The sequence below is a fragment of the Oryza glaberrima genome, chromosome 1 (genome assembly GCF_000147395.1).
Source record: "Oryza glaberrima chromosome 1, OglaRS2, whole genome shotgun sequence".
NCBI lineage: Eukaryota > Viridiplantae > Streptophyta > Magnoliopsida > Poales > Poaceae > Oryza > Oryza glaberrima.
In genome coordinates this window covers 3,942,007-4,077,138 of record NC_068326.1, presented here as the reverse complement: position 1 = coordinate 4,077,138, position 135,132 = coordinate 3,942,007, and the positions used below count along the sequence as shown (strand labels likewise).

Genomic DNA, 135,132 nt, shown 5'->3' with positions numbered 1-135,132 from the left:
TCCCGCAGCAAGTCGGCGAAGTTAGGGTTCTCCCAGTAGTTGCACTTGTAACGCTTCACCATCTCCAGGGAGTCGTCCCACTCCGCCGACCACCCCTCCGGGATCTCGGACACCGCCCTCTTCTGCCCCGGCCTCGCGAACACGGCGGCGGCGGCCCTCTCGTCGACGCCCATGGCGCGCTCGGCTTCCCTCAGCCGCCGTAGCCCGTCCCGCAATTCCGGAGGATCCAGCGACATCGGGCGCCGCCGATCCCAGTAGTACTCCTCCATCTCGGCCGCCACGTCCGGCTGCGGCTGCGGCTGCGGCGGCGGCGACTCGGTCTTCGTCTGTGTCGTTGCTGAGACGACTGATTTGGCTTGGCCGACTCCTGAAAGAACAGCAGCGTCCTCCATGTATGTGATACCGTGTGTACGGTGCTCGATAGATCGATCACGTCGTCGGCCGCGCGCGCTCGTATATTGGATCGATGTGGCGATAGCCTGGCTTGGATTAGTGGCGTCCTCCGGCCGGCCGCTGTCTCGTTATATGCACCGGGAGATGTCCGACTCGTCGTACAACCGACGTACTGGCCGGGACAAAATGTCCGAGTCGAACTTGAGCACATAGCTTGCAGCCCTGCTCGGTTCCGGCCTAGCCCATGGTCTCAGCCTCTCAGCCTTTCTGTTCGGCCCATGAAATTGCAGGCTGCCCATGTTGAAAAACTTAAGATAAGTGCACTGTGATACCCTCAAATACAGATCCACTCTAATTCGTATCCCAACCGTAATACAATATATGATATCTTTACCCTCTAACTATTAAAACTGGTATAATTTAACTCCCTTAAGCCTTGTTCAATTAATCCCCATGAGGAAGGGATTGGAGGGGATTTATTCCATACCTATTGTGGTGTGGAATTATTCACTCTTAATCCCCTCCAAACCGAACCATGCCTTAGCAGTTTCAATGGTGGTTTCCACTGGCGTGGCACGTTGACTTAGTCCACTTGTACTAATATGGTACTCTAGTCACAAATTTGAAGTGCACCCACATGTAAGAGAATAGGGGGAAAAAAATTAAAAACTATGGGCTCACTTGTCCTCCTAACTTCGCACCAACCAAATCCCCTCCTCCCTCCCTCCTCTACAAAGCTAGAACCATTGGCTGTGAATGCGGATGACGGAGACAGTTCCATTCCGCATGGCGATGGCCTGAGGTGGAGCGGCAACGGCGCACCCTTGAGCGGTGCAGCAGTGGGGTGACCTTAAGGTGGAGGGGCATCTGGGTGACCTCGACGCGTTGTGACCTTGAGGCAAAGCGACGGCGGCACAGGCTCGTTCCGACATTCGAGCTCCCCTCCTCGGAACATAGTGGCCGAGGTGTGCACGCATTAGGGATCAATCTATTGGAATTGCTTTTTTTTTCGTCGACGGATTTTTGGGGAGAAAACATAGAATTTTGAATCGTTGGTTTTGTTCTAAGATTCGTGTAGGAGGAGGTGGAAAAAAATAGCAACACATCATGGGCAACCTAGGCTTCACGCGCACACACCTCCCTAAATGGCTAATAAACGATTGCTCGCGTCCCTCCTGCTCCGGTGTCTACCCCCACAATCCCCTTTATGTCACCATCCTCCTTCTCGGGTGGTCATGGCACCCCACGCTGCAGCAAAGTGAGATTTGTAGAGGAAGAAGGAGGTAGCCACTTACATGTGGGCCCCACTTTTTTAAAAATAAATATTTTGCTCACTAGGATACCACATCAGCGAAACCATCCCTCTATATTATCATGGGACTTGACTTAAACGGTCTTGTCAAAATGAGAGGTGAAGATTTCTAGTATTACGGTTTAGGGGTATCTATTAAACTCAACGTAAAGAGGAGGAACAACAGGTGAACTTATTCCAAGCCTTGTTGGATCAATGCAGAGCAAGCCCAGACCACAAAAAAAGGATTTATTCGAAGTCTTCTAGTACTAAGATATTTTATAAAAAGACACGAATATTAGGGAAGTGCCTAATATCAAATAATTAGAAGGGGTGATGCTTTGAACGCAAGTCCGCCCACCACCTTGTGGAGCTAGCTGGAAGACCCCTGAGCGTTTCTCCCTAAGATATTTTATTGTAATTATAATTTCGTAATATTTTTTTGAATTGTTATTTAAGAAAAACAATTGTAGGCGGTCGTATTATTGCAGCCGCCTACAAAAAATAAGAGCAATTTTACTGTACAATATATTGATGGTATATACTGACAGTATAAATGATCCAACGGTGTAGATTGATTACCTACCCACTTAATTAGATTTGTAGTATAATTCCAACAAGGGTATGTTGGTCTTTTTGTTTTATTTCGTGGTGGCAATTTCGTAAATTCCAGCATACAAGCCAGCTCCGATTCCCCATTCCCATCCTCCCGTTCACACCAGGCGGCGGAGTTGTGCCAGCAGCCACACAGCCGACGCTCGCCGTGCCAGCCACCACAAACACATTGCAACACTAACGCTCAAAATCGATTAAGCATGGTGATTTAGTTCTCTGTGAGTCCCATAATATAAGTGATTTTAATATTTTTCTTGCACTGTTTGACCACTCATCTTATTCAAAAAAATTTATATAAATATAAAAAAGAAAAGTTGTGCTTAAAATACTTTGGATAATAAAATAAGTAAAAAAATAAATAATAATTCTAAATTTTTTTAATAAGACGAATGATCAAACAATACCAACAAAATATCAAAATCTCTTATATTAGGGGACAGATGGAGTACTAATCAATTCTAGGGAACAATTAACTTTTTGCAGTGCCACAGAACCCTAGCTCTACTGGTGACGCTCCCTGTACCATTGCCATCTTAAGGTCAGATTCTACAGATTAAAATTGCAGAGAATATTTGCAAGAACATAACACGAGAACATAAGAGTACATATGTTAATGCATGCATTTTCGTGTGCACAGATCGCATGAGACGGTGGTGGGAGGCGGCGATTGGCCGCTTGAAATGGAAGCAGGCGCCGGTGAATCCAGTCGCCGAAGAAGACTAATCGCACCGCCTGGCTCGTCTGTCCCTCACCTGAATCATGCACGGCGACGCCAAAAGATAGAGATTGAACCTAAGAATAGATTATTAAAATATCATTTACAATTTTTTTTAGCAAATTTCTATTGTATTCCTGTAAATACTGGCAGTATATACTGTCAATACATTGTACCGTAAAAGTCAAGCGGTGAGCTTAATCTCGTTATCTACAGAAATCAATAGATTTTCGCATGCATACAGTAAAAAAAGAGCTCGATAGTGATTTTCTCTGATCTTTGGTCCGTAGCGGCTAGCCCAGCACCTGAAAAACTAATTTTGACCGTGTGCAATATCCTGCAGTTTCGTAAACATTGCAACTATACGGCTCTAATTAAACTTGGATTTACCGGAACAAGCATATATAAGTAGTTTATTCTAATAATTACTTATCCTTAACCCATCGATTAGTTGCTTTGCTTGGTCGCCTGCGGCTGCGCGCGCAGCCTGCCTGACCTCCCGTCGCTGCCTTCGTCCGGCGAGGTCCCTTCGGTAGCTCTCGCTGCAGCTGCTGGAGCAGACGGCGATCAAGTAGCCGGTGTCCGGGTCGCCGCACTGCTTGCAGCTGCCCGGTCTCCTCGTCATCACCGGGAGAAGCAGCTCGTCGCCGTCGTCCTCCACCGGGTCGTCCAGGATCTGTTCCACGTAGGGGAACCACCACTCGGACCCCGTGCAGCGCACGCAGTGGCGCCCGCCGCGCCGCTCGACGCGGAGGACGGCGTCGGGCAAGCTCGGGTCGTGGTGGTGGCGGTGGTGGTCCGGGCACGCGGCGGCGGCGAAGGCGGTTCTGCACAGGAGGCAGAAGGCGTCCCAGGGGAGGCGCGTGGCGTAGTCCTGCGCGGCGAGGACGTCCTCGACGAAGTCCGGGTGAACCCGGCAGCCGTCCGGGCCGTGCGTGGCGTAGACGGGGCGGCCGGCGGCGTCGGCGGCGACGGGGAAGACCATGTGGATGGTGGGCTCGTGGTGGAACCAGCAGCAGTGGGTGCAGAAGGCGTGGAAGCAGCTGGCGCAGAAGCACTCCCGCTGGCACGTCCCCGAGAAGTCCTCCACCCACAGCGCCTGCTTCCCGAGCACCAACCATTGCTCGATCTCCTCCGGCACCGCCGTCGACGACGACGACGACGACGACGGCATCGGAATTTAATTTAGAGAGTTCGCACGCACGATCAGCTAGCGCGCGGATAGTATCACATAAATGTCGATGGACTGTTATGCTGAGTACGTGCCTCCCCCGTCTTGTGTATATAGAGAGAGAGATGGCCACATCGACCCAACATGCATGTACAAAGAATCGAGTTCGGTTTGGGACCCGAACCCCTGCATGGCCGAGACGAAAAACGTCACTAGCTAGTATCCAAGTATAGGCTGAGAGTCTTCTGCCTGAGACCATGGGCTAGGCCGGAACCAAGCAGGGCTGCAAGCTATGTGGTCGAGTTCGAGTCGGACATTTTGTCCCGCCCAGTACGTCGGTTGTACGACGAGTCGGACATCTCCCGGTGCATATAACGAGACAGCGGCCGGCCAGAGGACGCCACTAATCCAAGCCAGGCTATCACCACATCGATCCAATATATACGAGCGCGCGCGGCCGACGACGTGATCGATCGATCAAACCGTGTAACCACCGGCATACGTGCATGCATGTACAACGAATCGAGTTCGGTTTGGGACCCGAACCTGCACGGCCGAGTCGGAAAACGTCACTAGCAGTATACAAAATAGGATTGGGAGTTCAATAGTCGAGACCGGAGGAATATTACGAGTTACTCCCTCCGTTTCTAAATATTTGACGCCGTTGACTTTTTTAAACATGTTTTACCATTCGTCTTATTAAAAAATTAAGTAATTATTAATTCTTTTCATATCATTTAATTCATTGTTAAATATACTTTCATGTATACATATAGTTTTACATATTTCATAATTTTTTTACTAAGATAAACGGTCAAGCGTATGCTAAAAAGTTAATGGTGTCAAACATTTAGAAATGGATTGAGTATTAATTAGATGCAATACAAGGAAAAAAATTCTCATGCATAAGCATGCAAGTATGTATCGGGGCATCCCTCCTTAAATTTTGACACCTATAGCTGCACGAAACTTGGAGCAACTATACCTTCTAAACATCCCCCGTGTTTCCACATAAACTTGATTGGTCGGTCAAGCAACCGCTACTCATACGCGCTCGAGACGGGCTCACAAGCAGCTAGGGTACGCGCGCGGCAAGCTGGCCGGCCGCCGGGTAACATGCACGCAGTGGTCGTGCCCCACACGGGCGTGCATGCAGCGCCGCAGGGAGAGGTGGAGGCTTTGCTCGCGCGATCGGTCGGACTGGGACGATCGATGGAGTATTAAGCAAACAACCGGCACGGACGGACGTGAGCGACAAGTGGTTGGCTGGAGCTGGAAGTCTGGAACCAGTTACATATTCGAACGTCATGCATGCGTCTTATTTGAAACCCTGGGTTTTCGTGTCAGTTTATCCATCTGTCTTATTTAAAAAAAATATGAAAAAAATTAAAAAGATGAGTCACGCATAAAGTATTAATCATGTTTTATCATCTAACAACAATGAAAATACTAATTATAAAAAAAATTTCATATAAGACAGACAGTCAAACGTTGGACACGGAAATCCAGGGTTTGTTTCTTTTTGGGATGGAGTGAGTAGTCTTTAAAAGAGGGCCATTATTTCTTATTATTACTCTATCTAACAACAAGGTGTCGTCTTTTGCATGAACCGATAAGGAGAACGAAAGCTTTAATTTGAAATGCTGGGCCGGCTCCTGTCATTCTGTCAATGCCAAAGCGGATGGCAATTCAAACTGGCCACTAATTTTCTGGTCGGTTTGCTTAATTTTAATTTCAAACTGAACGCTTGAATACTCAACTCTATATATATGCTGATTTGCTGAATTTTCTGCTCGGTTTCAGTACGATCGCAATCGATTCTTCCATCATTATAGATACTCATGTCACGTGGACATCACGTTAGCCAAAACAGCTCATAAGAAAATTCGTTTGCATCGATTTTAGAAGTTGCGGGACGACACCTGATTTCGCGGTTGAGGGATGTGGCACAAACTCAATTTGTATAGTTAAGGGACATCAAATAGACTTTGCTATTGAGCGGATTGAGTACAGTGAGATCGAGAGCACCAGAAGCGAAGCAGCACGTATCACTCAATGATGGGCCTTGACCGAAAACGACGCTGTCAGACTGCGACTGGGCCTACAGTTTCCTTTCAGCACGCGCGCAGATCCCACCCCCCTGGTCCCCTTGCCTCCCTCGGCCCATCCCGCCGCGCACGCGAGACGTGTCGTCCCAATCCGCCACGTCCTCGCCCAAAGCTCCACGACAGCAGCCAGCAGCAGGTGAAGCAGCTTGGCAATTTGGCAGTGGTCGTGGGCTCGTGGCTGGAAAGTGGAGGAAACCAACCTGCAAAACCCAAGGCGGCGTGCGTCCGTCGGTGGAAGCCGCGGACGAATCGCCACGCCCACCGTTCGGATTGGCCCCGTCGCACTCACACAACTTGTGTGCAGCCCTGACACACAACCGCATCAGATGAGAGCTCCCCCGGAAAAAGCAAAGCCAAAAAAACCCCCGAGATTTTACAGCCATACCCCGCACACCACGCCACGCAGATCTTTTCTCCTCTTCCTCCTCCTCCCTTGACTTTCCCCCACGGCGAGGCGAGGGCGCGAGGCAGCGATCACCGCGTCCAAGCCGGCGATGGAGGGCGCGGAGGCGGAGGAGCGGAGGCTGGCGGCGTCGCTGACGGCGCGGTACTCGGACTGGGTGGTGGAGGCGCTGGACGAGCTCCCGGGGAGCTTCATCCTCACCGACCCGGCCATGCCGGGCCACCCCATCGTCTACGCCTCCAGGGGGCTCGCCTCGCTCACGGGGTACCCGCCGCGGGAGGTGCTCGGCCGCAACGCGAGGCTCTTCCAGGGCGCCGACACCGACCGCGCCGCGGTGGCCGGGGTGCGGGAGGCCGTGCGCGGGCAGCGGCCGCACCAGGTCTCCATCCTCAACTACCGCCGCGACGGGGAAGCCCACTGGGTGCTGCTCCACCTCGCGCCCGTCTTCCACGCCTCCGACGGCCGGGTGCTCCACTTCCTCGCCGTGCAGGTGCCCATCGCGCCGCCCGCGTCCCGGCGCCGCACGCCGCCGTGCCGGGCCGCCCGCCGGCCCGTGGTGTTCGCGGCGTGCCGCGAGGAGGCCAGGGTGGAGGAGGAATGCCCCTGCGCGAGCCACGCGGGGGAGGTGTTCGTGGATGTGGATAAGAGAGGTCAGTGCGTGCTACTGGCCGTGCCAAATTTACCAATTACGGAGTGATTAATTTTGTTAAGACCAACCGTTCTCCAATTGAGCAGTAAATTTTTCGACCATTAGTAATGACCATTAATTGCAAAGTGAGCTGCATTAATTTCACCATTGTAATCTCCTGCAATTTATGTCTATGAAATGAGCGTTGCAAACTTGATATAGCAATATGGCATTATCTTGCATTTGGATTCCTTTTATGGGTGATTAAGGTTGCACTGATCTGATCTTACTATTATCTGTTGATTGACAAATAAGTAGATGATAGTTTAAGATTGCTCAGTAGTGTGGTAAACTTTGGTTCTGGGTTTAGTAATCATGATTACACTGGCCCTGCCTTTTGCAAGATTGGGCACTTAAACAAGTATGCTGCATTTCTTATTTTATTTTTTATAGCATATTCACTATGTTAAATACTGTTCATCAGAAACTGAATTGATTCTGAACTAATCAGATTGTCATAATTCCCCCCATACAGGCTTAGGTAGTGAAACGAGGAACCCTTAATTAGTCTGCATTTGCCATTCTTACTGCAAGCAAGATTATGAAAACTAGAATTGTTTTATACTTGACCTGGCAATGTCGCATTTATTTTTTTTTTTCTACTGCACGTTAAACATTCAATACAATAAGCAGGAGTTGTGAATATATTGTTGCTAGCTTGCTGTTGCAGGGCAGGATGCTGAGGAACCGCGGGTAGCTAGCGAACATGAGAAAGAAAAAGCACTGAGTACAGCTAACAGCATCTTCTCTGCGTTGAACCGCTACAGCAAACTCACTGGTCTAGTGGTCTGCGGGAAGAGATGTGATTCTGTTGGCATCCCAGCACTCAGTTCTTCATTAAATCTTTCTCTCGGTAGAATCAAACAAAGCTTTGTATTGTGAGTTATTTGCATAATCTGTTTGTATTGTTGTTGTTTTGACGTATATCTCGTGTTCAAAATAAATATATGCATTTCATTCCCTCTTTATTAATTGAGAGCAGTTTTATTTTGAAATGATTCACAGGACTGACCCCCATTTGCCTGACATGCCGATCATCTATGCTAGTGATGCTTTTCTATCACTAACAGGTACTTGAATTTTGTTTTCTAGTATATAATATGCATTATACAGATATTTGTGATGTAATACATTTCAGTGCCATGTTCTATGACTAATACTAGTACTGTACTCCCTTCTGTTATTGTGAACTGTGATGCCCTTGGCTCAGTGAGTCTGTGAAACTGATTATGATATATTTATATTTTTGTTTTTGCTACTACAAACTCAAATTCTTCCCATGTATGTTGGGATGTTTGATCTTACAAGACAAAAAAAATTTAGTTCCTATGTACCAGACTTAATCATGGCGTACCCTTGAGTTGAGACGGGCATGAGTGAATTAGTGATGTTATGCATTGGTTAGGAAATCATTGAATCCTGGTATGCTCTTCAGTTAAGAGGGGCATGATTGCTAATATGCGGATATGCCACCACACCTCTCTCTCTCTCTCTGAATCTTCATCTTGAAAATATTATTTGTATTTCGATTGCATCTCCTTTTTTATGCTAATATCATTTACATTCAAGGCTTCTGTTCTGAAAATTTTTATCATCCAGGTTACTCAAGAGAAGAAATCTTGGGCTGTAACTGCAGATTCTTGAATGGTCCTGGCACTAGTGTGGAGGTTTTAGAACAGGTGCGCACCAGGATTATATAGCTTGTCAGACTGCATGTACTTTATGAAATATTCTCAATTTCTTTACATTCCTTATTGATTTGGGTGTGTAGATAAATCAACATATTTGTTCTGAGCAAGCTTGCACGGTTCATCTACTAAACTACAGGTTCGCATCTACACAAAATAGTGTATAGCAATTTGCAGGTACAATTTATGCCTTGAACATAACAGAACATTGTGTTATTGATACTTTCTAACAGGAAAGGTGGAAGCTCGTTCCGTGATCTTCTACATATATCTCCTATACGAAATGCATCGGGCAAGGTTCGTTTTCAAGTCTCTCTGGTCTTTCCTTAAAGGCACTGGGCTTCTGATGCATCTTGTTTTCATTTAGTAATGATGAACTAGATATCTGCAACATAACTATGTTTGTAGTAAGCCTGTGCTATGCTATTCTGGTTCTTTTGAACTTCGAAGTTGAATGGATTCAAAACCATTCTCGTGATACAGTTAAGTTAGCATGTGCATCTTTCTTACATCTTGCCTGTGCAGGTAGCATTTCACGTGTGGGTTCACCTTGATGAGGGTGCAAAGTATGATTTTAATGGGCTGACTCCCGAGGTATGGCAGCTTGGTGCTGTTGGTGCGGTGAGAGTGGCAGTCAGAAGCTTGTCTGCGTCAGGAAGCCTGTTGAGACCGTCCCAATAGCATTATCTAGTTTCTTGCCATTTTATGACTTGTCGACTTGCCAATGTACATTGAGTTGCCTGTTGTCTGTAAAGTAATTGCTTGGTGGAAAATTTTCAGCTCATTTGTTCGCGTAAAAAGGCGAGGTGGGTATTACATGATGGTTGTGATTTTTGTAAATACGCAAAACGAAGGGAATAGGGGAAATGGTTCGTTTCCATATGAAGAGAAGTGGTTCTTATGACAGAACTCTTACATAGCAACAGACCTTTTTAACCATGTAGCATTGACCTTACAGGATTTGTTGTCTTGAACTGGTGGTTGTCATGTAGTTTTTGATGTGAAAGGGTGGTGAGAATTCTGTTTTTCTTTGAAATTACTCCGTACACCCTAGGGGCGTGGGTGGTCACCCTGAAGACGACGTTGTGTGAGGTAAAACAAACTGTTTGTTAGTACGATCTCGAATCAGTAATTTTGGAGTACTCGAGTTCAGGCCAAAGATCGAACAAGGCCAAAGTTCAATATAATAAAGTGGTCCTTTTGTATTATTTAATCCAAGTTCTACTCCTTAGGCTGTGTTTAGATCCAAAGTTTGGATCCAAACTTCAGTTCTTTTCCATCACATCAACCTGTTATACATACACAACTTTTCAGTCACATTATCTTTAATTTCAATCAAAATCTAAACTTTGCGCTGAATTAAACATAGCCTTGGCCACAATGTGCTGCATCATGAATGTACTGGAGTACTCTACTTGACAAATTGGACTATGAATTCGAAAGAAAACCTGAATATGAAATCTGGAGGCGGTTTGACAGCGATGGATATGGATATTTAGCTTTAGCCAATAGACGGTCTGGTGGGAGTGGATAGGCGAAGACCTTAGTACAGAACCATACCAGCCGGCCTACTTCTATTTTGGACGATATCTTCTTATCTAAATTTGATGACAGGTCAGGCGAACGGTGGCGTCAAGAATGTCTTGTCAAGACGGACACACGACGCGGCGGTATGCCCCACAAACCAACCGATCGAGCTAGCGTCGAATCGATCTGGCAGCTCATACTGCCGATTGCTACTCTCACTTGTTGTTTGTTGTGCTCTAGCTTCAACTACGTTCCCACCTAACGTTAGTATCCTGATGTGAGCGTTCTGCGTGCACTGCACGGACAGGGAGATGATCTTGTCGATTGTTACCGACAGTGCACGGGGCAAGAGATCATACGGCCACAGGTGTTAATCAGGGTTCAGCTATGCGTCGTTTGTTAATCAGACTCGCTCAAATCCTAATGTCTTTCTTTCTTGTGATACATCTGTAAGCGATATGTCTGGCTATACATTTTGTCTTCGGTCTTTCACAATTTCAGATGCTTCACACGCTGCTAACCGTGGGTGTATGGTTTTAACCCCGAAATCTCATATTTAATTTCCAACGCGCTCATATTTTTTTAAAAAAATATTTGGAGGAACATCCCTCTCCAAATATCTTTTTGCTTTGAATGAACGTGCTGCTAAGATGCCGCAGTTCTTGGAAGGAAACGATAAATTCATCCCTCTTTTCTTCTCGTGTTCTTTTCCCTTTTCAGATCAATCAACATATCGATTGCGCCGTTGGGAGAGCAGAGAACAGATATGACGGATGAGCAAAAGCTGCCGAGGCGAGCGAACCTCCCCTCAACTCACGTTCACGTCGTTGTCGCGCCACCCCTGACGCCGAGGGAGGTAACAGTCGCGCCGTTGTCCTGCGTCCCCGCCAGCTGCTGCGGCTGCGCCCAGCGTGATCGATCGATTGATCGACTGCCGGGTAGGTCATGGCAGCAGACGGCGACGTGCGCGTACGCTCACCCACGTACCACGCGCGCGGCGCGCCGCCCGCCGCCAGGTCGGTCGATTGATCGATCTAGTTCAGGGTGGTAGGGTGGATCTACGCTTGAAGGGCCGGTATCAGGCGACACCAACAACTTTCAAGCAAACCTATAAAAAAATTGTTTATTTATATGGTATAACACTATAATCTAAGCATAATTAGTATGCTATGATACCGATATACACGTTATGACACTAATGAATTTATTTTCTGATCCTCCACCGGGTTGGTTGACACGTCGTTCCGGTGGGCGGGCGGCTCGTACGTCGGCGCCTGTGCGCGCATGCGCGCGTGCGGTGCGGTGGCCGGGGACGTACAGGACGGGGGATGGATGCAGAATGCGATGGGCATCGAGTTTGGCGCGCGGGCTCGGTTCTAGCGGCGTCTGCATATGCATTTTGGCAGTTTGGCACGGCTCGACTGTGTCGTGTGGCTGGGTGTTGGTTGCGGCAGGCAGTGTGGTGGCCACTGGGCACTGGCCGGATCAGGATTTGATATTGGATTGGTCTGATTGGAGACACCTGGCCACCTGGGCGGCTCCAGTTTGTGTTTTTTCTATTTTTCTTACTGGTTACCAGGGGAAGATGATGGGGAAGTAAGTCAATATCAAAATATTCCCTTTGTTTTGTTGGAACTAGTATGTACTACCTCCATCCAAGAACCATCCTAGAAAGACATTTGTTTTGCGTTGTTTATGTTCAACATTTGACTATCTGTCTTACTTAAAAGAAATTGTTATGATTAGTATTTTTATTTATTACTAGATGATAAAATATGAATAATGCTTTATGTGAGACTATCTTTTTTTTTATTATTTTTTCATATATTTTTTTAAATAAGACGTACAGTTAAACGTTGGACACAGAAAATCATAACTGCACTTAAAATGAGACGGAGGTAGTATCCATGTTGCGTGCCAAGAGATCCATGCTTGATTCCCCGTACACATTCGATCGAATTCGAGTAGGTTCAGTACTTTCTATGTTGATATTGTCTACTACTACCTCCGTTTTCTTAATAGATAACGTCATTGATTTTTGTGACACATTTGATCATACGTCTTGTTAAAAAAAATACATAATTATAATTTATTTTGTTGTGGGTTGTTTTATCACTCAAAATACTTTAAGCATGATTTATACCTTACACATTTATATAAAACTTTTGAATAGGGCGAATGGTCAAACATGTGTTTAAAAGTTAATGGTTTCATCTATTATACAGAGCGAGCATATATTTACGGTACGTAGTTGGACTTAAGGGAGGAGCTCCTGTATAAACTGGAAATATCTTTCTATTAAATGAATTAAACCCATTCACATTACGTTGGAAGACCCTACTGATCTCTCGAGGACATACTTGAGAATATACTTCCGTTTGTTCAAACACTATTCAAATGATAATAAAATGATCTAAAAATTAGATAATTTTTATACTACATACATATATACCACTTCATAAAATCACACTAACTCCAAATCCAACTAACACATCAAGAGATATATTATTAAAAAAACAAATAAACTTGACACGAACTCCTTTTTTTCAATATGTAGATTAAATTTGAGCTTGACTTTCTAGCGAAAGTAATGATACATACCACTCTACTCTACAACGTTGATACTAATTCTATATATCAGTCGTCTAGTTACTAATTAATGTTCTTGCACGAGTCGTGAACCGGGTGTAATTTTGCTCATTAGTCATTACGATGCATGGTTTGTGTATGAAACATGCTTAATTGCAAATATTTTCTTCATTTTTATTTTGAGTTCCGGCCAATGTTTGTATATGTACTAGCGTGCATTATGAATCATTGACGTGCTTATTACCTTCGTTGCAGGTTGTAAGATGTTTTGATTTTAGTCAAAATTAAACTGCTTTAAGTTTGAGCAAGTTTATAGAAAAAAGTAGTAACATTTTCAACCCAAGACAAATTTATTATGAAAATATATTCAATTATTGATTTGATGAAACTAATTTAGTATTATAAATATTACTATATTTATCTATAAATTTAGTTAAACTTAAAACAGTTTAATTTTGATAAAAGTCAAAACAGAGGGAGTACTTGGTAAGAGTTATCGATCGTTCAATACACTCGCTGGATCATCCGGAATCCGCCAGCAGCAAAGAGATCGGTGCCTAACGATGTATAGTACTGTAGACCGATGTGTACTTAAAAATTAGTCCATCATTCTCAAGCAAACAAAATGCACGTTTTCTTGATGGAAGACGGCTTACAAGTGCACGCATGTAAAGGTGGCTACGGCACTGGCTTCTCCAACATTTAATATATGACTAGTTGGCCAAGAGCACAGGTCGAAAACATTGTATCTGAACTTGATCCCAGTTTTTGGATGACGATCGATGGCGAAATGCATATTATTATTATCTCATTCCTGTCATTGGTACGTACGTACTTAACCGGCCGGGAAGTGGAAAAAGAGGAGAGTTTCTTTTGCGTCCTCCTTATGATGATCCACTAGGCTAGCTAATTAATAAATTTAACGGTAATATACAATCTACCCAATCAATTGAGCACATGCATGCCAAAAAATTTTAAGCTCAACTCAAAATTGGCTGATATAATAATATACGATCAAAAGATAACGTATAAATATTAGAGGAGTCTGGTTCTCAGTAAAAAAAATATCAACGAATTTCAGTCACTTTTGAATGGCTCAGATCATTCGCCGATTCTTACAAACACAGTAACTTTATCCTTCCCCTCGTCCTCCCGCCAATGCATACAAGGCAAGTCGTTTATCTACATTAAAATAACAGAATTGCTAAACTTCTGTCGACAGAAAATACTTCTTAAATCTTGTAAATTTTGGATCACTGGATGTGCTTCACGATTCGTGCTCTTCTTCTCTAACTCCGGCGACCACATCTTCTTCTCTGGTGCCGGTGAACCCAAACTCCGACAGAGGGCCGATGAATTAGGGTCCCAGGGTGGGGTGGGGTTGGGAGGGGGGAGGGGAATGGGAAGAGGAGGGAGTTCGCCGGCTTTAGAGGGATGGCCGTTGTCGACGTTTGATGTCTCGACTACACTACGGTATTTGGACAGTATGGGGATCGTCGGTGCTAGGATATACGCGAGGCTGAGGTAAAAGAGATGGAGACGAGGATTTTTATACAGGTTCGGACCCCTGAATTGTCAAGTAATAACCCTACATCCTGTTGGCCGGAGCCGGAGTTGCTTTTATTCACCATAATAACACCAGTACAATATGTGGGTAGCCTATCGAACTGTTGTCGACATGGCGGTCTGAAGATCTGACTCGTAGTCGACAACAGGGTAGCCTTGCTCCTCGAATCCGTGTCCGGCGAGATCAGAGATAGCGCTTTCGTATCTCCTGACAATATCCGGAGACACCGTAGGGGAATAGCCATCCTATCCCTAAAGTCGATATCCGGCGGCGTGCGTATGTAGGCTTGTATGTTGTCCCGTAGATTGTGGTGGTTGTTGATCCTCTCATGGTGGGTGTGTGTGTTGTTCGTCTCGTGCCCCCTCTCCTCCTACGGGGCTTTGTATTTATACTCATAGGTGTCCCCTTGTACAAGTAGAACTAGGGAAACCAATATGGATACAATCCGAGTAGTCCTTGTCGTTTCCATGTAGAACTCTAGTTGTCTTTCCTTATCCGGAACTCCCTCGAGGTCAGTTTCCGTATAAGATATGGTATGTGGTGGATCCTGCCGAGATTTAGTCAACTACTAGTAGGTATGTGGTATCCATAACCCTGACAACCGTGGGAGGCAGCAGCTCGGCGGCGGGCGGCGAATCGGGCGGGCGGTGAGGCGGCAGTGGCGCCGCCGAAGCTGCAGGATCGGGAGCGGGCGACAGGGGCAAAGCGGAAAGAGTGGTAGGAGGAGGCGGCCGGTGGTGGTGCTCACCGCCGGCGACGGGGAAGACGACGACACGGGACAGCTCGCCGCCGCTGGCTTGAGGCAAAGGAGAGGAGAGGGATAGGAAGGGGGCCGCCCGGGGGAGGCTCGCCGGTGCCGTTGACACCTTTCGGCTAGCCAACGGTGGCAGCAGCGGTGGTGGCGGCAGCAGCACAGGAGGCGCACGATATCAAGGGAGGAGGAGCGCTCGATCGATTTTTGTGGCGGCAGGGAGGAGGGGAAGGATAAGTGGTTTGGGTTTTGTGCGGTTTGCACGAATCTCAAATCAATCCAATGATAAAAAAAATTACAAGATATTAGGAGGGATTTTCTGTTAAACGAGGAGTACACAATCCCTTAAAATAATTTCAATGATTTTCAGTCACTTCTGAATGGTTTAGATCATTCGAAGACTCATATAAACACAATAACTTTATTTTTCTTTACTCTTTTTCCCGCCAACGCATACGAGGCAAGTTCTCGCCTACATACACCAGTGCACCGTCTACCGGTGAGTTTCACCATCCTCCTTCTCTCTCCAAATCTAGCGCTAGGTTTAAGTTAATTGAAATTTCTAGAATTTCAGTCGCCTGACACACTAAGTATGGTTCACCTATATTACACTGAGTATGCTTCATGATTAGATATGTAAGTGGGTAGTTTCGCTATCTACGTAAAAACCCGTTTGCTAATATTAATTTTCTGGTCGTTCGTACGTGCTTCGCGAGTTCGCGTCCCCGTCAAACTTGGCCTACCCCACGCAAAGTAAAATCGAGAAGAAACCAGTGCGTGGCAACGATCGAGCGAGCGATCAGCATGCGCGCGCGGCGCGTGCGCTCGATCGCTCGCGTCGTAGGCCGGCCGGTAAATTTCTCGCACCCGTAGTCGCGGCCGAATTGCCCGCCCGGCCGCCGCTGCAGTGCCCCGCCTGATACGTACTTAGATTGGACGCGCGCGCCCCTTTTTACAGGTGTCGCTTGCATTTGGGCCAGGTGCATCGTACGCACGCACGTTACGTTAGTGCTATCCGTCGACACGACCGCTTGGACTCCCACGTTAACTTGGACTACCGTATATATATATATACACCTCTTCCGATGATCCGTTCCTATAAGGATCTGTTTGGACTTTGGAAAGTATTAGATTTTGAAAAGCGAATGGTGTGAATCCAGCTGATAAGAATCGGAATAATTAAGTTACCAATTTCTTGCTTCTACTTTATTTTCTGAATTATGCAGATATAGCTGGTTATAATATGGACAAAATGCTGAATTGTTTGGCAGAAATTTTAATTCTGAGAGAAAATTGAGCTGTCCGAAACCTCCCAAACAAACTCTGAGATTGTTTAGCAAAAATTAAGATTGAGGTAAAAGATTCTCCCTTGGTCACCTCCTTAATTAAATTTTAAATTGCTCGATTGGATTAGCTTGAAAATGTTTGGATTTAATTTCCGTGTGTAATAGTGAATACTACGGGAATCTTTATATTATGCATAAATGCTTATATTTAAGAACGGAGAAAATACTGAGGGATCGATCATCCAATCAATCAAGTCATGGTCATCATAATGCAATGTCTCAACATTGACCACAATTTCAGTATATATACTTCTCTCTTGGTTAAAATTACTTATCGTTCTGAACAAACCTATTGTCAAACCTGAAAAAACTTTAACTATAAAATATAAAATAGTTATATTAGAAATATAATGACCATATGTATAGATTGGTCCTAAAAGCTACTTCAACAAAATCATATAGTTATTGATATTTCTATTATACTATAATGAAAAACAGTTATCAAAGTTGCTTTTTAAGATTATGTCATTAATTGTTCGAAGCGATAATTATTATCAAACCGGTGGGGAGCAGTAGATTGTTAATTCATCCCTGACCAGGGGCTAAGTTTGTGCGGTCATAAATGCCAAAAGTGCAGGGGTTAGCTAGCAGGGGTGTCACTGTCACGGTAAGAAGTAATCACAATCGACATGTGACACAATTAATCCATCTATCTGAGAACCTTCTGATCATCAGGATCGTTCGTGTGAACCATCCACATAGCCAGCTAGTTTGGACCAATCGATTCGGCAGTATAAATTGCAGTGCTTGACACGAGAAATTCTGTCAAACACTCAATCAGCAGCAGCAGCAGCAGCAGCTAGCTTAGCTAACGCACAGTGACGCGAGCATGGCGGCTTCGCTGGGACTCTGCCACGAGACGTCGTACGCCTACTCGTACCCGGCGTCGAACACCTCCTCCTCCTTGTGCTTCCCTCCTCTCATGGCGGACCACATCGTCGACGGCGGCGGCGGCGGCGGCTGTTCCTTTGGTGAATTCCTGGAGCTCGGCCATTCCGTGTACTCGCTGCCGCTTCCGCCGCCGCCGTCGCAGCCGGTGGTGGTCGCCGGCGGGAACAATGATCAGTATGGCGTGTCGTCGTCGGCGGCGGCGGCGGCGACGACGAGCAGGATCGGGTTCAGGACGAGGTCGGAGGTGGAGGTGCTGGACGACGGGTTCAAGTGGCGAAAGTACGGGAAGAAGGCGGTGAAGAGCAGCCCGAACCCGCGGAACTACTACCGGTGCTCGGCGGCGGGGTGCGGCGTCAAGAAGCGGGTGGAGCGCGACGGCGACGACCCGCGCTACGTCGTCACCACCTACGACGGCGTCCACAACCACGCGACCCCCGGCTGCGTCGGCGGCGGCGGCCACCTCCCGTACCCTACTTCCGCTGCGCCGGCGTGGAGCGTTCCGGCGGCGGCGGCCTCGCCGCCTCCCGCGCACGCGCAGGCGTGGGGGGCGCCGCTGCACGCCGCCGCGGCGGCGCACTCGTCGGAATCGTCGTTCTGAACGCTGAATTTACTTCTGTTTTTGTTTTTCTTGGTTGCTTGTTAGTTGTACCGCCGTTCGTGATCGATCGATCGGTTCTTGTATGCACTTGACTTACTACTTAAAAAAAAAAGAGTTAAATCTTAACTATAAATCTAGACAATCATATGTTTAGAACTTCAGATTCGTCGTTAGAATTAATTTTTTTCTAAACGGAGGAGTACGCCGTATTGTTTTAGCTATAAAATCGTGATGATTTGTGCATAATTCCAATAGCCTCTTCCATCTCCACTAATTAATTAGCTTTATCGTATATTCTAATGTAAAATCAAGCTACTTAAGATATAAAAATTTACATTAAAAATTTTGGTATTACCTCTTGATATCACTGAAGTAAAGTAAAATTTTTCGCATTGAATTTTGGTGGACAAACGCTCATGCTATTCTCAAGTTGCAGAGAACTTTTTTTTTGACACAGTAAACCTCTGCTTTCATTAACCAGTATCTCCAGGCAAATCGCCGGAGACCAAAGGAGATACAAACGTCGGGGCTTGGCTCCAGAAACACTTGGAGCTAGTGGCCACGATACCCACACCAAAAGAGGCCAAACAATCAGCCACTTTGTTACAAGATCTAGGGAAAACTGAAATAGAAAAGACATCAAAGTTTGATCTTAAGAAAGCCCTTAATTTTCTGAAAATGACACCATCAGGGCGACGGTTCAGATCTTGGGAAATAAGTGCTTTGCCCAGCATCTGTGCATCCGTTTTAACCTCAATTTTTGTCATCCCCTGTTGAGACACTTTTTCTAGACTTTTCATCATTGCTAACGCCTCCACATGCAGGGCGTTGCCCATCCACGATAAGCTTCCAGCACCTCCCTCAAGGAAAGAACCCTTTGAATCCCTTGCCACAAAACCCCAGCCTCCAGTGCCAGTCTCAGCGAAGAAGGAAGCATCGATATTAATTTTATAAACATCTTCCCACGGCGGCTTCTATTTTTCCATCACTTTTCTTACATTTTATTCCCCATTCTTCCTTATCTTCTCTTACAAGTTGCAGATAACTGGTTGTATATCTGCAGAGTTAATCAGATGTGCCATTCCTCATAAGGGCCCAAGAACAGGGTAAGCCGGTAAGGCCTTGCTTGGATGAGGCTCATTGCAGGCCCATCTTTGTGTGTGGGACCCAACATTGAGGCCCATAAAAGGAGGCCCATCTAAACTTGCAAATCGTTCAGTCCAATGCAAGAGCACTTCGACTAGCTCAGTTTTTTTTCTCTCTTTTTGAATAATGGACCTTTTTAAGTCCAGTATCATCCGTGAAATATGGATGATTTTACCATCTTTAAGAATATAATGGAATTTGGTATCTCGAAATACTTTCTCTCAATAACCGTAAAATTTCTCATGAAATATTATTTCAAATTAAGAGGGTGTCGGACAGTCGGAAAGAATAAATCTATTTCAAGGATTAGAGTGAGATTTTACCAAACTAACAATGTTTTCAGTGTGTTCCATCTGGTCTTAGTATTCCCAATTCGTATAATCACTATCTTCTTTTTGTCCAAGTAATATACATATACTGCACCATGTTTTTTTCCTTTCTAAAATCCAAGTATTTATCTACCTACTTTTCTATTTTATACTTTCGCTGGTAATTCAAAAAGGGTAAAAAAGTATAAACGTTATAGCATATATATATATATAAGAAATTTATTTGTATCTTGTGATCACTGCAGTTGCAGAAATTAAAGATCGGCTTTGTGAAAGCAAGATTTCTGAAAATACCAAACTACTCCCTCTGTTTTTTAATAGATGACGCTGTTGACTTTTTCTCACGTGTTTTGACCATTCGTCTTATTCAAAAAATTTACGTAATTATAATTTATTTTTTATGGGTTATTTTATCACTCATAGTTTTTTAAGTGTGATTTATATCTTATACATTTGCATAAAATTTTTGAATAAGACGAATGGTCAAACATATGAGAAAAAGTCAACTGCGTCATCTATTAAAAAATAGAGGTAGTATATATTCTCGCAGCCTAGAATGATCATTATTTGAGGACATCATTTAATCAGATACTCACATATAACTTCATTAGGTCCAATATTAACAAGAGCACATGCACATCAACTTAAAATAAACCGCTAAATAATGTTTGTCGTGTGATTATACTTTAGTAATCTTCGGTTATATCACCAAGGAGACATATGTACTCAAAATCATCACGGAGATCACGAAGTGAGCATAATTCAATTGGTTTGGTTTCTTGTGGTGGAACCAACCTATCCGGATTCGAATTCTAGATTTAATACGGGTACATTTATAGCTATTTATTATTTAAGTAGAAAATCAACACGGGCCTAGTCCAGTTAAGCCTTCTGGGACCGTATTGGTTTGAAACGGACCTAGCTGTTTATTCTTTCAGTGGAAAACCAACACGGGTCAAGTCCAGTCCAGCCTTCTAGGACCGTATTGGTTTGAAATGGACCTAGCATGTTCATGGCACCTCTGGTTTAGATTTTGTTAGACTTCACGAAAACCTTTGAATATTGGTGAAGGAGAGGTGAAGAGAGAGGGGAGGGTGAAGAAAGAACATGGAACTGACGGGCAGGTTCTGTGTTTAGCGGCCTCATCATTTCGCTTATGCTTATGCTTATCAGGCAAAATTTGAATTTTCAACTTTAAATTTGGAGTTGATTTTGATGTCTTTTCATCGAAGTTTATTTTCGAGCGTTTGCTTTTAGATCGCTAAGAACACGTATATAAAAGTTTTACGTACAAATTATTGTTCTTTTGTAAATATGCCGTTTCGCTTATTCCTCCAATAAGCGAACCGATGAGGCCGTAGATTTGGTATTTTGGTTCATGTAAAATTAAAGTAAAAAAAATTCCAAACATGTTTGATGCGTACAAAATGACATGATTTTCTTAATACAACAAATTTACAATGGCATGGGCCAAATTTATCTAAGCCACTGTTGTTGCTGAAGGCAAACTAAATTTAGGTTTGGGGTTCTCCAATAGATTTCCCATCGTTAGTGGTGTTCCAAATTTTAATATTTAGATGTTGCCTATATTAACTACATTATTAGTTGAAATCAGAATATTATATATACTATGATATATATATAGGATACCGGTAATTGTTTTTTAAAGGTTCATCACTGCCCATCTCTGGTGAGCCTCTCTCCACCTTAATTAATGAACTTGAGCACACCAAACTCTAGTTTCCTTTATAACTAGCTATGTATTGCAAGAAAAAAAATATTTTATTTAGTTGATTTTTATCCAAGTGTGTTTAATCTTATTCTTAGTTCTCGATCATTTAGTCGGTGACTACAAAAGTCTAAAATAGTTGGTATATTGATTTACTCGATCGATTGGATTGACCACTTCAATAACAATCATTCCTATCGTGCTTAATTAAGCACCTATTCATAAATAATATTTAGATTGTATCTACCTTATTTTTGCAGTGTTTTCTTGTCTACATTAGAGATTATCAAACCACACGTTATGTTTGATATGACATTGCATCATAGACTTATTGCTGGTAGCTGTTTTGTCAACATTGCATTCGATCAAATCAAGAGTTTACGCTCCTAACCAAAATCAGGCCACTAGAGATCGTCAGTGGTTATCACCAAAATACACTATCAATTAATCTCTCATATATATGGGGAGAATTTTAACTTTGGTCAAGTTATTTTCATGGATTTTTGTTTCCTTCTTGCTTTCCTGCGCAGCATATACTCCCTCCATATTTTAATGTATGACGTCGTTGACTTTTTGACAAACGTTTGACCTTTCGTCTTATTTAAAAAAATTATGTAAGTATAATTTATTTTATGGTGACTTGATTTATCATCAAATGTTCTTTAAGCATGACATAAGTATTTTTATATTTGCATAAAAATTTTAAATAAGACGAATGGTCAAACGTTGGTTAAAAAATCAATGGCGTCATACGTTAAAATACGGAGGGAGTATATATTATCACTCCATGATCAGTACTGTTTGTACAAAAATTATGCTTACCTGACACTATCACGCATGCATGTCTAGCTCCTTGAAGCCTGGAAATCAAAAGCCTCATTTTGAATTAATTTGTTTCCCCCCACATAGTGCATATACAATTGAGTGATCTCACGCTTGTGCATGCTTATATATACTGTACTCTATGTACATCAATTTGCCAATTAGGAGACTAATACGTACGTATAGCAGAACAAATCAAGCAATTATTACCATCTAATTGATTATCTAAACAAAATTTAGATCAATTTTATGAACTTGCTTCACTTGTTCGGCGCCGCCGCGCCGCCGCCGCGCCCCATGTAGGACGTGATCGCCGCCGCCAAAACCGACTGGAAGCTCGGGTCCGACGTGATCGCCTTCGCGATCGTGTCCGTCACGGCCGCCGGCGCGACGCCGCCGCCGCCGATGGCTCTCTGCAGGTACGGCGACGTCGTCTGGCCGCCGAACAGCTGCTCCGGCGCCGGCCTCGCCGCCGCCGCCGCCATGCCCATCATGCCGAAATGATGGCCGAACGGCGACGGCGCGACGCCCTTGGCGTAGTATGGCTGCGCCGCCGCCGCGCCGCCGTACGCCAGGTACCCGCTGCTCCACGCCGCCGGCAGCGCCCTGCTGGACTCGTACGCCGCGGCGGCGGCGGCGTAGGGCGACGCCGACGACGGGTGCAGGAGCGAGTGCGGCGCGGTGAGGTCGAGCGTGACGGTGGGGCAGGACGTGGCGGTGGAGATGGTGGTCGGGCCGAGCAGCCCGACGCCGCCGCCGCCGCCGACGGCCGAGGCGAACGGCAGGTGGTGGTGAACGCCGCCGCCGCTGTGCATCGTGGAGGTGGTCGAGCCAGACGTCAGCATCGCCGCCGCAGCCGACGTTGTGGACGCCATCGCCGCCGCCGCCGGCGGCAGCGGGTGGCTGTGCGTGCCCTCGTACGTCGTGATCAGGATCGACATGTCGTCCGCGCATCTCTGCACCTGATCCATCGATTAACACAAAACCAACACAAATTTAAATTTTCGCTTCAATTTAAGTACGCATCATTCGAATCATATACGTATTTGTAAACGTAAATACGTATTTATACGCGTATATACGTACCTGCTTGCGTACAGGGCAGTTGGGTGCAACGGTGCAACGGTAATAGGCGCGCGGGCAAGGGTTCCCCTTTGAGATTTTCTGCCCGTATTTCCGCCACTGACACCCATCGTTCATCTAATCATAATTAACAACGTGATTAGCACGGGTAAATTACGTAATTATTATGGTTTAGAGATTGGGATTAAGAAGAGTAATCGTTCTTCTGTAATTAATTAGTACCGTGGGGGTGTCGCACTTGACTCTGACGGAAACCCTAGCCTTCTTGGCCTGCTGCTGCTGCAGCACCTCGTCGTCGGCGCCATCGCCGCCGCCGCTCGAGCTCCTGGACGCTTTGTTCGGCTGGGTAGGCTCGCCGGCGCCGGCGCCGGCGGCGTCCCCGCTGCTGTCGGAGCTGAGGTTCAGCACGGGCATCGGCGGCAACGCGCGGCGGCTCGCCTGCTTGTCGTCGTCGTCGTCGGAGGCAACGCCGCCGCGAGCGCAGCTCAGCCCGAGGGACAGCCGCCCGTCGTCGCCGCCGTCGCCGGACGACGGCGTCCTCTCGTGGCCCTTCCGGCGCGCCGCGGCGGCGTTGGGCCTCGTGCAGAGGCTCAGGGAGACGAGGTCGTCGGGCTCGTGGTCGTCGTCGTCTCCGGCGATCTCCGCCGCCGTTTGCTCCTTGACCTTGACGACGTCGAGGAAGTGCGTGTGCAGCGACTTGTAGTCGCTGACGATGCGTGTGAGCATCGTCTTGAGCCGCTCGTTCTCCTCCCTCACCTCGCCCATCTCCGCCTTCGCTGCCTCCATCTTCTCCTCCTGTCACAATAATTACCACATAATTAATCACCAATTTCTGAATTATCAGAACAAATTACGATCGATTGATCGATCGATGGATGGATACCTTCTTGATGATGGTTGAATCTCTCTGCGTCGATGGTGCAAAACTCTCAAAGACTATTGGAGGCGCGCCTCCAATCTGCACCCAAATACAATTAATCGAATTCAGTTTGATCTTGTTCAAGAACTCTGCAATTAGCATCATCACGTCTCAAAAAAAAGATCGTAATTAAATCCAATTTATGTTATCATACCGCGGCGACGTCGACTTTCTTCTCGTCCCTCACCGGCGGGCTCTCGACGACGACGTCCATTGCGGCGTTCGATCGATCGTCGTTACCGATCTCGAAATATTAAACCAGGCTTAGCTTAATCACGTAGGCTCTGAACAAGAAGGGTATCAAGCAAAGCGATGGCTGAACAAAGTTAATTGTCCTTGCAATGGTAGCTTGCCCTCCTTATAAAGAAGGAAGCTAAGGGGCTAAGGCTAGGTGGTCGTCGTCGGGGCCTGCAGTTTCTGACTGAAAACGGATTAAAATATTAGCTTTCCCCACCAAATCCCGGTTAAATCCCAGTGATTAAGTGGGTAATTAACCTTGAGCGAGAGAGAGCTCGAGGACCCAAAAAAATGTCAACTCGAGCATGGGCAAATCAAATGAGAACCAATTAGCTGGACGGACGCGTCGACCTCGATTCAGATATAATATACTCCCTTCGTACTCCCTACGTTTTTAAATATTTAACGCAGTTAACTTTTTTAATTATGTTTGACCGTTTATCTTACTTAAAAAAAATAAGTAATTATTATTCTTTCCTATTATTTAATTCATTGTTAAATATAGTTATATGTATACATATAGTTTTACATATTTCACAAAAGTTTTTAATAAGATAAATAGTCAAACATGTGTTAAGAAGTCAACGGTATCAAGTATTTAAAAATGGAGAGAGTATTCTTCATTATCCTCTTCGCCGTCGCCGTCGTCGTAGCCGTTCTACATTGATAAATTGCGGCTGCAGCCGCGTTCTCTGTCCGGTTTGGTCCACGCGTATGTGCAAACTGGACTGAATAATCTCTCATCTCATCTCCGGCGACTTGGCCGGCGGTGGCCACCGCAAACAGAGACAACGATTGATCTTAGCTTGATCGATCGGAATTAAGGTCGTTAATCGATCGATGTGGCCGGAGGATTTGACTCCGATCTCGATGTGACCTAGCAAAATATACTCTATCTTGAATATTTCTTTCACAAACGCGCAAAAAAAATTATACGCCAATATATTAAAAGAAAGAAAAATTTTATTTATACAACACAAACAAACGGCTAGAAGAATCTATTAACTTATTAAAGGAATAAAAAAAGAAGCCTCCATGTTCGCTCTCACGACCTAGAAAATCTCATATTAATCGGAGAAAAAGGAAAACAGAGTCCATATAGAAATACAATTAGAAATGGTTGAAATTCGGAATTAATAAAATAAGGAATATTAGAAGAGGAGAATAGAGTCCATATAGAAATACAATTAAGAAATAATAGAAATTCAGGATTAAAAACCAGGAATATTAGAAGTAGAGCATAGAGTCCATATAAAAATATAATTAAAAAATAATAGAAATTCAGAATTAAAAATAAGGAATATTAGAATTAGAGCATAGAGTCCATATAAGAAATTAAAACTAACTAAAATTCGAAATAAACATAATAAAATTAAAAGTAGAGTTTAGAGTTCATGTAAAAATACTATTTACAAATAACTAAAATTCAAAATTTTAAAAAAAGGGGAAGAAGAGTCTAAAGTCAATATAGGAATACAATTTATAAGTAACTGAATTCGAAATTAAAAATTAAAGAATATTGAAAGATGTGTTTAGAGTCCACATAGAGATACAATTGGAAATAATAAAAATTCAAAATTAAAAATAAATAATATTAGTAGAAGAGCCTAGAGTCTATATAGAAATACAATTTACAGATAACGAAAATTCGGAATTTTTAAAAAGAAATATTGAAAGACGAGTCTAGAGTCCATATAGGAATATAATTTACAAATAACTAAAATTTGATATTAAAAATAATTAATAACTAACACATATATAAAATACAATATGAATATTACACATTAGTAGTTTTGTAAAGTTAGTACAAAATTTAAAATTATGTTATCATTTTAATATATTTGAATAATACGTTGAGAAAACATATATGCTATTATATGAGAGAATATAATTATGCTAGCCGTACAATCTGCGTGGGCCATTATACTAGTTTTATTTATACAACACAAATGGCTACAAGGCCCTTGTCCGGGGGCGGGGAAGAAAAAACCGGGAAAAGAAAAGAAAATGAAAGGATCTTGTTTACTTCTCGCAGTCGTGATTAATTAGCGTTCAGGCCGTCAGGCGTACGCATGCAGCGAGCTAAATCGTTGGTTTTTTAAAAAAATTATTTACGCCGTCTTCTTGTTGACTTTTGTACTGGAGGTTGGAGGTTCGTACGTGTGTAAGCAAAGTTTTGGATCTAAACTTCAATAGTTTTCCATCACATTAACATATCATACACACAATTTTTCAGTCACGTCATCTCTAATTTTAACCAAAATCTAAACTTTGGATCCAACTAAACACAGCCTAACTGAGAATTGTTCAGAAATATGTACATGCGTTTCAAAAAAAAGAAAGAAAGAAAGAAAAGAGAGAGAGAGAGAGAGATGTGCATGCATGGTGATCTTCCGATCTCTGAATTCTGAAGCACATTGGTTTAATTACATCTGTGTTCTGAGAATGAATTTATTTTTCTGGGCATTTTGCAAGAGAATTTAATTAACCTGTCAGGAGCTACGGTTCGATTGGTCGTGAAAAGTAGCGGCTTGGAAATGCACCGTACCATTAATTCTTCATATGCATTTACCTGTTTCATCCTTGGCTGAAATAACGGCATCCAGTGTATTTGTTTCAGTTTTTTCTCCCATCCTTATTAAAGGCCGGAGTATCTTATCATTTACTACTAATTAAGAGGTATCGCAAGTTGAATTGATTAAAAATAAAAGTGTACGATCGATAATGACATGTGTCAAGACTATCTTTAAAAGAGAGGGGTATATACCTCGTATTCGGGTTAAGATATACAATATGGTTAGTACCTCTATCAAAAGAAATATTTACTTTTGCTTTTTTTTTTTGAACGTGTAAAAGAATTGCACGTCAGTATGTTGGAAGAAAGCAAAGTTTTGATTACACAACGAAACGGTCATAAGGCTACTGCTAGGGGATAGGAAAAAAAGAAAAAAAAACGGAATAAAGGAAGGAAAAACCTCCTTAAACAAAAACAACTCCTACTGCGAGAGAGGGTGTAGGTGGAGCCCGACTAAACTTCCAACAAATCCACAAAAGAAACAACACTAGCTTCCACGGTTGGCCTTCCAGACGGATGGAGTCCCGCACCATCAAAATCGAAGAGAGTGAGTAGTCGAAAACCCTGGAGTTCCGCTCCTTCCACATCTACTAGGAAACCAAGAGGAACAGAGAATCGAAACGGTCATGAAGATGCTCTGGCATGTGTGCTCTAGTAGACGATCTTCTCGTCTTGGATCAAAACCTTAGGAGAAATTAATCCAAGCGAGTAGAAAATTGAAATTCTTAACAAATCTTCATTGAATTTGAACTCCCTCTTATCGCGGTTGCAGTGGTCTTAGAGTCCATCCTCCGGAAAGACCCGCCTGTGGTCTTTTGCAGGTGTTGCGGCTTTTGGGAGTCTAATGGGCCCAACTGCCACCCTCCCCATCTTTATAGGAGCAGTTTTTTCTTTTCAGTTGTAGCTTTCCCTAGCTGTCTTGTTTATTTTTCTTTTGTGTCCTTCAATGGTCGTCTGGCCGGTTGCGTCGTGTAGCTAAAACTCTAGTTTTTTCTAATATATTGACGTACAATTTTTTTGCGCGTTCATGGAAATTCATTGAATTTGAAGCGGTTTGAATGGAATTCAACCAACTCTGAACACAAATGGATGCCGAATTTTCGACCAGCAAAATCTCAGGAGGATCTGAGATAGCGAGATCTCGCCGAGAAACGAATCCATATATACTGGCCGTGATAGGGCCGGAGGTGTTGAAAATTCTGAAATTCCATCGAAAAATTTCAAACCCCTAACCCGCACCGGCCGGTATCCATCAGTTCGTACTTCTACCAATTTTCCTCAAACGCGTCTGAACTTGAACAGTACATGGTACTGTTTGAACAGTATCATCAATCATGTGCTTAAATTAGAGAGAGCTGGAAGACCAAATAATTTTAATTATCTTTTTTTCCTAAATAAAAAATCATGCATGCATGTGATGTGAGTGACAATGTCCAAGTCGATGGATCCGACCGTGCACCGGCTTCCGGTGAGATCGATCGAGTGCGACACTTCCAAGCTGCCATCCAATCAGCTTTAAGTATCGCCTAATTAAGCTTGAATTATTTAGTGATAGTAATATTAATAATATTATTAGCTTGAATTCATGATTCGGTTTCGGTTGGCCTACTTGCTGAAGATTCCAGCCAGGCCCCGTTGAAACTGTTCCTGCACTGCACATCGCATTGACACAAAGGACAGATCTGATCCCTTTTTAATCAGCATCATGGAAAGTGTGACCTCACACTGGCCTTTGCTGATTCGTATAGCTTTGTAATCGAGCACGATAATTAATTAGCAGAGAAAGATATCCGATTTGCTTGTGTTCCCATGAGTTCCTACAGGGTTACACCCCACCCGGCACCGGTGTAGGGCCCACTGGTGCGCGGGTAAAGTAAGGATTCACATTCTCGATGTTTGACATCATCTTATAATAAGTGGATGTGTACCAGTTCGTATATAAACTACTTTTGTTGAAAGATAAACATTGCCGTAAATTCAATTATTATTTTATTATTGATCTGGTTGAAGACTCGAAGTTTTCCGATTAATCTCAATTTTAAGGGGGGGGGGGGGGGGGGGGGAATCGAAATCCTTAAATTGTGTAAGTGTATCCATTTTTCAGCGTAGTTTAGAGACTTTTCATCGATTTGGCGAACGGAGGAAGAATCCACCACAGGGATAGGTGGGTACGGCGTGTAAGGGTACAAATTTAAACAAGTTGGAGTTTGAAAATGGCTGGAGTAGAGGAAAACGGTGGCGAATAAGATAAGCACATGGCGGTTGGGTTCGATGGACTTAGTTCAAGTAAACTGCGTGATTAGTCAACGGATGCATCAAGGAGGCGTCTTTCCTACCTAATTCCTAAATATTTGTTAATTGTTTTCCAAATGGATACAGCTAAGAAACAAAGAAAATAAAATAAAATTCAGACAGAGAAGAGAAGACCTTCTTTGTATGATGCATCATGTGAGGCCAAGCTTTTCAACGATTTGGTCAAGACTTTGGACCTAAAGTGGGATCACACTAATAATATTTCCATCACATTTTTCTTAAGGAAAGACCTGTCACTCCTTGGGCCCAAGGAAATTAAGAGAAAAAGAAATATATTTTGTTTTTTGTTCTCTTTAGGTATTTGATGCTTGGAAGGCATTGCTACACCATCTTGGAGAGATTTTCAAAAATAAATCGTTTAATTTCCATGACGTCGCTATTGAAAATTCTGAGTCGCGTTATCGATAGTTCTTGCGAGTTACTCCAGAAGTCAGATGCTGATGGTAGTTTTTTTTTTCATGGATTACTGAGTCCTGAAATGAAAAAATTGCAAAGTCAGAAGGAGGATCATCTTGGGTCATCTTGCACATGGACCAGATCAAGAACTTAGCCAATGGGAACAGTTTCTGATGTAATTTAGCCACAAAGGAATATTGTATTTGGAACTTCTTGCAGTTTGAGCATCAAAATACTCGAGGTCAACAATTTGTCAGAAACCCATGGAAATGTCAGTTCATGGATCTGCCACGCCAAGACTTAAACTAGAAATGGATTATTGATGGATAAATACAGTAAAGTACTCAACTGACACAGCTCATACACACCCTAGTTAATTTTCACAGAAGACCTCCTTTTTCAGATTTACAGGTTCTGTAATTTTCACAGAAGACTTTGCAGTTAACTGACCAATATCATCAAGACTTGTACGGCAATTCTTGGAACACATGAAAAAAGAGGAAACTTTCAAAGGAAAACACTAGTGGGAAAAGTGCATGGGCATTTTAGTAGTTAGTACGTGAACTGCTAGTTAATATTTCACTTTCTGCATGGAAACTTGACACAGGTTTGGCCTTTTCTTGGTGACTGCTAAAAGAGATGACCATGAATGCTAATGTTTGTCAATGTGTAATCTTCACAGCCATGTGTTTTTGGAATATCATACAGCTACCAAGTCATAGTATTATTGAATTTTGTGTTTGGTTGTCGGTATAAATCAAACAGTAGTTCACCTCAATTTGCCCACCGATAAAAAATAACTTCAAATGATGCATCAGTATAATACTCGAGTAATAAACTAATAATGCATCAGATATGTAAATTCAAGTGTCAAACTCAAAATCTGAACACAATTGTGCATCAAGGTGTTGAGCCAGCAGCCCTCATGCTCCTAAAACTGAACCTTGTTTAACACGCAAGATTTCTGGATTGTAATGACAACGCATGATGATGATCTCAGTTTTGGAAAACAGCAAGGACCACATAGTCAAGTTTGGATCACTTTGTTTAATTAGTTAAACCTAACGAGACAAAAAACATCACAAATTCATTTCTTGACTGGATGGATGACTTTGGATGAACAAATAAAACTGTGGATCCATGCATCACAGAAAATCAAGCTAGATTACCTGCTAATGCTAAGCTAAATTGGATTGCAATGGTGCGTCGTGGCTTATATCATTCAATGGGATGGCAGTAATTAACTGAGTTGTTGCCAAATTAGTTAGGAGATGATGGTGATAGTGGCTTACTTACTATTCATTATACAACAACTGTTCATGAATGCAGACAATTGTTTGACCTAGTTGTTGATCTATCAAAATGAAGTAGGGCTAAACAAAGGGATAGTAGATGATGACTCTCACTGTTCTTCATTGAAAGGGTTCAGACATAAGGCAGACAAAGCAGTTGATTCTTAACGGCTCAAGATGCAGATGAAGTGTTAACTTCGATTGGATCCTAGAAAATACTAACTCCTATTGACTTCTGGATCATATATGAATTTCCCTGAGGAATATCTTGGAAGAGTATAATTAGTATTTCTTATGAAAATAACATGTAGTAGTATATGTTAATACGTTAGGTGAAATTAATGACAGGTCAGCACAGCACATGTAAAACCTCAAGCTAGGTCAGAATTCTGACTTGTGAATTACTGATCAGAGCTTCAATGCTCCAAATTCTATCCAAGTTGCAGATTCATCCAAGCATAACAGTTCTCTAAGATAGAATAGATTAGCTCTGCTGTGGCATTGACCTCATTCCAATATTTTTCTCTTGATGCCATGATGGATCAGTTGTTAATTCACTAGTTTATATGCTCCTGTAATCATCATTAGCGATAACAGCGGGTATGAGCTAAGAGATTAGGCTCTGAATCAGTCAGTTTCCAGGAAGTATCACAAACTGATCAACCTATCTCTGCACAGCACACAGACACAGGGTCCACAGAGATGACGCAAGCTGTAGTCTTTGTTCTGACTGACTTAACAATGACTTCTTAAAAGGGCTTATTTGGAAGGGACCTATAAAAATTGAGCCTTTCTTTCCATTTCCAAAAAATAAAAACATAGTTCAGAACTTTCAGATACTAAATCACTTCCATTAACTGGTGAGACAGCAATAATAATTGCTTTGAAACTGTTATTTTGATGAAATTACAACAGCAATAAGTAGCATTTTAAATGAAAAAGAAGAACGATAAAAAAAAGTTTTGGCTTTCAAATTAGAAGTCAAGATTAATACGAAAACCCCCAAAATACAGATCATAACCCGTGCATCAGATGGCATATTATCAAGTCTACTTGGACAGCATGGGAAAATGACAGCTTGTCTGCATATGAGATGTTACTGTTTGAGCAAACTCTGAATACAAAGTAAACGCATGACTTTCTCAATCCAATCAGCTTCAAGCTTACATATGTGCACCAAGACTATTGGCGCAATCATCCACTGCTTAGTTAGCAATTTGTCATTAAGTAAATTCAGAAGAAATAAGGTTACTGATTCAAATGTCAACTGCTTACAGCATTTGCAAGAAAAACCAAAAGATGATTTGGTCACACCTGCGTTTCACCCTGGATTTGTATTCTGTAGTGTGTGAACACTTGCATCGGCAACTTGGGCTATGACATCAAACATCAGTTAAGTACAAAAGTTAACAGGACTTCTCTTATCCCTAATGACTGTTTATGTTTGACATTGTAACTGAATAGAATAAAGAGGAAACTGTCATGAGTCCAGGTCGTATTCATACCGAAGCATCTTTTAAACTTGGCATGTTTTCATGGAAAAAAGAACAGACGAATCAATCCAAAATGAGTACTATTTCTGATGAATTTGGATAAAAGCAACCAGCTCATGTTTCATAGGCCAGGATTTTGTATGTACTGTAGCATGCGAAGACCAGCCCATTCTCTGAAGATTCTAGGCCCATGTTTCATAGGCCAGGATTTTGTGCAGATTTTATGTCCACTGTATTAAAATCTCAACAGCTGATGCTAACAAGAATGTAAATTAAGTTCAACCCTGACCATGTAGCCGTCAACCATGGACTGAAATAACTGAGGCCGTCAAAATTTTGCAAGTTGTGACAGGTGTGTGATGATAAACATTCATTACATTAATTAATGAGTAGTAACTTCTAATCCATCTACCAAGAGAGTGATAACTGATAAGAAAGGAACTGATTCACATATGATGCATTGCATTCTTGGTGGATAGGGCTGGTATGAATTGCACCATATCTTGATCTGCAATTTGCATGATGCATAAGTGTACACCAATTTGCAGATTAGGACTGGTGCTTATGCTGTGAGAAGAGCTTACAGTGGCAATACAATTATGGGGTGGGCAATTATCACCAAAAGCAGAGAAAGAAACAGCAGCAGCACTGTACATGCTACTGAAAGTCTGCACATGTTCAGTGCCTGTGATAGCTGCTTCAGTAGTTCTGACACTTCTCTGAGTCATGCAAGAGAAATCCACTGTATGTTTAGTTTTAAATGGTGAATACAACAGTATGTTGCATGAGCATACTATGTAGTAGCTGAGAAGAGAAGTTTGAAAGCACAATAATTCAATGAAAGATTTCTCTTTTTTTTCTATGGCTACAGAAAATGAGAGTGCATTTACAAACTGGAAAAGGATATAGTCAGGAAAAGGAAAAGATTTCTGATTTTTTTAGCAAGTCCAAACATTACTTGGGAACATGATGAATCAGGCAATCCAATGCTACACTGCTAACTGGTACAGACTAGAGACACAAGAAAACACAGAAATGAACAAGAAAAAAAAATACAGCAAAGGCCTACACAACCTCAATTACCGAGCATGTTTTTATTACTAAGCAATTTAGGTCCTCCAGTTTAAGTGATGATGAACAGTGGTCTAGTTATGACCAAAGGAGGACCTATTTTCTCCAGCGATGTATTTACACCAAATGAAAGTTACATCATGCGCTGCAAGAAACCAAGGAATCCTCGTAAGTTCAATTGTCCACAATTCTTGGACCCATATAAGTTGACCCGACAAGATGAAAATTGTCTGGTGGTTCACACTCCTCCAGCCATGCGTATCCATCGTCTCCAGGAAGGGGCTTTGAATCTCCTGTTAAAAATGCAATTTTTATAAGGTTAATCACCAATATTTACCTTCCTGTCAAGATGCATAAAATGTATCATACAGAGAACAGGACAGAGGAGATGAATTTATAACAAGTGTGAGATAGGAGTAAATATATAACAGCTAACTAATTCAGAGTACAGATAATGCGGAATATTCCTGCCATATAACTATTACCATTTCAGTAAATAGAACACAACAAGCTTGAATCCATTCGAATCCAGAGTACAGATAATGCAGAAAATTCCCGCCATAGAGTTATAGCCATTTCAGTACAAAGGACTATTAGGATTATTTATTAATCTATAGGCTGTTTATCTCCTAGACCTTTACTCTCCTAGACCTTTGGTCTTATGTAACTCACTAGTATTGATTGTATCTCAGCACTAGCATTCATTGTAATTCAGCTATATATATGAGAGATCAGCTCCCCACATTGGTGAGGCATCTATTCTACTTTCTCTACAAGGACAATACAAACTTGAATGGTTTGGAAAATAACAAAGATTGAACACTAGCTAATTCAGAGTACAGATAATGTATGAGACTCCTATCATATGATTTCAAAGGATGGATAATTGGATATGCACGAATCTATGGGTGAGCAGTTTCTATGCAAGTCAAACAGATGAAACTTATCCTGTGCATGAGGGCACCAAGTGCCTGAGTGAATGCAATATCAAGAAAAGGCAGAACTACTAGTACATCAATAACTGAACCTACTGCATAACTATCTTAGATCAACGAGGAGAAAATTCTTTCTACTTAATTCAAGCAAACACATCCTCGTATCCGACAAGAATAGATTTGTGAAATAGCAATTATATATAAATGTAAAACCTAAAAGATACAATGTGGACCCTATATACAAGCAGATATAACTCGGTTAGCAAATAGTACCAGCAGAAGGTGCAGAGGAAGAGACGTTGTAGTGCTGGCAGTGCCTCCCACTGCCATCGTCATATGGTGGGCCAAGGACATCAAGAACAGCACAAGCAGTATGTGCGGTGAAGCAGTGCAGGTTGCCACCATCTTCCGGATATAGTACCGATGTTGCACAAGGTGCATTCAAGGTGCCATCAACCTTCACCTTTGCTAAGCGGGCTCCTTGCAACTGAGCATCTATACTCAAAACAAAAAGGAAAAGAGAAACCCCTTGGTAAAAATTATGTAAGGAAGTTTATATTTGCCAGGAAAATGAACAAAGCATACCAGTTGAATCTTGTGAGGCATCAGCCCAATCATAGGACTTGACACGCAGCTCACCAAAAAGAAGCTTACTGAACACAGTCATGTTGGGGTGATTATGGAGAGGAATGACACCCCTTGGAGGCAAACAAAAGATGCCGATCTGTAGGAACAAGTATAGACTTATGTACCTTAGCACACAAAAACGACAAATTTTCTAGTTGGTAATAATCAAGAACAATTTTAGTTGCTATTGCGAATAAACATACCGAGAAAGCCTCACACTCATAAAGGTGTAAGTAAGTGATTTTAGGAATGCCATTGGAATTAACACGCCGGAAATATGACATGTTTCGAGTTAGGCTGACATCTGCCGCTGAAATGCTATCTGCACGGTACAAATGAAGGGACAAACATCATTAGAATAGAAATATGAATGCTGTAGTAAGTACAATCCATAGACATTTGCAATCTCTCTAGGATATGAATACCCATTGGACAGAGTGCACCTGTAATATACGAAGGTCTAACACATGCAGCAAGCTTGGCCAACAAGATAAGCACACGATCCTACAATATTTCAGATTTTCAATCGAGAGACTTATCATGATGACTACTACAGAATATAGATAGTGCTAAATACCAACATCGAAGAAAAGAGATGATATCAATCTTAATTAGAGCTTCGTTAGTTGGGTAGAAACAACAATTGCCATATATAAGCAAAACATGCTGGACTCAGCATTATACACTAAATTATCATATAGCAGGACTTGAAGGGAAGGAACACATAAGGATAAGGTCTTATGCAAAAACACATGATTGCTGTATGTTTGATTGGTACATCTAAAGTTTCAGAGCAGAGTGTAGCATTTACCCCAGCTTGGTAGTTCAAAGGACCATGTAGTTCAAAGGACCATCAGATCAAAAGGTAAGTACTGAGTCAATATTGAAATGCGATCCCAATATCCCATCTCCATGAATTTTCAGGGTCAATCTCATTATCAACAGCTATTTCCATGAGCTTGAAGTTGGACACAAATGTCAGGCAAGTAGGCAACTATAACCCATAAATCAAGAATTTTGCACATATACTACAATCTCCAGGGTCCAGGGTGATCACCGTCGAAGCACGTTACGTTAAAAGTAATCCATATGCATGCATGTAGGTGGTACAGGCTCACAGTGGAGTTGGCACTTGGCACAACAATCAATCAGGGTACGTCCGACACAAGGAAAGAAAGAAATACTATCTTAGGGACAAAACATGGTACGACAACAGATTCCACCATTAACCTTCCTCAAGAAGAGTTCAGCAGACCTGATCAAGTTGACCTAAACTAACTATTTATGGCAACTGGTGGCTTTTGGAACGAATTGGATTAAAAAAAAGAACCCTAACACCGGTCCAAAATGAGCATAATCTTGGCCGTACCCCCTGCACCCCCACCCTACTCCACAAAACCAGCAACCACGTCATATATATACCATGGGCAGTACATGGTTTTGCTTATCTTTTGCTCCATTGTTTATCTTTCACCAGGAACAGCCAGCACAAGTCAGGACCTATGCATTTTTCTGACAATCTAGCATCACTACTTGCAAGAAAAAACATGCTGCAGATGATATTTGTATCACAGATTCACAGGCACACAGCATGGTATACATTATTTAAAAAAAATTAACAACATGGTAATAACATCAAAAACCATTTTTTCCAACAGCTTATCAGTTTGTTATTCCATCCTCTAACTTATGATTTGATTACAAAAACCATCTTTTAGGGGGAAAAGAAGAAATAAATTAACTTACGCAAGAAAACCATTGTTAATTTGAGTGTATCAAATGCACCTAAAGCAATTGTACGTACTAGTCAGACTCTTATTTGGTAGACACCAACTAAAGAAAATCTTGCCGTTTTTTCTACGAGGAACTCACCAACATCGAACACTTGTGTCCACCAAACTGAAAATCTTGATGGGACCTAAAACTAAGAAGGGATGAACTGCGCCACCTAAATCTAATGCAATTATCACAAGATCGAAACACGAATGCCACCACCCCAAGTACCCAACCAATGATTTCGATTCTCTACCAAGCGTCCGCCGTGGAGAAGACAGGCAGGAATAGCATCGAACACAAGGCAGGCGCGCACATGCTGCTTCGCTCTACACCGAACATCGATTCTTTCGAGACCCCCCATCGGGTGCAAGAGACTTAACGGGGGGAGGGATTACGGATTACCAAGAACGGACTTGATCCTCTCGACCCCGGCGGGCGAGGGCACCGCGCCGTCGGAGGCACCGAAGACCTCGCGGCACGCCTCGAAGAGCCCCTGCACCGCGGGCGGCGGGGCTGGCTGCGCCGCCGCCCCCGCCGACGGCATCGCCGGCCTCCGCTGCTGACGCCGCCGCCGCTGCCGCCGCGCGCCGGCGGGGTCCCTCGCCCCCGACCCAAGCTCCGGGAGGCCCCCGGCCTCCACCCGCATCAACGGCGGGGGAATGCGGCGGCTTGGAAGGCGAGCTGGGGATCGGAGAATGGCCGCGCCCCGAGCTTCCCGTCTTCCTCTTCTTCTTCTTCGTTCTTGGGTTCTTCCTCGTCGGAATAATGAGGAGGATGCGGGTGATTTTTTATACTCGAGATGGCTTGTATTTTATTGGCACGAGGCTTGGAACTGAGGTGGTGTTTTTTTTTTCTTTTTAACAAAAACGTTTCTCAAACTATTCAATTCAAGAATTCGTTTGTAATTTGAGATCGCCATCATCTCAATACTACCCCCATTTAGTACCCCCATTGTTCTGTATTACACGACATTTTAAGTTTGATTAAGATTATATAAAATACACCCTTCCTTTTAAAATATACTAAAACATACTCCTTTCAGTCAAAAAAAAAAATGTGAGTACGAGGTTGGTGTTTTACTAAGAGAGTAACTGTTTGTGTTATTTTTAAAATCCTTCACCCTAAAAATCTCTAATTTTATTGGACACATACACTATATTTATTAGGATAATCTAAATAATAATTGTTTTTTAGTCTTTAGCTCAAAAATGATTGTCTTTGCTTTGAAATAGAGGGATTATATAACAACATCTATAATATGCGTGCTCGGGTCCTATTGTTGTAGTTCTGCAGCTACAACACTGCCAACAGCTATAGCACTGAAACAAGCGTACCAAAGCTCTAGTTACTGTTGATACAGCTATAGCCATAGCAAAACTGTACAAACAAGGTTAATATCAAATTAGTTACATTATTAAACTTATCACTAAATATATTTTTGTGGGTATTTTATAGTGTATTTGTTTTTTATTAGGAAGATTGATATTTTTTTTCTATAACATGAGTAAATTTGAAAATGTTTGACTCAAGAAAAACATATATAAAACGACTTTTGATATGGAAGTACCCGATGGAGTATTGGCTGTATTGCTCATCGATATCTCAAACTATTATTAAAGGTAAGGTTTATTAGTCTAACTCTCCGCCTAAATAATAATTATGTATGTATTGCAAATTTTACGTGTTTTGACCTCGATGTGACACCTCATATGTATCCCTGCTAAATTCTAATTATCCTTTAGGCGTATTTATTAAAGTTGCTCCCTATAAGCACCTTTGAAGTAATACAAATTCAGATGGATGTCTCCATTTCGTCCCCAATATCACTTAAAAACATAAATATTAAGGAATGATCTAATATCAAAGAAATAGAAGGGGTGATACTTTGAACCCAAAACGGCTAACCCACCACCTGTGGAGCTAGCCGGAAGACCCTTCGCGTTTTTTCGTCCCCATTATCACTTAAAAAAACATGTTCATGATTTTCCATGTACATGTTGAACATTGTTTGGACATTTAAAATCACCACAATATTTTGGATAATCTAAGTAATTCAGTATGTTCCTACTAAATCCATGTAAGCATACATAGTGATGACGATACACGCTGGTATAATCTATAATATATGTCGCTTTTTCTCTGCTTTTTTATATGTGAGAAAATGGCATTCCATCATATCGAAATTAGCAGCAGAAAAAAGTGAGCCTTCCAACAAAAAGTTTGCTTTAGCCGTCCACATTTTGTTATTGTTGTTTACCAGTCTGCACACAAGCCAGGAGAAGCTGGTGCTTTTGAAAAAGGAAAAAAAATCTCTATGTTTATACTTATACTAATACTACTAGTTAGCTTAAGTGCAAGTCAGATTAAAAGACCAAAAACCAGGGACCATCACATCAGCATTCCTGTGGGCTGAAGCAAACAGCCTATGAAGCTTTTTGCAGGAGGAACCCTCCTGCCCTTTCTACTCTTTGGTTCCATGCCTAATTTGTCATTTGCAATGTGCAACTATGCAAGAACCAGTCTGAATGTTTGCTGCAAACAGACAGATGATGTACACCATAGGTCTACCACCTGTTGTTTTGTTTCTGCAGAGATTCCTTCTGGTTCTGAATAGGGCCATCCTGTTCATCTGATGATGATCCGAGGGATGGTGATATTTGAAGAATTTTGTGTACATCTACTCTCACATTTGAATCGTTTATATATTTGTACACGCCTAAGGTATGTATGCCACTACTTGTCAAGCTTTTTCCGCTGAAGTGTGACATGCATGTCACAATTTTTCGTAAAGGAATCATGCGCCAGACAAACCGTAGAAATGAATTGTGCCCATGACAGATAGAGAATTAAGGTAGAATTATATGGCATGTCAAAGGTATTGACAACAAACCAAGACACTTATCTAAGTTCTTTTTTTACAAAACAAGGTTGATTATATTAAAGTATTACAACCTCATTGTTGCACAAAAAAAAAAAAAGAAGACATGACCTATCAACAAAGAACAAAGATACCTCATATATTGAAAAACCGCAAGAGATACAAGCATACAAATGCATCCACGATGCTGACAAACTTCACCACACACAAAGGTATTTGAACAGGTATCAACCATAATCTTCGCTCCTTTTCACAAATCTTATAAGCTGGCATCACCAAATAAATTAGTGACACCCACCCTAAGCTAGCGTTGCTGATAGGATCATCGGCAACCCGACAAACAAAAACACTTATCTAAGTTGATCAATCCTAAGTTGTCAAACAACAGAACCACAAGCCAGACATCCTTAACTACAACTCACAACATTTCGAATCTGTGGGCACCTTGGCTGTTAACATATCGAAGCAGATCAAATAGGAGTTGAAAGCATAAATAAAGGGGACCCATATGTACCATTATCTCCCTCCAGCCTCCAGGATTGCGAAGTCCAAAGCACTGACACAGCACACAGCGGTATGATGGGTTAACACCTGCGGCGCCCACGGTAATGCGACGCCCAGTCTTCCTCCCCTTGTGCACACCAACGTCTTACACAATGTGTTTTTCCTGTCCTGCGTGATGCCAGCATGAGCGGCTCCACTTGGCAAAAGATGCTACTATTTGATACAGAGCTTGCTCGAAAATATCTTCCAGATGGGATGCTACCTCTTTTTCTTCTCTGCAAATCATAGCCTCTGTTAGCCAAACTGGAGAGAGCTTGTTGGATGGCACATCACAGTATCAATGGCCATCATGCCATGGGACGCTTTGGCCAAAAATAGCGTGACTTTGTCCCAGTTGTAGTGATCAACCAAATATTTGTCTAACAAACCGTGCCACAGGCAAACTTAGTCCACGAGCCAAGCATGATCATGGTCTTCTTCGTCGCTGTCGTCCTCGTCGTCGCTGTCATCCTCGTCCTCGTCCTCATCGTCGCTGTATTCTTGGGGCCCCCAGAACCTGGAAACCTCTTTGCTGTTGCCAGGTAAAGATACAGGGACAGATGACATGAGAAAGTCTCGGTAGTGAACCATGTCGACTTCGGCGGAGCTCCCCGCCATGGCGATCCTACACCCGTCCACAGCCATGGCTGATAGTGTGCTTCTGTCTGCCGATTTAGCAGGCTCACCGCAGCTCAGTGTGTTCGCAAAGTGGCCCGTCTGTGTTTCCCAGACATGGACCTGACCATCTGATGGTGCTCCAGTTATCACCTTGTATGGATCCAAGTGAAGAAATGTCACGGGTTCGTCTGATTCTGATTGCAATTCTGCCACTATATTTGGGAGTTCTTGAGACTTGCGTATGTCCCACAGAAGAGCCCTGTTCGATACATAAAAAAAAAGATGATATATCAGTAGCTAGAAGCATAAGAAGAACCACTGATTGATGAACAAATATTCTGGGCCTACTTGTTTTTTATGCCGGTACAGATTAACCATTCCGAAGGCAGCATTTCACAAGATAGTATTCTATGGTCACGAAGCGCAAGAACAGAAGCCTTCTTCATTGTCCTCAAATCAATTGTCGTCACTTCAGACCCAGCAGCAATGTAACAAAGGGATTCATGGCACTTCACTGCAATTGGTGCACTGTTTGTGCTTAGGTGAGTACTCCCAACACACGATGATGAACCAGAGGAAGGTGGTGCCATTGTGTCCCAAAGTTTAACCTGTGACACAAAACACCAAAATACATTCATTTTTTTACTTGGATGCAATGAAGGAAAATAGGAAATTGTGTAGTACCAGTTGTGCTTAATGGGCCAAGAATGGGAGCAAATGGAAAAGAAAAGGCCAAGATAAAAATCAAACATTACCAACCATAAGGCCCCCATGTCCCCCCCCCCCCCCCCTATGATTGACATATAACAGCACTAACTAGAGACTGTAGTGTCTATGGCTGAACAGGAGTGATGGTCATTACAAATTTAGGTGTAGCATACAATTCTCTAAGTATTCAGACAAATAAAGAAAAATGTTTCTAAACATTCCACATACCTTTGAATCTTTGGAGCAGCTGACCAGCAGGGAGGGTTTGTGCCTGACATGCAAGGAAGAAATATTAGGTTTAAACGAGGGATTGTGCTGCTGCATTGTAACCTAGGATACCTTATCATGGCTTGAATAATTTGTTTCATTAGGTTCATGAGGAAAATATGCAAAAAGTAACTGCCATGAGAATCACTTCATAAGAGATTTATTGCTAATTTCCACATCAACTAGTAGAAATTCCAAAATTTACGAATTGTTCTATAGAAGAAAATGGGGCTCTAGAAAGGTTTTCATTTATAAAGGTTTTCTGGCACCAAAGCATAGAGGTTCAAGGCAACAACATTGAAAAGCCACAATGAGTTTAAAAGGATGCTCTTGTAATTTGTAAAAGGGGAAAATGGTTAATGAATGGCAGTGAGTTTTGTTTAGATGGTTTGACACTATGTACCTGGCAACAGATAGAAGTGACAGTGCTTTTTCATGGCCATGAAATGTTGATATTAGAGGGTGATTTTTGCCTCTTGTACTCATAGACCAGAGGCGAACAGTGCAGTCTTCCCCTCCACTTGCAAGTAGTTTAAATTCACCATCACCAAGCAATTTGTCAGACAGAGCAGTCACGGGCCCTGAATGGCCCCTAAAACACCGTGAGTGGCCCTAAATCACAACATTAGAAAACCATCCATAAGTTTTTGCATCCAATAAAGATTAGGACAAAAAACACATGTAAGCAATTTAAACAGGTTATACGCTAACAAAGTTCTATTGTTCAATGCTATCAAGCATACCTTCCAACAAAGACGGACTGTCCTATCTGCACTTGAAGTGACTAATGCCTTTTCATTTGTTTGAGAATCACCTCGAAACAATGGGATATCAATCAGTGGGAATAATCTGCAGACGAACAAAAATCAGTGGGAATAATCTGCATAGCTAACAAAAGAACGCTTCAAGATTGTGCAAGTACAAAATTGATGTTATCACGGCGAAGCACTAGAAGTTTGCCTCACAAAATTCAAATATGCAATCTAGCACTGAAACTGATTATAGAACAACAGTAGTTTCCCTACCAAAAGAAAGCAAAGTTAAAGCAAAAGTCAGATTTAGTCAGATGTAGATCTTTTTGTAACAAAATAACAAGAGAAAAGTTGTAGGCACGAATTATACCAACACAATACAGGCACTGCAGTATCCATGGAATTTGCAGCAGATGGACTCGAGTGATATCAACCAATAAAGTGGCAATCATGGGAAGAAATTGACTGTAGAAAGTATTGTGTTTTGGGGTAATGAACTCTTTTCTAGCTTTGCAAATTTACCATACATTAAAAATCTAACATGATCATACATTATTGCTAGCTAAAGTGCTAAACAAGGAGCACTGGAATAGTTCACCTGAGCACAAGTGCATAACTTGTACATCAATACATGGCATGTCTTACATAATAATGGAAATATCAGCGTTCATTTGAGACATCAATACATGACGTGTCTTACATAATAATGGAAATATCAGTGTTCATTTGAGTTTTGATATTACATTGGCTGTAAAGATTCATGAAGCTCAACTACAGCAGCAAATGGGGATAGGTCCTACTGTACGGACACACTTGTAAAGCAAGATTATGGAGCATTTATTGCTTTTTACGACCCTTGACACTGATTCTCCTCACAGGGCAAAAATTAATATATGCTGAACATTACATATGATGCTCAATAAGAAAATCTACAGGTGCCTGAATAAAGAACAGTGGCTATGTGTTTTTGAGTTACCTCATACAAGTGATCCTTGCACCATGAGACTTGTAGGTTTCCACTAATTCGATTTCTGGACAATCAACCCTCAATCTTCTGACCATTAGACCCTGTGCAGAACAAATTGCATGATGATAGGTTGCTTTGCATAGAAATGGACTTCTTATATAGAATCAATACTGCAACAGTGCTCAACCAAAAATGCACAACTACAGACATGCTCAAAAAAATAAGGGGCAAATAGATCTTGGTGAATTTCTACTTACTTGAGATAACCATATGTAGTTCCTATCCAGCATTAGATGGCTTGGTGTCACTCCCGTGGGATTTGGATAATAAAAAGCCGAAATGGGATCAACAAATTTCATCTGATGTACTTCAGTGTGCCTGCGAATATATAGCTCTCGAAGTCCCAAAGCTTCACGAGGTACTTGTTGAGATGGCCATTGGTTCCTGAATATTCAAAATATCATGACAGAATAAATGTCCAATTAAAATGTGTGTCTCTATTCAAAGACTCAAAAGGATTTGGTGGTCTGCAACTAGATTATGAGTTACTACGATAATTTCTAAGTTCAGACCCAGGATTAGATCCCTTCAATCAACTCACTAGAAGATGTGGAATTGACGGGTGAACATCAGCGAAGACAAATAAGCATCATAAAGCGTCATCAGGAGGGATAAACATATTTCACATTTGCTGCCTGCCTTTATTGTGTCACATGTATCTTCACATAAAAATTTGGATGTGCACATACAGGAAAGCAATTTAGTGACTCCAAGGACAGAACAACTTCATACATACTAAGTTACACAGCTTTAATACACCTTAACAAAACCAACAATACTATCGTTGTTACTCTAATCTGTCTAACTTGGGAGCATGGAAGATAGCAATGCTACCTCTATTCCCTGTCCTCAAATCAATTTTCAAATTAGTTGGGGGAAAACAATAACTAAAACACGTTAATCCAATAGGGGCTAAAATCATCATTGATACAAAATAAGATGCAGATGTATGAATCACAATCTTGTTTTTTTGTTTCCAACAATCGAAACAAGAGATGAAGTTACAAGGTATGCCTTGCTGCAATCCATGGAAAGGCCGAACCGCTCATGTGCAAGTTTTTTTTCGGGAATACGCTAGAGGCGTATTTTTGTATTAAGAGGAGAAAAACAGTTCTTTACAACCAAAAACAAAAAGCAGCAGGGGACAAGAGAGCCGGAACAAAGGAGCTAAGGCCTAATCTCATAACAGAATTTGCGACCTAAGGGGGCCTAGCACTACAGACGCAGCGCCGGCACCGCAACGTTGGCCAAACGCCAAAGCCTCGCCTCCTCAGCCGGTCCCTCTAGCTACCTCCGTCCAGCCCCTGAACTTCTGGTTGAACACTCTGTTGTTGCGTTCTTTCCAAATCGACCATGCCGCCAAAGCAACAATGGTGTCATAGCCTCGCCGAAGTGGCCGTGCAATCCGTTCTCTGCTCTCACACAGCCAAGAGTGGGCCCATGTGCAAGTTCACACAACTTAATCGATGCATCGACTGATCTTCCTGATTATTGCTGTAATGCTCCATGCTTGTCTCTTCCTAAATCCTAAGACCAACTGTCATCACAATGGATTACAGATGTTCTTCCAAGCGTTAATTTTGAAGTGCTCACCATTGTCAACATGCACCGATTTCACTCCAATCAAATATTCCAATGGTTCTATCACTTCACCACCACAAAAGCATCGAATTCCCTACCATTACCGAAAAATCCCTCATCCAAAATTTTGTCAAAATTTTTACCCCGGAGGCTCCGCAAATTCTGGTCCGTGGTCACCAAATCACACCTCTAACCACTCAAACATCACTACGCCGATCAAACGCATTAAAACAAACACACATAGCTCCATACTGACACCCTCGTATTTGCCCCCCTCGGAAGCTAGCGCAAGACGCGAGGATGAAAATCCCAACGCATAAACCCCCAATCCCCCCCGGAACCACAGAGACAAGGACGAGCGGTGGGATCGGTTGCACCCTACCTGAAGAGGCGGTACCAGACGGCGTCGCAGTAGGCGGAGGCGCGGAGCGGGCGGCAGGCCACGGCGAGGCTGGCGACGTCGCGGGCGACGAGGGAGCGGGCGCAGTGGGCCAGCACGTCTCCGTCGAGGTCGGCGAGCGACCGCGCTGGCGGCGGCGGCGCCCCGGCCATCCCCCCGCCGCCGTACAGGGAAACCCTAGGCCGTTCCGCGGCGGCGGCGGCGGCGCGGGAAGGGGAGAGCCGGAGAGAAGAGGTGGTTATTAGTTAGTTAACGAGATTACTCCTGTTATTTTTCTCCTTTCCTTCGAAGGTTTGTACTGTGTATATATATAGAGATTTCAAATTGACCAAAAAACAAGAAGAAGAAGAATCGCCGTGTCATCGGCCACTCAGCTCCACGTCGTTGCAACTTTTGGTGTCAAAAAGGCTAAGGCGATATTGGGGTCAGTAGATTTAGGGCTTATTCGTTTTAATGGATTTTCTCATTCATAGGATTAGGAAAAATGAAGGAATAGAGATGGTTGTGGAGTTCAATTCTATGGGAAGCTAAACCTTAGGAATTGAAAAAAAATGTGCATTCGGATACACCACAGGAGAAGTGTAGGAAATCTGCCATTTGAAATATATTTTTTTAAGTTTGCATCAACTGACATCGGCCCTCAACTAGCCGTTAGCTTTGAAGTGCATAAATAGCCCTCGTTAGCCTTGTGCACCATTCTCCCTGTTCTTTCTATTTGCTCATCAACTGTGGAAGAAGCTTGCTGATCCTTTGTTCTTCTCTTCACTATCTGCATAATTTTTCCAGAAGCTTTACTCATCGTCTAGCCACCATAGCTAGACGTTACTTGCTCGTGTAACAACAAGGTACTACTTGTTCATCTGGTGCACCAAAATTGTTTTTTCCTCAACAAAAGTCTTGATTTTTAGCTCTCTTCTATTTGAGTTTACAGCATCAGTTTGGTAGCATCTGCACACCATGAATCCAAGCTACCGACGTATATCAGAAAGTGATGATGAGTTCATTCATTTTGTTCTGCCTACTTTAGGACATTCATCACAATCATCTTGTATTAGGAGACCAATGCACACGTCAAAACTTACAGGGGGTTGCCGTGTACATGAGATTTTAACAGGACATGAAAGATTATGCAAAAGAAACTTCCGTATGGAGATCGACATTTTTCATGCACTAGTCAATAAGTTACGTGAGAAAGAGTACCTAACTGACACAATATATGTTTCAGTAGAAGAGCAGATTGCTATATTCTTATATACAGTGGCAAAAAATGCAACCAATGAAACACTTCAAGATTGGTTTCAGCATAGTCCAGATACAATACATAGATATTTCAAAGCAGTGCTGGAAGCAATCACAAATCTCACATCTGTCTACATTCGTGCACCATCCCTACACCCACATCCAATCTTGAGGAAACCACAATTTTACCCCTTTTTTTAGGTATGGCCACTTGTTAAGTTGTTCTGATTTCATATTTTGAATATCCTATTTTTTCATGAACTGGACAAAAATAACTTTGACATGTCTTGTGTAGAATTGTATTGGTGCTATAGATGGTACTCATATCCCTATGAAACTTCCATTGGATGAGCAAGAGCCATATAGAAATAGGAAGCAAACAATCTCTCAAAATTGTATGGTTGCTTGTGATTTTGATTTGAAGTTTGTACATATACATCCTGGATGGGAGGGATCAGCTTCAGATGCAAGAGTTTTACATGATGCACTTAATCATGGTTTTCAAGTTCCTGGTGGTAAATTTTATCTCGTAGATGCTGGTTATGCAAATACACCGCAATTTCTAGCTCCATATCGTGGTACTAGGTATCATTTAAAAGAACAAGGTAGAGCTCGTCAAAAGCCACAAAATTACAAGGAATTATTTAATCTTCGACATGCTCAACTTCGGAATCATGTTGAGAGAATTATTGGCATATGGAAAATGAGATTTCCTATACTGAAAGTTGCTTCACATTTTCCAAAAGAAAAACAGGTTGACATATCTGTTGCATGTGCTATTCTACATAACTTTATACGCCTACAGAATGGAAATATGACTTGGCCTAGTAATGCTACCATGGATATTGATCAAGACAAGATTGTTGATGTGCCAGATGGAGACGATGACTACCAAGCTGATATACAAGAATTTAATAACTCTAGGGAAGCAGGAAATCAAATGCGAGATAACATAGCATGACAAATGTGGGATCAGTACGTATCACGGAGAACTTTAAGATAGGAACACAGTGATGAGGCTTGCAAGTTGTATTACCATCCCATGTACTTGGAATATTAATGTTGTACTGCATTAATATATCTATTCATAAGTTTTTCCTACTCAGTATATTAGCATTGATGTAGTCTGAATAAATATGGTAACCACCACATAACCAAAATACGCTAACCTGGGCTCCTGCAGTCTGACCAAAATGTGCTAACCACCACATAACCAAAATATGCTAACCTGGGCTCCTGCGGTCCGACCAATATATTCTAACCACCGCAACCAAAATATGCTATACCGGGTTGCTGCAAGCTGACCAAAATATTAACATTCCTGCAATCTGACCAAAGGTACTAGTTCTATAACTGATAATTTGGGTTGGTACGTGCAATCTCCCTTGTAATCCAAGCCAACCGTAGTGCATCACTAGAATATGATAGGAAAATTTCCCTGTTATCCTTTGATTGGAATATATCTGATGCCATTAGAATGTCACTCGTTTGTAGACCATCTAACCCTTCAAGAGCTGTGATGCACTTGTTAATGCTGTACGGATCCTCTAGTTTCTTCTCCTCAATAGCTGCAAAGCGGTCTATTTCTTCCTTCTTCAATTGTAGGTATTTCTCATGAAATCCATCAACAGGTTCAGTAGTTATCTTCTGTTTTTTTTGGACGTTTATTGCTAGGCTTCTCGTGAAAAGATTGTGTGGGCATTGGTGTGGATTTAATGTGTTGCACAGGTGTTGATGGCTGCTGGGCAGAATCCAATTTTTTGTCCTCAACCTCTTCTTCAACAGAGAAACACAAACCAGATTCACCTGGACCTTGTAAACTAGGTAATGCCGTCTAATAAGAATCAACCTTCTCATCAACAGAAATAAAAGCATTATGTGCCTTGCTTGCATAATAGTCCATGCCACGGCGAGTCCTTCCTTCAGCATAACGACCTATATTTCAAGACAAAAGAGCAGGTCAACAAAAATATAAATAAAGTATGTTGTTCAATTGACAAAGCACTAAGTCTATTTCACTAACCATCGTAAAGTGCAGCCAATTCATCATAGTATGGGAAAGACTTGTCTCGCCATTGGAGGGCGTCCTTACTCTTCTTGCGAGCAGCAAATGTGTCCCAAACACTATCTGGTGCATCTACCATCATTCTCTCGTTATCCCATCCAAAACCACTTTCAGTTACCAAATCTTTTACACTTCGATAATCTTTCTTCAAATCTTGCTCTTTTTGCTTGACTTGGTTAACAGTTAACGATACACCAAACTTACAATTTAATTGGGAAACAATACTTGTCCATGCATCCTTGCTCCATGCATTGTGTGTTCGAAAACCAGGCACATCATGATCTTTCAACTGCTGAATAAGAAACAACTTCATTTGGTGACTCCATTTAGCTCTAGAACAAGCCCTTATGGTACCTAAAGCAGACAAAACATGCTCAATTTTAGTTACAGTGATCCTTCTAAGAAAGTAGCAGAACAAGCTAATTGAACTAACTAAAAAATATAGCAATACCTGTTTGTTGAGAAAGCTGTGAGGTTGAAATATCAGCTTCAACATTACTGACTCCTTGTGATTGTGAACTATGGCCTTGTTGCTCATAGTTCCGACGATTAGACATCTGTAATAAATCATAAATAGAACAGGGAGGATAAAACAGAACAAAAATTAAAGTTGGATGCTATTAAAAAATTGTGAACTGATAACTGATGTGCTCATTCTGCTCATCAAGATGCTAGCTAAGTAGCTAGAAGAAGGACCTTAATTTTACATGCATAAACATATATAGAATATGGATGAAAGAACCATATCATCCAATCGTCACCGTTAGGTGATTCATCAAACACAAACCACAAATACAGGGCTAGCTCGCCTACTACTTGTTGCTGCTCATCGCCGCCGCCCGCCGGCAACAACTTCTCTGAACCAAACAAGATTGCCATTGGGCAGACACTATGAACCCTTGTGTGTTACAGCTACGACCCCATCCGCGGCGACCCAAATGCTAAGGTGTATGCAAGGAAGCAGCAGGGGGCATCAGATCTACGCATAACAATGCAAAAGGAGGCACCAAACCTGCGATCAACGCGTCCTTGCCGATCTCTGCCGTGGCTCTTCCCGTTGTTGCCGTTGCGTCCTGTCACCTGGGCGGCGAAGGTGCATCCGGTGCCGGCGATCGATGTGGGAGAGGAGGTCCAGTACCCAATCGTGGAGACAGGAGAGGAAGTGGTATAGGAGATGGGATCAAAGGCGATGGCTTCTATGTGAGTCTGTTTGCCTCCTGTGATTTTTTTTTATTTTCCTTTCAGCGGTACCTACCTTTTTTGTCGTGAGAGCGAAAAGATTACGCGCGCGGTGCGCTCGTGGCGCGCTCTTTTCGCACCAGAAAAATTTCCAAGAGGTCGTACTGGATGCAAAAATTCCTGTGTTTTACCGATACAGCTGGCACAAAAGGAAATTTCCCTTCAAATTTCCTATAGCTCAATCCTGTAAACCGAATGCTGTATATAGGATTCAAATCCTCTGTTTTGGAAATCCTTTGGTTTTCCTTAGAAACGAATAAGCCCTTATAAAGGTAAAAGAACTCTATGTCATGTAGGAAGGCAATGCAAGTATGCAACCATTTAATTGAACAAGTTGTACATGCGATGCGATGAGATGACAAACCGTAATAAACTTCCGTCTTCTGGCTAGTGCAACTCAATGTGATGTCTTCCATTCGGTTGTGATCTTTAGGACATACAAGGTGCCCTCATATTTTAGATAATATTTACTTTTTAAAAATATTGTAACCCATGACCAGAGATTCCCATACAGATCCATAGTAATAAAACATGTTTCATCTATTTTTATGTTGTTACATATTGAGGAAGTAGCACTTGTTACATTGTATTTATGGTAAAGAATACACTAGGGTAGAATCTAGTGAGGACAACGGCGCTCGCGGGAGGAGCTGGCAACAACGATGGTGCTCACAAACACGAGGGGCGATGGTAGCAATGGCACTCTAGCAATGGATCAGTAGCGGTGGCTAGGGGTGAAAACGGTATGGAAATTTTCCGACCGTACCGATACCGTTTCCGCAAAACTAATATAATAATAATATTTTTACCGATGTTACCGTTTTCAAAAATTAGTTTTTTAAATTTTTATCAGCGTGGCATTGAAGTTGACACTAAATAGATGAATTCATAAATATGGAAATTTCCCGACCGTTTCCGTTCGTTTTCGAAAAAAATAATAAAATAATGTATCGTTTCCGACCATTTTCATCCCTAGCGGCGGCACTCACGGACGGATCCGGTGGTGACAGCAACGACGCTTGAGTGTTCTTCAACTTTCTTTCCCTTTTCCCATCTGGCAAGATTTTTCTTATTCCTTATAGGTGGTCCTTACATATAAATATAATTTATCCAAAGAGCATTTATAAGGACTTCTATAACGTATAATGTAACTCCAGAGGCTTAAGATCTCGTTTTTGGCTACATTGCCATATATTTTTGGTGAGATAGATGGACTAAAAGTTACAGCATATGGACATCAAATAATCAAATGGAGAGTATATCTTTTCTTTTATTCCCATATCAAATGGTACAAATATTAAACTGTCTAAGAACATAACTCGAATCCGTATTAACCAAGAGTAAAGAAACAAATAAATACAAACAAAATACGCCTCTTACAACAACATCATTTTTCACCAGCATGTGTTCCCCTCCCTATTAGAAGAAGCCCTTCACTTCAGCTCACAAGCAGCAGCTTCAAGTAACAAAAGAAAAAAAGCTCATCACCTCATTTGCTCAGTTCATGGCAGGTCCTCCTTCATGCCGCGGACGAACTCCTCCGAGTGTTCCTTGGTGACGCAGCTGGCGAGCATCCGCGTGCCGTCGAGCGGCAGCGGCGCCTTGAGGATGACGACGGAGGCGATGAAGTCGTTGTTGACGAGCGGGCCGGCGAACTTGGGCGGGCCGAAGCCGTAGTCCACCTCGGCGAACCCGAGCTTGCTCCAGTCGGAGACGTAGATGGACTCGTAGTTGAACGTCATCTGGAACGGGTCCTGCTCCGTCTCCTCCTTGGCGAACTGGAAGAACTCCACCGCCATCCTCTCCTTCGCCTGCCGGATCATGTCCACCACCTCCATCACCGACGACGACAGCACCGTCTCGCTCGGCGCCGACATCTTCACCGGGAAGATGGAGTTGCCGTAGTACCCCCTGTCCAGCTTCAGCAGGTGGCGCACGCTGGCGAAGAAGCAGAGCTTCACGGTGGCGCCGGGCTCGAGGTTGAGTGCCCTGGTGCGGCATTGCCACAGCTTCGCCGTCAGCACGTCGAAGCCGGAGCAGAACTTGCCGCTGTGCGCCTTGTACTGCGCCTTCAGGCCGTCAATGTAGCCGGTGGGGAAGTCGAGGACGATGTAGTCGAGCGCCAGCACCGGCAGCCCCGGCAGGGGGCCGGGCTTGATGCTCGGGTTCGGGAACTTCTCCCTGTCCCACACCGGCTTCACCCTCGGCTCCGGGAGCCCCCGCGCCATGTCGCCCACCGCGTTGATGAACTGCGCCGCGCCCATGCCGTCCGCCGACGCGTGGTTGAACCGGAGCCCCATCACGAACCCGCCGCAGGTGAATTTGGTGATCTGAAGTCATATGCAACTTGAGGCTAGCTCAGCTCTGAAGAATTCGATCAGTATGATACATTGGCATGCATGTTCTGAGAAAATTTTGTGTATGTAACCAGAAACAATTTGGCATGATAATCAAGGATCCAAAAATGTCATGCAAATGGTCACAAATTCGATCTCGATTCCCACAAGTTGTCTTGATCGATAATGTGGATTCTCAATCATGAATATTCGGTTTTCACAGTGTTATGTAAGATGGAATCGTCATTTTTTCTGTCAAATGCATCCACAGCATGGGCGATGCCTTGATGGCGATGCAAGGGAAAAAAGGACAAAGAAAGAATGAGAGAAGATGCCATCTGAACATCTCAACAGCAAGCGCCCACACTACTCCAAACTACTAAACACTAGTTGAAAAAGACCATCGTGAGACGTCCGTCCATACAGCTCCTCTTCAACAACCTCGCTACCTCAGCTACCTGTCGGTGGACACGGGAAGCTAAAAGTACTTTCTACTCAAGAACAAGCAACTAAAAGTTGATTAAAGGTCTTCAAGCCTTAGCTTAAAAGCAACACATTCAGACGACACTAACTGTCAATGACAACCAGAAACACACATATCCAGCAATTTTCGTGTCCAGATTGTGTACTCCCGGTGTGAAGTTCACACTGTCAGAGTGTCATGCATGTGGTTTGCTAAGGCTAACGAATCTTCTACGAAAGCAGTGTAGTAGTCTAATATAATTACGTGCAATTTTTTTTTTGCGTTTGCGAAAAAAGCAGTGTAGGTGTAGTAGTGTGGATGGTGGCATACCTCCGTCACCTACCACGTATGTTGTTGCAGCATCAATTTTGATTTTGCTTTGCCACATGGATTCTGTGCATGCACATGAGGTTATCTAGAGAGAAATCCCTCCACGCTAACGGCAGTGCAGATCTACCTAACCACTCAAAGCTTCGCCGGCGCAAGCCTGAAGTCGAAGCCAAGTCGCACTCTACTGTCTCATCAACATGCATGCCAAAGCCAAGTGACTCACTCAGTGCCTTGCCTTTGATATGTTCTGTCTTATAGAGAAAAAAAAAACAACACAAACCACAGCATCTGTACGAAAACGATTCTCGTTTTATCGGAAATTAAAATATTTATCAATTTAACTATTTAATAACGATTGCAATATACTATGTGCAATAATGTTATACTTTTAAAAAGGTAACCAAGGGGTTCTTTTTCACTTTAAATGACATAGCAACTACCAAATTACATGCTAAAAACTATGTGATTTTGGAACATTTTAAGGGGGTTAGGAGTTTGTCCCATCAACTTATGGCTTGATTTTTTTTAGGTACCAAAACTTATTGATTGTGCCTTATGACAGAGACCGAAGATGTAAATCATTTTCTATTATCTAGAAAAAGTGACGACTGCAATAGACAGGGGCGACACCACGTTCACCCTGCCGAGTGCACAGGCACCAGGGAAAATTTTAATTTTTAGTTATTAGCATCTAATTTTCACTCCCTATAAAAATGCGTGCACCACCTTCAGCTGCCCAGCAGGCTGCAGGCAGCCCATGAAAGCCAAATTGCTTACGTGCAGCCCAAACTTCAGCTTAATTATGTATTTTGCCCATTGCTATGTAGACATGTACTACCAGATTTTTCATTTTTGTAAGCATTTTTTGTCATTGTATATGTTAGACTTAGATTTCTATTACATGCGTAAATAAAGTGTGCACTCGGGTCCTTCGTGCTCTAGATTCGCCTCTGACAATAGATGTCAAAAGAAATTAAAAAGATTAAATTTTATATCTCTTCCGTTTTATAATATAAGATTTTTTTAGTATTGCTCACATCTATTCATATAGATGTTACATTATGAAATGGAGGAGTATATAGTTTGAATCGAAAACGGTATCACTCTTACGAAAACTATGCTCGATCGGTTGTGAATTTCCGTTACCGCTTTCATCACTGCCTCCGTCACGCGCTGCCTAACATTGCTGGATCCTAGCTCGGTTGCTTTGTCTGAAGCGGCAGGAGGCGACGATTTTTCTTTTCCCGTCTCCTTCTTTGACGGCGACTCGGTGTCCCCGGATCCCCCGCGCGCGCGACGCGGTCAAATGCCGACGCGGCCTTCGCATGCATATCCGCTTCGTCATCTCATCACCGGCGACCCCGCCGTGACGTGACGTCGAAGCTGAGCTCTCGCGGCGGCTTGGTTTGGCTCATACTATAATACTACTCCGAGAGGAACTAACCCCAGCAAAGCTTTCCAAAAATAGATCGCGTTTCTCGTCGCGTCACGCTATCACCCTTGACATCATCATGCAGCAGCAAGATTTTTTTTGGCAAAAGCATGAAGATCATTATGCAGCACTTGTTTAATTTACTCCGATTTAGATAAAGTTTAAGCTAACACGGATGTTAAAATACATGATGATAATAAGTGAGTTATAGCTAAAATAATTTCTTAATCGGTTCCAGAGTCCCCCTCGTATGCTCTAACTAAAGTAAATGAAAAAGTTTCTGAAAACTTGAACAGAAAACAGAGTGGTCTCTGCTCAAGCTTTCAGAAGTTCTTCACTGTTTCAGACGAGGATTTGGCACGTAATTACTCGATGCATTTTTGTTAGTCAGTACTCAGTACTACTAATTCTCTTGTCAACGACTGAATGGTGGGGCCCAGATGTCAGCCTCCCTCAACCGACACAGCAGCCACACCGCTCTCCCGTCGACTCGGCCCGCCAATCTGATTCTGACGCGGCAGGAAGAGAAAAATAAACAGCGAAAAACTCAAAAAGAAAAAAAAAGAAAAAGAAGCTTCCCACCACGACACCATCTCCCTCCCCTTTGACCTCTCGCCTCCGCTTCGCTCACTCTCTCGCTCGCCTCGCCTCAGATCTACCACCGCCCACGACACCCACCGGATCTCGCCCGTGCTCACGCAATCGCAGATTCACTCGAAGCAGCAAACATTCCAATCAATGGAGGCGAGGGCGAGGGCGAGGTTACCTGCATCATCATGATGGTGTTGTGGGGCTCGACGCCCCAGCGGTCGTCGCCGGGGTAGGGGACGAGGTCCTCCTTGGGGAGGAGGAGGGGGCGCTCCAGGAAGCGGACGTCCTCCAGGCTGCAGTCGGCGGCGGCCTCGGCGAAGTAGACGCCGTCGGCGGTGCACCGGATGGCAGGGGACCCGGCCTCGGGCTCCACGATGCGCCCGGCGAGCGGGTAGAAGAAGACCAGCGCCCTGGCGAGCGCGTCGCGGATGACGCCCGGGGCCGCGTCGGCGCCCGACCGGAAGATGTGCATCGACTCCACCAGCCCGCGGTGGGTCGGGTACCGGTCCACCCACGCCAGCGGCAGCGTCTCCTCCGGCGTCGCCGCCGCCGGCTTCACCGCCCCCTCCGAGATCCTCGTCACCTTGAAGCTCCCCGTCCCCGCCATGGCCGCGTCTCCCTTTTTTTCTCTTTTTTTCTCTTTTTTTTTTGAGCTTTTACGATTCGTCTTCGAGTAGTGGCTGCGTGCAAACAGCTTGGCCTTAAATGGAGCGGCGGAGTGTTGGGCGAGTGGGTCGCTGTCACGGGGCCCCACACGGAGGTGTCGTAGCAGCCGGGGGCGTTCGGTGGAATCAACGGCTCAGATCGCGCACGGATGCCGCTCACCCGTTCAATTCAAAAATGCAGCTGGCTGTGTGTGATCGCCTCTCCAACAATCTCGACGTGATTTGAGTTTAAATAAAAAGAAACAATGAACGTGATTTGCACTAGGCTTTGGGAGATTTATGCATATTTTGCAAGACAAAAAGGGCTGCTAGCCCACACAACATAATAATGATGTTCCAGTCATACACACGATGTGTAATTGTGTATCCCAACTTGCAAAGTGTACGTAGCCTCTCTCTTTTTTTTCTCTTTTCTTTTACAAAAAGACATGAGAAGATGTTGAGAGGAAGTGGCTGGGCAGCAATAGCATAACAATGCGTGATGATGAAAGGGACAATGCAGTGCAGGTTCGTTGCAAGCATTTGTTAAGTCTGCAAGCTATCTTGTTGAGGCAGTCTCTGGCCTGATGATTGGGGTCCAAGTTGCTAGTACTTGCTACTGGAGTTTTTTGCACTCTTGAGAGCATGTGAGTTGGTGGAGTTTTAGCCTATGGAACTTTTCATTTCCTTTTCACGAAGGAAAATGGTCTTTGCTAAGTAATTAGGCTCTATTTGGAACACTTTTCTTTTCGATTTATGCAAATTATGAAAATTGTACTGTTTTTAATGTCACATTGTCGTACAAGTCTAGTGTTTCGATCAAGCTCGATCGTTTTTTGTCAGATGGATCATCAGCTGTCGGAAGGGCCACAGCTAATGAACGGTAGTTGGCAAAACGTTGGTTGCTGAACACTGAATTTTAGTTGGTTGGAGTCTTTTTCGCCTTTTTTGAGAGAGAATGCAGGTCAGAGTTTGGCCAGAATTAACCCCGAACCTACCCAAAAGAAGCAGTTCATGTACTGGGCACCTGCAGCTGCAAATTTAAATGGTTAGGCAACGTAGCTTTACAACATTACGCACGAGTTTAAATCTGTCATTATCCAGCAGTCTGAACTCTGAACTTCCATTTGCTACGGATGATTTCCTTTATCCGTTCGAATTCTGAACATGCATGCCGTGCAGCCACTGTAGCTTTCGGCCAATGACTCTGCTTTATTGCCGGCCTCCAACAACTCCGTGGACGAGAAAAAGGAAGAGATGGAAAGCCCGTTGCGACTTTGCAAATTCTCGTTAGGCTCTTTGGTCCTAAATTCCAAAGCATCCATGCATGTATGCATGATTAAAAATAAAAGCTTAGATAACTAACTATAAATTAAAGCTCATGCATGCCTGCATTGCGTGTGTTATAGGTTAATTGTTTGTTTGGTTGATGACTCTTGAAGCTTGAAGGTGTATGTGTTTTTGTGTTGGTTGCGTGGTCCTGATCTCTAACGATTTAATCAAAAAGAAAAAAATAATAATGATGATCGTGTACTATACTAACTTGAAAGCAAAAAAAAAAAAAAAGGAAAAGGAAAACATGCGTGTGTCATGGAGAATCTAGTGCAGTAGAAGCGCATGTTTGTGCGTGATGAAACACCGGACAATTATCAGAAAAGGAGATCATATCGTTAAAGAAAGAGGACAATGATTCGTAATCCTGATGCCAAACGTACATCGTAAGGGATTTTTAATAGCAAATTTGTTTGGCTGTTGCTGCTGCTAATTAGTTGTACTTTCCCTTTCATGCATGTTCGCAGCAGTGATCTCCACTCTTGACATGTTCAGGTTTTCAGGCTAGCACTCGATCAATCAGTACTGGCTCTGAACTTAATTTGATTAGCTCTGGAATGGTTCTGACTTTTGATCTCACAACAGCAACAACCTGTAGATAAACTAATGCATGGCACATTGGCACTCACACTACTCACTATCATCTGGATCTTCTTACCATGAATAATTCAATTTATATCTCCAATTAATTCATTGTCAACTTACGAAATGCCAGAAAAATGAACTCATGGCAGTTGGAATTGAAGAGATGATTGGGTTGGATGCAATGCAATGCACATGGAAGTGTCAGGACGCTACGGTTATCTAGTTTTATGGTGTGCACTGATTGAGATTTGCTGTACCATGTAAAATTTATGAACTGTGTGATCTGATCTACAATCCACAGTGTCTCCACAGGGACCATATATAGTTTTTTGCTTAAGGCGCTGAAGGGACCATAGATTAATTGGACAAGATGTTGTTAGCAAAGTAGCAAAGCATTTGCTAGCTCTCTTGTCAAATCTTCTTTTGGGGCATTATTAAGAATTTATTTAAGATACAGGTACAAGGGGCCCATTGATCAAATTGCCCCCTTGTCTAGCTTCATTTCTGGTTCTAAAGCTGAACACATGAATGCATGTTACTTTTGTATAGTTTTGTTGTTTATAAGCTAACCCCAAAACAGCAAGCAATCTAGGGCCAATGTGATCGATACACGGGTACAGTCGTACAGAGTTGGAAAATGGCCCAAGCCCCAAGTGGCATTCTCACGTATGATGGTTTTTTTTTTAATTCGCACATTTTTACGATATAATTTTCCTAATTTATTCAAAAATTATATGAACACACCAAATTATCCTATATTCATATAGTCGTTAGTAGTTTTTTTAAAACAAATGTAAAAATTGGTCTGCCCCCATGAAATTCATATATTCCAAATAGAGGATTAGTAAGGTTCTGTTTGTTTCAGCTTAAGATTATTGAGACATATTACTATAAGCTGGATTATAATAAGCCGATATAGAATAAGGCCATGTTTGTTTCAGCTTAAGATTATTGTAATTTAGATTATTAAATCAGATTACTCTAAGCTGGATTATAATAAGCTAACATAAAATAAGCTACGAGCTGTTTGTTTCTCTGAATTATTAGAGGCATCTAAAGGTAGTGGGTCTTTAGCCACTCAATAAACTGGAAAAAGCTCCTCTAGAGGAGATTATTGGATTATAGTATTCCGGCTTATAGATTATAATAATCTAGCATAATAATCTACTTATTTGTTTCAGTTTACTCCTAATAATCCAGATTATAATAATCCTAAGCTGAATCAAACAGGGCCTAAGTTGTTAGCTGTTTGTTTCTCTGGATTATTAGCTGGTTGTTAGGTGTTAGCAACCCAATAATTTTAAAAAAAAGCACATTTAGAGTGGATTACTAGATTATACTACCTCCGTTTTGGGTTATAAGACTTTCTAGCATTGCTCACATTCATATATATATATATATATATATATATATATATATATATATATATATATATATTGAATCTATTCTACACCCCCCTCCCATGGATCAAACCCACCTCCCCCACCCTCCCTAGGGCCCAAAACCCCCCTCCTACCTCGGTCAAAGCGTCCTCCCGCCAGTCAAACTCGCCCACCACTCCCTCCCCCGCCCACCACTTTGCTGCTCTCGTCTTGCAGGAATCGTGCAGTAACAGGACGGTCACCGTGCAGTAACAAGACAACATTATCACAGTAACAACGTCAAAAAGTAGCCATGATGGATCTAGTTTCGTTAAGCGTTTTTTATGAACTTCATGGTGCAAACGGATTGGAAATACAAGATATGATGTGAGAGATATTGCTCTCTAAAAATTGAGATTTACCTCTTTTTTAGTCCTCGTCTCACTGGAACAGCGTAGTAACACGATGGCCAATATGCAGTAACACGTCTGCTTTTCGCAGTAACAACGTTAAAAAATAGTTATGATGGTTCTAGTTTCGTTAAGCACTTCTTTTTTACAAACGCCATGATGCAAATGGGTTAGAAAAATAAGACATGACGTGTACGTTAGTACTCTCTAAAGATTGAGATTTAAAATACTCTAGATCTAAAAAAACATTACTACTATAGGGCCACTGTTACTATGCATGTTCTCTGTTACTGCAAATTTCGTCATATTGTTACTGCCAAAAGTGCAGTAACAACCTATACATTTTTTAGTAACATATGATGTTACTACCCTTCTAGGATAATGTTACTGCCGAATCATAGTAACAAGATATGATTGTTAAAGGTACATGATTTGTTCACAAACCATCATATGGTGATTTGGTTACAAATGCTTGCCATGAACCATGAGATCATAGGTTCAAGTCTTGAATTCACTAATTTATTTTTAATTTTTCTAAAAAAGAGAGAAGGAGGAGGGAGAGAAAAAAATAAGAAAAGGAGAGATTGAGGAGGGGGAGGATGAGAGATCGGGAGGAGGGAGGGGCGCGAGAGAGGAGCGACGGGAGAGAGGGAGGTGGGAGGGGTGTATAATAGAGCTAATATATATATATATATATATATATATATATATATATATATATATATATATATATATATATATATATATATATATATATATATATATATATATATAGTAAATTTGTTTGGTGCTCCATGGTGCCCGGGCTCCATGATTCAAATTGAGTATACACTCAATTCAAATGAGTTTGAAATTTCTTCAAATGTTTAGGTATTAACATTAACTACTTTACTAACTAGTTCAAAACAAGTTCGAACTGAATTTAAACATGTTTTTATTAGAATTTGATTCTAGGTATATAACATCCAAACATATAATTAGTTAGGTATGTAATATTGGATTGTGAAATAAAGTTAAATTTCAGTTGTTTTGTCGCTAGGTATTGGTATGAATCGAATACTTATAACTAGGTATATACTCACAATTTGAAAATTTTGAAAAAATTGGGTGAATTTGTGTATTTCATACCATGGTGCCCGGGCACCATGGTGCCCCATATGAGTGTCCTATATATATATATATATATATAAATGTAGGCACACATATATGTCTAGATTCATTAACATATATATGAATGTGGGCAATGCTAGAAAAATCTTATAATACGAAATGGAGGAAGTAGTAATAATATATCATATCAGCTTACTCTTAATAATTTAGATTATAATAATCCTAAGCTAAAACAAACAGAGCCTGAATACATTGGGGCTATGGCGCCAGCTAATGGGCCATATTGTCTTGTACGAGCACACACAGCAGGGGAATAAGTTCACCGGAGGTCCCTCAATTTAATAGCGAGATTTTTTGAGGTCCCTCAACCACAAAACCAGAAATGTTCACCCCTAAACTCATTTAAACCGTTCACAGGAGGTCCCTTGGCAGTATAGGTGGGTGGTTTCGCTTACGTGGCATCCTAGTCAGCAAAAAAAAGGTACGTGGGGCCCACATGTAAGTGAGAGAAAACGGTGCGGGCCCCACATCCCTTCCTTTTTCCCCTTTCTTCTCTTCTCTCGTCTTCTTCGACGAGCCGAGACGTGCGGGGCAACGGCCGGCGAGAGCGGTGGCAGCGGCGGAGGGCGAGCGCGACCGCGACAGGCGAAGCAGGCAGGAGCGGGGCGATGGTCGGCGAGAGCGGCGGCGGATTGTGGGCAACCGCGGCGGGAGGTGGGGGCGGGATCCGGGACGGGCTCCTGCTCCGGGATGGGATCCCCGCGGCCGACGAAGATGTCGCTGCCGGTGGCGGATGAATCAAAGGGGGTGGCGGTCGAATGCCGAGCGTGCCAAGGCCGGCCCTGAGCTTGCCAGGGATGCTCATGAGGTCGAAGAACGGCAGGTCGCCGGGCTTGGACGGCACCGGCCTTAGCTTCTCCTCCCACAGCACGAACGGAGGTGGGCGGCGCGGCGGCACGCGGAGCGGCGTTGGACGGCGGCGGGCGAGCGGAAGGCAAACGCGGCGGGTTGCGGGCAGAGCGGACGGCGGGCGAGCGGACGAGCATGGCAGGTGGAGGAGGGGGCCGCAACGTCGGGAGCGGACGGAGTGGGGGGGGGAGATGAGGCCGGTGGGAGAGGGGGAAAGAGGCGACGCCTCGCCGCCGCTCGCCCGCCGCCCCCTCCCGCGTCCCCTGCCTCTCTGCTTCACCCACGCCCGTAGACGCCGCCGCTCCGCCTGCTCCGGCCGCGCACTGCCCACGCTCGGAGCTGCCGCTTGCCCGCCGTCACGCTGGCCCGCCGCTTGCCGCTGCGCAGTCGCGCTCGCCCGAAGACACTGCCTGCTCTAGCGTGCTGACGTCGCCCCTCCACCTACTCCAGCCGCATGCTCGCCCATCGCCACCCGCCACCGGCAAAGAGAGAGGAGAGGAAAGAGAAGAAAAAATAAACTGCAGCTGACATGTGGGCCCCACGAATTTTTTTTATTTTTATTTTTGCTGACTAGGATGCCACGTAAGCGAAACCACCCACCTATACTGCCAAGGGACTCTTGTGAACGGTTTGAATGAGTTTAGGGGTGAACATTTCTGGTTTTGTGGTTGAGGGACCTAAAAAAATCTCGCTGTTAAATTGAGGGACCTCCGGTGAACTTATTTCCACAGCAGGCCATGGACTAAGCTACTTCATCTTTGGGCTCCGAGGAACTTTTGGGCTTAGTTGGGCCAGATGGAAGGTAGAGAGCCCATTGTCAAGTTCACTCCTGGCCCAACCTGAACGAAGGAAGGAGACATTTATGATTTATCCTGTTTTTTTATGAGCAGTCGGCAAGTCAACTATAGGCCACAGTTATAGACCAAAGCTGCAATATTTTGAGTGACAAATGACAATGCTTACTACTCCTACCCTTGCATTTGCAACTTGCGAGGAGTAATTAAACATGTATTCTTTTTCATGAAAGATATAGGGTTGTTTTGGTTTGTGGTCTAAATAGGTCTTACTAAATTTTATCAATGCCAAATTTTGGTAAGTTTTGGCATAAGTAATTTTGGTAAGGCAAAGTTGTGTGTTTGGATTAAAGCCAAAATAGTCTAAGTTCACTATTGAAATAGCTTATTTTCTTAGGCAGGCCAAAATTTAGCTTCGAACCAAATAGACACTAAACAGTATTGAAATTGTCAAATATTGATAAGTCTAATTTAGATCTCAAACCGAACCAGCCTATAATCCCTAAAACAAACTACTTATTGAAGTGTTCTTTTCTACTGGAGTATTATGTAATTAGCGGTGGAGCCACGTCACCTGTTCATGCTATCTGTGTCATGGAAACGATAAGATACAGATGCATCGCAAACAGCCACGTCACCTGTACGTGCTATTCATCGCTATCCAAGAGACGAAACAGATTCTTTAGATTCCAGGAATCCACCTAGGAGTAGTGACCACGGTTCCGTGGCGGACAAGTCCTTGATTCAGTCCACTCGTCTTGATTATTTTTAGTTCAAATCAAAGGTCAAATACCAACAACTTGCAAGTCAAGGCATAAAAAGAAGATACCGAATTCTATTATACTCCATCATTTTCTACTAGTTGTTGCGTTTGACCGAGGGACCAAGAGAAAAAATCCATCATTTTTCTAAGTGCATGTTTTCTAAATTGATAAACGATATATCCAAGTAAATTCTATATAAATATTGCTTTAGAAAATCATACTAATATAAATTTAAAATAATTAGCACTTTAATTAATCATGTATTAATAACTTAGTCCTCTCGTTTCTCATCCAGTCAAACACAATCTTAGCCCACATGGAGATTTGAAGATAATCCGGAATCACACCCTAAATTGACTGTATTTGTGCTGAATTTTACAAAGAACACCAAATTATGTTCTGCAGCCATAGGCCATGTGCATCATAGCAATTGGGAAAATTCTACCAACACTACTACTTATTTTTTTAAAAAACAAATGACACTTTTTAAAAATACTACATACTGAAATAAACCATAATAAAAATGTGAGCAAATTTTGAACTAGAGCAAAGCAAGTGTGAAGTTTCACATGTTCAAACACCTCTTTTCTCTCTCTTCTTCTTCGTAAAGCATCTTTGAAAAGACGGTGAGTCACAGCAAAACCGGAGCAACAAATCCGTTAGCCACCGTGTGACCCGTGGGCCCACCCACCCCGCGGGCCCACACTTGTGGGGGATTTATATTCGCGGCCAAAATGCGTATTCCGGCCAAAAAAAGGAAAAAAATCCGCACACAGCAAAAGCCTCTCCACTACCTCTCCCTCCACCTGTCGCCTAAACCCTAGCTCGCATCTCGAGGCATCTCGCTTCACCTCGTCGTCGCGGTCGCCGGAGCCGGAGCCGGAGGCGGCGGAGGAGATGGGCACCGGAGGCGGCGAGGGGGACAAGTCGGCCGCGCTGCCGCTGGAGGCGCTGCTGGCGCTGGGGCTCGACCAGCGCACGGCGGAGAACGCTCTGGTCAACAGCAAGGTCACCGCCAACCTCGCCGCCGTCATAGCCGAGGTGACGCGCTGACGCTTGCGACCATCGCTCGTGCGCTTCCAATTCGATTCGATGGTGTGTGGGGTTTTTTTCGCGTTTGATATGGCGTCTATGAGTATGGGAGTGGGATTTAAGTGACTTGATGGTTGGAATTATGCTGAAGCCTGAAGAGATGTGCACAATCTCGACTAAAATTATCTTAAAAGCACAGTTGTTTAGTCAATTCCCATTCCAATTGGGACATTTTGAGATTAATTTTGTTCTGGAGGCGCCCAAATCTAGTAATCTACTTTCTGCAACATTATAATTTGTTTGCGCTGACAAAATTTAACTGTCTATATTTACACCAAAGAGCTGAAGTTCCCTGGTTCCATTCTCATCGATGAGTTTACCTGTGGGCATCATTTCCATGATCTCCTATGTTGCTGAAAGCCTGAAAATTTGTCCTGCGTTGGTGCACCGAGCGGCGAGCGACAGAGCGCTTCAATTTTAGTTCCCTTTTTTCACCTGAAAAATATGCTTGGATGATGTTGCACTAGTTGCAATCTTTTATCATGTGATGCTTTGCATGGCATTGAATTTCAAGTTTGACGGAAGGGTAACTGCCCATGTCAGAATTGTGTTTACTTGCCTTCTTATCGAGATCTTCAAACCTCGATGTCATTGTGCTTTTTTTTGCATCTGTAATATTGGCATTGTGGCACAGCTTGCATTGGCTTATAGTGCCCAAGCTGTGGCATGCTATGTTCTTCTTTCAACTAATGGACTTGCCAATGAACAGGCTGGTATAAGTGGATGTGATAAGACGGTTGGGAACCTCCTGTACACGGTAAGCACTTACATGAACGAGTAAATGATCCACGAAAAATCAGTGGATTGTGTTTATTTTATATGCGTGTTTTATAAGGCTGGACTTGCTCGTGGATGTAACAGGTTGCCACTAAATACCCAACCAATGCGCTTGTCCATCGTCCTGTACTCATTGACTATATTGTGTCAACGAAGGTATGCTCACTACCCTTTTCATTATGTGTTATTCTTCTTGAGAGTGCACAGTACAAAAGAAGGGGTATCTTTCTTCTCTGCCACCACCATCATAGTTCTGTGAACCTAAAGTATTCCTTGCTATGCCACTTTTCAGATAAAGAATCCTGCACAACTAGATGCTGCTCTGTCATTCCTTACTAATACTGGCCCTGACTCTTTAGATACTGGGAAGTTTGAAGAAGCCTGTGGTGTAGGTATGCTCTCTGATCAAGTGTACTAACATGATACTCTGGTTTATGAACCTTTTAACATAGTCACATACAGCACCCTGAAAATTTTCTGGTATGTTTTGGATAGTGTGGTTGTTTGGATGCTAAGAAACATTAGCTTAGGCCTTAGTGCATGTTCTCAATGAATTAGATTATTCAAGGTTCAACATCTCAATATATTACCATTTTAACTGGACTTCAATGTTGTACCTGCAGGTGTGGTTGTTTCAATTGAAGAGATTAAATCAACAGTCAATGAGGTATTAAAGCATAATATGGAGGCTATATTGGAGCAGCGATATCATATTAATGGTTTGGCTTCTTCCTCACATTTATTTGACTCGATCATTCTGTTTTTATGACATGATGTATCTGACCCTACCTTCTTTTCCTTTTATCAGTTGGTAACCTATGCGGACGGGTTAGGAAGATGCACCCCTGGGGTGATGCTAAGGCGACCAAGGTGCCAAAATGGTCCTATAGATTATTCGCTTTAGATGTTATTGATTTATCGCCCCTAATTTTGTCCTCACATTCTTCTCATGCAGGATGAAATTGACAAGAAGCTTGCAGAGATATTAGGTCCAAAGACAGATGCTGACAATGTAAAACCAGTGAAAAAGAAAAAGGAAAAAGCAGCAAAAGTTGAGGTTGGTGAGCTGTGGTCGCTCTTCATGTTCAAAATAGGATGATGTAGTCATTACTTCACCTATGACTTCTATGATATGCAGGAGAAAAAAGCTGCAGTAGTCACTGCTGCACCGCCATCTGAGGAGGAATTGAATCCATACTCTATATTTCCTCAGCCAGAGGAAAATTTTAAGGTACCATAACTGTGTAAATGTCTATTACTGTTGTGATCATATTCTTCACAGTGGCGAGCTACATGCAAGCTGTGGGGTTAGCTGATCAGCCTTTCGAAATCACCATTTGAATTTGTCCAATTCTCATGAAATTCGTTTGAACTTAATGGGATTGACCCCATGGGTTCTAGCTGCTAGCTCTGCCACTGATTCTTCACGCTATACTGTTATTTGATACTTAGTAATTATGGTTATTGTTCTTGTAAGTACCTCGATCAATTGTTCTTTTTTATGCATTTATGAGAAATTAACTTAGGTGGTCTTGAAATGATCAGGTTCATACAGAAATATTCTATAGTGATGGGAACATATGGAGAGCGCATAACAGTAAGGAGATTTTAGAGAAACACCTTAAGGCAACTGGTGGAAAAGTGATGACCCGTTTCCCACCAGAACCTAATGGATATCTTCATATTGGTCATGCCAAGGTTTCAATATTTGCTTTCGTTAATTGTATTTTCGCACATACCACTTAAATCATTTTTGAAGATTATGCTTATATGCTTCATCTTATGCAGGCTATGTTTATTGATTTTGGACTGGCGAAAGAGAGAAATGGTCATTGTTACCTTAGGTAATAAGATTTCGACTTGGAAATCTTGAACAGTTTTGTCCTGATAACTTACCATTTTTATATTCTTTCATGGCCTGTTTGATGCTGCTTTAAGGGCAGTTTTGTGCCAATGTTCTAAGCATTAGAAGAGTTTTATTCCATTTTGCAAATTTTATTTTGTATACTCATTCTGTATAGACCATGTACTAAAATATGGCAGACCTATAAATCTATACTGCATGTATCAGGTTATGCTGGATCTATATAATTCTGCTGTGCATTTCCATTATTAATTGAGATTTCGTGATTTTTGCTTGATCTTAATTTGTTCAGAGAACTTTAAAATCCTTAGCTGCTTCAGTTCATTTGCTTTCATGGGAACATGTGTACTGATAATGTCTATATATATCTTAACAACAGGTTTGATGACACAAATCCAGAAGCCGAAAAGAAAGAGTATATTGACCACATTCAGGAAATCGTACACTGGATGGGATGGGAGCCCTACAAAGTTACATATACAAGTGATTATTTCCAGGCTTTATATGAGCATGCAGTTGAGTTAATACGAAAAGGGCTAGCCTATGTGGATCACCAGGTTTCCTCCAGCTCTCTTTTTTATTATTTCGATCCAACAGTAATTGAAGTTGTGTGGAGCTGTTACATCATGCCCTTGAGAAATAAAATGTGCACATGCTGACTGGTATATGCTTGCCAGACCGCAGAAGAAATCAAGGAATACAGGGAAAAGAAAATGAATAGTCCATGGAGGGATAGACCCATTGAAGAATCACTGAAACTATTTGAAGACATGAGACGTGGGTTGATTGCTGAAGGTGCAGCAACACTCCGAATGAAACAAGATATGCAGAATGATAACAAGAATATGTCTGATTTAATAGCATATAGAATAAAAGTAAGCAATGCAACTGAATTGTGTTTTGCTTGTCTATTTCCTGATAAATACACAACTCACACTCTGATGACCATACAGTTCACTCCTCATCCACATGCTGGTGATAAGTGGTGCATCTATCCAAGCTATGACTATGCTCACTGCATGGTGGATTCTCTTGAGAACATTACACATTCGGTACTTTGCCTTTTCTCAATTAGATTGAGTTAGTTGTATTATGGCATGATGTGGACTAAGTGTGGTTATTCATTAGCTGTGCACGCTCGAGTTTGACATACGTCGCCCGTCATACTACTGGCTACTTGTTGCCTTGGGCCTGTACCAGCCATATGTTTGGGAGTATTCGAGGCTAAACATATCGAATACTGTGATGTCTAAAAGAAAGGTGGTTACTGAATCTTTTGACAAGATAAATGTTACACTGCTTCATCTATGGTTTAAGAACACTCATGGTTTTTGTTCTGTTGCAGTTGAATCGACTTGTGACAGAAAAGTGGGTAGATGGGTGGGATGACCCTCGTTTGTTGACACTAGCAGGATTGCGGCGACGTGGAGTGTCATCAACTGCAATTAATTCGTTTATTCGTGGAATTGGAATAACAAGAAGGTAGGGATACTTGAATTGTTTGTTGTTCTTTTGATGTAAATTGAATTGTTTGTTCTTTAGGTCTTAAGGAATGAGTTTCATAAAGTATGCTTTGGTCTATGCGAAATCACTTTTTTTTTTTGTGGACATCATTATTCTGCTACTGATTTGACTTGCCATTTTCTTACATGCAGTGACAATAGCTTAATTCGGGTTGACCGTCTTGAATATCATATCAGAGAAGAGCTTAATAAAACAGCTTCCCGTGCCATGGTTGTGTTGAATCCTCTAAAGGTTTGGTCTTCAGTCCCTGCTCCAAAACCACATCAACTCAGTAAAGTTCTTAACATGCTCATGGATCCTCCCTTTGTTAAATTTAGGTTGTAATAACTAACTTGGAGGATGAAAAAGTCATAGATCTTGATGGAAAAATGTGGCCTGATGCTCCTGCAGACGATGCTTCATCCTACTACAAGGTGTCTATCATACTCACTATATGATATACGAAAAATAAATGATGATGCTATGGATCAACTTGCTTATGAAACAATTGTAGGCTCATTGTCTCTTTGAACACAATTTACCTTCATATTGAATTACATGTTCTACAGGTTCCTTTCTCAAGAATCGTCTACATCGAAAAAACAGATTTTCGTCTAAAGGACTCGAAAGATTACTACGGGCTAGCTCCTGGTAAATCTGCCCTGCTAAGGTAATTGAATCAGAGAACTGCTGCTTTTCGCTGAGAAAGATATTATTTGACAGTTGATAGTTCACTTACTCCATATTTACAGTAACACGGTAATTGTCTAATTAATTACAGATATGCATTCCCCATTAAATGTACCGAGGTTGTTTATGGTGACAATCCAGATGAGATCATTGAAATTCGAGCTGAATATGACCCTTCAAAGACTACTAAACCTAAGGTATTTGTTCATTGCAATCTTTTTAACCCAGATAAGATTCTGCTATTTGGACAACATTTTTTTTTTAACAAAATGGAAACCTGGATGCCTAACTTGCAATTCGTATAGGGTGTTCTGCACTGGGTTGCTCAGCCAGCACCTGGAGTTGAACCACTTAAGGTGGAAGTAAGATTATTTGATAAATTATTCCTCTCTGAGGTATTTCACCACTTGCCATTCTTTCCGTTATTACAAATGTGCGTTGCACTTGAAATTCACCTAAGTGACATAATTCCTATGGATTCTCTTTCCTGTGCACCATTTAGAATCCTGCTGAACTGGAGGATTGGCTGGGTGATCTTAACCCGAACTCAAAAGAGGTGATCAAGGGTGCCTACGCCGTGCCATCGCTTGCGACTGCGGTTCTTGGTGACAAGTTCCAGTTCGAGCGGCTAGGTAATCTCAGCAACCTCTACAAACAATTGTTGTTACCCAACCCGTTTCGTGATGTGCAACTGATCATCCTGTTTTACTGTAATTCCAGGCTACTTCGCAGTGGACACAGACTCGACACCTGAGAACATTGTGTTCAACAGGACGGTTACCCTGCGTGATTCGTATGGGAAAGCTGGGCCAAAGTGATTGCCAACTTACTGAATTTCCAGTAAGTTTCTTTACCTGGGTGCCCTGAGGTTACACAGTGGGAAGAAAACAGCAATGTGATACATAACCATAGTGAAAAAAAAAGGGCCCTTTCTTGTAAAATGGACTTGTTTGACTTGTTATATGTTTCCATCAAATTGTGCATGATTGGGTATGTTCTCATGTCAATGAGGTTTGGTGATTTGACTTCTAGCATTTATAAATGGTGCAAACCAACATTATAAACAGAAACCACACGATTCAGCTTCTAACGCGGGGTTAGTTTCTAATGTTTTTTTCATTTCAATCCTCATACTTTATCAAGTCAAATATAAGTCCAAAATTTTACACTAAACACGTCCTAAATCTAGTAGTAAGAAATATAAATAGCTCCTCTGCCCGCTCCCAATATGGTCTTCACCCAATCTCTTCTTTCTCTTTTGCCCGACCCCCTTGCCTCGTCTCCGTCGCTCCCCTCTCCTTTCTTTGGTAGATGTTGGATCGGGGCCTTGGCAACGGATCGAGTTTTAGGCTTTTAGCTAGGTGGCGAATCGAGAGCTCGTCGGTGGATCGAGTGATGCGATGATCATGGCGTCGACGAGCTCCACGATAGGGAGACTAGTTAACGAGCACCTGATGATGGTGCAGTTAGGACGGTGAGGAGCTTTCTCTTCTCTCTCTCTCCTTTCTCTCACCATGAATGCGTAACACCATGTCTCGGCAACAAATGAGAGTTCGTGATGATTATTGGTTACAGGGGCGGATCTCACAGGATCCATGAATACTCCTCGGAGCACCCCCTTTAATTTTTTCAGCATGAATGATAAACTGTATAATTAAGCCTCCAATTTTTTGTTTCTGGATCCGCCCCTGGTTCCTGCAATCTATGGAAGTAGTCGTCTAGTCACTGTAACTATATGTGAAAAGACTATGGTTTATCAGGCGTGTTCACGAAAGGATTCACAAAGACACAAACACATGGTATGTGAAAAGACTATGGTTTATCAGGCGTGTTCACGAAAGGATTAACAAAGACACAAACACATGGTTTAAATGCAGGGCTGGAGTGCCTAAGTACTCTTCCCGTCTCAAAATATAAGTATTTTTTATCTTGACGCGGTCTTCGAGATACTACTTTGATCAACAATATCTATAAAAGTGAGATGTTTTAAATAAAAAGTATTGCATATTATGATAGTTTGTTTAATGATAAATCTAGGATCAATGATCTTTTTTATTCTTTTTGCTATTAATGGTCAAAGTTAAAAATATTTGATTTGATACTATGCTAAAAATATTTATATTTTGCGATGGAGGGAGTAGAACACACCTTTCAAAATTCGCATTCAACAGATGACACTCAACCAAACTATAGTAACATAGCACATCGTCTTACACTCAAAAGACTCAAAAAAGATAAAATTAAGGGAGAAAAAAAAATACACATATCCTCCCTAGTCCTAACTCACTCCTACGTGCACGATATATTCAGCGAACTATAGTGGCACTACGCATGTTAGCTCCTAAACTCCTATACAAAATTCTAGACCCGTCGATTTACAGGAGAGACCATCATGCCACTGCCTTGAATAACCGTGCCGAGGTACAGTGAAGTCCACTTCCTACAGGAGTCGCCGACTCGATCGCCAGCAACTGACCGAGCCCCTGAAAAATTGACAAAACAAAAGCCTCCAAGTCAATCTCGCACAATTCTGAAAATCATTTTTATGTAGTAAAAATTTAGCAATGAGTAGCTAGTAGTGTAGTGGAATGCAACGCTGCTGCCATGAAAATGTCAAGGCGAGAGTGAGAGAGAGCATCACTGACCTGCAGCTGCTTTTGGTCTCCAGTAATTCCAGAGAGCCTGGCAGTTCGTTGCAAGTGTTCCTGCATCACCAGTTGAACACAAGCGTACGTTACACCGATACATACATATGGTACAAAAAAGGAAATAAAATCCTTAGGTACATGAATTTGTCGTATGAACAGCTACAGGTTTTTAATCCGTAATGCGTAATGCGTGGATTGTTGTATGGTGTGCTTAAGACTTACCACGCTACGAGGCAACCTCCCACCGTTTTGCTCTATGAATTCGACGAGGTACATCACACCGGCCAATGAATAGTTCTGCAGATAGAATACCATCAGTGTCAATCATATTTATTTGAAATTGAAATCATTAAAAGGGGGAGATAATGTAATCCTAAAGTAGATAGAACAAGCAATATGCCAATAGAAACATTTAACTAGTAATATCAAGTCAAGTATTTGGGGCACAGGGGCATATATCCACATGACACAAGACACTTTTCGGTTTTTGTTTCTCGAAGAACAAGTTTCGTTTTTTTGGAATGAAAATAAAGGATATTATATGTCATTCACATGCTGATAAACTGAGAATATGCTTATATATATTGTAGGGCTTAAAATCCCAAAAATACCACATTAAAATCTTGGTATTCTTTAAGATCATTTGGTTTGTTTCAGCATATAAACTGTTAATGGTGTCAAGAATGTGTGATTCTAGGAATAATAGTTACTAAATTTGGGTATGCTCAATTCAAGAAAACAGAAATTATGCCAAAAGTTGCTCTGAAGATAGCAAAACAGAGTAATCAGAGACTACCTTCACAACTCTTGACAGTAAAATGAAACAATCTAAAAAGGTGGACAGATGGAAGAAAATTAGGTGAAGGAGGCTACCTGTTTTGCTTCAATTGAATCCAACTTTCCACCCTGAAGAACCAACATCAAAATTTATGTTAACACAATAGAAGACCACACACTAGAAAACCAGCATCCAATATACGGATCAAAATATTACAAAATAAACTTACCAGGCCATGAGCCACTTGTTTGATCTTTTGCATTTCGGAACCAATATCCTGGAGTTTCAATCGTGCACCAGTAACCTTGAATATAGAAAAGGAGATTGAGATCATGTAGAACACAAAAATTAGTTAATTATAAATCAATCACGGAAAAAGAGCCTTTTAACGGTGCATTGGAGGCCAAGTCCTATAAAACCATTGCTGCAATTTAAAACAAGTGTGTACCTCCTCTTTTATTTGCCCGGAAATCTGTTTCTGCTGATCCAACTTATCATCCAAATGTTGAATGCGCTGGGTTAAGTGCCTTTTAGCAGCCTACATATTTTTTGGGGGAAATGTTATATATCTCAAAATAATAACAATCATAAGACACGATACCATGGCCTACAAACAGGGTTACTACTCATTTATGCGGAAAAAAGAGAAACTACTTTATCTCAGATGGAAAAATGATGACTTACTGCAAGAGAGCTCTGCACTTGTTCCAAATGCTTGGTCATGCTTGCAACAGCATTAGCCATATTTTGCTTGGTGACATACATCAGACTAGCAATAGATATGCCCTGAAGGGTTGCAGGTACAAAATAAACATATGGTTATATATCTATGTAAACCAAATAAATTAGAAAGTTAAAAATATCGAATCAATCAAGAACTTCTATGCAGACAACCTTGAGCATAATATAGAAAACACATGTTTCGAAAGTACAAATAAAAACACATGTTTCAAAAGACATCAATCTTTTGAAATGTACATGTTAGCAAGACAATAACCTAGGTTTTGAAATGATACGGGACTTGCATATTTAACAACAAGGAACTCCATGAATAACATAACATCAGATCAGTAGATCACCATAGCTGAATATCAATATTACGCATGAACATTGAAATAATTGCCACGTGAATGCAACGGTGAGGCATATAATGTTGGAAAACTGAAAGATCCAAACCATGTTTTTAACATTATTATCATCGAAGCATATAAGAGTCATCAATTAGAGAGAAAAAAACGTACTTTCCAGCGCATGTAACCATAGATCAACGCCCCAGCAGCTGCAGCAGGTGCTATCAACGTTGTCACAACTGCAAATAGGAAAAAAAAGAGGTTTGCAATCATGTAGGTGCAGATTAAACAGAAGTTGAACAGGCATCCCCCCAAAAGATTTCATTGAACAAATTCATGTCCATGTTTTTAAAGAAACTAATTCACTGTTCTATTCTTGTTTTTAAAGAAACTAATTCACTCAGTGTTAGCAAATATTTTGTACGAACTGACAAGACATCCAACTATCCAAGGCTCCAAGCCCAGAGGCTAGAAGATGATAGTACAAACATTTTATCTCTGTTATATGTTTTGGAGGACATAAATTAAAAAAAATAACTTAATTTGGCTTTGAGATAATTTATGATAATAGCAGTTGGGGGCAAATAAGTACTTAGTAGTTAATTACCCCATCCGTCCCAAAATATAAGCATTTGAGATACTACTTTTGACTAAAAATATTTAAAAAATAAGATGTTTTAAATAAAAAAAGTTGTACATTATGATAGTTTATTTAATGATAAATCTAATAACACTATTCTTACTGATTGTTCTTTTTTATATTTTATCTATTAATAGTCAAACATGATTTGACTTAGCACTATTCTAAAAATATTTATATTTTGAGACATGGGGAATACCTCGTTCGGTATATATGTTAAAGAAATAATGATTTAGCATGGGTTTATATATTATATATTATTTTTTAAGAATAGGTCGGATGATTATTTAAGTTCAAAAAGAAAAAAAAAACAATCAAAGTAGGGGAACTACAGACCTCCATTATTGCCTGCAGGATCTACAGTAATAACAGTAACTGGTTGACTTATCATCTGATTAAACTCCATAGTCGCCTGAACAAACGAACAAAGTGCCAAATTAGATAAGTTGTTCCCATAATTGAAGTGGACGAGCAACGCAATCGAATGCCTTGGCATGTCAGCATCCAGTTAACGAATTCGATTATAAACGCATTAATTAAAACATGAGGTTTGCAACCAAGCAAGCAATTAATCAATCGATCGCACATTCGCCCCCCCCCCCCCCCCCCCCCCAAGATTGATTGAATTTAATTCGCACGGCACTATGATCCGCATCGCGCGATCAGCTTAAAGCCTTAAACACCACGGAGAGGCATAGATATCACAGACGCAAACGTACAAGCCACTACCTTCTTGACGGCTTCTTCGATTTGATCGATGACGCCGCCACCGTCGTTGTCGCGCAGAGCCTCCTGCAAATTAAACCAACGGCGAATCGATCAGATCCCCCGCCGGATCAACGTCGCGAAACTAAGCCGGAATCGCACACGCACCTGGAGCCCCGCGACGAAGTCGGCGAAGCGGCCGTCGCGGATGACGACCGAGCCGGCCATGCCTGCACGATCGATCGAAACAAACAGCGGATTCAAAAAACTAATAAATCAAAACTCGAGACTCATCGGATCGGAGGAAGAGATCGATCGACCGGATCAGGTTTACGCACCGGCGCCGACGAGGAGGACGTGCTGCTGCTAGGGATTCAGTTAGAACAAAAGCAACCAACGTTAGTAAAAAAAAAGCTTCCAGATCATCCTAGAGACGAAAACGAAGCAAAGCTAGGGTTTAAGGCAAGAGAGAGGGAGAAAAAAAAACTTCTAGATCTGAAGAAAGAGAAGCTCTCGAGAGTACCCGATGGATTCTCACGAGCTGTTCAGGGTGCGCCCGCCGGAGATCGAGACACGGCGAGGCGGCCGCCGCCGCCGCCGAGCGAACTCGCGACGAATTGAAGGCGAGGAGATCGACGAGGAGTCGAGGGCGAGAAGATGGTGGGGGGAGAGACACACGGGCGCGGCCGTAACGTGTGTTCGGGGTTTTTATAGGCTAGGCTTAACGACTTGCTGAAATTTGACTCTGGTGGGGGCCTGTCTTTACGTGTGTTTTAGTAGGATTTAAGTGTAGGTTTATTAATTATTGTATTATATCTCTTAATTAGAGTTATATATCATATGGTTGTTTATTTACAATCAATCGTATCGGGTTAGTACTACTTAACAACCATTAATTTTGACAATATGAACCTTTGCAAAAACTATTTTTACAAATGAACCGCTGCCAAAACTTATTTCAAATCTGACCCTTTTGCTCAACGCCAAATCGTGTGGCGCTAAACTTAGACACCTCAGCGCCAAATAGCATAGCGTTGAATGTACGTTGGCACGCTGACTTAGTCTACCATCCGCCGTGGCACGGCATTCAGCGCCAGCTGACATGGCGCTGAGGTGTCTAAGTTCAGCGCCACATGATTTGGCGTTGAGCAAAAAGGTCATTTTTGAAATAAGTTTTGGCAGCGGTTTATTTGTAAAAATAGTTTTTACAAAGGGTCAAATTGTCAAAATTAATGCTTAACAACCGGAAACTAATTTGATTCAAACACAAGATTGATCAACTTGATGTAAGAGAAGTCTTGGAAAATAAGAAGATACTCCCTCCTCTGTTTATGTTTCATGTTATAAGTCATTTGACTTTTTTATTAGTTACTTTTTAAAAAAATTGATTAAGCTTGTAGCAAAAGGTATTAACATTTTCAATACATCAAAATATATTCAATACTAGAAAAATACATGTGCATTGCAACGGGTGAAAGCTATTTTAGTCTTATCATTTCTATTATATGGTTTAGCAATTGTGAAAATCATCGTGGGAATTTTCTTGGATTTTTTTTTAGAAAATCATGAGTTGTAATTAGTAGTTTGACTCTCATCCCAAGTTAGCATGCAAGTTTTTTTTTTAAAAAAAACTCTTAGATATTTCCAAAAGCAAACGAACTCAAACACATATCAGTATTTTTAGAAGTGAACGAACTTAAAAACCGACTCAAAAACGGATGACCTACCAAAGTACTAGCAAAAACATCTTCAATTTTTATAATAGTACAGATTAAGTTTAATGAAACTAATTTGTTATCGTAAATGTTGCTAATTTTTCTAAAAATATAACAAACTAAAAAAATTTAAGTAAGAAAAAATCAAACGACTTATAATATGAGTAGGACGGAGTAGCAAGAAGAGAACATCGTTGTCCGATGTAGTTTCCTGCCCGCTGACGTGGCATTGTTAGCGTGGTTCTGCCTTCCTCGCCCTGCTCAACCTGTCACGTGGGCCCCTGCGCAAGCATAAGAGTGGGTACAATAGCAGGCTACAAGTCGTAAGCACATGTGTAGAAGAGAAGAGAAGAGAAGAGAGAGAAGAAAAGCAGGCTACAGATTTATAGCTAGCTGCAGCACGAATTCCAATACGTTGTGTGTGTATAAGAGATGGGATCATATATTTATGGTTTATAGATAACTATTGTATGAATGAGCTATTAAATTGGCTATAGATGATTTAGAGATAGTAATTGGTTATACTATTAGCCTTGCTCTAGTCGGACTAACAGTGTTTTTTTCAAACACTATCATTTGAAGCAGTATAATAATTTCAAATGCTATTATTGTACTAATTTAAAATCGGTCACTGAAGTTGTAGTTTGGTCGACAAAGTTGTAGCAGACTCATAGTTTGGTCGACAAAATTACAGTTATCAGAAATTTACTCTTAGAATTTTCTTTGACATTATTTACTCTTATAATTGAATTATTATGTGTACTCGTCTCTATTGTTGATTTATACTCATTTATGATTTTTCATCATCGCGTAACTAGTTTAACAGAGGGGTAGTAGCTCTCTATCAATTACTAAAATCCTCATCTCTTTAGTTCTTTGGAATTTCTCCATCGTATATTCTCGAGTTCTTTGTAATTTCTCGCTGAGTTCTTTGTAATTTGGTGTAGACCGTGCTTCAGTAGTAAAATGACTTTTTTGAGATCATTTTATTGTAAATAGGTGTGGTAACTTCAATTAACATAAATTAATTAAAATTAAGGTTGAATCTCTCAATTGGGCTAACCTTCAGTTATCCGTGTACGGAGCATAACCGATTTGCACTTCAATATCGGGACTAAATTGGATTGAATCAAATTAGATTATGATTGAAACTCAAGATTTGTCTAACAGTTTTCCTACCATGATGTGCCTCTTAATCAGGTTTCGAGCTAGACAAGTTAGTTCTTAATCACTATGTTATAACATAACCAATCCATGGTAAATTTTTGTTATACAAATCATTCTTCCTGTTTTACAAAAGCTCATAGGCTAACAGAGTCTTGCATTCGAGATAGATGCTACGCCAAATTAAGCACTTCTTAACAGCACGATGCTTCCGAGGGATATCGCTCGTGTAGGCGTACACAGACAGTAACGGTTTGTGATCGAGTCACCCCACGGCGAGAGCAGCCGATACCATCGTACGCAAACACATGGATCGGATCATCCAGCGCAATGCAAGGTTAATAGCTGAGAAGATTTCAGTGCCCAAACTGCATCAGTGGTTCCAGGGATTAACAAATTTCTTCATTACGCCAACCGCCAAAGTGTCAGTGTGTGGCTCTAGTCAGACTCGTTGCCGCCGGAGCCAGAGTCCACGTCCATGGCGGCTGCGCCACGGTAGACAGCAGATTCCTTCTCGTATCGTTTCTTGTCGACTTGAGACTGTTGGATGTAAGGTTGCTTCTCTTCGCCTGCTCAAGACGTGGTGCAAAGGAGATTATCATCACACATGTCATGTACTAGTATTTAAGAATGCAATAGAAAACATGACAATTAGTTGGGGGCTAAAACGTGAAAACAGTGCTCTGCTATACAACAGGGGACATATTAGATGAGAAAGAGGTTCTGAATATTACCTGTCATCTTTTGCCACATCTCCCCGAGCTTCTTTGCAATCTCGGTTGTAGGCAAATCAGGATTGTTATTCTTCATATTCTGCAGAAACATAATAAAAAAGTAAGCTTTTGTTCAACATGTGTCCTCTGGCATCTATTCTGAGATAGTTCAATAAATAAAGGTAAGAGTTGTTTGTCCCTCCCTTCCCTAAGTTTCGTATCAACGCATACAGACTATAGTGAGTGTAAATGAAATCTTTTGCTTGACAGTTAAATTTATAACTGGTTCGATCATATCTCCCTACTAAATAGCATACTGAGTTGTTCGGCTGTTCCTCAAAATAACTTCACTTAGTATATTCTCACTCTAAAAAACTGAGGATCATCAGAAACTTACTCCTCGCTCAGCCATTGAGAAGTACATGAATGGTGTCATTGCTCTTTTGGGGGCATTAGGATCCTTTTTCTTCTTCGGCTTTCTTTTCTCTGAACCTTCTTCATCCCTTCCCTTAGGCTTCCTCTTCACAGGTGGCTTTGAACTACTAGCTTCCTTTTTGGATAATTTCTGGGAAGGGAAAAAACCAACAGTTCATTAGCACAGTAGCTTCATATTTCAGGCTTGCTGCAGCGAATTTTAAATATGTATCTACCTCTTTTTCACCCCCACTTTCACTAGCATCTGAATCCTCCCCACCAGAATCATCAGTAGGTGATCCACTATCATCCTTATCCGCAACAAAATCTTCATCCTAAAGTCGAGCAATAAAGAACACAAGTATATGTTGAGACTCAGTAACAAGGCTTAAAGGTCAGCATTTGAGCGATAATGCCAAATAAAGACTGCCATACCTCTTCATCACTTTCCTCATCCCCAGCCTGATTTTTAATTCGTTCTAGATGTGGATCAACAGCATCATCATCAGTGTCTCGTAGAACAGCTGTAACCCCACCAGTTGCGCCTTGACCATCTCCAAGGTTCATTATTTTCAAGTGTTTTCCACTTAAAATATTTGCCAAAAAATAAGAAAAATCACCAACAAGTTGTATAAATATAGAAAACATGATAACAAAGTCAATAAAAAGCCACATACTTGATAAAGTTGAAGAGGTTATGGTATTCACTCCTTTGAATATTTCTGAAGAGATGTTCTTGATCATTTTTCAGCTTGACTAGGAGGTCGAAATAGTGTGAAGAAATACTGGCACCCCCAGCACCATGACGTTCAAATTCAACAAACTCAATCTGCATATTATATGTATGTAGTAAGTGGGCATAAGCCATGGATGGACATGAGTATTTCAACAAATTCAACAAACTCACAGCAGCGCATGAATGAAATAGAATAACTTTAAATCACAACAAAAAAGGATACCTCTTCATGTAGAATGAGGGTGGGAGGCTTTGGCAGAAAGAAGAAGCCCTTTTCAAGTGGATACAACAGTCCATCTTCAGCTTTGAGAGACGATTTAACTGCATACCCATCTTGGCAACTTCTGAAAGAACCTGGCCTTGTAACTTTAGCACCAGATAGACCACGAAGAACTTTGGTGAATACCTCATGTATCAGACCCTACAGATAAATATAATACTCAGCCAGTTAATTATTAGTCAAAAAGAATTTTACACAAAATAAACATTAAGTAGCAATTGCTCTCCAGTTCAAAAGGCAAACATCAATGTATAAATAGACCTGCCATAAAATGATCAGGCAGTCCTTAATTCCTAAGTCTTCCCTCGAGGCCTGATGACCTAACAAGAACAAACTCCCTTCATTCCTAAATAGATGTCACCATACGATTTTTCATGATAACCAAGCCATGTCCACATAAGATGATATTACCCTTATTCAAATCTTTCATTGGCCACTCACTGTTCTATTGTTAGGAATTAGGATGGCATATGCTACTCTAGTCCAAAGTAGTAAATAACCTTGGAAATAGCCTCTGATTAAGGAAAAATGATAGAAAGTTGACTTGAAGTCATGCGAAGACATGTATAAGGGATAAATTTCTGAAAGCTATAACAACAAGATTATGTATTCAATAAAAGAGGTGGTAGAACTATTATATTATTAGTAACATCATACCTCAATGGATGACAGATTTAGCTAATACCGTAAAACCATAAAGTATGTTATTGTACTTCCAAGAGTTCCAATTTGAGCATTGCATCAACATAAATGCAAATACTAAAATTTGTGTATGAAAAATGAATACTTGCCTACTCGGGACAGCAAGTTATGGGAACTGAATTGACAAATCGAGGGAAGAGTTCACCACAAAAAAGAGCAATGCTAAATGACTGAACAATACAAAAGCAGAGCTATTTTGACCTGGGATTTACATTTGTTTTTCTGTGCAAACTATGATGTCATTTTATAAGCAGTACCAAATTCCAACTCAAGTGAATCAATAACAACAAAAGGGTATCATTTAAAGTAATAATAACCTAATAAGAAATACTTCACCTTGTAAGATTCCTCCAGCCTGTCCTTGTATTTTTCAGCCAGAACCTCTTTAGTTAATGCCAGATTTCTTTCAACTACTGCCTCTGTCTCAAACTGTTTAGAGAATAAAGGGAAACAATTACTTATAGTTTCTAGCAATACAAACTCTGTAACCAAATAGCCAAAACTAACTATAAAATATTACCAACGTGAGCAAAATAAAAGCAGTACAACACCTGAATGACAATGTGAGGATACAGTGTTTGTCCTTTACGGATTGGTGGATCAAGAGTGACAACCACAAATGTATGAGGGTTGTTTGACTGCAAAGCACAATTGTAAATACAATTAGTCCAAACATCTTATATAAAACAAATAGACACCATCAAAGTACAACACACATTAAAAAGGCAGAAGAAATAAAAGGACCTTTGGCAAAAGAAAAAGGCGAACAATGCTGCTATATTGGATTTTAAAATCATTAGCTTGTCCTTGGAGACGCAAAAATGACAGATGAAGCTCAACACTATAACGTCCTCTGCGTTGCGGAAGAAATATGTTAGGTTATCGGAGAAAACAATAAGGAGATAATCATGAAAGAACCATCTTGGTTCTTCTTTTTTATATAACAAAGTCAATTTGAGTTCGTAATGAGATAAATGGTCCATATGCTCCACCTTGGTGTAAGAATAGCAATTCCTTCAAAGGTGACAACTGCCTCTTCAGAAGAATCAACATCAGCAACACCCATTATTGTTTCCCATAGGACCTATACAGATAAGGAATATTTCAGTAGTAGATAGCATGTCAATGTTTTTATATCACATAACTCCGATAGTTACCTGGGCTGCAGTGCGATTCTCATCTCCAAGAAACTGAGTATTTGAAGTAGGTACATGAAAGCTTAAATCCATAAGCGAATCTTTCTACAATAACAGAGAATTGAATTTGAGCTCAAGGCTTATAGTGGTGATGTGATGGATAATTAAGTGAAAACATCATAAAAATAATAATGAAAATGTAGAAAACGTCACTAGATGAACAACAAACCTCATTGCCCCCAGTAGTATCATCAACATGAAACTCTAAGAGAACATCTGTTTTGCCTTGCATTTGGGTTTGTGAGACATCTGCCAGCGACACTTCAAATGCTTGCTTTGAACCAACCATGAAGGTAAGCATATTTCCTACAATGGAGAGTGTGACTAAAACCATAAACCAAACTTAATAATGTAATAGAATATAAAAGGCCACAGAGCTTACCATTTATATCAATCCCTCCCCAGTTTTGACCACTAACAGAAAGCTGTTTTTCATCTGGTGAGAGGCCCATATTCTTTTGCATGAAATTGGTCAGACTGCTTACATCCTATAGAAAGAAAATTCATGGTGAAAATTTTTGTTAGACTGCAACAGGAGGCAAATGTATTAACATCGCTAATCGTCAATTCTATACTGGCAAGTTCAAGCAGATGATTTTTGGACATGCCTGATGGTAGTTCCATTCCATCAGTGAATAATGATGCACTAATCCCATTTTCCTATGGAAAAAGGAAGTTCAAAGTCTTCCATCTCTAGTGATATAGTGCTCAACACAAATTTCAGATACCTCAAACTGTGATGACATGCTTAATGCACCTGGTGTATATCTTGCATAAGCGTTAGTGTGTAAACAGTTTCTTTATATGTTCACAGGGTTCAAATATACAATGATCATGATTTCTGCCATATTACATAGATATGCGTACAAATACCATGAAAGCAACGCAGCAAACTAAGAAGGGAAAGCACTGATCTTGATGGGGACTAATACTGCTACAAATATTTAGAAATGACTGCTTGTTATAGTTTCCTGGGTTCTGCAAACCTAAACCAGTGGGGATCCTTTCTTAGGGAGTACGGGAGGGGTTTTCTTTATCAATCAAGTAGAAGAAAATGGTACAGTCAGGATATTTTTTTAATTTAAATGATGTATACAGATAATCCCATTGCAAAGATTTATCCCACTTCCAGTAGCCTCTTCATAAAAATCATAGAAAAACTACTCTACACCACCAGTATAAAATAGCTATTCCGCACCCTGCAATAACAAGGTTCCATCCCACATATGAATACTGCATTTTAAATTACGGAAGGTTGCCATTGCTACGATGGACCAAAACATACAGAAAGTTCTAACGTTGCAATACATATATGAGAATAGAACCTAAGAAAATTTAAAACGCCACCGATGTAAAAGATGGAAAGTTGCAATGCAGTTTGCTACTGAAAGTGCAAAAAATAGCACACTAGACAGAAACCATTACAACAAGTTAATGGAAGCCAACCCATAAGATCATCACTAAGAAAATGAAACAGCAACCTGTTCACGGAAGCCAATAAACTTGTAAAACAGGCCATCTTTGGTCCTGACTCCAAGCTGATAGGCCCTGGGGACTTTCATCCATGTCACCGACGTTAAATCAGATTTCTCAATCTCAATGGTCTTTCCTCCACCCTGTCTCTTCCATGCAAGACCTCCAGAATACACTTTAAACTGGCCAGGATTCTGTGTAGTAAGTGTCTCAGTGTTAGCAAGCAATACAAATTGATCAAAAGCTATTCAATAACATCCAGGAGTACATGTTTTAGCATCATAAATGGAAGGAAGACATTAACTGGCAGTATGAAACTTCTAAAGTACAGCAAAGGTGCCAAGCTACGCAAAATGAACAAAGGATTCCAATCTATTTTCCAGTTTAGCTTCAAACTCAGAGGACTCCAATCAATTTTCTAGTTTAGCTTCAAAACTCACAGAGGATTCCAATCTATTTTCCAGTTTAGCTTCGAAACTCACAGAGGATTCCAATCCATTTTCCATTTTAGCTTCAAAGCTCACAGAGGATTCCATTCTATTTTCCAGTTTAGCTTCAAAGCTCCATTTACTGCATCTACCGCATCAGGGAGAAACCCTAGGTCCATAACTCCCAAACCCCTAGCATCAACATTTCACCCAAAACTCCCGGCATAAACCAGATATACCCACGCCAAATCACGAAACCGAACAAATCAAAGTATCAAACGCCTACAGCAAAGCACTCGTTTCAAACCAACATCCAGTAGAGAAGCGCAGCCCAAAAAAAAAACAAGCTAAAGTCTGGCTTAAAATGCACCGCACGAACCCTAAAACCCGAAAAAACACGCTCCCACAACTCCACGAGCTACAGGTCAAAAATCCCCCACGCCCCTACGGCTAATCAGAACGAAACCCTGGACTATCGAGCCAGCGCAGGGAGGGGAAAGGAAATCCCACCGAGCCGGCGCGGCCGCCGAGGAGGATGTTGTTGAAGAGATGGCCGTCCGTCATCTCCGCCGCCTCCGCCTCCGCCGCCGCTTGCTACCCACGCGCAGCTCCGCCGCCCTCGATCTCTCTTCGCGCTCCGCGGCGAGGCCCAAAATTTCGAGAGGCTCTGCTGCTGCGGAGGCGGCGCGGCGAGCGAAAGAGAAAGGAAGAAAGGGAATGCTCGTCGCGCCGCGTCTCCTATAGAGGCCCAGCCTTCCCCTCACTGACAGCTCGGGCCCACCGCTCAGTGAGACAAAGTATTCCACGTTGTGGGGACCCACATGACAGTGGAGCTCTTCGTTTTTTTCTTCTTCTTCTTTCTCGCCTCCTCTCTTTTCTCTTCTCTTCTCGTCTTTCCCATCTCGCGGCGGCTGCGTCTCTCTCTCGATCTCTCGGCGGCGGCCATGGCGGACTACCACTTCGTGTACAAGGACGTGGAGGGGGCGAGCACGGAGTGGGACGACATCCAGCGACGCCTGGGGAACCTGCCGCCGAAGCCGGAGCCGTTCAAGCCGCCGGCGTACGCGCCCAAGGTCGACGCCGACGAGCAGCCCAAGTCCAAGGAATGGCTCGACGCGCGGGAGCCCGACGAGCTGGAGGATCTCGAGGACGACCTCGACGACGACCGCTTCCTCGAGCAGTATAGGTATCGCCTCTCCTAGTCCCTAGGCCTTGATCTTGTCCCCTTTCCTGGTTGATGATGATCCATGAGCCATGATGCTGTCCTGTTCTTCCCGTCAATAGTTGGTGCGTAGTGGGGTGTTTCTTTTTTTTCTCTCCCTATGATTTGATCCTTAGAGCATGTTCTAACTGGGATAATTCACGTCTTTTTTTTTTCTTAGCAACCTGAATACCTGATCTGTTTCTGGTTCTTTGATCTGGATTTGATGCTATATGCAATGGTTTTGGTAAGGCTGGAAGCTTATTGATTTGTTGATTGCAGGAGGATGAGGCTTGCAGAGCTTAGGGAGGCAGCAAAGGCCGCGAAATTCGGCTCTATTGTGCCTATCACTGGCTCCGATTTTGTCCGAGAGGTCTCCCAGGCTCCATCCGATGTCTGGGTTGTGGTCTTCCTCTACAAGGATGGGTATAGTAGAATTATATTATCAATGCGTTATTTGCCTTAACAATTACTGGGTGCATCATCCACACGTTGTTGCGGATCTGGTATGTAATTACTGGGTGCATCATCCACACGTTGTTGCGGATCTGGTATGTTTTAGAATTGTAGATATTTATCCAAGAACATGTAACTGTAAGTCTCAGGTAAATTAATCTAAGATATTATTAGTACAGTAAGTTCATGCATGGGCATGTACAGAATGGCTTGGCCTAGTTATTCAATGTGAATTGTGATATTAAAAAACAAGAATTGTGATCGATAGATTGTATGATCTAGAAAAACTGGCAAGTTCCTAGACCAAAAGGAACTTGTTAAACAAAACATTGAGTAAAGTTGAATATTCCGTGGTGAAACAAAACATTGATGTAAAAGTTTACCAATTAGTTACTAAATATTTAAGTTCTTTTTTAAAAAAAAATCTGTGGCAGTAAAATAAGTAAATGACTCATATTATCTCGCTATATAGTTCACTGTGTAGCCTAGTAAGGTGAAAAATATGTTTTCACATTGTACTGATACATCAATAATTTCTTGGAAGTAACTGCTTACAGTAAAAACCATAATACCAATCTAAGGCTGCAACCATTCCCACGTTAATCTAATGGCTTGTAGTTTGTTGGCGATGTGGCTCAATAAGAAGTCTTGGTTTGTAGTAAAAAATATGAAGAGATAGATATGCGCCCCAAAAAAGCAGTACTCTTTATTTCATATATATGAGAAGTTGAGCACATAGCACAGAATTGCTCTTGTGTTAATGATTATATGTCCCCCAAAAGAGCAGTACTCTTTATTCATATATATGTGTGAGCAGTTGAGCACATAGCTCATGGAACTGAATTCATAGGAAAAGTTACCTAGGTAGCTTGAAATATGATTCTTCTAGATGTAGGATAAGCACAATTTTATTGTTATTTGAAACCAGAATCTGTTACATAGCTAGATATTTGACATTGATGAAATAGTTTCAAGGATAGTTTGACCATGGATACATGTGATTTATGAACATGACATTATCACTTTACACCTTACTTCCCTTTTTGCTGGAAGATGAACATGACATTCTCACTTTACACCTACTTTGATTCCCTGTTTGCTGGAAGATGCTGAGCTGTATAGCTGATTAGCCCTTTATCTTGGACTCTTCATTATATCCTTAAACTTCCATGAATTTATGTTAATAGTCCTTCCATTTTTTATGCTTTTTACTGTTTCCATAAGTTGCTTATAAGTTTTACAAAAGGTCATCTGGATTCATTAGTGATTGAGATGTTCACTGTCTAAGACTTCTATGAATTTCATTGCAGAATACCAGAATGTGGGTTGCTTCAGACTTGTCTGGAGGAATTGGCTACAAGATACCCAGCAACTAAGTTTGTTAAAATCATCTCTACGGATTGCATTCCCAACTACCCAGATCGAAATGTCCCTACAATACTTGTGTACAATAACAGTGCCGTTAAAGGGACTTATGTCGGTCTGCATAAGTTTGGTGGAAAAAGATGCACACCTGAATGTAAGTTATGCCACAAAATAAGCATCCAATATCTAATTTGGCATTAATCAGTTTAAGTTTCTCCAGTTATATATTCTGTTGCACACTAGTAGATTCTGTAGGTCTATTTTAGCATTTCCATCAACCAGTCACAGGATGCCATTCACATTTTTCTCCTGGATACTACTGTTAGATGCCTTAATACAAGCAAAATCGTTGACAAATAAAAATGAACACATTTACGATTGTGTCAATAACTCAATATCGACATCCAGTCCCTTTTTAAATTTGTTTCATATTGGCAAATAGTTGGTTGATGTCTGTGAAGCAATAGCATGTTAACGACCTAAGTTCATAGTTATACACTGTCTATCGCCATAAAAAATAGTAGCATTTTCTTCCAATAAGAAATGACATGAATGTTTATTACTCGTTTGAATGGCGCAACATTTTTCTGATGTTTGCTTTCAACAAACCAAGAATCCCAGCGTTACTTCAATGTTATGAATTATCTCCATCTCCTTATACTAAATCGTCACTCTCTGCTTCAGCTGTTGCATTGGCCCTTTGCCAGTCAGAGCCGGTCCTGAATGATGGGCAGAGCGGCGGTGATTCATCCCGGGACAATGTCATAGAAGGCGTTCGCAGAAAGTTCATCGAAAAGGTTGTCGCCCAGCATGAAGAGCGGGAGGAAGATGACGATAGTGACTAAACATACCCTCCTAGTATGTCTCAGTTCACTGATACTATTGATGATGTGGGTCAAGTTTTGCCTGAGGTCACTAATTGTACTTATATTTGGTTGTCTGTTTCTGAAAATGCTGAATTTGCTGTCTCTACGATGAGCTGCAACAACTCAGTTTTAGCAGCAGCTTGTTGTGGTACATTTGGTGGTAAACGGTAATGTATCCTGGTGTTCTTTGTAATGATTATTGAAGATGATTGTGGCATTTGCAGCTAAAATGAAAACGGATAAATTTCATGGGAAGTTGTCCGGTGCAATCCTTCTTGTTCAGTGTTCACTATGCCATTACATTGTGGTTCATTTCCTTTCATACAAATTTCTGGACAAGCAAAAAAAAGAGGAAAAATAAACTGAGAGAAGTTGATGATGATGAGCAAGCAATTGGTGATGGGTCGGCGCCGTTCATGGAGCAGCCGCCCTTGGGCGCGTCCTGACGCGAGCGTAGATGATGACGGCGCTAGCGAGGATCCACGGCGGGAAGACGGCGTTGACCACCCTCGACGACCGCAGCGGCTCCGGCACCCCCTTCACCGCCACCGCCACCATCACCGCCGGCACGAGCACGCCGGCGACGATCACCGCCGCCGGCTTCGTCCACGACCCCTACGGCGCCGCCGCCGCAAGAAACAGAAGAAAAGATAAAGCGAAGTGGCAAGACGAAGTACTCAAGTTAAGTTTGAAAGGGGGAGGCGAGCGGCTGTGCTACCTTGGGCTCGCCGTCGAGGGCGATGACGGCGCCGTCGCGGAAGGGCACGGCGGAGCAGCCGGCGGCGGCGGCCGGGCCGGACCGGATCCGGAGGCCGCGGAGGGAGGACTCGGGCTTGAAGGCGAAGAGCGCCCGGAGGCCGTGCTCCGCCTGGATGGCCCGGACCTGGAGCCGGTCGCGGCGGGGGCCCACCAGGGCCGACCGGAAGACGGCGACCGGGCCGGCGCCTCGCCGGTAGAGCCGCACCTCCACCGACGGGCCGTCGCGAGGGCTCGCCGCTGGCTCGAGTAGCGGCGCTGTTAGAGACTCGTCCGGCGAGGCCGCAACATCGTCCGCCATGGCCACCTCCAGTTGCTGCTCCTGCTGCGGTTTACTGAAATGAAGCGAGAAAAAATATGATGGTTTAACGGTTTTCCTCTCAAAGACTGACGACAACTTTGATTATGTGGTTACGCTGTGACATTATTAGGCCATCACCAATGCGGTGCTTCATGCCGTTCTCCTAGCAATGGCGGTTCACTTTTCCGTCCGCCCCGTTCCCCCGCGATGGAACGCGTCCATTTGCTGAGGGACGCGGCTCTCTCTGCTCCTCGCCAGCTTTTTGTGGGGAGCTGCAGCCAAGCGACGCGTTGGGAGGCTTCGGGCGCTCGTGGACACGGTTCCTTACCTGCGATTTCCCCTTCTACCCTCGACCTCGTCACTGGGAGGAGGAGGCCGATGGCGGTGGAGAGGAACCCGAGGCGGCGACGAGAGAGAGAGAGAAAAGAGAGGCGACGGCGACGACGGATCCGCGGCGGCGACGATGACGTCGTGGTGGTGGTCGCCGCTGTTGCGACCTCCTCCGCCTTGGCCTCCTCAAAGCGGCGGCGGCGGCTGGAGAGGGCGAGGAGGGAGGTGGCGCCGGCGCTCGCGGGAGGGAGAGGGAGGACGGCGACGGCAACGGCGCCGATTGCCCGATTGCTCCCGACAGCAGCGGTGGGAGCGAAGACGGCGGCGGTGGGAGCGAAGAAAAAAAGAAGAGGGGAAAGAGGCGGAGAAAAATGAGGAGGAGAGAGGGAGGGAAGAGAGGGGTAGTATATGAAAACATCCAGGGTGGGTTTTTTTGTTGGGACATCCATTGTGGGTTTGAGTATCTTCATCTAGTTGCCTCAGATTTTAAGGAGCCCATCCAGGGATGTCCACCATTGCGAGCTAGGTTCCCCTACGAGTGTCTTCAGTTAGTGAGGACACTATGGGAGTGTCTCACATTGTGGATGCCCTTAAGGGCATGTTTACTTTGATACCATTTTCAACCATATCATTTTTCTTTTGGTAAAGTTGTCAAAAAAAATGTCTACATTTAGTTTGTTGCTAAATTTGATCAATATATAAAAATCCTGATAGTATTGCCAAAATTTTGGCAAGATGACAATGTTATCAAAACTTGGTAAAGTTTATTTTGACTACAATCTGAACAGACTATAAATGTGCGAGGATGATAAATACCCAATAATAAAACCATGTGTTTATAAAGTGGCAAAATACTAAATATCCTCCGTTTGTTTGGGTAGATTTTTTAGAGTGATTGGGAGTTTAGAGTAACGTGACTATTAGAGCATGCCCAATAGATACCCAACAATCTACCTATAAAATTTTGTTTTTTGGAATCCTTATTTTGATTTTAAAATTCTGTTTTGTAATATCTATTTTGATTTTAAGGTGTAAATAGATTTTTATCTCCAATAAATATCTTAAATTAACTCCTAATAATAAAAAGTGACCCGCCCCTAAGAGCATCATCAACAGATTATCTATAATTTTCTTCTAAAAATTTGTTTTTAGTTTCCTAAACTGAAAATAAGAAGTGAAAAAACTCCTTCCTCCAACAGATAGCCTAAATTCAATCCCCAAAACTTATAAGTGGGCCCTTCTGTTAAACTACCAAGAGAAAATTCCATTTTTTTTCTTTCGCGCGCAGAAAGATAGCTATCTCCCACGCGCGGGAACGAAGGAGAGAGGCGGGATTGCGTGATTGGGAGCGACTTTCGCGCCGCATATAAACGAAGCGAGGAACCGGGGGAAGGAACTCCAAAAATCGGGTAGGAGAGTAGGGGATCTATTGGAGCTGATTTTTAGACTAAAATCCTTCAAAATTTAGTTTTGGAAATCATATAGGTAGATTGTTGGTGATGCTCTAACTACCAATAAATACATAAACAAAAATATTGCTCCGCGCATCCCCTCCCACACGCCCAATCTCTTCACGCCCAATCTCTTCACGTGTCATATGTCACCCTTTTCTTTTTGCTGTGTAGAAAATTGGGAGTGAGAGTCTCAACTTGTGGAGAGCAAGGACAGAGGAAAAGGGGATTCCAATTTTTGGATACATATCTAGAGGAACTGTCGGAGCAATTTTTCACAAAATAAACCTCAAATTTAGAATTGGGCTTTATTTAGAGATATTGCTGGTTATGTTCTTAATTGTTCTGTTTGGTTGAGAGATATGAGAGTTTTGGTGGGATGGGGATGAAAATTGAGGGAGGAACTCTCTCCCTTTTAATCCCTTGGTACGGGTGGTAATTGGGAGGGAATCTCTCTTTTACTTTGCCTAAAAAAAATCTCAAATATCGTTTTCATCTTAGACCTGGTCTTCAACTAAACTCCCTATCAATTCTCATCATCTCTCCCAAAATAAGAAATTGGATTAAAAACTAAATTCTCACATTAATCTCACTATCAATTACTACCTCATCTAAACTCTTAATCATCTTCCCTTAAGTTGCCAAACAAGCCGTATGGGTCATCCGGGTGCGTTGCTAGCCGACCCCGGTTCGAGCCTCGCTCCTCTCTTAAGAAATTTTAATATGAAAGTCATTTCTCTCATATCTAGCGTTTTTTAACTAGTCAACCAATTTTGAAATGGAAAACATCCTGATTCAAAAGGATGAATTTTAGAATATTTTTAGGGTTAAACTGATTCGTATAAAAAATCTACATTCCCAAGGAGTTCTAAAATTGTAATGATGTACAAATGCAGTATATGTACTCTTTTGTACTGCTATTGTGATTTTTTTTTCTTCTAAGAAGAAGTTATACCCCCCATAAAGTAAAAAAAAAAGAAAAGATATAAAATTTAATTTGAATATTGCCGGTTTGGATTACTACCCTACTAAAATTTGCCTCGTTAAATTTTGAATGGGTTAAACCAAACACCTCTACCAACAAAATTTTGCCTTTGCCTAAAAATTTGTCTTACAGGCACATTATGGCTTCAATATGAAGAAATTAACTTAAAATAAATTTTAAAATTTAAATTTTGGCAGCGATAAGCAAAGTTAAACGATGGGAGGCTTGAATCAGAGATCCACCATTCAGATGTGATCGTGTAATTTACATGTTGGGGATTTTATAATTTTATAAAACAGCGTATTGAGATTCTTACACGTCAAAACAGAGGGGAGAAGGCGCTAAAGTCAAAAAGAGAGCAAGAGCAGAGCCACTCCAGTCCAGCCTTCTTCTGACCACGCTACATGTTGTCTCTTTGCTGCAGGCAGCCGAGAGCCCGCGAGCCCGCGAGCCCGAAAGCCCGAATGGTCGAGGCAGCCACGCCTTGTCGCCTGCGTATAAAATCTCGCCCATTCCCGCGCCTCTCCTCTCCAATCTCTCCATCACACTCACACGCCATTGTATCATCGATCGAGCATTCGACTCTCCAAGTAGGAAGCTGTAGGCAATGGCCACCACCGCCCTCCACATCGACGGCGACGACGTCGTCCTCGACGTGGGCAATCTGGCCCTGGCCGGGCAGGCGAGTGGCGGCGGCGGAGGCGATGACGGCGACGCGGCGGATAATGCATTGATGAGGCTCCCGCGCGCTCTTGGCGCGGTCGGCGTCCTCACCGGCGCGATGGCCGCCGCGGCGGCCGTGTACGGGAGCCCTCCGGCCGGGACGGTCCTCGCCCGCGGCGGAGGGATGGGTTACTATGTCGGCCTCGGCGGCGCGTTCGCCGCCGGCGTGGCGGAGGTGTGGGCCGCGATGTGGATGGCCGGGGATTGCCCGGGCCGCAGCGCCATTGGTACGAGACTCCTCTGCTTCGCCGTCGTCCCTTTCCTCATCGTCGTCTCGCTCGGCGGGTTTTCCGTCCATGTCAAGAACTGAGCTGATCGACATCGAAGTATCGAACTGAGCTTCCATGCTTTTCAATTCGTTGTGCTGGTAAGTGTGCTTCAATTCGTGTGTGATGGAGCAGAGCTCCAATTCAGTTCTCTTCTTCTTTGTGATTCATGCATCTGTGTATCGGTGTGTTGTATCGGAGTTGATTATTGATTGGATTGAATTTTGTTCACCAATAATTTTCAAAAAAAAAAAAATTGTTCACCAATTGCTTGCATAAAACAGCGATAAGTTTACTGCAATGCCCGCGGTACATAGAAACGGAGCTCCACTGACTTTTTGTTTTTGGAGGCATCTAACTATTTATCACTTTTAGATTTGATGTTTAATTGGGCTGTGTACATTCATTGTGGATGTAGAGACTGAATTTTAATCATTTTTTTTTAAAAAAGATTTGACATTTATAATTTTACCACCGATATATCTGGATTTATATGCGTCTATGATATATAGGTACTGATAACAAATTATTAAACAAAATGTGGTAAATAAAGTGACAAATAGTTGAATATATCTTGATTTTTTTGGATCAAATCTTTTTGAGGGGACAATCACAGCATAAACCCTAAGCTATTAGTGCGTACTTAAAGTAATTATTTTAAATTCGAAAAATATATTAATATAAATTTTTAAAACAACTATTCTATAGAAATCTTTTTTAAAAAATACACCATTTAACGGTTCGAGAAGCGTGCACGCGAAAAAGGTTTTTCTTTTTCCTTTTGTTCAACTCCCAAACGCAGATATCGGGCCATTCCAATTTGGTCCAAAGCAGATTGGCCCGTTTCCATCGTTAGTGCTGGGCCGGAAGTTCTAGGCCTCGCAATTTCCCTAGCCCACAAATCCGCATGATATAGATCTGCACGAATCTCGACGCACCCCATCCTCCTCCATCCTCCTCCTCTTATCCGCGAACATCTCCTCCTCCCTTTCGACCCCATCCCTCCTCCCCATCACAAACAAAACCCGCCACCTCTAAACCCTCGCCCTCCTCCTCCTCCCATGGCGATGGCCGGCGCCGCCGGGCGGTGCCTCATGCTGACCCGCCCGTCCCCTCTCCTCCGCCTCCGCCTCCTCCGCGCCGCCCTCACGACCACCACCACGGCGGCGGGGGCATCCGCTTCCCCCGCCGCAGTCACCGCGCCGACCGAGCCCGACGCGGCGAGGGAGGCCCCGTCCCGCCACGAGCTCCTCCTCGAGCGCCTCCGGCAGCGCCACCTCAAGGGCGTGCCCGCTGCTACCCCGAGGCCGGCGCAGCGGGAGAAGGGGAGGGGCGGCGGAGGCGCGCAGGAGCTGCAGCAGAAGAGGAGGGTCGAGGTGGTGGAAAGCTTCGAGGAGCTCGGGCTCGGGGAGGAGGTGATGGCCGCGCTCGGGGAGATGGGTATCTCCAAGCCCACCGAGATCCAGTGCGTTGGTGTGCCCGCCGTGCTGGCTGGCACCAGTGTTGTGCTTGGCTCGCACACCGGTTCCGGGAAGACGCTCGCCTACCTGCTTCCGCTTGTTCAGGTATGCTGCTTCAGTTCTTGGAATCAATGGAGCATATGCATATGCGTTTGCACTAATGTTGTCTAATTTTGCGTACAGCTGTGGTGTAAAGAGCAAATTTGGGCCTTAGGCTGCTGATCTTAGTACATTTTGTTCCATATATGAGATAATCAGTACTTTATTTTTCATCGTGCGCTGAATGTAAATATGTTACGGGTTCATAATTGAGGTGACAGAACTTAGCATATAGAACTCACAGCAGAGAGCTTAGTTTCAGAAGTTGGTAAGTTCGATACAATCTGTTGTGTAGCACATTGGCCATATGATTCAGTGGGTAAACTTTAGATTATATGGTGGATTTCAAACTGATTTTTTTCCTTTCAGCTTGAAATTGAGAACACATACTGATTACTACCTATAAATAATGGTGTACCCGCTAATCAAAAGGTTTGATTCAATAGCCATGACAGCTCTTTTATTTGTGTAGCTACTGCGTCGTGATGAAGCAATGTTGGGAATGTCAATGAAACCAAGGAGGCCAAGAGCAGTAGTTCTCTGCCCCACAAGGGAGCTGACTGAGCAGGTTAGCCTTACTTCCATGATATCTTTGGAATGACGATATTCAGGTAGCTTGCCATTGCTCATGTGACCCAGATTCTGGAAAAATGATGATATCTAAGTAGCTGCATTGTGAAATTGAAGGTCTTTCGTGTCGCAAAGTCCATAAGCCATCACGCACGTTTTCGGTCAACAATGGTTAGTGGAGGCAGCCGTATAAGGCCCCAGGAAGATTCTCTGAACATGCCTGTAGACATGGTTGTTGGGACTCCTGGGAGGATTCTTGATCATATCAAGGATGGAAACATGGTTTATGGTGATATCAAGTATCTGGTCTGTTGTTAAGTTCACTTCTACCATCCTGCAATACATCTGTTGTTTTCTCAAATTTCTCATTTGCATTCTGTTTTTTATATCCATTCAGGTCCTTGATGAGGCAGATACGATGTTTGATCAAGGTTTTGGACCAGACATTAGGAAGTTTCTTGCTCCTTTGAAGAATCGTGCTGCAAAACCTGGCGATCAGGGGTTCCAAACTGTATTAGTTACTGCTACTATGACCAAGGTATCACGCTAATTAGTCATCGCTTATAAGTGAAAAATATCTACCTTGTAATTTGGTATGCTATTATCTTCTAGATTGGCATACTCCTATCTTCTAAGGTTCTGGCATCACCTATTTGAACATAGATATTTGATTTTTCTCAAAATCGTTTGATCACCTCTTTCAGAAACAAATCATCTAGTACTGATACTCAATACTTTATGACCTTTTTAAAAATGAAATATTACCTGCCCATGCATTTTAGACTTTTAACATCTTCTTGACCACTGGTTTACTACAGGCAGTACAAAAGCTGATAGATGAGGAATTTGAAGGTATTGTTCATTTACGGACAACAACCTTTCAAAAAAGAGTTGCAACTGCACGGCATGACTTCATCAAACTGTCTGGTTCAGAAAACAAACTAGAGGCTCTCCTGCAGGTTTATTGAAATCCTGTCTTCCCTTCTTTGTCTGTGCATGCAAGTGTGTCTCCATTCAAGCTAAACTGGATTGGTGTTTGCACATACAATGCCTGTTAAATGTGTTTATACATCTTGTTGGTGGTACAATCCGTGTCTAATTTGTCTAGGGTTGTAGTTTTATGTCTTCAATTTGTCTAGTAGCTGAAGGCCTCCAAAGTCAATCAGTTGATCACAGTTCCTTCCTAGTTCTTAATACGGTAAATGCATATAAGATGCTGAGGACTTCTATTTCCACAGGTTCTTGAGCCAAGTTTAGCAAAGGGAAATAAAGTTATGGTGTTCTGCAATACTTTGAATTCAAGTCGTGCCGTGGACCATTTTCTGACTGAAAATCAGATATCTACTGTAAACTACCATGGGGAAGTTCCTGCTGAAGAGAGGTATTTTGAACTGCTTAAAGTGTTATTGTCATTTCATATATTTTTTTAACTAATGGAGAGGGATATCATTATGCAGACTGCCCCAAGTCCACTATCCCACTGTTGAAGTTACATAGTGTCACAGTGGTTATAATAATCTGATTGGGCACGTTCAAAATCCTTGTAACCATTACCTTGTCTGTGTTGCTATGTCATGGTTACTTCTGTTAGGTGTTACTGCAGACATAATAAAAGTTGCAGAAAAAATTCGTCATGAGTACAACTACATTTGTTTCAGCATACCAACTGGTTTATTTTGTCAAACAATTATAACATATAATCGATGAAACTTTCACCTTAAGCTGCTTTAAACTGTCAATTGAGTTCACTTTAATCAACTGTAGGGTTGAGAACCTGAACAAGTTCCGGAATGAAGAAGGGGATTGCCCAACACTGGTCTGCACTGACCTAGCAGCAAGAGGCCTAGACTTGGATGTTGACCATGTCATCATGTTTGACTTCCCATCAAACTCTGTACGTGTTGACTTCTAGTGTTATGTTTTCCTTTGTTCTATTCATCATTTTTTCCACCCCCAGGGAAATTGATATGCATTTTTTCTTGTATATTTTGCCTTTTTAGATTGATTACCTCCATAGAACTGGAAGAACAGCACGCATGGGAGCCAAAGGTACAATCTTCTGTAACCAAAATACTGAATGCATCTAATCATTTCGTTTCTAGTATCACCTTGCTTCTCATACTGCGTTGGACATGTTACGACTATATGATATCTTCTAATTACTTTTGACCTTAGTCAATCCAGTAAATACATTATGCTGCCAGTAAAGGCTTTCTCTCTTTGCCCCTGAAAATTCTTCAATGTTATTTCACATTATGTGCAGTAAAACAACAACAAAATTAATCTGAATAGGTCTTATCATGATTCACAACTTTAGAAGAAAAACGATAAGTAGAAGTTGGAATCAAAATGTACTCCCTAGTAAATCAGTAATACAGAAATATGATTTTCTAGAAGTGATGTGATCAGACAGTAAAAAACACGAGCCGCATTTTTACGGTTGTGAATGGCTTTCCGCTTACATATTAACATATTATATTATATTGCAGGGAAAGTTACAAGCCTTGTTGCGAAGAAAGATGTGACTCTAGCAACACGGATAGAAGAGGCTATGAAGAAAAACGAGAGCTTAGAAGCACTGACAACTAACAATGTCAGAAGGGCGGCCGTCAACCCACAGTATCCTAGTACGAAAGGACGACCAAGTGCTATAAAGGTAGTAAACCAGAAGGGTAGAAGGGGAGTTGCACTGCAGACCAAGTCATCAAGGGTTGTCAAGGACACAACTTCATCCAGAAGGCGCTCGCCGATTAAGAGTCAACCGAGGTCAAAATCAACATCTTCAGGGAAAGCAAAGCCAGTGCGATCTGCTAAGCCAAGCAAGAGTAGCAGCCCTAGCCTCAAGGTTGCAAAGAGCCGACCGAGACCGGAGGGTCGGAAAGGGGATGCTCTGAACAAGCTGGGTAGTAAGCTCAGTGTGGTTGGATTCAGAGGCCGCAGCTCAGGGAAATCGGCACAAGCATCATAGGGAGGCCTCGAGAATTTTGGGTAGTGAAATTCAACTTTTTGTAAATATCTGTGACTTGTTTCGGCCGTTTTCCCTGCAGGCTTGCAAGCCCCTAATTGAGACGCCCCTTCTAAAAGAAAACGTAAAACATTGAAATCTTACCACAATACGTACATCTATCTGTTTACATTGTTGAACAATAATATTCATCTGTATCACTGTCCATGAATAAACACGAAGTGCATCTGTGATTGTCTTTTGAATTCTCGGGTTGAAGAGTATCTAAGAACCACATTTCATATTTTGAAAGTATAACCAGAAATTGTCGGACTGTTTTGGTTTGAGGCGTTGCTAAAATTTTGGAAGTGACAGTTTTGCCAAGGTAGAGTTAACAAGCTACTATTTGCAAATATTTAGCAATGGCAGGTACTCCTTTCATCCCATAAAAAAACAAATGTAGAATAGGATGTGATACATTATATAGTACTACGAATCTAAATAAATGTATGTTTAGATTCATAATATTAGAATGTGTCATATCCAGTATTAGTTTGTTTTTTATAAAGCGGAGGAAGTAGAGCGGAAATTTTGATGAGGCCATATGTAGAGCAGAAATAGCCCGTTGTAGGTATAACAGGTTCACAAAATTTTAAAAAAACCAAATTAGCTTCCATAAAATTGCTAAGTCTTGTTTGTGAAACCTATCAGCCGGTTTTCTTACCGTGTTGACCGAAAGTCATGGCTTTTTACTGGTTTTCGGTAAACCGATGAGGAGTGGTTTTTTTCTTCAAAATCGAAAAGTTAAACCCGGGGTATAATCGCTCCACACAAAGAATGTAAAGCCGAGGACTTGAGAAGTTTCCAGAATCCAGAGATCGCAGCACAAAAGGAGGAAACAAGGCACGAACCTCTCAAAGGAAAAAAGAAAAATAATAAAGGAGGGACACCTGTCAAACACCAGCCTATGACAAGTGGGTCCCACTAGAACCAACCGTACGGCCTCCCCGCCCAAACCCCGGTAAATGCTTTGCGCCGAGCGTCCGACGCAAGACGCTATCATCGGACGCGCGCGCGGCATCGTTACATTATGTAGAATCTTTTCTTTTCTTATTTCTTCAAAAAGATTTTTTATCGTAAATTATTTATCTAATCTACGATCTGATTGCACCACTAAATTTGTTACAATTAAATCTTTACAACAAGACCACACATGATTATATTTCGACAAAAAAATATTTTAATCTTTTTTTTGATTTTTTTAATGTTGCATGTGGTCTCTTTTGATGTTTCAACCAGTAGTTTTACAATATTTTAGCTAGTGTACTTATGATGTTTTACTGTGTACGGATCAAATATTGTAGTGGAACGCGCCATTGCAATAAATCACACATATTTTGGAAACCCTATATTGAGGGAATTTGGTTTATTTTTTTGTTCCACAAAAAATATTTCACCTAGTGCACTCACAATGTTTCACTATGTATAGATCTAGTGTTACAGTGAACTGAAATATTTCATTGCAACAAAAAACCCACATATTTTGGAAACATCCTATTAAGGAAATTCGTTTCATTTTTTGTTTCACCGAAAAATATTCCACCTAGTGTACTTATAATATTTCACTATATATAGATCTAATGTTGCAATGAACTGAAACATTCTTCCGCTATTTGCTGAAACATTGTTTTTATATAAGGTGAAACAACACCAGATTTAAACGAGTGAAACATTTTCGATCTACTTAGTGAAACAATTCCAATATACCAGGTGGAACATCGTGCAACATTTAAAAATAATTCAATAATAAGTTAAACTTTTTTTCATCGGAATATATCCATGTGTGGTCTTGTTTTGAAGATTTAATTGCAACGAATTTAATGGTGTAATCGGATCATGATTTGAATAAGTAATTTAAGAGAAAAATCAGTTTAAAAGTAGTTTTGCACGTAAATCGGACGCTGACGTTATGCTGACGTCAGCGTCCGATTTTTCCTAAAACATCATCCGTCCGACGCGTAGCCCTCTCCCCGAACCCCCGCTCCGAAAACATCCATCTGCCTCTAGATTTTTCTCGTCGCAAACGCCCTACGCCTCCCCGCCTCGCCGCGCCCATTCCACCACCTTTCCGAACCTTCTACTCCCTTCCAGACTCCCACCCCCACGTCACCCTATTTAAACCCCTCCTCCTCTCCCACCGAGCAACCAAGATCGAGAAGCCAGAAACCCCAGCGCGATCCGAGGTAGAAGAAGAGGAGGCGATCGAGCGCGCGTGAGATCGAGATGGAGAGCGCCATGTTCGGGCTGGAGACGCCGCTGATGACGGCGCTGCAGCACCTGCTCGACATCCCCGACGGCGAGGGCGGCGCCGCCGGGAAGCAGGGCGCGACCGGTGGCCCGACGCGTGCGTACGTGCGCGACGCGCGGGCCATGGCGGCGACCCCCGCCGACGTGAAGGACCTCCCGGGGGCCTACGCGTTCGTGGTGGACATGCCTGGGCTCAAGTCCTCCGACATCAAGGTGCAGGTGGAGGAGGAGAGGCTGCTGGTGATCAGCGGCGAGCGGCGGCGCGGCGGCGGGGAGGAGGAGAAGGAGGAGTCGTGCAAGTACCTGCGGATGGAGCGGCGGATGGGCAAGTTCATGCGCAAGTTCGTGCTCCCCGACAACGCCGACGTCGACAAGATCTCCGCCGTGTGCCAGGACGGCGTGCTCACCGTCACCGTCGAGAAGCTCCCGCCGCCGGAGCCCAAGAAGCCCAAGACCATCGAGGTCAAGGTCGCGTGATGAGATTCCGCATCTCTCTGCATCTGCGTCGCTGCGTGGATCAAAGAATCGAAGCTTGAGTTGAGTGAGTTGTGACTAGTAGTATGAGTAGAGTGTTCATCTTTATCGTTTGCTACGTGAGAATGTGAGGACAAGGTGGTCTGTATGCCGTATGCGATGTGATGATGATGGATGGTTCGATGTTTGGTAATGGAAATGGAGATGTTCTGCTGCTTATCTGAATAAATATACTCTGCATCTTTTGAAATCTCTTGTCTCTCCTGCAAATTTTGCGTTGTTCGTTTAATCCCTTCAAATTTCCCTTAAATCCTCGTTCTAAGCCGAGTTCCGAGTTCTTGGGCCGAGAGATTAAACGAACAGGAGTTTTTCTCTTAAGCCGAGGTCCGAGTTTTTGGGCCGAGAGAATAAACGAACAGGCAAGTTATTCTGTATTTTTGGATCTGCGTTTGTGGATATGCAAATGTTCTTGAGTGAGCTGGGGTGGAGTGGGCAGTAGACTAGTAGTACGTGTGAGATCGTTTTGCCATGGTCTGTTTATGCAGTGTGATTGTTCCTTTGATGTTTGGTACCGAAGATGCAGATGTCCTGTTGGTCTAAATACCTTTTGGCACTATCAAAATTTGATAATTTTGTTAAGGCAACCGAACCAAATACTACGTAAGAACTGTGGGCTGGTTTGGTTGAGGTCTAAATACGGCTTACCAATATTTGGTAATTTCAATAGTGTTTATTGTATATGTGGCAATTTCAATAGTGTTTATTGTCTATTTAGTTTGAAGCCAAATCAGGCCATTTCAATAGTTAACTTATTTTAGCTTTAATCCAAACACAACATTGCCTTCCCAAAATTAGTCATGCCAAAACTTGCTAAATTTTGGCATTGCCAAAAATTGATAAGGTCAATTTAGATCTTAAACCAACCCAACCCTATGTAAACATTTGATAAGGCTTCACCTACACATTCCAACACTACGAAATTTTGTTAATCTGACATGTGCCAATATTTGACATTACTAAATTTTGACAGGGTCAATTTTTGCAGAGGACAAGAAAAGGTCAAAATTTTGATTTTCCGATGTCTCCAACGAACTGCAGATAATGATATATCATCGTTTCCACTAGCAAGGGCTACAAACAAGCATGGCAGTACTGCACAGGTTACAAGTCTCCATCTGTGGGTCAGAACTGCTCTGCTCTGTTCTGAACAGGTTCAGGATCATCTCCCCGAACGGTGGTGGCAGAGGAGAAGGGCGTTCGACGTCAACTCAGGTGTTTATGTCCCTCTCCGAAATCCTGTGCAGCACATTCGTTGGCATGTATGGTGAGACGCATCCTCGGACCTGCGCAGGCAAATTAATTAGTAATGGGGAAGCAAATTTGCTTCTCTCTCGTTACAAACATGAGGCGTTTCAGATGCAGCAGAACAAAGTTAGGGCCAAGGAGAAAATTGAGTATCAAGCAACATTTCCAAATGCGACTACACATGTACTCCATTCCAAAATGTAAGCATTTCTGGCTATGCATCTGGACAAGCTTATATATTGGAACCAAGGGTTGTCCTACTGAATCTCTGTGCATGGATACTACGGATGGATTCTACACTCGTTAAACCAAGCAGGGGACATGGAAGAAAACGGAAATGTCACCTGCAGAAGAGACTTTGGGATCTCAATGAGTCCCTGAAGCAAGAGATCAACTCTTTGAAGATGCTCTAGAGGAACAGGAGTTATTACATATAATATGCCTCTTTGCACATCGATGCCTCTGATAATACCTGGATAAGAAAGTTCAGACAAGTGACCAAGTTCAATATAAGGGCTGGATGCCATTGTCGTAATAATTTGCAATATCTACACTAATTGATCATGGGTGTAATGAAACATGACTAGGTTGCTGAAAAATCATAGAATATGCATAGTCATGAGAATATGCATGTGAGAAGAGCGAGGAAGTACCAAGACCAGCACACCAAGGGATTGAACGGCCTGCCTCGATCGTGCCACAGCTAATGGCCAAACCAACTATGGTAGCATTTAGACTATGCCATACCTCACTAGGAGGTACCTGAACAGGGACAAAATAATAAGCGTGAGTGGATTCTTGTTACCATTCAGGGCATACAAAGACCTAGATTTGAGATCTCACATACATAATTCCAACCTCAGCTTATAATTCGAAAGAAAAAAAAAAGAATTGTGGAGCCAAAAGACCTGGCAATGAAGATGTATAACCATAACATCTGAAATTGATACTTCATAGGGTGGAAGTGAAGTTAGGGCATAGGCAAGCTCCTTATTTGTTGTCAGTGATATGTCACTTGGAAAACATTGCTTGAAGTACTCTATAAGCCGGCGCTCACGCATTCCATAAGAATCTTTCTGGATTAACAACCTAGTAAATACATAAACAACATTAGTACTTGCCAATTGCCATGCATTAAAGCAGTTGCTGCTACTATGTGTAGAATACATGACTGCAAGTATTAATTCGACAATTGCAGCAGGTGTGGTACTTGAAACGGGTACATCAGAGTAGTGTGAAATTAGAGCACTGCAGGAAAAGAACGTTCATTGCTATTTTTGCACCAAGCAAATAGCATATAATTTAGTTAATAGCTTCAGATGATTTGAAATGCACTATCATAATTACCAACGTATGCACATTTTAACAAAAAGAACTTGAAGCATTCTTTCATTATCAATTCAGGTAGATGGATCCCTAATCTCTTATTGCATGGAGAAGAGATTAATAGGCAGAAAAGAGGCACTAATTGTGGTACTATTTTTCCCCATTCCACACAGAAGAGAACTCGTAGATTCCTGAATGCTTTGGATGATAATTTCATTACTGTTTGCAAATTCAAGTTTCAGTAGCAATCAAGTCATACAAGACACAGTTTATGCTCTAACTTACAAGCATACAATGGATAAAAATATTCATCAAAGTATTAAGGAGGCTATTTCACTGTGCTTCAACTAATCGATTGGAAATATCTTTTGACATCAACTTGAACTTCAAACTGAGACAAATGAAATGTTACTCACGATCTATTCAAAGCATCATGAAATGGAGCATCAATATTGATCATGTTTGGTCCTGTTTGCCCACAATCTAACCAAAACATTCCATCAGGGAGATTCTTGCTCTGCGCAGAGATGCGTATCTGAACAACAATTGTGGGGCAGATATACCTTAGCATCTCTACCAGCATATCAAAACCAGCACCTATGTAAAACAAATAAAGGAGGGCCTAGTGAACAAACTAACAAAAAACGTGTGGCATCCTGTCATAAAAGACCAATTCATAATATATACCTTTCACCCATCCAGGAGTGTTGACAATTAAAGGTAGAGGTTCACTGGCACCAGATCGATATTTTTCAACAAAATAGTCATACAAATGAAATAGACAATTCAGATATGTTTCTGGATCTCGCTTTGAAGAAATATCACCGAAGAAGCAACACCTGGTGGATTTTTTTTAAAGAAAAGAAACACTGGCGTTAGGTAAAAAGTTGTCTGAACATAATAGTTTCGAAATACCCAAGGAAGAACTTTACATCCACAGTCTAAAAAACTGCCTAGCAAGGAAAATAGCAAATGGTTTCACTAAGTAACTTCTTGAACTTATTGCAGCATTGAATAGGAATAATAATGTTGTTCGGCTCAAAACAAGAACACAATAAGGGAAGATTGCTAAACCGAAGCAATCAAGCGGTATGACCACTCCGCAAGGAACAGCAAACTTCGCAATTCATACAGTCACAAAAGGGGGAAAATCACGCACCTTTCACACTCACGCAGAGTTGGGTTGAGCAAATCTGCACAAAAGCCAACAACACGTCTGTGAGAAACTCAAACCACCCAATTAACCAATCACTCAAGAGAAACATCTCCAGTTTAACACTCAAATCCCCGCACACAGATGCCATCTCATCTCGTCACCTGTGAGAGCTTCGTCGACGACGTGGAACGAGAGGCATCCCGGCGGCGAGAACTCCGGCTGCCCGACATCCGTGTCCAGATACCCCACCCTCCCATACCTACAAACACTCACCGGAGCGGAGCACCACTCCAAGTCAGCGAACAAAGCTCCTCGCCGACGAAGCAGAGCTAGGGCTTTGGGGGGTAGAGTGGGGTTTTACCTGGGGAGCAGCGAGTTGAGGAGGAGGCGGGAGAAGGTGGACTTGCCGGCGTTCTTGGGCCCGCAGACGACGACGACCGGTGGCGCGGGCTCGGAGGAGGCGGCGGCGGCGGTGGCGGTAGCCGCCGCCCAGTCCGGCGGGACGACCACCTCGGCGCGCGCCGACGGCGAGGCTCCAGCCATGGCTCCTCTCTCGCGAGCGAAGCAGGCGACGGTGGCGGCGAGCTCGCTCGTGCAAACCCGCGTGTCTCTCTTCCTGGACTCAATCTGATCCGTTGGATTCGATCCGACGGCTCTCAATCCAGCTATCATCCAATGGGCCTCGTGGACAACCTATGGGGCTATGACTGGGCTGTGAGCCCACATGTAGTCACAAGAGAATGTCCTTTGGGAGAAATTCCACCAATAGAATAGAAATAATTGAAAGAATAAGAATGCTTACACACTTCAATCCATAGGAATTTTCAAGAGACTTGGATGGATGGAAAATTTCCTATGTTTTCTCTTCTCTCTGCAACTTTTAGGAAAGAAAATGTTCCTTTGGTTTTTCCGTACCTACATTCCTATGAACCGAATGATATTTATACTTATAGGAGTTAATCCTTAGGAAATCCAGATCATTTGATTTTTCTTCCAAAAAAAAAATAGGCTCTAAGGATGTGTTTGGAAGGACGGGAAAAGAGAGGATTGAGAGGATACGTAAAACAAGTTGAGTTACATGCATATAATTAATACGGTTTTATTTTAAAACAACTTTCTTATAGTTTACTTCTTTTTTTGGCAAAACGATGTACCTTTTAACAGTTCAGGAATGCGTGCACGAAAAATTACCGATTTTCTTCCAATCGGCTACTCCAAACACAGCCGCTTCTAAACACTGTTCCCTCCATCCCGATAATGTATCTATTTCTAGAGTTTAATTTATCTTAAAATGTAGTAATTATTTTTTTATCTATCCTCTTATCACAATCAATTATAATTAACTTCTTTTAGTCCCTACACCTACTTTCTCTTTTCAACCAATCACAATCTCACATCACTCAATTCCATATACTTCCTTACCACGAAAACGAATAGAAATGCTCATATTTTTGGATGGAGGGAGTAATATTTTTTCTAAATAAAGTTTTTACTCCTCCGATTAAAATATTTGACGTGGTTGACATTTGATCCTAAAAGTATTGTTTACTTTGTTGTGACTTATTTTATTATTAAAAATATTTTAGGTATGACATATACTTTTTCATATTTATACTAAATTTTTAATAAGATGGATATTGAATAGTCAAACTACTGAAGGTGGTAGTTTTCTAGTATTGAATTGAAGCGTTTGTACTCTAAATAGTTGCCATAAACTAAGTTTTCAGTCACCGACTCATCATTCATCATCTATCACACTTTAGAACATGCCCTCAGTTAGGCAGATATAGAATATGATTAAAGGGGACTCATCTCCTTCAGTCCCCTACTCTTCCTTCTCTCCTTATTCTTCCGTCCCTCTTATTTTATCAATGGTGATCCAAAGGGTAGAGGAGACTCGAGTCCTCTTAGCACTTACGTTGGATCCCTGTTTACATAGCTGATGCCTGACGGAAAAGAGAAAAAGGGAGAACTTATTAGATCAACTAAAAGCCGTTTGGTTGGAACCTGAAAGCTATGGGTATGGGAAATGCATAGGCAAAGACATGACCCGAGTCCTAAATCCTGATCCGACCAAGTCTAGTGTCCCAACAAAGTGAAGTAAACGAAAGATGGTCTTGACTCTTGAAGACTTGTAGTATTTTACAAGGCTGCATTTTAGCAATCTGCGTGCCTTCTCTGTGGGAGCATAAGCATGTGACATGTGCATTGTGCAATTCGTCTGCTTATTCAGTTCAACAAACGGGTTGACAAAGTCACAGCGCCGATCTGTTATGACATCAGCAAAGCTTGCGCCATCCATCTCTCATTGTGACATGCACGGCCTGTTCCTTTCGCTCGGACATGATACGTCTTCAAGAAAACGTATTCTCTCCGTCTTCAAATAAACAATTTTCTATACATGAATTTAAACCTTGGTTCTTTCACTCAGACATGATATTTCTTCATGAAAACATACTACTTTCATTTTAAAATAAATTAACTTTTATATACGAAACTCAACCTAGGACGAAGGGAGTATTATTCTGAACATGACTCAAGTCGAAATCTAAAAAATAATAAAACATTGATACATCTTTTTAGTACTTAGAACAAATGTGTGAATACCTTATGAAATGTATTAGTCCTTCCATTTCTGAAGTGTAGATATTTCTAGAGTTTAAAATTTGTACCACGATATAAACATTTCTAGTTCTGATTCTTTTTTTTTGAGAAACACAGTACAAACGCAGACGCTCATAACGTGCGCACACTCACCCCTATGAACGCACACACGCACACCCTACCCCTATGAGCACCTCCGGAAGACTGGGCTGGTATATCTTGAGATTGACGAAGTCACCACAGGCGCCTCACTGTCGACGGGTACGTCGCCTACCACTGAAAGAATAATTAGCCGTAAATGCGAACACCCGTGTCAAATTTAGGACGAAAATCCATTTGTTGAAATTAGTGCCACAAAAATGCTACTCCTATGTTGTATTACTCCCCTTCAATCGAACAACAAACCTTCTCGCTAGGCGAACAGCAAACCTCGCTGTCGACGGGTACGTCGCCTACCACTGAAAGAATAATTAGCCATAAATGCGAACACCCGTGTCAAATTTAGGACGAAAATCCATTTGTTGAAATTAGTGCCACAAAAATGCTACTCCTATGTTGTATTACTCCCCTTCAATCGAACAACAAACCTTCTCGCTAGGCGAACAGCAAACCTTCAGTTCAGCAAACAGGTTGACAACGTCACAACACCGATTTGGTATGACGTCAGCAAGCTTGTGTCGTCCATCTCTCCGTGTCATGTTTCCTTCACTCGGACATGATAGGTCCTTACGAAAACGTATTGTTCTGACATGTTTCAAGTGGAATTATATAATAAAAAGCATCGATATATATTTTTAATGTTTAGATCAAATGTATGAAACCTTCTTAAAATGTATCAAATGTATTACTCCATCTGTTTCAAATTTATACTATGATCTAAAATTTATACCACAATATAAATTTGTATGATTTGAAAGTATGGATTTCCGTGTATCAGGGTGACTGACCCAAAATGTTTATGTTGTATAATTTTGAATTCTAGAAATGCTTATAGAGAACAGAGGGGTATAACTATTTCAGGCTTGTCTAGCAAATATTAAAGTTACGAGGGAAATATGTACCTTTTATATAGTTACTTTGTTGATCAAATTTTGAATTACTTAGATTCTATGATGTTGTGATAGGCGGGAGACAATTTTCTAGATAATCGGAATCTAGGCGTGCAAGTCTTTGCTTAAAGAGGATAGAAGGGAAATATGTAAAACTAAAAGTTACTCCTAAGATTCACAGCGGCACGATGAAGTGGTCTACCATAAAATTTCGTTTGATTTCAGAGGGGGAAAACAACCTTTATACATATGTAAATAACTTTCTACCACAGTAACCAAAGTGCTTGCACACCTAAACTAGAAAAAAATTTACACATAGAAACTACTAGCAAACAGCTACTGCAACGCGAACTTAATTAGTTGTTCAGATTCTACACACACGGTTGTCAAACGTTGATATTGATTATTCGATCGTTTCTTCCTGTAATTACAAAGGACAGTTCGAAAATGTGGTTGAATCAGACTTCCTCATCCTGATCAGAAGCTGCCTCGTCCTCGTCGTCGTCGTCGTCGACGTCGTCTTCCCCTGCATTGCCGAGGAACAGCAAGCAGAAGCCACCGACGGTGACGACCACCGACATGGCCACGACGAGCGCGTTCAGCGGCGGCGGCATCATCGGCGCGACGCGCGACGAGAAGAGGACGGTCAGCGCCGTCGAGAGCGCCCAGACGGGCAGCCTCAGCCGCTCCCTCGCCACGGCGGCGGCCGGAGAGGAGCCGTCGGCGGCGAGCGCCTCGAACCTGCCGACGCAGTAGAGGAGCAGCGCGAGCATGGTGTACGCGGCGGCGACGAAGGCGAGGTCACGCGGTTCCGCCGCCGCGCGGTAGGTGCACGCGGCGACGTGGCCGGCGACGAGGAAGCCCGCGATGACGCACGGGAGCAGCGCGTTGTCGCCGTCCTGCTCCCGCTGAGGTTTCTTCGACAGGTCATCGTCCATTGGACACGTCACACTCGGATAATATGTATTACGACTTTGTACGACGATAGGGATGCTTTTGTTCAGGTTCAGGGGCGGGCTTAGTTCCGCCCGATCGTTATTGATCCACAATGAACAAGGTGTGTTATATATACTACCCTCTTGCTTGACGTCTTCTCTGCAAAAAAATTTGCGAGGAAATTGTCGTGCAAAGATCGAGAATATGATTCACTGGGGAAAAAAAAATTGAAAATGTAAAGGATCGATAAATATGACTGACCAGCAGGTCAAGTCATGTAGTAGGAATTAGATGAGAATCAGCGTACTAATCCGGAAATTGTTCTACCTCCGTTCCAGAATATAAAGATTTATGGCACCCAATTACCTCTTTATTAACTTTCACCAAATTTTATCCCTACCACTTTAAAAGAGGCATCATAGTTTTTTCTCTCTTTTTTCTTAATCTTCTGTATTAAAAATAGCGTAGTGGGGGATAGGTCGAATAAAACGTTTAGCATCAATACCTTATAAATTTAAATTATATGTCATAAAAAGCAAAAATGTAAATTAAACTATAAAATTACTTTCATAATACCATCAGGGTTTTGAAATGTTTTGTAATGTAAATCACTTTTAAAAATTTTTCTTTGAAGACTTTTTGTCATTTCTCCTTTTTTTTAAAACGATAGGAGAACTATAGTCTGTTTTGCGAGTTTAAGATTCTGAGAAATTAGTTGGTAGCTAATTCGTAAGAATACGTAAAAACTGATTTCCTAAACTTTTAGCTTCTAGTTCGCTCTTTGAATTTTACAACTACAGCTTGAATCTAAAGGACAATATGAACTGTTCGTGGAGCGTTTGATTCTAGAGAAAAACAAAAACATTCCTTGTAGTATACAATTATAGCTTTTGTGATTAATGAGTCTCTGTGGGCATGACTTAACCTGTGGGTAAAAAAAAAGTACCGGCATGATTAAGTCGTCTTATTCACACAAGCGGGAACTCAAGAGTAATTCCGGGTGATCTGCTTGGCGTACACGTAGAGACAGTACCACGCGTGATGGTCACGAAAAATCTATGGTATACTGATCTGCTACTCGCCTACTCATGGTTTTTTTTTTCAGGATAGTCTGCATGTGGTTTCAACTAATAATCCAACAACTAGGATGAGGTTTTGTCAAATTGAAGGCGAAAATGCCAGGAGGAACTTTACTGTTCTTGACATGTACTACTCTAGATGGGACTGACTTTTCTGAATTTCTGAATGTTTTGTCAATGTTTATAGCTACTGCTTTGTGCTCTTCTTAAATTCAAATCTATCAACGAACTTACGCAAATATTACGCGTTGTTTGTACCTTTTTGGCAGTTTGGCTCGCTCCTCTGTAGCTGGATTGTGTGAGAAGGAATATGATAGTAGAATCAATTCATTTAGTTTCAGTTCCTAAAAAATAGATACTATTCCATCCGTAAAAAAAAAGCCTAACCTAAACACGGATGGGACATTACATAGTACAACGAACTTACAATGAATCTGGACATGCTCATTCGTTGTACTATGTAATGTCCCATCCGTGTTTAGATTAGATTTTTTTTAGACGGAGAAAGTACATGAGAGCGAGACATCGCCATTAGCAGACACCAGGTCTCAATTGCTTTTGCAGAGAGACAACGATGGTTATACAGCTTCCGAAAACTGTCAATACATATTTTTTTCCAAATGGATAATCTTACAATTTCTTCTAGGGGAAACATGGCCCCATCTTTTCACTTATGCTTATCAGCCAAAATTTAAATTTTTAATCAAAGTTTATTTTTCAGCCTTTGCTTTTAGATCGCTAAAAACACGTATATAAAAAATTTATTCATAAATTATTTTTCGTTTGCAAATATGCCGTTTTGTTTATTTCACGAATAAGCGAAACTATGGGGACCTACGGTGGGCTTTGACGGCCTAAACATTATAGTATTATTTAGTAGCGTTACAAATTTCAATCAAACAAAACATTTCATTTCAATTTTTAGAAATGTTTAGAAGAATTATTTCATCCTTCACGTTCAATAATTTCTGTAGTACTATATCCTACCAAGTTCAGACCTCCGGTGCAACTCGCGGAAAGCTTTCTCCGGCGGCGGCCGGCTGCCGCCGGCGTCAGCTTGAGGGATGGCCGTGCTCCTCGTCGTGGCACTCGCCGGCTTTGGAACGGAAGACGAAGTAGTAGGCGAAGCCTAGTACCACCAGCGTGACGCCCCACACGCCCAGCTTCAGCGCCAAGAACGGCATCGCGTCGCAGACGCGCCACGCCACCGTGTTGCCCAGCGTCACGGCGACCGCCCACACGCCGAGCCTGACGCGCCGCAGCTCGGTCTCCCTCGCCGGCGGGGACGCGTCGAGCCGCAGGGCCTCGAGCTTCTCGACGAGGCAAAGCAGCAGCGCGACGAGCCAGTAGGTGACGGCCAGGAACGCGATGTCGCGGGGCCGGTGGCGCACGCGGTACGCCACGGCGGCGAAGGCGGCGGTCGCGCCGGCGAAGGCGGCGAGCTGGAGCGCGCACCGTGCGCGCCACCGCCCGTCCCGCTGGCGCGGCTCTTGGCCCAGCCTCTGCCATGGCACCGGCGCCACCGATGTTCCCTGCGCGGTCGAAGGCTCCATGAACGGCGGCGGCGAGAACGCACCGCTGGTCGCCGGAACGGGAGAGCTCGTGATCGGCTTCGACGGCGGCGGCGGCAGCAGCGTTGGTGTCAGTGAATGTAGTCAGGTGATTCTTGGTCGCTCTTGAGCTCGACGCGAGCGTTCGAGCCTCATATAGCGAGGCGAGCAAGCGAGACGAGCGCGCTTCTGCAATTGCACGGAAGGCACGGCGAAACAGCGCGGCCGCGTGCTGCAGTGCACGGCCTGACGCTCTCGCCGCGTCCCTCCCTCCCGCAATACATGAACACGGTTACATCTACAATTCTGAATTTCTGACCGGGTGATGATATATATATTACAAAATACACGATAATCACAAACCACGAGTTGTCCAAAGTTCAGACAGTTGATTTATCTACAGAAGTGCTATAGATATGCCCAATACTTTTATGAAATTAGCGACAGTCACATATACTGTAGTAAGTTCAGAGACAACGGGGATGTGTACCGTAGCTTTCATCCTCCATTGGTTTATCTCAGCGAAGGGATTAACCACATGTACCTCTGTCCTTCCGGCCTGCGCCGGACAGCGTGAGGCTCTGGATGACCGTGGGCATGGGCGGGCTCAAGAGCTTCAACGAGCTCCTTCGTCCTGTTCTCCAGGTTGAATGCGCACAGGTTGCTGTAGGAGTCAATGAAGTAGACACAATTCGACTTCAGGTTGAGATGATCCTTCGCCCGGTAACAGACCGAGCTGTAGTAGCTGACAAACAGCGCAAAGTCCCGGATGTTATCAACCTTCTCCCAGGAAAATGTCCCCTTGTCCAGAATCCAGACCACAAACTTATCATTTGATTGCCGCTTCACCCTCATTAGATCACCAGCTGGGGACTCCACCAAACAGTTAAGCTTTCCATGTTGATGCGGATAGTGAATGAGGTTATGATACGGGTCATTCACCTGCGGGGCGTCTTCATCTGGCCATGAACGGGGCGGTTCTGCCCACAACTGAACTGTGCCATATATATCAACGGTGTAGAGCTGTCTCCTGTGCTTGAAGATATCCACTAGATCATGCTTTGATTCCACTGATGACCAGCTGTTGCTTCCTTTACGCGTTACCTTATATCCTTTCTGGTCACGTAAGATGACAGCAACAGTGAAGTTTGTGTCATTCATGTCAAGCAACATGGCCTTGGAGAAGGCCCTTCGTCCGATTGGGGGAAGATTGAACTGCATGCCACTAATGGGATTAACCAGCTGCATGGTTCCATGAGATGGGCTGTAAAAGATGAGCCAACCATGGGAAGAACCAACAGGAATCCAGGTGGAGCCAAAGATTGTAACAGTGCTCGGGAGACGAATGGTTTGGTTCTTCCTTTCAGGTACACACAAAAATTTAGAATCATTAAGCGCATTTGTAGGGAGCATCAGCCATGGGTCTATCCTTGGACAGTTGAATACATCCCTACAGAGATGGTTCCAAGATGTGCATACAGCACGGAATCTCAGATAGTCAGGGACGGCAAGCTTCTTTACAATTACACCAAGGATATCAGTCTGAAGACCAGCCCAATCTGCCATCCCAACGGAATTAGCTTCTAGGCGCCTAAAGCAAATCTGTATGTCAGATTATCGGCATGATCACATCATGCATCAAAACAGTAAAAACATAAACTTTCTGCAGCAAGTACTCGAAATGTTTAAACAGGATTATGAAGTTGCATAACCTGTATTTTGCATAACATGTGTTTCTGATAGGTAAATCTAAAAATAAGTATATGATGCCTAGTGGAAACGTATGAGATGCCATGTTCATTTAATTCTGGGATGTGGTCAAGAGAACAGAAGTAAGAAAGACAACCAATTTCAGTTATGAAAAGCCTAATCCTTATGGTCAAATTTGTGAAGCAAGTTAGATGATGCCCTACAGGCCAGCCATAAAGAAGTATTGTTTGACGAAGGCAACTTTATCAACCCATCACAATGTTATATCACCCAACAATTTTATCTTTCTTACTTCACAAGTAGAGATTAAACAAAAGCAGTGCTAAACCATGAATGAAAACATGAATGCCCTATAACCATGCTGGCTGGCTATAAATTAAAACACAGTTTAAGTATTTCACCAAGTGATTATGCATGCACTGCAGTAACTCTGCTAAGTGATAATAGTACCTTGGAACCTTCGCAGACATGCCACTTATAAGTTATAAGTTATAACCAATTCAGATGCTGTAGATAACCAAATTCGACGACAGAAGCATTCCAATATTTCAAAACGTCAGCAGATTGATGAGGAAAGAGCGTGTCCTGTTGATTTGTAGAGTCAGTAAATGCACCAAAAGGTCGAAATGATTAAATAGGGGAAAGGGGATAACAAATTTTTTTTGAGCAATCCATTAGTCAAAGGATAGAAAGGAAGAAATATAGGCTGCCCCACTGCACATTTATTTATGCCTCTTTCGGCTTCTCATTTGTGCCATCATTCCGTTAAACCAAATTTCATTCTTGCCATTCTGTCAATTTCCCTATTCATGATGTTTTAAAAGATTGAAATCTTGCTTGTTCTCCACCAACCGACTACTGGTTGTCATGCAACATAGCCATAGCATTGGGATGGTGCAAGCAGGATCCATGCAGTGTTAGCTGTGGAAAGCTGGAAAGAGTGAAGTAAGGAGGAAGCTAGATCATGGACATCCACAGTTAGCGATGCCATCATCTGAGCCACCCCAGCTCTGCTCTTTCTGGCCACTCTGTTTCTGTCACCTGAAGCACAATCTGAAAGTGCTCAAGGATATGACATCTCCAACACACTCCTCTATCCTTCCTACTGTAAAGAGGCTTGGTATTTTGCTGATCTTGTAAGCAGCAGGCATGCATGGGTGACAGCACTGTGGAAGCGCAACTGTGAGTAGCAAGAAGGATATTTGGGGTTTGCTGGAAATTCTTACATATGCTAATGATGGTCGACCTTTGAGCAATTTAAAGTGGCAAATATGAGAAGTGCTATAACGGAATGATGGCATATCTGAGAAGTTGAACCGAATTAGTGACAAATGTGAAAGTGGACATTCCTTAGTGACATAAACAAAAATGAAACAACATATAAATGAAACAGCATGACATGAAACAGTTAATAGAACAGTAACAATCTCAATCGCCAAGCTTACATGTTTGGGTTTACAGGGTAAATGTGAATGCACATGCAGAGCATCAATTTTTTAAAAGGCACCTGAGAAGTATATCAGACTGAACCACATGAAGAATGGACTCGTCGGTAAATATCAAATAGACACCTTCTCTCTATCTTTCTATCTCCAATTAAGGTGCTTGGATGGGTCCGTAGCAAAAGAAAATCAATTTTCTTACCACCTGTGAGAGAATTGGTACTAATCCTGATGTTCGATGAGCCTTCAATTGTCCGATGATTAATTATTTTAAGCGCCCATGCGTAAACACCTTATATTAGAGATGCCTAACAATATTTTCACATGATTCTTACAGAAAAGAAAAGAACCAAAATTATGATCCATACACGAATTATGAGCACATGAATCAATCCAACCAATCATTATAAAGGACTACTAATAGGATAACCACCAAACACTACTATAGAACCATTGATGATGATGAGTTGGGGTTGATTCGTGCTCTATACCACCCCTTCAGAAGATCGAAGATTATCTTCTGTAGCTAGATCCACCCAATACATCGAACCTAACAAGCAGAACATATATCATCCTGACCCATCCTGACCCAGTAACTCGGCTTAAACCCTAGAGCACACATCACAACCAGAGAAATTAAACAATCAAAAGAAACCAAGTTACCAACCAAGCGCCGGTCCCCTGAAACCTCCGCGACGGCGAGCCCGTAGGAGGGATCCCCGATCGATGCCAGCGAGCCACGCGGGACGCCCGGCCGCCGGCTGAGCGGGCGCGGCGTTCCAGCAGCAGCACGATTCCTGGAGTCCGGTGCCGAGACGCACCTCGCCGACGGCAGCTACCGCGGCGGTGCGGCGGGGTTCGGCTGGAGCGGATCGCCGGCGGCGGCGACGGGGTCGCGACGCGAGCGCCTCCGCCGCGGAGACTTGGGGATCGACGATGGCTACTAGGCCCTCGTCTTTTTCAATAGACGAAAAAGAAGATAATAATTTTATAACTATAAATCGGCGAAAAAAAAAGTGAGCCACCTAGGGTTTCATGGCCCAACCTAATTAGGCCCAAGCCCACGGCCCGAATCGAGCGAAATGCTGGCGCCACCGCCGCCGCCGCGAAATCCAAACGAAACGCAAAATTTTCCCGCAGCCCGCACGCCCCAAATTCGAAATTTCAAACAAAAATTACAAACATTTCGCTTCCCACCGAGCCAAAATTTCGTCAGATTCTTCGCTGCGCGGCTGCGCGCGCGCCATCTCGCTGATTCGACCGCGAAATTTTCAGTCATTTAAACCCCCGGTTCGTTTCGATCCCAAATCACCCGCCGCGAACCTCCTCTTCTTCTTCCCCGTGTAGCAAAATCTCCGGTCTCGATTCCGTCCATGGAGTTCGCCGTCGGCAGCGGGAGCGTGCGTGATCTGCCGCCTTCCAAGCGGTTCAAGTACGTCGGCGGCTCCAGTCTCGGGATGGCGCCGTGCCTGCCGGCGAAGAAGCGGTTGTGCCCGCCGATGCTGGAGGCGCCGGCGGCGGCGGCCGTCCCCGTTTGCCTCCCGGCGAAGAAGCGGGCTTATGCGGCGGCGGCGGCGATGGAGGGGGGCGGTTTCGCTCTGTGCCTCCCGGCTAAGAAGCGCGCCTATGCGCCACCGGTGGATGATGCCGTCGCGCCGGCGTGTCTTCCGGCCAAGAAGCGCATCCACGCGCCGCCGCCGCCGCCGCCGGATAGTGGTGCTTCTCCCTCAGCCCCGACTACGAAGCGCGTCGACACTCTGCCACCGGCGGCGGCGGATAAGGCTGCTATTTCTCCGAGCATCCCGGTCCCGGTCAGGAAGCGTGTTCACGCGCCGCAACCGCCGCCGGCGCCGGCGCCGGAGAAGGCGGCGGTTTCTCCGAGCATCCCGGTCCCTGCTAAGAAGCGCGTCAGCGCGCCGGCGGCGGCGGCGGCTACTGACGCTTCTCCCCGCGTCCCGTTCAAGGATCTCGTCAACACCCTGCCGCCGCCGAGAGACGCCGCCGTTTCTCCGAGCATCCCGGCCAAGAAGAGCGCCCGCGCGCCGCCGTCCCCGAAGGACACCGCCGCTCCGGTCTCGGTTTGCCTACCGAGCAATAAGCGCGTGATGCCGCCGTTTCTCCCGCCATCGCCGCCTCCATCCAAGGAGTCGGATGGAGCTCGCGTCGCCGCTGTTAAAGAAGCCAAGCCTCAAGGATCCAATAAACGTGGCGCCACCACCAATTCGAGCGTGGCAAATGGTGTGGAAGATGATTATGCAAGAGCTGAAGCATCCAAGATTCAAGAGAAGCCCAAGATTCCGGAGAAGCCTATCAATCATGAAGAAATCAAGGAGCAAGTGTCGAAGAAACAAAGATCAAACACTTGCAGAGAATCGAAAGATCAGGAATGCAATCAATCCTGCAGTGCTATTAGTGCGAAGCAATCTGAAGTCGAAGCACTCGAGAAAGCTTGCAAAGCGATTGATCTCAACGAAGCAGCACGGGAAGAAGACTCCTGGGATGGAGAGAGAGTGGCGCGAGAGCCAACGCAAGAGGCCATGGCGGCGGCGGCGGCGGCGGAGGAGGAGGTGGAAGAGGAGGACGACGGCGTGCACTGCGCGGTGTGCGGGAGCACCGACGGCGACCCGTCGGACCCCATCGTGTTCTGCGACGGGTGCGACCTCATGGTGCACGCCTCCTGCTACGGCAACCCGCTCGCCTCGTCCATCCCCGACGGCGACTGGTTCTGCTCCGTCTGCACCGCCGCCGCCGCCAAGAAGAGCAAGGGCAACAAGCCGCCGCCGCCGCCGCCACGCTGCTGCCTCTGCCCGGCGAGGGGCGGCGCGATGAAGCGCACGACGGACGCGCGGTGGGCGCACATCGCGTGCGCGCTGCTGGTGCCGGAGGTGTTCTTCCGCGACCCCGACGGCCGCGACGGCGTCGACTGCTCCCGCGTCCCCGCGCACCGCTTCGCCACGGCGTGCTACGTCTGCGAGAGCGGCGGCGGCTGCGCGCTCGAGTGCTCGCAGCCCAGGTGCGGCCTAGGGTTCCACGTCTCCTGCGGCCTCGACGCCGGCCTCTGCATCGAGTACCAGGAGGCCAAGGCCGGCGGCGGCGGCGGCGGCGTCGTCGCCGGCTTCTGCTTGGAGCACACCAAGCTCTGGGAAAAGGTACACAATTTTTCATTTTTGAAATTTTCATTGCTGCTGCGTTTCAGGAGTGGTTTGGTTGAAATTTGCAGAAACTAATTAAGCGATTTGAGATTTTTGTTTGTGTTTATTGTTGCAGCAACAATTGACAGGCAAGTACAAGATTGTGTCAAGAGGGCAGAAATGACATGGAATGGAAGAATCAGACAATCAGTTTCATTAGGATTTGTTTCTTTCTTTCTTTCTTTTCTTTTCTTTTCTTCTTTTTTTTTTTGCCTTGTGAAAGGCTGAATTGTACCAGCAGAAGAATTTTAGTATTGTCTTGTTTTGTGCATGAAATTGGGACTAGTTACTATTTAGTTGGAATAAGAATTGGTATCTATTTCTGCAGAAGAGCTTCAGCTTGCTTAGATCAAACAATCTATTGAATTGTGATGCCAACCTTGAAATGATGTGGAAATGTCGAAGTTGTTTGCCATTCTGATGATTAAAGCACGATATTGGATGTCTGAATTTTAAACATTGTTTTCTGATGTCTTCATTTGGTGACAACTATTCACAAGAGAATCAAGCCATGTTCATGTGATGCCATGTGGACAAATGATCATCTTTCTCCGTTGATCTAATGACTGCACCAGAACGATTATACTAGGTAGTAAAATCTAAACTGGCACCTTTAAATTGGCAGTTTCAGTTTTCTTAATATGCTTGTGCTGTCAAGGACATTGTAATCCTATAAACAACAGTGCCTACAGCCTCTTAAAATTTCAAGAAAAAAGTACGAATTATCCCTTTCCCCCTTCGAACTATTGCGGTCGGCCGAATTTCTCCCTAAATCCGAAAATCGGACATTAACAGTAATTATTACTAACTCACATAAAAATTATCAATAATATATATTACATAACGTGTGCACTTAACTAGGTAGCAGTGTTCAGCTGCAAAATTTGGTGGCTGGAGCTAGTAATGTTATTATTGAAACTAGAGAAGAATGAGATAACAAGAAAAAGATTGAATAGCAGAATAATTCAAAAACAAATTTTTAGTTTTACCTTGTACTGTGTTAAAGACAAATTTGTGTTGAAATATATACAATTTTAATAATATTATTACATTACTAATAAATAAGAGTACATCATATTATAGATGTGAGTAATTTTTTTTCCTCGTGTATATGGTTGGTGAGTACCCTCCTTTCTTTCTTAGCTTCTCTCGGACTTCTCTTTTACTTTCAGCTGACAAACGTTCTTCGGCTTGAATTGAATAGAGAATGCTGACAGCCTCTTAAATTCTCTTCCTAGAGTTATTTTGATATAATCTGACTGTTTTAATAATCTCAATGGGTAACTTAGACGGCAATAAGAAAACAACATGTTCTTCCCAGCACTTGCACCATGTTCCCATATAATGTCGTCCAAATCTGAACCGGTGTCATTTTTATTTTGGCTCAGTCTATCGTGGCAGGGATATATAATTGATTATTTTGAGGCCGTTATTCTTTGATGGCTTCTTTGCATCAATACAGGTTATGCTCAATCCAATCCCTGGTGGCTAGAGTTAAACGCCCTGTTTTGACGAGTTTTTGTCAGTTGCATTTTCTCACGGAATTTGTAAGCTTCCTGAAACAATTAGATTCAATTGGATTTTAAGGTGGTGTTTGGGTGGGAGGGACTAAACTCTCTCACTAAAATATAAGTTCCTATGGAATTTTAGTGAGAGAGACTAAAGTTTTGGTGCCCACCCAAACACCACCTAAAATCAATAGTAACAGAATTTAGAAAATGAATAAGGTGTTTGTAACAGAATTTAGAATTTAGAATTTGGACCAGAGGTGTTTGGGAGAGGGACCAGAGGGACTAAACTTTAGTCTGGTCCCTCTCCCCCAAACACCCTCTAAGTAAGTAGAAGGCTAGAAGCTAATTTTAGCTTTTATATTCTCATCTCTAGCTTCTCAAATAAGTATTTGACATGTTTGGATCAGTGGTTTGGTAGCGTTTTTTTCAGCAAGTGAAACAGATAAGTCATTAGCACGTGATTAATCAAACATTAATTATTATATAAATTTAAAAATGGATTTATTTATTTTTTATAAACATTATATACATAAAACTTTTGCACAAAACATATCCTTTAACAGTTTATGAAGCGTGCTCATGAAGAACGAGGAATTAGCCATTCAAAGATTTATCACACCCGAATGGGAAGTAGCAGTCGGGAAGATGCTTCGCACTTGTTCTTTTGTACAAGGGCCTGGTTTAGTTCCCAACTTTTTCTTCAAATTTCCAACTTTTCTATCACATCAAAACTTTCCTACACACACAAACTTTCAACTTTTCCATCACATCGTTCCGATTTCAATCAAACTTCCAATTTTGACGTGAACTAAACATACACTAGGACGTACTACCGATTGAGCAATTTGGGGTGTGTTTAGTTCACGCTAAAAATGAAAGTTTGGTTGAAATTGGAACGATGTGATGAACAAGTTGGAAGTTTGTGTGTGTAGGAAAGTTTTGATGTGATGAAATAGTTGGAAGTTTAAAGAAAAAATTTGGAACTAAACTCGGCCTTGGATTTTGGAATGGCTAGGCATGATCAGATCTTGGTTGTACTAAGGCAAGTTAATCAATTACATTTGGAATTTTTATTCATCAGAAATTGAGAATTAGACATATTTCTTCATGAAAAAGCACACATTACCCTTATGAGAAGCCTCGAAGCGGGAAGTCTACTACGCGAACATGCGCGAGACTCGGAAGACAAGAAGCGGATCAGGCTGGGGAGGATCAAAGACACGTGGTAATGAGCGACAGGCCGGTGGGGGACGTGAGCGATCACCCGCCCCTTCCCTATACCGTCGCTTCCTCCTTCCCTTTTTTTCTTCCTACTACACCATAAATATTTAAATTTAAATTCAGAATTGAAACGGTTACGTAAATTTTTGACTTATAAACTTTGGGTCTATAAACTAATATTTGAATTCAAATTCAAATTTGAGTCGGGTATGTATACTTTTGACTTATAAACTTTGGGTCTATAAACTTTAGGTGTATAAACTTTAGATGTATAGAAATACTATATATAAAAATATTTGAATTCAAATTCAAATTTGAATTGGATACAATTCAAATTCAAATTTGAATCGGATACAAATTCAAATTCAAATTTGAATTGGATATGTAAACTTTTGACTTATAAACTTTGGGTCTATAAACTTTAGGTGTATAAACTTTAGATGTATCTAAATACAATATATAAAAAAATATTTGAATTTAAATTCAAATTTGAATCGAATATATTTCAAATTCAAATTTGAATCGGGTATATAAACTTTTGATTTATAAACTTTGGGTCTATAAACTTTAGGTGTATAAACTTTAGGTGTATAGAAATACTATATATAAAAATATTTGAATTCAAATTTAAATTTGAATCGGATATATAAACTTTTGATTTATAAACTTTGGGTCTCTAAACTTTGGGTCTATATAAACTTTAGGTGTATACACTTTAGATGCATAAATTTACTAAAATAGGAAAATAATACGGTGCCTTAAAAAAAAAGGAAACGTGGAGGGAGAGAGGGTGGAGGGGTAGTGATCGGAGGGTGGAGGGGTAGGGATCGCTACCCAATCGCGGTCGCCCATTAGATTTTCCGCAGGCCGGTGCGGTGTATCGCTACGATATCGTTTTTGTTCCTAATTTCCCGTTTTTCCTTTTTATGTGATTCTTTTCAATTCCCGTTGTCCTTATTTTTACGTTAATTCTCCTGTAGAGGTATGTATCAATTTTCTGTTTTTCCATTCTTTTTTTCTTCAAATTACTTTTTTTCTTTATAGTCATTTTTTAAGCTATTCTAATGGAAACTTTTTATATGTAGTATTTTCATGGACCTCTCTACAAGTATGCTTTATATATATAAACTTTTTATATATAGATTTTATGTGTATAAACTTTCTATATATAGACTTTATGTATATACACTTTATATTTTAGACTTTTTTATTTATAAACTTTATATTATGAATTATATTTGCATGTACAAATAAAAAAAATCTAAGCATCACCGGATTTTTTTTCAAGAAATAAAATCTAATCTGATAATAGGGAAAAGTGATTGGTTGGTCGCTTAACCGAAACAATAAAATACTGTATGCGAACATAAACAGTCATTAGAACGAATAATTACAAAACCTATTAAATTGTTCGCGAGATGCGAACGTTCAAGGATTAGACCCGTCCGCCTCGAAGTGCTTTGTAGGCTAGAGTCACGGATCCAAAATTTATATTTCTCACAGTGCAGTGGCTATAGGAATGACTTTGATTTTATATTTCAGCTGTGAAATTATTTTTGTTCAGTTCTCATATTTCTAGAATTTGTCTTGAACCCCTAGAATCAAAAAAATAAAAAAAATCCCCTTCACCTGTTCTCTCTCTCTCTCGCCATCTACCCATCTCTGTCAGTCTCCCTACCGACGGCAGATCCCCTCTCCTTCTGGGCGGCGCTCCCCTTGTTTCCTCCCCCGATCGGCGGCCCTACTCTCCTGACCGGTGCACTGACAAGCTTGACAGCTTGGACCGCGGGAGACGGCGAGATCGGCGGCGACCCCCCCGCCCTCCTCTCCTCCTTCAACCGGCGGTCTTCCTCCTTTGGCTAGACACCGATAAGCTCCTCTCCCTCTCCGTCAAGCTGCTGCGTGGTTTTGAGCGGGGACGACGATGAGCTCGGCGGCAGCTAAATGGTGACGAAAACGAGGTTAGGCACCATCTCCTCTTCCTCATCCACTGCCGTAGCCGTCGCCTTATCGAGCTCGCCAGATCCGCTTTGAGGGCAGCGACGTATCTCGTGGTGGTGGCCTCGCTGGTGACCGCCACCGCCTTGCACGGGGCCACGCCTCTCCTAACACGTCGCTCACCCCGTGTCTCAGCTCCCGCCCCAATTGATGCCTGTGCAATTTCTGACGAAGAATCTGTATCTTTTATTTGGCTCTGCGGTCTTTAGGTTGGGAGCGCGGACACGTGCGTGGCGTGGAATCTCAGACGTGGATGGTCGATGCCGAACGCCACGGACGGACAAGATCAATACTCCAAACGGCACAGTACTAGTCTATCACACGTCAACAAACCAGAGAGGGGAACCAGAGAAATCTCCCCTTGGAAGGGAAGCGAGCGACGAAGTAAAGAAAGAAATCGAGGAGGCGAGACGTGAACTGTCGTGCGCTCTTGAATTTTTTTTCAATTCTTTTAAAAAAAAATTGGGAGTGATTTGTCTGTTGCTCTCGATCGATTGAGAGGGGGAAGAAGGGGAAAGCAAGAGGACAAAACGGCCTCGCGCTTTCTCCAGTTTCTTCCACTCAATCAAGGGGAATCCCACCGCTAGGGCTCTGCTGCTCTCTGTTGCCCATCCAAGAACGCACAAATCTTGCTTCCACTTCTGTTCCGATCGGCGGCGGCGCATGCTTCGTCTTGCTCCGGTGAGTTCATTCTTCTGCAGGAATTTTTCTAGCTTGCTCTTGCGGTTTCTTGGATCTTGGTTGGTGGATGGTTGTGTTGTCCGTTCTTGATTTCCTGCAACTTCGATTGGAAGGATGATCTGGGTGGGTGGAATACTCGAATCTGGGTTGTTGGTTTTTTGGTGGGACTGTGTGAGGACGGTCAGTTCTTGTTGGTTTTGCTGCCAATGCGATGAGGGAGTACGGACGATGAACGCGAAGTGTTCGACGAAATTACTGACCGGAGTTATCTGAGGAGGTAGAGAGCTATATCAGGATTTGATGCCTCTGGATTGTATTTGCTTCTACGTATCTTAGGACAGCACATTCTGAACCTCCGGTCTGGCCGGAGCCCCGAGCCCACGGTTTAGGAGCGCGCCTTCGTCGTGCCCTAGACTCGTCACTGTGTGGGGTGGAGCAGGACAAGATGCTCGTGTTGATCACGGCTCCTGCTTCTTCGGAGGCGTGCAAGAAGAGGGTGTACTCTGCTGTAAGCGGCCGCCGATGGCTTTGTGGGTATATCTCAAGCATATGGTTTGATTGTTCCCACATTTTTAAAAGTTGGGTTTTGGAGTTGTTTTTTTTCCCTTCTGGGTTGGGAGTATGGGGATTACAACTTGGAAATTGATTTCTAGAGTTAAAACTTTCTAATGCTAATTGCGGTTTCACCATATTCATCATTTGTGTGTTGTGTGCATGTTCAGAAATTTAGACATGGCACTTGTCAGTAGTTGCTATTTCCTCTTTTTTTGGTATTTCTTTTTTCAAATTGCAATTGCACAAAGTATTTTATCAACTACTTATGTGTGCTTGAGTAGAATTCTGATACATATTGTTTTCTCTCCAGTACAGCAACATGACCATTCTAGACAACCTGCATCATTGATGTCCTTATCTTCATGTTGTTATGACTGATTCTTGCTACGGCACAGAGGAATCTGCAACGGAGATATTGCATTAAGATTATTGGGTGCTTCTTTGCTGAACTGCTCTAAATTAAATGGGGGAAGGTAACTGTTTCCAACTCTCTCTCTCTCTCTCTCTCTCTCTCTCTCTCTCTCTCTCTCTCTCTCATTCTTTTCTGAAGTTAAGCTTAGCTTTTCCTTGCTAGATCTCTTAAGACATGTGGGAAGCATTTCACTTTTGTACTATACACAAAATCCTTGAATCTGACATTTTGAGAAACATGTTTTTTTAGTAGGAGATTATGTCATGATACTGGCTTACTTGCAGTATATAAACATTGATGACATAAACTACTGTAGTTCCAACTTCCAAGTTATACTTTGACTCAAACATTTAGAGCTTTAACATAAATCATAAATGCAGTGGCGTTATCTTTGTTTTGTTGAGAATATTTCTTCTGTTAGCTTAATCCTATTTTTCCATCTTGCAGCAGGCTCGGATCAATTTTGCCATTGTCAGGGCTGTCTTGGCAAGTATACATTGCTCAGAGATGAAGAAAACCCACGGCTGGCAATGTTTGAAAGACGACTTCCTTGCTTTGGTTGTGGTATAGGATGGTCCTCGTGAGTATTCTCTGCTGCCCAAATCAACTTTGGTTCAAATTTCCAAACTAAAATTCTTCATGTGGCAGTATCAGATATCTTCTTGTTGCAGTTTCCTTTTAGGTTTCTTGTGTCCGTTGATCTGGTACTATGCAGCAACTCTTTACTGCTGTAAGTACTACAACAAAGATCCCCGAGAGCGCCCTGGTCTTGCTGCATCGGCGGTTGCGGTTAGTATTCCTTTCATGATAACCCTGAACATATTATTATAATACTAGTTCACTACAATTACTTATAGCAAGAATCCAGGGATCAAAACGGTTTCCTGAAAGAAGTCCATGATTCTTCTGTATAGGACATCAAACTCCTTGGTGGTTGATGTAATTGTGTTGATCTGGAGTCCCATTTAAGAGTATGTATTACTAATAGTTTTGTGATGCGTTGAACTGTAATTAATTATGTAATCATTCTGGGGCTTGCCTGTTTGGTATATAGAAAAAGAAAATGAGGTATGGTCAGATGTACCCTATTTTTTTCTTAAGGGCCCATATGGACTATATATGCCATAACTCTTTTGCATTTTGTTCTGGTATATGCTATATATGAACAGTATTGTTTGTATGATGCAAGAGATATTATTAAATGGCATGGCAGCTAATCTACGCAATTCATAAGTCTTTTGCATTTTGTTCTGGTATATTACCCGAGCATTTTAGTTACAGTGATTCTTCTCTAATGTCTTCAATCCATTCCACATGTGTAGGCGGCTATCTTCACAACCGCGACAATCATCACCCTCACCACAATGCTGATAATCTGTGTATACAAATGACATCTGAAGCTTGCGAAAACAGGGCTGGAGGATACTCGATTGAGAGACTTGAGACATTCAGGATGGACATGTGATGTTAGTGATTGCAGCCAATTTTAACCCATCATATACCACAACGTTGTACTTGATCGAAACACGGTAGTAGCTTCGTCTGCTGCTACCTTTTGGTTATACTGTATTAATGTTCATTATTATTATTGTTACTGCTGTCACTAACTCTGAGCTCGCCCGGCTTCATTTTTACACAAGCTGTCAAAATTTCTATGGAACAATTATACACCCCTGCAGCATCCTGCCCCAATTTTGCGTGTCACGACCAGATATTCAGATATCAAATGGCATGTAAAATTAATGTCTAGAGTTTATTCTTTCTCCCATCCAAATGCATGATCTGAATCTTGTGACATGATGATAAAATCCACTGTAAAATTATACTGACTTGAATCACGTGGACCTTTTTTTTTCTTTTTTGTTGAGTATAATCCACGTGTACTCTGCTCTACACCCTTCCTGATCTTGAATTGAGAAAACAGATTGACCAGTACTAAACCTTCATTTACTGACTAAATCAACGTCTCATGAAATGCATATGTTCTTGGGGGAATGAAATGCATCTTCACATCAAAGTTAATGTTCACACACCACAATTGCAACAGATCATACATGATGCACGAAACGGGGGAGTGACACATTGCACATATGTATGTGTTCTTGTTTCTTTTTTTTCTTCTTCTTGTAAGTTACATAGGCATGTCTTCGTGCACATGAGCACATATTCTATCTTTACCAGTTGTTTATTTATCTAGCATATAGACAGTAGTCATAGATTTACGTAAGGAGGAAAAATGGTTTTGCATACTACACATGCATCCATCACTGCACCAGCTTTAGGGCCTCTTTGAACGCATGAATTTCACAGAAATTTCATGTGTAAAATTCCTTTAAATTTAAAATAGAATTTATGTACATCACATCAGATCACAGACCACTCGCTCAACTAACCATGTAAATTTATAATCACTGTGACTAATGTCTCTTATTCCACTATATATAACGTAATGTACCATCGATCACCACCTGTATTAATTAGCATACACGAATTAATTAATCAATGGAGCACAGTATCATCAGTGCATGTATGCCCTAATAGCTCTTGTAGATTGCAGAGCACCCATATCTAAACAATATTTTTTCTGCTATATCAATATGAAACCAAACAATGTTTTTCTGCTATATTAATACGGAACCTTTCTGCTATATCAATACGAAACCTCGAACTGTATGGTTCGTTCCAAAGTGTCCAAAGGAAGTTGGTTCAATCCTCTTGTCTCCTGTGCACCTTCACCTTCAGTCCATCCCTCATGTGGAGGATGATGGACAGCTTGGGCCGCGGCGGCGCCGCGGCGGCAGCGACACGGAACCGCGGCACGACGGCGGCGACGACGGCCTTCATCTGCGCGAACGCGAGGTCGCGGCCGAGGCACGTGCGCGGGCCGACGTTGAACGCGGCGAACTTGCACGAGCGCTCGTGCCGGAACCTCCCCGCCGGCGTCAGCCACCGCTCCGGCCTGAACTCCTCGCAGCCCTTCCCCCACACCGCCTCCATCCTCCCCATGGAGTAGAGCGACACGATCACCCGCCGCGTCGGCCCCACGGCGGCGCCGCTCGGCAGCGTGTCCGGCCTCGCCGCCGCCTTGTGCTCGAACGGCACCGGCGGGTACAGCCGGAGCGACTCCGACAGCGCCGCGTGCAGGTAGACCAGCCGCTTCAGCTCGGCGCCGGTGGGTGACGGCGGGTGCGCGCGGAGCTCGGCGAGGATCCTGGCCTCGACGCCGGGGTGGTTGGAGAGCAGCCAGAAGAACCATGTCAGGGCCGAGCTCGTCGTGTCGCGGCCGGCGACCATGAGGTTCAGCGTCGTGTCGCGCAGGAACGCGTCAAACGCGGCGCCGTCCATGCCGATCTCGTCCTGGCATGCCAGGTACGCCGTGAGCAGGTCGGCGTCGCCGGTGGCGTTGGCGTCGGCCGCCTTGCGCTCTCGCCGGAGAGCGATGAGCTCGGCGATGGACGCGTCGAGCACCTCCCGAGCCTTGGCCATCTTCTTGTAGTGCCCGATCTTGAGGTAGCTCTGGAGCCTTAGCCATGGCACGGGCGCGACGTGGCGGTAGAAGAGCACCTCCTCGGCGTCGTCCATGGCCGCGGCGAAGGGGACGGTGGGGAAGTCGGCGGCGAGGCAGCCGGGGTCGACGCCGAACACGAACATCGCCGTGAGGTCGAACGTGAGGCGCATGAACACGTCCTGCAGGTCCACGGCGGCGCCCGACGCGGCGACCCCGTCGAGCAGCGGCACGAGCCCGCCGCCGAGCTTCCGCGACGTGCTCGCCGCCACGGCGGCGCGGAACCGCGCGTCCGACAGCAGCGCGTGCGCCTTCCGCCGCTGGAACGACCACGACTCGCCGTCGGCGTTGAAGATGCCGCCGCCGAGCACGTCGAACATGGCGGCGAACTCCTCCCCCTTGGGGTAGTTGCCGAAGTTCGCCGTGAACATGTGCGCCACGTTCGCCGGGTCGGCGGTGATGAGCACGTCCCCCGGCGAGCCCCACGGCCCCTCGACGACGTGCGACATCGCCGCCGCGCGGAGGAACTCCGTCACCCAGTCGTGGACGCGCCCAGCGTTCGCCACGATCGCCGGGAGCGCGCCGACCACCGGCCAGTTCGTCGGAATCCGCTTGCTCCTCCTCCTAAACCTGCAGAAGAGCAGCAAGAAGCAAGCGGCGGACGCCATGATCTCCGGGTACTTGACCACGAAGCCGAGAAGCCATGGCAGGAGCTCCATTTGGCTTGGCTAGCTCTTGATCAAGCTGATGAGGTGTGTCTCTGTGGACTTGTGAGCTCGCTCGCCGCCATGGATGGAGTTTCGTGTGGTTATATAGATGATAAAAATTGTGGAGGGTTTGGGTTTAGGTCATTAGGTGAAAGGGAGTGATGAGGAGGGAGGAGTCATATGGTGCACGGCAAGTAGGCAATGCCACCTCATTTCAATCAAGAAAACAAATGAGTTATCTTTTCTTCCACATCAATTACTTCCTCCCTAGTCCCTACCCTTTTCAAACAAAAAAAAAAAAAACTTCCTCCCTTTTCTTAAAATGTTTAACACTGTTAACTTTTGGATCTAAGTTTGACTATTTATCTTATTCGATGAACTTATCTAATCATCATTTATTTTGTTGATATTTGTTTTGTCATTACGAGTACTTTAAGCATGATTTATGATTTTACATATTTGTATAAAATTTTGAATGAGAACAATGGCCAAACGTAAGTAAAAAAGTCAACGATATTAAATATAAAAAAATGGAGGAAGTATTATATTGGATTCACCATCAACATTGACCTAAATGCAACCACCTATGAACATGTTGGTATTGCAATTACTTTGGAAAAATAAAAAAACAGAATGTTACGAGTGTGGATTCTAATCACTCAAGGGGATATCCCCTCGTATACCTTTTTCTTACAAATTCGATGCAAATAGTTGTGAAAAATTCTGAAAAAAATTGAAAATGTAGAGTATAATGATACCAACTAGTCCACCAAAATTCATGTTTAAATTCGATCTACACATCGAGAAACAAAAAAGACAAATTTAGATATAAACAGTACGCTACTATTCATACGCTTAATTTGTCTTTTTTATATCTCGACGTGTGAGTTGAGTTTGGACTTAAGATTTTGTGGAGTTGTATATATGTGTTGTATGAATGTTGTCAAATTTTTCCAGAATTTCTCATAACTGTTTAGATGGTTTTTGAGCAAACGAGGAAACATCCCCTCGAGGGATTATAATAGTTTCCCGAATGTTACTCCCTCTAGTCACAAATTATGACTTTGACCATTTAATTCTCCTTTCTATAAATACATAGAAAACTGTTACGATATAAGTGTGATATTATGAGATATTTTGTTATAATAAACTTGCACGTGTCATTTTCATATTTATGAATAATCATTATGATTAAAGTTAACTTATGTTAACTGCATGAATTTAAATATGGCACTCTTTTTGTGTCTGGAGGAAGTATGTGATTTATTTTCTTTGCTTGAACCAAATTGATGTAATGTATAGCAAGTTCGTTCTAGTAGACATAAAAGGGTTACCACTGAATACTGATCACATCAAGATTAGCTGGCCATTAGTTTCTGGTCAGACAGGGTTGGAAAAGAGGATCATACAATCCACTATTGTCAGTAGTGCTACCATTTGTGCTGATCATTTTGCCACCATTAGGCAAACTTCTGGTTTCTCCAACCAAAAGTTCTCTTCTAGTGCAACAAGTTAAAACTGCCCACAGATAAGGTACTCCTGTACTCTATATACGATTCATTAGGCCTTGCTGGTATACCAAAAGAGTTTTCTTGTGATTAAGAAAGTTTGCCTAATGGCCTCAAAGAAATATTATTTACTTCACTTATATATATGTCACTAAGGTTTACCTATGTCTGAAGTCGTCATTTCCATTAAGAAAGCAGACCAGTTTTGCAGTCTCTGGTAAACGTGCTATTGAAGTCTTTTGGTGAACTTACTTTGTAGTACAATTTTTGAAACTGAACAGCGATGTGCTACTTCTGTTTTTTTTTTTTGTTCCTTTGTTCTAGACCATTTCAAAAATAAAATTATAGTTTGGATAAATATTTGCAAAAACACCAAAAAACATCCAGAGGTCACATTTCACCACAAGCTGAAGGCATCTTTCACCAACTACTCGACGACAATGAGACCATCAAACTTTTCGATGAGCTGAACCAATACAATTCGCTTGACGATTCTGAGTTTACACGAAAAATATAAGTGGGCCCAGCCAAATGTTTCTTTTAAAAGTGAAGAAATGATGGAGCCTCTGCAGTCTAATGGTTTACTTGTGAACTGGTCATGAAAACGAAACAAGAATTATCCTATTCTCGTATGCAGGTTTGTAAAGCCCATCACATACAGACGTGGTCACCAGATAATAATAATCACCCGATACTTGCTCTCAAGTCTTAACTGATATGTTAAGTACACTGTTCTTCACAAATACTTGAATAAATCAACCCAAAGACCATCACACAATCATATACCAATCACCACAACATTTTTGTTCCTTTCACATGGTTACAATTCTGACACTAATCCAACCAGACATTTTACACTTTCTAATAATAATTCCATCTCATCAACTCTGCATATAGACATCTAGTCTCATGCAGATATACATAACACAAGAAAGCAGGATAGCTAAGCTGACAGCATGGTTATCAAGCTGCATCCCTTCTCTTGAGCCTGACCATCATGCCGTTCTGCGTGTGAAGTATGACAGAGCTCTGCGGCATCACCTCATGGCCCTCGACCAGCTCAACCTTGAAGTTGTGGATGATGGAGGCAACGATGATCTTCATGTTGCTGAGGCTGAGTTCCTTCCCGAGGCAGCTCCTGGGCCCGGTGTTGAAGGACAGGAACTTGTAGCTTGGCTCGTGGCGAAGGCGCCCGCTCTTCGACACCCACCGCTCCGGCTTAAACTCCATGCAGTCCTTGCCCCAGATCCCTTCTATCCTCCCCATGGCGTACAGCGAGAAGATGATCCTCGTGTTCCGGCTCACCTTGGTACCGTTAGGGAGAACATCGTCAACGAGCGCCTCCTTCTCCTCGAACGGGGTTGCGGGGAAGAGCCTGGAACACAATTCAAGCAATGTAATAGTTGGTCAGAATGTCAGAAGATGAAGAGAGGGAGATTAATTGTTAGTGAGATTGGGGGAGAATGGGGAGATCAAAGATGTGTCACCTTAGTGTCTCAAGGAGTGCGGCTTGGAGGTAGATGGCAGACCGGAGCGTGTCCCACTCGAAGACATGGAGGTCCCCGGGCCAGGTGGAGCTTTGAAGGCCCTTGAGCTCTTGGAGGATCCGCGCCTCGACATGTGGGTGCTTGCACATCATGTAGAAGAACCAAGTCAGTGTGACAGCAATGAGATCTTTCCCAGCGAAGATGAAACCCACTGCCGTGTCACGGAGGAACCGCTCATCCTTCTGCTTGTGCGCACTTTCATGAATGGACCATTTCATGTACATGGACAGGATGTCTCCCTGGAGCCCATCGCTTGCCTGCGCCTTCCGTTTGGCAATCTCCTCATAGATGAATTGATCGATCACCACCTTTGCATTGGTCAGCTTCTTCTCGGTCCCGACATTGAGCAGCCTCAAGAGCTTCCACACGCTTGGTGGTATAACGTGCCTGAACAGCAGTGCCTCCTCAGCTTCCTTCGTAGCTTGGCCAAACACAGGGATTGGGGAAGACACTGACAAGCAGTCAAGGTCAGCTGCAAACACAGTAGAGTATGTCACATCTAGTGAGAACCTCATGAAGACACCCTCCAGCTCAACCTCTGAGCCAAACTTAGCCATGTGATCAAGGTAGGGTAACAAGACACTGCCAGTCTTCCTCGCGATGGTGGACATCGCAAAGGACCGAAAGGTACGGGCAGCAAATATGTACATTGCCATGCGTCGCTGATACTCCCATGATTCAGAGTCTGCCACAAGGAGTCCATCACCTAGAATGTCAAACATTTCAGCAAACTCACTGCCTTTCGGGTAGTTTTTGAAGTTGGCATTGAAGCAATGGTTGACAGTGGCTGGGTCACAGGTAATCAAGAAGTTCATGTTGAGGAACCACGGGCCACTGACCATGAAGGTGCACCCCGCCTCGCGGAGCACATCTGCGACTTTGTCATGGATATAGTGCAGATTCTGCACGAGGAATGGAAGCATACCAAAAACAGGCCAGTTCACTGGGAGGTTGCTCTTCTGGCGCTGCCTGATGAGACGGAAGAGTGAAAACCAGAAGAAGCAGATGATAGCTAGGAAGATCTCAGGATATAGCAGAATGAAGGTCCAAAAGGGGCCCATGGTTGTGCAGCGTTATGAGCTGCTGAGGGAAGAGGTGCATGCAGCAAATGAGCCTAAGCTTCACCTTTGGATTTCCTGCATAGCTTCGTTGTGCAGATATAAAGAAGCTGCCTATGTGCATTGATGCCTTGTGGCATCAGAAGTCAGTGCCCTAAAGTTTAGGGACTCACAACATTCATATGTTATAGATGCCAAAAATCTGAAAATCATATTATTAGTCTTTTACCAGGAGTAGTTCTGTCCAGCAGAAAATCTCTAACGAATTTGTATTATCTGTTGATATGAGATTATTGTCACTCATCAGGCAAGCAGTGTGTTGACATTTCTGAATTTATGCAATAAAAGAACAATTTTATTATTCATCAATTCATATGGAATTAGTGGTTACACATAAATAACCATCCTAATATGCTGATTCTGATCCTTATCCTGTTTAGACAGGTAAAATGAACATGATTTTTTGAGAACAGATAAGAACAAGAAAGAGAGCAGAATGTTTCTAAAACCGGTGTAAAAACTAAGGCCTTAATTGTTTCCCAGGTAAACACCCAAAAAGTGTGGGATTCTTTCAAAAGTGTGGGGTTCCACTCATGCAAATTTTGTGATGCTAACATGTTCCATGGCAAGAGGGAATCAAGCTACTTCCTCAGATGAAACCAACACGGCTCGGCATCCTAACCAGCGACAAAGTAGCTAAGGACAACCTTGTTTTGTGTTTCTTATCACAGTATGCGTCACAGCGTCAGCATATAATTACCGAATCACTGCATGAAGACCAAAACAATAAACTGTTTGCAGAATAAGTGTAATCTATCAGAGAGGTGAATCACAGAGGATCACTGAAACTAAGGTAAGTCGCAATCTTAGTATTAGCATTATATATTCTTTTGAGAATCATGTGTTTGAACCAGGACCTAGAAATATATTAGCTCGATCATCTTACAAAGACCAATTCCTACCGAAACTGCATCGCAAAATTCACGGCAACCGGAATCAAGATTTGAGCAGGTCATACCAAATCATTGCAAGACATTGGAAACGAGATTGACTAACGAAATGATAAAAATTCATAGTTTCATCTGCGAGTGAAATTTTTCTCCAAACATTTAGAGCAGCGGATGCATTAGACACATACAGAGAGGGAACACCACTAGGTGGTCTTCTGGAAGAACGCGTCGATGCGGCGGGTCCCACGTGGCAGCGGCTTTGCCTCTCCTCTTCCGCCGCCGCGGCTGGGACCGGCGGCAGCCGCGCGAGCAGGCGCCGCCTCCTCGGCGGCGGGGAGGCAGTCGAGGAGGAAGTCGGCGGTGGGGCGGTGCTCGCGCGCGGCGGCCCGCACGTGCACGGCACGCACCGCGCGCCGGCCGCGCCGGGAGGCGGCCCTGTGGGCGCCCGCGGCGAGGGAGCCGACGAAGAGCTCCGTGGCCGCGGCGATGAGCAGCGCCGCCTCGTTGGTCACCTTCTTGATGTCACGGTCCACCCGGATGATCCGCTTCACCCTCCCCAGCGGCAGCGCCGGCCGTTGCGCGGCGGCGTCGCCATCCTCCCCCTCCCCTTCGACTTGCTCCATCGGCTCGGTGGCCTCGTCGGCGACGGCGTCTGCCTCCTCCTCCCGCTCCCCTTCCGGCTCCATCGCCTCATCGGCCTCATCGGCCATGGCATTCGCCTCCTCCCGCTCCCCTTCGACGACTTCCTCCATCACCTCGCCGGCCTCGCCGGCGACCGCATCGATGGCTTCCTCCCGCTCCCCTTCGGCTTGCTCCATCACCTCGGCGGCCTCATCAGCGACCGCGTCGGCCTCCTCACGCTCCCCTTCGACTTGCTCCATCGCCTCAGTGACCTCGTCGGCGACGGCGGCGGCGGCCATGGCTTGGGTCGATTTGGGATCTAGGTTTCGGAGAGGTCAAAGAATGATGAACCGCGGCCGGCGCGAACCGGCGGGAAATTCCTCGGTTTTTCCCGCGCAAACCCCGACGCAGAGGCGGCTACGGCGGCGCGGGGAAGGGAATTCGCCGTGGGCTTCGAAAAAAAGCGGAGGCCCATGATGGCGCTTAGCCCATCAAGGCCTCGTTAGGAGGCCTAAATCTGGGCCCATTACGTAGTTAGGCCTGATGTTTGTTTCAGATCCCGGCCCATGTAAGTATATGGACCGGATATTTCGAGCCTGGGGCCGTGGGCTTAGATCGGATAATGGGCCAGCGGTCTGACGTTGATGCTTGCGTCACGTGCCTCCTTGCTACAACAGGGAATGAATTTATTTATTATTATGGTTACTGTTTCTCTAAGCATAATCGATCAGTGACAGCATTTTTCTCATGGAAAACTATATTTAATTAGCGTCTCTATCTCATAAAGGGACTTTCGGTAAGGTAATGGTAAGACAGGTGATCGATCATTTCATCAACTTGGTGGAGAAAAAAAAAAGGCAATTAGCGTTTCATCATTAGTGTAATTAAGTAATATATCTGCAGATT

At 42.9% G+C, this 135,132-nt stretch overlaps 24 protein-coding genes across 29 annotated transcripts; 8 read left to right on the top strand and 16 right to left on the bottom strand.

Annotated features, from left to right (window-relative positions):
• Positions 1-3,320: 3,320 nt before the first annotated feature.
• Positions 3,321-4,329, bottom strand: LOC127760315 (uncharacterized). The gene has a single exon (XM_052284557.1). It carries the CDS (start codon positions 4,186-4,188, stop codon positions 3,433-3,435), a length of 756 nt encoding a protein of 251 aa, XP_052140517.1. The 5' UTR covers positions 4,189-4,329; the 3' UTR covers positions 3,321-3,432.
• A 2,147-nt stretch (positions 4,330-6,476) lies between these two features.
• LOC127760322 (protein TWIN LOV 1) lies at positions 6,477-10,034 on the top strand. Its single transcript, XM_052284564.1, has 7 exons — positions 6,477-7,346; positions 8,055-8,262; positions 8,390-8,454; positions 8,984-9,063; positions 9,156-9,211; positions 9,306-9,369; positions 9,598-10,034. Exons 1-7 carry the CDS (start codon positions 6,788-6,790, stop codon positions 9,751-9,753), a joined length of 1,188 nt encoding a protein of 395 aa, XP_052140524.1. The 5' UTR covers positions 6,477-6,787; the 3' UTR covers positions 9,754-10,034.
• Positions 10,035-17,630: 7,596 nt separating this feature from the next.
• LOC127759030 (probable WRKY transcription factor 50) lies at positions 17,631-18,565 on the top strand. Its single transcript, XM_052283954.1, has one exon. The coding sequence runs from the start codon at positions 17,682-17,684 to the stop codon at positions 18,339-18,341; it is 660 nt and encodes a 219-aa protein (XP_052139914.1). The 5' UTR covers positions 17,631-17,681; the 3' UTR covers positions 18,342-18,565.
• A 3,824-nt stretch (positions 18,566-22,389) lies between these two features.
• On the bottom strand, positions 22,390-24,682 carry LOC127754912 (probable WRKY transcription factor 72). The gene is made up of 5 exons (XM_052280522.1): positions 24,524-24,682; positions 24,334-24,408; positions 23,673-24,245; positions 23,454-23,567; positions 22,390-23,329 (listed from the first exon to the last, which is right to left on the bottom strand). Exons 1-5 carry the CDS (start codon positions 24,581-24,583, stop codon positions 22,628-22,630), a joined length of 1,524 nt encoding a protein of 507 aa, XP_052136482.1. The 5' UTR covers positions 24,584-24,682; the 3' UTR covers positions 22,390-22,627.
• An 8,826-nt stretch (positions 24,683-33,508) lies between these two features.
• Positions 33,509-37,872, bottom strand: LOC127760589 (plant cysteine oxidase 2-like). The gene is made up of 5 exons (XM_052284872.1): positions 37,487-37,872; positions 35,512-35,630; positions 35,267-35,405; positions 34,955-35,176; positions 33,509-34,039 (listed from the first exon to the last, which is right to left on the bottom strand). Exons 1-5 carry the CDS (start codon positions 37,728-37,730, stop codon positions 33,921-33,923), a joined length of 843 nt encoding a protein of 280 aa, XP_052140832.1. The 5' UTR covers positions 37,731-37,872; the 3' UTR covers positions 33,509-33,920.
• A 2,202-nt stretch (positions 37,873-40,074) lies between these two features.
• Positions 40,075-46,146, bottom strand: LOC127760226 (uncharacterized). The gene is made up of 8 exons (XM_052284449.1): positions 45,841-46,146; positions 44,075-44,261; positions 43,827-43,918; positions 42,842-42,947; positions 42,502-42,710; positions 42,060-42,102; positions 41,472-41,731; positions 40,075-41,382 (listed from the first exon to the last, which is right to left on the bottom strand). Exons 1-8 carry the CDS (start codon positions 46,008-46,010, stop codon positions 40,911-40,913), a joined length of 1,539 nt encoding a protein of 512 aa, XP_052140409.1. The 5' UTR covers positions 46,011-46,146; the 3' UTR covers positions 40,075-40,910.
• A 2,298-nt stretch (positions 46,147-48,444) lies between these two features.
• Positions 48,445-50,041, bottom strand: LOC127753433 (L10-interacting MYB domain-containing protein-like). Its single transcript, XM_052278920.1, has 5 exons — positions 49,979-50,041; positions 49,614-49,719; positions 49,121-49,516; positions 48,947-49,032; positions 48,445-48,690 (listed from the first exon to the last, which is right to left on the bottom strand). Exons 1-5 carry the CDS (start codon positions 50,039-50,041, stop codon positions 48,445-48,447), a joined length of 897 nt encoding a protein of 298 aa, XP_052134880.1.
• Positions 50,042-51,643: 1,602 nt separating this feature from the next.
• Positions 51,644-56,240, bottom strand: LOC127777895 (acyl transferase 9). The gene is made up of 2 exons (XM_052304523.1): positions 55,729-56,240; positions 51,644-52,731 (listed from the first exon to the last, which is right to left on the bottom strand). The coding sequence occupies exons 1-2, from the start codon at positions 56,158-56,160 to the stop codon at positions 51,904-51,906; spliced, it is 1,260 nt and encodes a 419-aa protein (XP_052160483.1). The 5' UTR covers positions 56,161-56,240; the 3' UTR covers positions 51,644-51,903.
• Positions 56,241-64,217: 7,977 nt separating this feature from the next.
• Positions 64,218-70,476, top strand: LOC127754385 (glutamine--tRNA ligase-like). The gene is made up of 22 exons (XM_052279893.1): positions 64,218-64,503; positions 65,264-65,311; positions 65,416-65,487; positions 65,624-65,723; positions 65,955-66,050; positions 66,140-66,201; positions 66,287-66,388; positions 66,470-66,562; positions 66,877-67,029; positions 67,120-67,175; positions 67,575-67,752; positions 67,873-68,070; positions 68,149-68,247; positions 68,324-68,455; positions 68,541-68,677; positions 68,851-68,950; positions 69,037-69,132; positions 69,268-69,368; positions 69,480-69,585; positions 69,694-69,783; positions 69,891-70,020; positions 70,109-70,476. Exons 1-22 carry the CDS (start codon positions 64,360-64,362, stop codon positions 70,204-70,206), a joined length of 2,391 nt encoding a protein of 796 aa, XP_052135853.1. The 5' UTR covers positions 64,218-64,359; the 3' UTR covers positions 70,207-70,476.
• Positions 70,477-71,565: 1,089 nt separating this feature from the next.
• Positions 71,566-75,457, bottom strand: LOC127760219 (uncharacterized). The gene is made up of 11 exons (XM_052284436.1): positions 75,398-75,457; positions 75,254-75,316; positions 74,861-74,936; positions 74,056-74,123; positions 73,499-73,600; positions 73,263-73,352; positions 73,044-73,118; positions 72,910-72,942; positions 72,259-72,333; positions 72,034-72,093; positions 71,566-71,871 (listed from the first exon to the last, which is right to left on the bottom strand). The coding sequence occupies exons 1-11, from the start codon at positions 75,455-75,457 to the stop codon at positions 71,779-71,781; spliced, it is 795 nt and encodes a 264-aa protein (XP_052140396.1). The 3' UTR covers positions 71,566-71,778.
• Positions 75,458-78,160: 2,703 nt separating this feature from the next.
• LOC127784046 (FACT complex subunit SSRP1-A) lies at positions 78,161-84,765 on the bottom strand. The gene is made up of 16 exons (XM_052311228.1): positions 84,561-84,765; positions 83,631-83,816; positions 82,532-82,637; positions 82,319-82,455; positions 82,111-82,194; positions 81,946-82,037; positions 81,698-81,806; positions 81,505-81,591; positions 81,290-81,382; positions 80,195-80,392; positions 79,913-80,064; positions 79,671-79,821; positions 79,472-79,570; positions 79,219-79,386; positions 78,843-78,921; positions 78,161-78,677 (listed from the first exon to the last, which is right to left on the bottom strand). The coding sequence occupies exons 1-16, from the start codon at positions 84,612-84,614 to the stop codon at positions 78,547-78,549; spliced, it is 1,926 nt and encodes a 641-aa protein (XP_052167188.1). The 5' UTR covers positions 84,615-84,765; the 3' UTR covers positions 78,161-78,546.
• A 152-nt stretch (positions 84,766-84,917) lies between these two features.
• On the top strand, positions 84,918-88,193 carry LOC127760387 (uncharacterized). Its single transcript, XM_052284637.1, has 4 exons — positions 84,918-85,236; positions 85,534-85,677; positions 87,018-87,226; positions 87,757-88,193. The coding sequence occupies exons 1-4, from the start codon at positions 84,995-84,997 to the stop codon at positions 87,915-87,917; spliced, it is 756 nt and encodes a 251-aa protein (XP_052140597.1). The 5' UTR covers positions 84,918-84,994; the 3' UTR covers positions 87,918-88,193.
• A 123-nt stretch (positions 88,194-88,316) lies between these two features.
• Positions 88,317-89,128, bottom strand: LOC127760388 (uncharacterized). Its single transcript, XM_052284638.1, has 2 exons — positions 88,657-89,128; positions 88,317-88,553 (listed from the first exon to the last, which is right to left on the bottom strand). Exons 1-2 carry the CDS (start codon positions 88,993-88,995, stop codon positions 88,353-88,355), a joined length of 540 nt encoding a protein of 179 aa, XP_052140598.1. The 5' UTR covers positions 88,996-89,128; the 3' UTR covers positions 88,317-88,352.
• A 4,607-nt stretch (positions 89,129-93,735) lies between these two features.
• On the top strand, positions 93,736-97,993 carry LOC127760397 (DEAD-box ATP-dependent RNA helicase 39). The gene is made up of 9 exons (XM_052284651.1): positions 93,736-94,315; positions 94,782-94,877; positions 94,997-95,185; positions 95,277-95,417; positions 95,698-95,838; positions 96,118-96,260; positions 96,644-96,773; positions 96,880-96,928; positions 97,369-97,993. The coding sequence occupies exons 1-9, from the start codon at positions 93,812-93,814 to the stop codon at positions 97,845-97,847; spliced, it is 1,872 nt and encodes a 623-aa protein (XP_052140611.1). The 5' UTR covers positions 93,736-93,811; the 3' UTR covers positions 97,848-97,993.
• A 1,898-nt stretch (positions 97,994-99,891) lies between these two features.
• LOC127769106 (18.0 kDa class II heat shock protein) lies at positions 99,892-100,854 on the top strand. Its single transcript, XM_052294788.1, has one exon. The coding sequence runs from the start codon at positions 100,107-100,109 to the stop codon at positions 100,605-100,607; it is 501 nt and encodes a 166-aa protein (XP_052150748.1). The 5' UTR covers positions 99,892-100,106; the 3' UTR covers positions 100,608-100,854.
• Positions 100,855-101,515: 661 nt separating this feature from the next.
• Positions 101,516-104,975, bottom strand: LOC127765400 (polynucleotide 5'-hydroxyl-kinase NOL9-like). The gene is made up of 9 exons (XM_052290303.1): positions 104,753-104,975; positions 104,553-104,650; positions 104,395-104,428; positions 103,923-104,074; positions 103,652-103,832; positions 102,818-102,998; positions 102,563-102,671; positions 102,254-102,381; positions 101,516-101,947 (listed from the first exon to the last, which is right to left on the bottom strand). Exons 1-9 carry the CDS (start codon positions 104,932-104,934, stop codon positions 101,873-101,875), a joined length of 1,140 nt encoding a protein of 379 aa, XP_052146263.1. The 5' UTR covers positions 104,935-104,975; the 3' UTR covers positions 101,516-101,872.
• Positions 104,976-108,274: 3,299 nt separating this feature from the next.
• LOC127760658 (uncharacterized) lies at positions 108,275-109,064 on the bottom strand. The gene has a single exon (XM_052284946.1). It carries the CDS (start codon positions 108,980-108,982, stop codon positions 108,503-108,505), a length of 480 nt encoding a protein of 159 aa, XP_052140906.1. The 5' UTR covers positions 108,983-109,064; the 3' UTR covers positions 108,275-108,502.
• Positions 109,065-110,570: 1,506 nt separating this feature from the next.
• Positions 110,571-111,781, bottom strand: LOC127785981 (uncharacterized). Its single transcript, XM_052313306.1, has one exon. The coding sequence runs from the start codon at positions 111,610-111,612 to the stop codon at positions 111,112-111,114; it is 501 nt and encodes a 166-aa protein (XP_052169266.1). The 5' UTR covers positions 111,613-111,781; the 3' UTR covers positions 110,571-111,111.
• Positions 111,782-111,908: 127 nt separating this feature from the next.
• On the bottom strand, positions 111,909-115,717 carry LOC127785951 (F-box protein At2g05970-like). Of its 4 annotated transcripts, none has more exons than XM_052313286.1 (3): positions 115,425-115,717; positions 113,770-113,904; positions 111,909-113,200 (listed from the first exon to the last, which is right to left on the bottom strand). In XM_052313286.1, the coding sequence occupies exons 2-3, from the start codon at positions 113,787-113,789 to the stop codon at positions 112,123-112,125; spliced, it is 1,098 nt and encodes a 365-aa protein (XP_052169246.1). In that variant the 5' UTR covers positions 113,790-113,904; positions 115,425-115,717; the 3' UTR covers positions 111,909-112,122. The 4 variants fall into 4 exon arrangements, with proteins under 4 accessions (XP_052169246.1, XP_052169241.1, XP_052169258.1 ...); XM_052313281.1 differs by having other exon boundaries at positions 115,429-115,717; XM_052313298.1 differs by lacking the exon at positions 115,425-115,717 and having other exon boundaries at positions 111,909-113,211; positions 113,770-115,394.
• Positions 115,718-115,888: 171 nt separating this feature from the next.
• Positions 115,889-118,282, top strand: LOC127767111 (uncharacterized). The gene is made up of 2 exons (XM_052292340.1): positions 115,889-117,910; positions 118,029-118,282. Exons 1-2 carry the CDS (start codon positions 116,135-116,137, stop codon positions 118,074-118,076), a joined length of 1,824 nt encoding a protein of 607 aa, XP_052148300.1. The 5' UTR covers positions 115,889-116,134; the 3' UTR covers positions 118,077-118,282.
• Positions 118,283-123,018: 4,736 nt separating this feature from the next.
• LOC127763078 (60S ribosomal protein L18a-like protein) lies at positions 123,019-126,000 on the top strand. 3 transcript variants are annotated; one of them, XM_052287682.1, is made up of 5 exons: positions 123,019-123,363; positions 124,314-124,391; positions 124,778-124,910; positions 125,002-125,119; positions 125,653-126,000. In XM_052287682.1, exons 2-5 carry the CDS (start codon positions 124,382-124,384, stop codon positions 125,719-125,721), a joined length of 330 nt encoding a protein of 109 aa, XP_052143642.1. In that variant the 5' UTR covers positions 123,019-123,363; positions 124,314-124,381; the 3' UTR covers positions 125,722-126,000. The 3 variants fall into 3 exon arrangements, with proteins under 3 accessions (XP_052143642.1, XP_052143633.1, XP_052143627.1); XM_052287673.1 differs by having other exon boundaries at positions 123,020-123,363; positions 124,234-124,391; XM_052287667.1 differs by having other exon boundaries at positions 123,020-123,363; positions 124,229-124,391.
• Positions 126,001-126,677: 677 nt separating this feature from the next.
• Positions 126,678-128,696, bottom strand: LOC127754950 (alkane hydroxylase MAH1-like). Its single transcript, XM_052280560.1, has one exon. It carries the CDS (start codon positions 128,552-128,554, stop codon positions 127,037-127,039), a length of 1,518 nt encoding a protein of 505 aa, XP_052136520.1. The 5' UTR covers positions 128,555-128,696; the 3' UTR covers positions 126,678-127,036.
• A 2,111-nt stretch (positions 128,697-130,807) lies between these two features.
• LOC127766308 (noroxomaritidine synthase-like) lies at positions 130,808-132,794 on the bottom strand. The gene is made up of 2 exons (XM_052291389.1): positions 131,538-132,794; positions 130,808-131,425 (listed from the first exon to the last, which is right to left on the bottom strand). Exons 1-2 carry the CDS (start codon positions 132,656-132,658, stop codon positions 131,014-131,016), a joined length of 1,533 nt encoding a protein of 510 aa, XP_052147349.1. The 5' UTR covers positions 132,659-132,794; the 3' UTR covers positions 130,808-131,013.
• Positions 132,795-133,169: 375 nt separating this feature from the next.
• Positions 133,170-134,666, bottom strand: LOC127766317 (uncharacterized). Its single transcript, XM_052291397.1, has one exon. It carries the CDS (start codon positions 134,523-134,525, stop codon positions 133,809-133,811), a length of 717 nt encoding a protein of 238 aa, XP_052147357.1. The 5' UTR covers positions 134,526-134,666; the 3' UTR covers positions 133,170-133,808.
• Positions 134,667-135,132: the final 466 nt, after the last annotated feature.

What these genes read in the sequence shown, in the direction of transcription:
- LOC127760315 (XM_052284557.1), bottom strand. Translation starts at nt 4,188, where the DNA reads ATGCCGTCGTCGTCGTCGTCGTCGTCGACGGCGGTGCCGGAGGAGATC.
- LOC127760322 (XM_052284564.1), top strand. Translation starts at nt 6,788, where the DNA reads ATGGAGGGCGCGGAGGCGGAGGAGCGGAGGCTGGCGGCGTCGCTGACG. An exon ending in ATCAAACAAAGCTTTGTATT is followed by an intron (nt 8,263 to 8,389) that starts GTGAGTTATTTG and finishes AATGATTCACAG; the next exon opens with GACTGACCCCCATTTGCCTG. An exon ending in TACGAAATGCATCGGGCAAG is followed by an intron (nt 9,370 to 9,597) that starts GTTCGTTTTCAA and finishes TTGCCTGTGCAG; the next exon opens with GTAGCATTTCACGTGTGGGT.
- LOC127759030 (XM_052283954.1), top strand. Translation starts at nt 17,682, where the DNA reads ATGGCGGCTTCGCTGGGACTCTGCCACGAGACGTCGTACGCCTACTCG.
- LOC127754912 (XM_052280522.1), bottom strand. Translation starts at nt 24,583, where the DNA reads ATGGACGTCGTCGTCGAGAGCCCGCCGGTGAGGGACGAGAAGAAAGTC. An exon ending in TCAAGTGCGACACCCCCACG is followed by an intron (nt 23,568 to 23,672) that starts GTACTAATTAAT and finishes AATTATGATTAG; the next exon opens with ATGAACGATGGGTGTCAGTG. An exon ending in ACTGCCCTGTACGCAAGCAG is followed by an intron (nt 23,330 to 23,453) that starts GTACGTATATAC and finishes TCGATGGATCAG; the next exon opens with GTGCAGAGATGCGCGGACGA.
- LOC127760589 (XM_052284872.1), bottom strand. Translation starts at nt 37,730, where the DNA reads ATGCGGGTGGAGGCCGGGGGCCTCCCGGAGCTTGGGTCGGGGGCGAGG. An exon ending in GAGGATCAAGTCCGTTCTTG is followed by an intron (nt 35,631 to 37,486) that starts GTAATCCGTAAT and finishes TGTACCGTGCAG; the next exon opens with ATAGCATTTCAGCGGCAGAT. An exon ending in TGCCTCACAAGATTCAACTG is followed by an intron (nt 35,177 to 35,266) that starts GTATGCTTTGTT and finishes TTTTGAGTATAG; the next exon opens with ATGCTCAGTTGCAAGGAGCC.
- LOC127760226 (XM_052284449.1), bottom strand. Translation starts at nt 46,010, where the DNA reads ATGGCCGGGGCGCCGCCGCCGCCAGCGCGGTCGCTCGCCGACCTCGAC. An exon ending in GTCTGGTACCGCCTCTTCAG is followed by an intron (nt 44,262 to 45,840) that starts GTAGGGTGCAAC and finishes TTGAATATTCAG; the next exon opens with GAACCAATGGCCATCTCAAC. An exon ending in CAGTCCGTCTTTGTTGGAAG is followed by an intron (nt 42,711 to 42,841) that starts GTATGCTTGATA and finishes GTTGTGATTTAG; the next exon opens with GGCCACTCACGGTGTTTTAG.
- LOC127753433 (XM_052278920.1), bottom strand. Translation starts at nt 50,041, where the DNA reads ATGGCAATCTTGTTTGGTTCAGAGAAGTTGTTGCCGGCGGGCGGCGGC. An exon ending in ACAGCTTTCTCAACAAACAG is followed by an intron (nt 49,517 to 49,613) that starts GTATTGCTATAT and finishes TGTCTGCTTTAG; the next exon opens with GTACCATAAGGGCTTGTTCT. An exon ending in ATTGGCTGCACTTTACGATG is followed by an intron (nt 49,033 to 49,120) that starts GTTAGTGAAATA and finishes CTTGAAATATAG; the next exon opens with GTCGTTATGCTGAAGGAAGG.
- LOC127777895 (XM_052304523.1), bottom strand. Translation starts at nt 56,160, where the DNA reads ATGGCGGGGACGGGGAGCTTCAAGGTGACGAGGATCTCGGAGGGGGCG. An exon ending in ACACCATCATGATGATGCAG is followed by an intron (nt 52,732 to 55,728) that starts GTAACCTCGCCC and finishes ATATGACTTCAG; the next exon opens with ATCACCAAATTCACCTGCGG.
- LOC127754385 (XM_052279893.1), top strand. Translation starts at nt 64,360, where the DNA reads ATGGGCACCGGAGGCGGCGAGGGGGACAAGTCGGCCGCGCTGCCGCTG. An exon ending in AAAAAGCAGCAAAAGTTGAG is followed by an intron (nt 66,389 to 66,469) that starts GTTGGTGAGCTG and finishes TATGATATGCAG; the next exon opens with GAGAAAAAAGCTGCAGTAGT. An exon ending in CAAAGACTACTAAACCTAAG is followed by an intron (nt 69,586 to 69,693) that starts GTATTTGTTCAT and finishes CAATTCGTATAG; the next exon opens with GGTGTTCTGCACTGGGTTGC.
- LOC127760219 (XM_052284436.1), bottom strand. Translation starts at nt 75,457, where the DNA reads ATGGCCGGCTCGGTCGTCATCCGCGACGGCCGCTTCGCCGACTTCGTC. An exon ending in CCGGGCAAATAAAAGAGGAG is followed by an intron (nt 73,119 to 73,262) that starts GTACACACTTGT and finishes TCTATATTCAAG; the next exon opens with GTTACTGGTGCACGATTGAA. An exon ending in GAGACCAAAAGCAGCTGCAG is followed by an intron (nt 71,872 to 72,033) that starts GTCAGTGATGCT and finishes TCAATTTTTCAG; the next exon opens with GGGCTCGGTCAGTTGCTGGC.
- LOC127784046 (XM_052311228.1), bottom strand. Translation starts at nt 84,614, where the DNA reads ATGACGGACGGCCATCTCTTCAACAACATCCTCCTCGGCGGCCGCGCC. An exon ending in GGGAGGGATTGATATAAATG is followed by an intron (nt 82,456 to 82,531) that starts GTAAGCTCTGTG and finishes TCTCCATTGTAG; the next exon opens with GAAATATGCTTACCTTCATG. An exon ending in GGCTGGAGGAATCTTACAAG is followed by an intron (nt 80,393 to 81,289) that starts GTGAAGTATTTC and finishes ATTTATCTGTAG; the next exon opens with GGTCTGATACATGAGGTATT.
- LOC127760387 (XM_052284637.1), top strand. Translation starts at nt 84,995, where the DNA reads ATGGCGGACTACCACTTCGTGTACAAGGACGTGGAGGGGGCGAGCACG. An exon ending in GTCTTCCTCTACAAGGATGG is followed by an intron (nt 85,678 to 87,017) that starts GTATAGTAGAAT and finishes ATTTCATTGCAG; the next exon opens with AATACCAGAATGTGGGTTGC. An exon ending in AAAAAGATGCACACCTGAAT is followed by an intron (nt 87,227 to 87,756) that starts GTAAGTTATGCC and finishes TCTCTGCTTCAG; the next exon opens with CTGTTGCATTGGCCCTTTGC.
- LOC127760388 (XM_052284638.1), bottom strand. Translation starts at nt 88,995, where the DNA reads ATGGCGGACGATGTTGCGGCCTCGCCGGACGAGTCTCTAACAGCGCCG. An exon ending in CCCTCGACGGCGAGCCCAAG is followed by an intron (nt 88,554 to 88,656) that starts GTAGCACAGCCG and finishes GCGGCGCCGTAG; the next exon opens with GGGTCGTGGACGAAGCCGGC.
- LOC127760397 (XM_052284651.1), top strand. Translation starts at nt 93,812, where the DNA reads ATGGCGATGGCCGGCGCCGCCGGGCGGTGCCTCATGCTGACCCGCCCG. An exon ending in TTACTGCTACTATGACCAAG is followed by an intron (nt 95,418 to 95,697) that starts GTATCACGCTAA and finishes GGTTTACTACAG; the next exon opens with GCAGTACAAAAGCTGATAGA. An exon ending in AGCACGCATGGGAGCCAAAG is followed by an intron (nt 96,929 to 97,368) that starts GTACAATCTTCT and finishes ATTATATTGCAG; the next exon opens with GGAAAGTTACAAGCCTTGTT.
- LOC127769106 (XM_052294788.1), top strand. Translation starts at nt 100,107, where the DNA reads ATGGAGAGCGCCATGTTCGGGCTGGAGACGCCGCTGATGACGGCGCTG.
- LOC127765400 (XM_052290303.1), bottom strand. Translation starts at nt 104,934, where the DNA reads ATGGCTGGAGCCTCGCCGTCGGCGCGCGCCGAGGTGGTCGTCCCGCCG. An exon ending in CACTCCTGGATGGGTGAAAG is followed by an intron (nt 103,833 to 103,922) that starts GTATATATTATG and finishes TGTTTTACATAG; the next exon opens with GTGCTGGTTTTGATATGCTG. An exon ending in TCCCAAAGTCTCTTCTGCAG is followed by an intron (nt 101,948 to 102,253) that starts GTGACATTTCCG and finishes TTGCCTGCGCAG; the next exon opens with GTCCGAGGATGCGTCTCACC.
- LOC127760658 (XM_052284946.1), bottom strand. Translation starts at nt 108,982, where the DNA reads ATGGACGATGACCTGTCGAAGAAACCTCAGCGGGAGCAGGACGGCGAC.
- LOC127785981 (XM_052313306.1), bottom strand. Translation starts at nt 111,612, where the DNA reads ATGGAGCCTTCGACCGCGCAGGGAACATCGGTGGCGCCGGTGCCATGG.
- LOC127785951 (XM_052313286.1), bottom strand. Translation starts at nt 113,789, where the DNA reads ATGTCTGCGAAGGTTCCAAG. An exon ending in ATGTCTGCGAAGGTTCCAAG is followed by an intron (nt 113,201 to 113,769) that starts GTACTATTATCA and finishes GATTTGCTTTAG; the next exon opens with GCGCCTAGAAGCTAATTCCG.
- LOC127767111 (XM_052292340.1), top strand. Translation starts at nt 116,135, where the DNA reads ATGGAGTTCGCCGTCGGCAGCGGGAGCGTGCGTGATCTGCCGCCTTCC. An exon ending in ACACCAAGCTCTGGGAAAAG is followed by an intron (nt 117,911 to 118,028) that starts GTACACAATTTT and finishes TTATTGTTGCAG; the next exon opens with CAACAATTGACAGGCAAGTA.
- LOC127763078 (XM_052287682.1), top strand. An exon ending in TGTGGTATAGGATGGTCCTC is followed by an intron (nt 124,911 to 125,001) that starts GTGAGTATTCTC and finishes TTCTTGTTGCAG; the next exon opens with TTTCCTTTTAGGTTTCTTGT. An exon ending in TTGCTGCATCGGCGGTTGCG is followed by an intron (nt 125,120 to 125,652) that starts GTTAGTATTCCT and finishes CCACATGTGTAG; the next exon opens with GCGGCTATCTTCACAACCGC.
- LOC127754950 (XM_052280560.1), bottom strand. Translation starts at nt 128,554, where the DNA reads ATGGAGCTCCTGCCATGGCTTCTCGGCTTCGTGGTCAAGTACCCGGAG.
- LOC127766308 (XM_052291389.1), bottom strand. Translation starts at nt 132,658, where the DNA reads ATGGGCCCCTTTTGGACCTTCATTCTGCTATATCCTGAGATCTTCCTA. An exon ending in GCACTCCTTGAGACACTAAG is followed by an intron (nt 131,426 to 131,537) that starts GTGACACATCTT and finishes ATTGTGTTCCAG; the next exon opens with GCTCTTCCCCGCAACCCCGT.
- LOC127766317 (XM_052291397.1), bottom strand. Translation starts at nt 134,525, where the DNA reads ATGGCCGCCGCCGCCGTCGCCGACGAGGTCACTGAGGCGATGGAGCAA.